The sequence below is a fragment of the Rhinolophus hipposideros genome (genome assembly GCF_964194185.1).
Source record: "Rhinolophus hipposideros genome assembly, chromosome: 16".
NCBI lineage: Eukaryota > Metazoa > Chordata > Mammalia > Chiroptera > Rhinolophidae > Rhinolophus > Rhinolophus hipposideros.
The window spans coordinates 38,497,578-38,598,971 of record NC_138062.1 but is presented as its reverse complement, the minus strand read 5'-3'; the positions used below and the strand labels follow the sequence as shown (position 1 = coordinate 38,598,971).

Genomic DNA, 101,394 nt, shown 5'->3' with positions numbered 1-101,394 from the left:
AATTAATGCAGACTGTATGTTACGGAGGCCCCAAAGCCAAGCAGTATATTTTAATGTTTTGCTATGTAAAATTTTTTAGTATATTTTGGATTTCCAATAGGGTCAAATTGTGGACCTCTGTTTCAGTATTTTATCTATTATTTCCTTCCTCCTGACCTACTCTGTTTTGTTTCTTCACTGGACAACTTGGGGGGCGGGGGTGCCTCTCTATCCTGGTATTTGTTAACTTGTTTCCGCTGAGAGGATCAAAACAGTACCCTCCGGGTTAGGAGCCTCTCCCAGGACAAATGGTTTGTTCTGTAGGGTTTAAGGACCCTGGGCTTAAGAAAGGTTTGAACTAATCCCTTGGCTGTGCCCCAGTGGGGCTATGGGTGTTGTCCCCTTAACTCTGAAGGTCAGGATCTGGGCTGCAGTAGAGGCAGGGGCAGCAGCAGCAGAGGTACTTAGGGGTCCTGGGGAGCCCTCTGAGATTAGAGACTCACCCCATCGCCTACTGGCTGCCTTCTCTAACACAGAGAAATCCCGGCAAAGAAATATGACCCAGGATCACTTTAGGGAAGGTGCCAGTCCCATACGCCTGCTCCCAAATGCCTAGAAATTCTCGAAACTGCCCAGTCTGGTCTACTTCACATAGAACTGGGGTTTGGTGGGGTCAACACTGCTCCACGGGGCAGCACAGCTCACAGCACCAGCTCCCCAGCACCCAGCAGCCTACAGTGCGGCCGCCATCAGGCAGCAGAGCAGGTGAGCAAGTCAGAGCAAGAGAAGACAGACCCAGGTAGGTGGTCATGTGGGATGTGCTGCTTAAAGTGACAACTGTTGTACACCTGAAACTAACATAATATTTTATGTCAACTGTAATTGAAAAATAAGTTTTAAAAAAATTGCTATGGTCACCTGCAGAGGGCTGGCTCCCAAGCTGCTGGCGTGGATCCCCCCACACATACCAAGAGGGTAGGGAAAGGCCTGGGACTCACATACTGGAGGTCTCAGGAGAGGGCAGGATGGCCTCTCAAGCAGCCCTGAAATGGCTTCAGGAAGCAGGGAAAGGAGCCTGGCCAGCGTGTCCACTGCCATTGGGGACGGGACCAGGGCAAGAGTCCTGCTCACTGACATGGACTAGTGTGCGTAGGATCTCCTGCCTGGTCTAGAGGAGAGACCACCCAGGCTTTCCCATTAGCTTGTCCAGGTGGGGGCACAAGGGGCAGAGGGAGTGAGCCGTTCAACACCCAAAAATGTGGAGTCTACTGCTCATTAGAAGAACAAAGGTGGGTGAAAAAATAATGCATTTGTAATTGTTTGATTTATATACAGAAACACTAACAGGAGGCTCAAGAAATGATCAAAACTGTGTATTTGGTGGTGGCTGAAATAACAGCTATGGAAGGGGCCAGGATGTGTTGACATAAGATTTAAACATAAGGTTTCTTATGTTAGACTTCCTATCTTACAGATTTTTAAGAAAAAAACCCCAGAAACTTATGTATATTTTATTATTCAACAGTCTTTAATTTTATCTTTTGTACATGGGAAACCATTCTAATTCCTTTGAGCATTAACGGTTACAAATATATAAACCATACAAAATGAACATGTTCAAATCTCTTGCTAACTAAAAGGATATGCAGAGTCCTCGTTAGTCCTTCCCCTATATCTCACACTTGGGGGTATTTTCAGGAATAGGTAGAATATTAGAATGCCACAAGGGCTTGAGTTTAGCTCCTTAAATATAAGAGGATTGTCAAAGATTTACATAAGCTTTCAGTAGTTTTCTTCACATCAATTACAAGAGGAATTTAATTGTTTTAGCCTTTTTAATTTTCAATGTGCTCCAGGAATATGATATGTACACACACAAAAAGATCTAAAAATAAAAAATGTACATCAGAACATCAATGCATTCATGTCACATCTTCAGGTTCTTTTTCTAAACAGAACAAAAACTCTATTTGGTTCCACAGTTTTCTTGCTTTCCTCACCTCTTATCTTTCAGTCATCTTCTAGTTTCAGAGCCCAAGCGCTTAGGGAAACCAGAGCCAAAGGGCTGCTCTATTCAGGCGATAAAGGACCCAAAGGAAAGAAACACAAGTATTGGAATCAGCTCACGTAAGCAGCCTGCTTCCCACAGGGCAGAAGGAAAGCCACGTTCAGAAGGTTCCATATTCTGGACACTCAAGGTTGAGGCAGAACCCCTAGAGTGGGTCAGTCCCTGGGGAAGGAGGGAGGGACACCTAAGCAGCCCCAGGAATGAACTCAGGGACCTCCACACACACTCTGCCCTACCATAAGCGTGGAGGCGCTCCCTCCCCCTGGCTTCCATTCTCATAACTGAGGAAACTCTCACCTGATTCAGTTTATATTCTGAATGAACTTCCAAATTCACAAACCCTTTGTCCACAAGACAGAACACCTGATCTTCACAGACTTTCTCACTGTGCAAATTACGCTCTGAGCGCACTTGCACTGTGGATGCAAAACTCAAAGTGTCTCACTACGCTGAGGCCTAAGAAACCATAACCTCAGAAAGGGCGTCATCCCCATCCCACATTGTGCACGGTGAACCCCCAGCTTTCCAGGGCTGCAACTTCTCTCAATGTAAAGTCCCTTCAATGGTGGGTGTGAGCAGGTAGGACACCTGCAGGGGAGGCTCCCCAGGAAGAACCACTGGGCCTTCAAGTACTTCCCTTTGCCGCTCAAGGGGCCTTAGCTTAGATCCCTGCCCTCGGGTCTCTATCCCCCACTGGAGTAGCTTTGGACCACCATTGATATTTTAAAAGATACAAACCCAGTGTTTGGACAATCCATAAATAAAGTGAATATATCTTTTCAAGGTGACAAACCCAGGAAGGGAAGTGCTGACAAGACAGATCAGCCAGGAAAGTTTCAAGGTGGAATCTCCAACTGAAGGTTTTCCCCTAAGATGTGTGTGCCCAAGAAGGATCTTAGGAGGTCAGGCACAATGATTTCATGCAGCCTAAGTTCCAAGTGGTTATTCGTCACTTTCCTTTCACGTAAAATATCCACAAACGAAAAATAAACCGTATTAAAAGGGCGATCCATTGACTCTGGAAAAATGATAAACAATTAAAATATGCACGCCGGGTGCATTTGAAATGCACCTCGAAGGGCAAATAGGTGATGACTGAGTCGGAGAAGGGAAGTTGGCGTTTGTAATACGGGGAAGGATTTGGAAATTTAGGGAATTTACTGCCACCCTAGGAAGAAGACCGGCGGGGGCAGTCACGGTCGTGGATTTCAGGCCCTGCTTCCCAAACATTTGGAAAACTCAAGAGAAAATGGATGTCCCCGGGGGAGAAAGGAGAAACTGGGGACCCCCACAGCTCTTCTCACGCACGAACCCCCGGAGAGCAAGTCACCATTGTCCCCTGATGACCCTCCCTGTGGTCACCTTACCATCTGGGGAGACGCGAGGCTCCGGGCGCAGAGCTGCCCAGACAGGCTCCGGGGCCGAAATCGCCCCCTCGCAGTGACCAGAGAGAACGCCAGGCGTCCGGGCAGCCGGCCTAGCCCCCAGGCTGCGTGTCGGAGGGGACTGAGGTCTGAGAAGCAGCTCCCCGGACTCCGGACTTGACCTTGGGGAGGCCGGGTCCTGCTACAGCCAGTTCCAACCATCCCCTCGTACCAGCCTCCGAACCCCGGCCCCGCATACTCACCATTTCTAGGTTTCCTCGGTCCCCCGGCGTCCTCCCTACGATTCCCGGTAACGGTACAGGTTAAAATGCGACCGAGCCTGCGGCAAAGCAACCTGGGACTTTTAAGGGCGGACAACCCTCGCGGATGGCCGGAGCAAGCAGGACGTCCGGGCTGGTTGAGGACCGTCGCCCCACCCACCTGCTCCGAGGCCGGCCCTGATTGGACAGTTCGAAAGGCCTTGCTCTTTCGCGCCTGAGTGACAGCGGACCAGAGCTTTTGTGACTGGGCAGAAGGCCAGCTGGAACTCGTCCTCTGGGGACTTGTGCATTGATATATAACGCTGCGAGGCCACGCGTGGGTCTGTGACCCCTTTTTACAGGTACAGACACTTAAAAGTCACCTCACCATGTGTAATAATTAGTCTGGTTCTATTTTGATCTTTTACTGTTGACCGCGTTGAGTCTTCCACCCATCGCTTCTCCACCCATCGCTTCTCCACCCCGACTCATTTCGTACTTTAAAAAATCCTGTGGCCCCCGAAGCCCTTGGCTCTGGTAGGAAGTTGGAACCCGGCAGCCCCAGCCTGGGCTCAAAGATTCTTCTCAGGGTGTGAGATGTGTTCATTACATTCTCAGTTGTTTTACACTGGAAGGAAATTTGAGATCGTTTTTTGAATGTATCCTTAGAGAATTTTGAAATGTAAAATGCTGTAATATCCCTAAGGTAATTCAATTCCTATTTAGACTGCTAGAGCAAAAACACTTTTAATTTTACTGTTTGTTTTGGGTGTCATATGGAATAATACTTTGCCAAATCAGAGGTCATATTTTCCCCTATATTTTTTCTAAGAATATTATAGTTCACTTCAGATTCAGGTTTTTGATCGGTTTTTGTAAATTATTGTATGTGGTGTAATATAAGGATCCAACTTAATTCTTTTGCATGTTGCTATTCAGTTGTCCCAGCACCAATTTTTGAAAAGAATATTCTTTCCTCATTCCTGGCATCTTTTTTGAAAATCATAACACCACGGTGACTAGCTTTATATCTGAAATCTCAGTCTAATCCATTGATCTGTATGTCTGTCCTGTGTCATTACCACATTACTTTGATAACCACCGCTGAGTAGTAAAATTTGAAATCGGGAAATGTTAGTCCTGCTAGTTTGTTTTACTTTTTCAAGATTGGTTTCGCTATCCCGGTTGCCCTGTAATTCCATATGAATTTATGAAACAGCTTGATGATTTCTGTAAAGAAATCAGCAGAGATTATGTTTGGGATTGTGTTGAATATCTACATCATTTTGGGAAATATTGCCATCACAACAGTGTTAAGTCTTCTGATCCATGAATATGGACTATTTATTATTTAGATCTTTATGTAATATTTTTAGGGTTCTCTCTTTTTCCCCCCAGGTGCCTCTATTGGCTAGAAAGAAATAGAGAGCAAGGAAAAAGGATGGCATCATTCCAAGATTTGCATTTTTATTAAAAATTTTTTTATTACTCATTTTTATTAAAGATTTGCAATGTCCAAATATCTAAATCCCCACCCAAACACACCCCAATCCTTTGAATTTCCAAAAATGCAAATCAAATTTTTTGGGAATAAAAAACATGTAATGGTTATTATTACTAGAAATTAATTTCAGGGAAAATGTGACTAGAAGAGATTTTTTTTTTCTAAATACCCTCAAAATTCTTGTTTCTCTAAAACTGATATCCCTTTGCATGTATGTGTATTCATTAATGACCATCCAATAGAAATGGTGCATAGCTTGCAAATTTAAATATATAAAAGCATGTAATCATTTTTGTCAGTATGTGGTTATTATAATTATGTATTTTTTTGTATAGCTCCCTTGCTTTTTTTTTTTTTTTTTTTTTTTTAACCATTTTACCCCCTTCACCCATTTCTCCTGCCCGCTCATCTCCCAACTCTGGCAACCACCAGTCTATTCTCTGTATCCATGAGCTTTGTTTTTGTTTGTGTTTTTCAAGTTTCCACATATAAGGGAAATTATATGGTATTTGTCTTCCTCTGTCTAACATATTTCACTTATGCCCTCTAGGTCCATCCATGTTGTCACAAATGGCAAAATTTCATTCTTTTATATGGCTGAATAATATTCCATTATATACATATATATATGTGTGTGTATATGTATATAATGGAATATATATATATATAATATATATATAAGATATATACTATATACATATACCACTATTTCTTTATTAATCCATTGATAGACACTTAAGTTGTTTCCATATCTTAGCCATTGTAAATAAGGCTGCAGTGAATATGGGGGTGCATATATCTTTTTGAGTTACTGTTTTCATTATCTTCAAATATATCCAGAAGTGGAATTTCTGGGTCATAGGTTAGTCCTGTTAATTTTTTAAGGAAGCTCCATACTATTTTCCATAGTGGCTACACCAGTTTACATCCCCACCGACAGCGCACAAGGGTTCCTTTTTCTCCTTATTCTGGCCAACACTTGTTATTTCACACTTGTAGATCTTTATTAAATTTCTTAATGATGATTTCAAGTTTTCTGAGTGTTTATTTTGTGCTTCTTAAAAATTCATTCATATTTCATTCCTTTCGAATCTATTGCAAATAGATTTCTTTTGTTAATTTCATTATCAGATTGTTCATCGCAGTGTATAGAAATACAATTTATTTTTATATACTGATCTTGTATCATACAAATTTGCTATACTGAATTACCAGTTCTAATAGATATTTGTAATAAATTCCTTACAGTTTTCTATATACCAGGTAAGTCATACGCAAGTGAAGATGGTTTTACCTCTTCCTGTTCAATCTGGATACATCTTATTTCCTTTTTTGGCAAAATTGTTCTGGCTAAAATCTCCAGTACATTGTCAAATAGAAGTGGAGAAAACATCCAGTCTTTCACCATTAAATATAATATTAGCTGTGGGAGTTCCATGTTTGCTCATTATCAGGTTCAGGAAATTTTCTTTGAATCCTGAGTTGGTGAGTATTCTATCATGAAAGGGTGTTGGATTTTGTCAAGTACTCCCACTAAGTCTCTTGAGGTGGTCATGATATTTTTGTTTTTATTCTATTAATACGCTGTATTACATTAGTTGATTTTGAGATGTTAACCCAATCCTGCATACTTGGAATAAATCCCACTTGGTCATATTGTATTATTCCTTTAAGATGTTGCTAGATTAGGTACTAGTATTAGTTGAACTTTTAAAAAAATCACAGAGGAAATAGGTCAGCAGTTTGTTTCTGTGATGATGAGTCTGAGCGTCCCCACTGACTGCCTATATAAAGTTAGAAAAGTCATTTAGCTCCAAGTCTCAGTTTCCTATCTTACCAAATGTGATCATATTAGTGCTGCCATGTTTAGAAGTCTGAGAAGATGAAAAATCATGAGCCAGTCCACCCATGGTGCTGAGTGCCTCCCTAAAGGCTGTTGTTAGCATTAGCATTCCTGTTCCTATTCTCATTGTCATCATCTTATAAAGACAAAAGCAGAACTTTTCTCAGTGTAATCTACAACATTCTACACTGCAGATGAATCAGTTCTTCCCTGAAAAGTAAGGTTGAAACTGGCCTGTGAAACTACTGAGAACTAATGCTTTTAATAAAGTTCTGTGATGACAATTTTGATTTCTTCTACAAGTGCTTATTTTCCCATACTTTCAAATCTTCAAAATAATGGCTGTGATTATTAGTTTATGCTATTTCATGCCTTCCCCCACAAGTTAGAAGAATTTGGTTGATTCTCTCTCCCACTACTACCTCAAACAGCATGTCAAGTTTTCTGTCAGACTATAAAGGAAAAATATATTTTAAGTACAAACATGTATCTTGTTATTCTGCCATTTAAAGGTACTTCATTCATGCTTTCAACCACAAAAAGGATCATCTGCTCCCTTATTTTTATTCAGAACTAAGACCAATTTCTCGAACCCTGGGTAACATTCCATTAGGGCCATTTTTCAAGGTCATGGGGAAAGTATCTCTCTCCACATATAAAAGGACTCCCTGAGTCTTGAGTTCTCCTGCGCTTCCCTCAGTACGTGTGATACACCAACACTCTGAGTATACTCTGGCTGGTGTATCACAGGAACCACCTCCTCTTCCCAAACACACCTTAAGGTATCATGTCTACAGTGCCAACAACAGTGATGGAAGGACCCGGAAATCACCCTGATGTGACCTCAGTAGAGGGGCAGATTGTGAGAAGCAGAACAATTCACGGCCACCAGTGCACTGCAGGAAGCACATCAATATTTCCTACCAGAAGGGGCCACTGCTGGAACTGTACCATTTCCACAGGTGCAAATGATAATAGGGTGGGGAAAGACAGGGATGAAATGTGATTTCCTCAGCACTAAGTTTGTTCAACAGTGTGAGAAAAGGAACCAGACTTATGCATCTTGCCCAGTGAATGCACATTATTAGTATGGTGGTGGAGGGGGTGGGTGGGGGATGTCCCTTATCTGAGGTGGAGGTGAAGAGTTAGGAGATAAAACTAAAAACTAAAGGTATTCCAGACTTTAGGAAATCAGAGTGATTACAGGAAACCTGCTTCGAGACTATTGTTTTCCAGATAGTTCTTAAAGGGAAGGTGAAAAAAAGATTATGAAACAGAAATGTCTTCTCCATCTCTCAATTCTTCATGCTGAATATCCACAGAACTTTTCTTCCTACACTGTATGGTGACTGAGGATACTACTGCTGCCAGGCAGTGTTCTGCCTAGTATGCTGAGCACTGGTTGAAACCTGGGCCTTCCTATTCTCTTTCCATTGAGATTCCTACGGTTTTTGGCTCTGCCCCTCAGTCTTCACGTGTCAGATGTCCTCCAGGGGTGCTTCTCTGTCCCTGGGCAGGATGGAGTTATTGCAGGTGTCCTACCTGCTCACACCCACCATTGAAGGAACCTTTACACTGAGAGAAGGCACAGCCCTAGAAAGCTGGGGGTGCATGTGCATGTGGGAGATGGGAGTTGATGCCCCTTCTGAGGTTGGAGTTGTGGTTCCTTGGGTCTGTTTCTAGACATAGGTAGGAATTTTGCATCCATAGTGTACGAGGTATGATTTAAAAAAATACAGTGAATGTTTCAATTTTAAAAACATTACAATAAAAGATACATTGCCATTAATCCCCCTCAAAATACTCCCTCTCTCTTCGGACACACTTATTCCACCATTCTTGCCACTTTCTGAAGCAGTTCTGGAAGTCCTCTTTTGTGAGTGTCTTTAGTTGCGCTCTTGTGGCTGCCTTGGTGTCCTGAATCATTTTGACTTTGGGGAAGAGCCAGAAGTCACATGGTGCCAGATCTGGTGAGTAAGGTGGATGAGGACACACCGTAATGTTTTATTCGACAGAAATTGATGTACCAGAAGTGATGTGTGACACAGAGCATTGTCATGATGGAGGATGATTTATGGCACACTTTAAAACACACCGTCTCTCAACCGTAGCTCACACCCGACTGACTGCACCGAACAAGTTGAAACTTGTCACACATTGTTACTTAGGTTAAATGCATCACTTCCCCTATTGAAGATCCCTGCCTTTCCATTGGGTGGTGCTCGGCAGCAGCATTCACCTTATTTTGTGATCACAATGGAAAGGCTCCATGTCATAATACATCGCTTCTGGTACGGCAATTTCTGTCAAATAAAAACATTATGTGGTGTCCTCATCCACCTTATTCACTGGATCTGGCACCATGCAACTTCTGGCTCTTCCCCAAAGTCAAAATGACCATGAAGAGTAAACGTTTTGAATCGATTCAGGACATCGAGGCAGCCACGACAACACAACTAAAGACACTCATGAAAGAGGACTTCCAGAACTGCTTCAGAAAGTGGCAAGAATGATGAGATGAGTGTGTTCGAAGCGAGGGGGAGTATTTTGAGGGGGATTAATGGCAATGTCTTTTACTGTAATAAATTTATTTTTAAATTTAAACATTTCCCATATTGTTTGATCACACCTGATAGGTGTATACAGTGTAATTTGTGCACATTGAGAAAGTCTGTGAAAGGAATTCTGTGTCCTGGGTTAGGGTTCATGAATTGGGAATTCATTTGGGTCAGAACCTTATACTGAATCCAGCTGAGATTTTCCTCACTGTGAGATGAAGCCTAAAAGAGGGAGCATTTCCATTATTCCCTGGGGAGTGGAGGGTGTGGAAGCTCCCAGGGTTCATTCCTGGGGCTCCTCTGGTGTCCCTCCATCTCCCCCAGGGACTGACCCATTCCAGGGGTTCTGTCTCAACAGGAGAGTCCGGAATGTGGAACCTTCTGAAAGAGCCTTTCCTTCTGTCCTGTGGGAAGCAGGCTGTCCATCTGAGCTGATTACAATACTTGTGTTTCTTTCTTTTGGATCCTCTATCTGCTGAATAGAGCAGTCCTTTGGCTCTAGTTTCCCTGAGCACTGTGTACTTACTTCTATGTTTAGTTTCTTGGGTTTAAAAATGTAAGTTGATTGAGAGATATGATGTCAGTAAATAGTGGAACTAAATAGAATTTTTGTTCCTTTCAGGCAAGAGAACCTCAAGATGTGAAATGAATGCATTTAAGTTTTCAGGCATATTTTTCATTTCTACATCAGTGTTTGTATATGTGCCTCTCTACAGAACATTCACATTTAAAAGGCTAAAGTAGTTGAATTCCTATTGTAATCGATATGAGGACAACTATTAAAAGCATATTTAAGTCTTAAAAGTCTACTACATTTAAGGGATTAAAGTCAAACCCCTAATGCATTATAATATACTACTTATTCCTGAAAATTGCTCTAGTGTGAGGTATAGGGGAAGGACTAACTATGATTCTGCATGTCATTTCAGTTAGAAAGAGATTTGAATAAGCAATGTGGTAAAGCTTCTTGTTCTCTAAGTTTCCAAATACATGACAAATCATGCTGGAAGGAAACCCTATGAATGTAAAACACGTAGGAAAGCGTTTATATGTCCCATTGATCTTTGAATACATGAAAGAACTCATATTGGAGAGAAGCCCTATGAATGTAGACACTGTGGTAATGCCTTCATTTTCACACAACCATTCGAAGACATGAGAATGTACACTGTAGAGCCATCATATGAGTGTTCATGATGTGGGGAAGTCTTTTGTTCTGAACACATGAAAGGAATCACTGGATAAAACCTCTTGAATGTAAACATGGGTAAGAATTAGTTGGGTCACGTTCTTACAAGTAAAAACCTCTGCCAAAATCAAATATAAATGTAAGTAACGTGAGAAAGCTTGATGGCAATTAAACCGTGTATAATGTTCCAGAAAACTTTCAATATGAAAGAGTTGTTATTCAAGTTGTAAATACATTGCATTTATCAAGCCTCTTTCTGAAAGTACATCATTGGAATATGTATTTCTACTAATTACTTTCAGAAATGAATACTGCGGTGAGATTCTGAGTCCTCTTTTAACAATAATACATAAGATTAATGGGTAGTGCTTTTCCTTAAAACTTAGTATTTCCATTTTGAAGCCTGTTGGATCCATGGGTGAATTGAAGTATATTTGTACTGTGCAATTTGTTTTAACTCTTTGATAATGTGTTCAGTGTTAGTGAAAAATGAAAGTTTGGTGTTTGGGATTTTCCTACTGGCCTTGAGACCGTTCCTGAACATCTCCAATTGTATATATTCTATCTTTCTCTCTAACAAAGCTCCTTTGGGAAGGTGACAGGTATAAGAGCCTTTTCCAATTTTTCATACTAAAAAACATTTGGAATAAATTTTTAAGTATGGCAAGTTTATAAAAGAATATAGTTTGATGGGAATTATTATTTTGTATTGGGGCCTTTCCTTTTTGTCTTTCCTTTCTGAAGAACTCTACTCTTGAGGCTCATGTGTCAGCATCCCCCATTGTACCATGCTGTTTAGAGTTGACATAACAAATAAGACACTAGGATTTTGACATGAGACATGAAACAAGTTCTTGCAGTCCTGGTGATTATATTTTTGTAGGAAAAGGGATGGTTAACAGGGTAAAGCTTTGGTTTATAAGATGGAAATAAGGGCTTTCAAGGAAAGTAAAAACTGATGACATAATAGGGAGGCTGGGTGTGTATATCTCTTTTCTATGAGGGTAGGAGCCTCAGTGAGTGAGGATGTTATCATTGATCACTTGTATTTCCACCATGTAATAAAAATTAAACGCTGTTTCAGGAACTGTTTGGGTCCGGAAGTGGGTGGTAATATGGAACATCCTGCTCCTTGATTAACAGTAACGACTCACCATAGTGATAAAGCTATAGACATAGTCCATCTTCATTTTTGCCATCATTACAAATTTCATATGTAGAATATGTGGTCATGACTTTGGACATTGTTATCTGGGACGAGACTGTCTCTGGGTTTGGACCACAGATATTTGTAGTGTACTTTTGCATTTAACATCGTTCAAGAGCATTTTTCATTTATCTTTAATTTTTTTAAATGTCATAGTATTTGGCATTTCTATTTTGCTGCTCTACACACAGTGACACACCATGGAGTCCTCCCAATTGGAGAGTTACATTCACCACCAGCCTGAATTTATTCTAGTAGCAGAGTGATATCCATGCAAGTACAATGTTTCTCCCCAGTAGAAACATCACAAAGAGGTATGGATGTGTAAGGCAATCATCCAAGGAATAATTGGGGTGAGCTGCAGAGAGAGGGTATCATTTTGAGTAACAATCCTCACTTAGTATAAAAGGAAATGTGGGAAATTTTTCAACATTTTTTTCTTACACAAGTGCTGGAAACCTCTTGTTTCAGTGAACCACACAGCCCCACCACCCATTTTGCTGTTCGCAGGATTCGTTTCACATCCTCAAATTTCCAGCATAAATTCTGAAAGACTGGAAAATAAAAGTAACTGCTTCAAGTTTTATTAAAGAGCAAAAAAAAATTAAGTGTTTCCCATGTTTATTTTTAGAGTTAAATAATATTTTGGAGGGGTTTCATTCAAATGAGGACAACAGGAGTGTTCTGAATGTTTTCCATCGTTTGATGGTAGTATTACTATACATTTGTGAAAACTCAAAAGTACGCTTAAAATACTAGATGTAAATATATATAAGTACTATACAGAACTGTAGAAAATGAGTAACACAAAAGCTTTCATATGATGAGAGAATGTTCAACTCTTCTGAACCTTGATTTTTATGTGGTCAATACTTCTTTCCACAACTGTGGGATCTTTCTTAGAACTGAGAGTCCATCATAGGGAATATAATCAATGCATTTGTTAGTTATTTGTTATTGGTTTGTTTAGGCTTTCTTTCTTAAACTCTTGCAAAAACTAGAAGTAGAAAGAATGCTTCCATTCATTTTGTAAGGTCAGCATCTCCCTGACCCCAAAGCCAGACAAAGACATCACAAGAAAAGAAAATTACAAGCCAATATGTCTGTTCCAACTTGGTTGACAATAGTGCCCAGATATTTAGTCAAACATTCTACTGGATATTTCTGTAAAGGGTTTTGTTTTTTTAGTGGAATTACCATTTCAATGGGTAGTTTGAGTAAATCGGATTATCTTCCATAAAATGAGTACGCCTCATCCAAGCAATCGTAGTTTTTAATAGAAGAAAGTTTGGCCTTCCCTGAACAAGAAGGAATTCTGCCACTAGACTGTCCTTGGACTTAAACTACAATTCTTCCCTTTGCTTTTTATACTGCCTATCTAGAGTGCAGACTTTTGAGTTACCCAAGTCTCCATAATCACATGAGCCACTTCCTTAAAGAGAAAAAATTTAATATGTATTTATAAACATGCATGCTTACATACACAATGATGATTGTTTTTCTGGAGAACCCTAATACCTACTTCTAATACTTTATAAATCAAATAAATGATTCATTTTAAATGAGAAGCCAATTCTGGTTGTGTAATCTTCTAAACAGTAGTTTTTATGAAATGTTCAATACCTTTTGGGAAAATATAAAAAATATATTTTCTCAATTTTGTTCAATAGAAAATAAGTGATATTAGAACTTCTACTTCCATCCTCTTCCAAACTGGTATTTGTTGAAATGGGCTTCATATTAAATGTATTAGGGTGTCGTAACAGTGTGAGGAGCTCTGCTGATCCACTCTCCAATAAAACTGGTGAAAATTATTTTAGTAACAAATACTTAATGCCATTGGAAATGGTCCTAATGGCAAACAACAAATGAAAAATATATATTCAAGAACATCTATGAAGATTTTTAAGAAATATGGGTCTGTGGTATTTGAATCAAAGCACTCTCTTCTTTTCTACTACTCCTAGCTCACATTGAAGACACCACTCCAGACGAGGGTGCACAGATACAATAGAACAAAGACCTGTAGGAGTGAATATTCTGACAGAAATGTCTAGTATACAAAGGCTCTACTTACAAGGTGTCAGTAAACTTGATGATCAGAACAAAGTAATGACTCCAAGGACTGGGGGTTGAATCTAACTATTGCATCAAACAGCAAGAAGATCTAGCCATAAGAAATCAAAGTTGAAGTAAGCCATTAACCTTTTGAGGTTTGTAGACTGGGGTTGTAAGAGAGATACAAGGTCCACTGAATGCGTTTTTCAAGAGCCCAGTGCTGTGTATTCCTGTAACTGAGCTGATAATATCAATGCTTTGTAGCACATGAGTCCTTGCATTTTGGCTTCAGCAGGGTCATGTAACATAGGATGAGTAATTTGTCTGTATAAGTATCTATCATGATCAGAGTATAGCAAGTAGCCAGCAGAGGGGTGAAGGGCCCCATAAAGTCTGTTTACCATCAGGAACCTCTTCCTTGGACAAATAGTCCATTGACTATATTACCAGCGATGTGTTTTTTTTCACATTAAGTGCATTGCTCAGTCACTATACCCTGGGGTGCCAAAAAAATGTATACAAGTGGACACTATGGTCAACGTTGCTCAAGCAGTAGTTCGCCGTAATCAGAAGTGTCTGGACGCTGATGGTAACCACTTTGAGCACCTCTTGTAATTGCAGAAGTCAAATGTGACATGTATTCATCTTTCGTTAATGGTATATATTAAGTATTACATTTTAATAGTTTTTCCCTTAACATGTGCCCACATATTTTTGGCACTGTATGTGTGTGTATGTGTGCTGTGTTGTGTGAAGTATTAGATGTACTTATAGTTTTCAAATGTATAGAACTGGCATCAAAAAATGGAAAACATTCCATCAGTGAAAAGAACACTTGTGGTGCCCATTTTAATGAATTCCCTCCGTTAAGTAACACTTTAAAAAATATTTAAAAATTTCCTTTGCTCATTCCTAAACCTGTAGCTTTCACTGCTGTTTGCGCCTTTTCCACATGTGCTAAACATCTAAGCAAATGGAAATGAAACCTAGGAACCACAAACTGAGCTGTGTGAATCATTGCAACTAGGATTTCCAGCCATTTCTGTGATAAAAAGACATTCAAAATTTCCCATCTCTCCTGTTACACCCAATCAGAATACACCCAGTTACAATACTACTCGAAATGACACCCTCTCTGAAAAAGGTGAAGGCATTAAGAAATACAAATTGGCAGTTAATACAGTATGGGGAATATAACCAACAATGTGGTAAAGGTCATTTAAGGCGCCAGATGGGCACTGGACTTACCAGGGGGATCATGTCACAGACTGTGTAGATGCCTGACCAATGCACTACATACCTGAAGCTCAAGTAGAATAATATTGAATGTCAACTATAACTAAATATTTAGGTATATATAGTCATGGGATGTGGAGTACAACAAAGGGAAGGTAGTCAATGGTATTGTAACAGCTATATAAGATGTCAGAGTAGTAGCTTGGGGGGGGTTATCACTTTATAAGGGGTTTAAATGTCTATTACGTTGCTTTGTACACCTGAAACTAACTAACTAACTAAATACACCCTCTCTACAGCTCGCTTCAATTATTCCTTGGATGACTGCTCTACACATCCATAGTTTTTTGTGGTGTTTCCACTGGGAAATCACAGTAGACTTGCAGAGATGTCACCCTATTCAGAGAATAAACTCAGGATGGGCTAGAACAGTGCACGTGAACGTAACTGTTTCCCTAAATGAAATTCCATGCCTTAACGGGGTATAATTTGCACACTGGGTCTGTATAACAACAAAATGAAAATGCCAAATACTGTAACATTTTAAGTACTTAAGATAAATAAAAATCCTCTCAAATGACATTAAACCCAAAAAGACATGACAAATATCTGTGGCCTAAGTCAGAAAAAAGTCACAAGTCCCGGATAATAATGACATCCTCACAAACTGGGGCTCCTACCCTCACAGAAGGGAAATATATGCACTCCAGCCTCCCTATTATGTCATTTTGCACTTTCCTTGAAAGCTCTCTTTTGCTATGAACCAAAGCTTTACCACTGTTAACCATTTCTGTTTTCCAACAAAAGTATAAGCACCAGGACTGCAAGAAATGTTTGTCTCATGTCACTATATCCAAAGCCAACAGTGCCTTTTCTGTGCTAAACATTAGGGTACTTTGACTCTAATGTGCATGGAAGTGGGGGATGTTGAAACATCAGCATCAAAAATATAACCTGTAACAAACAAAGCCTTGATTTACACAGTGGTTCTGTCTTCTTTACTAGGTTTATGTTCTCACAATTTACCTAAACTCAGGCTTCAGTTCAGTCATAAAGGAGATAAAAAATTATGTAGTATACTAAGAAATGAATTTATGTATTTTTTGACTGAGGTACTTTTATGGTAAACAGTATCTGATACACATTAGGAAATACATCAGTGTTTAGATAATCAGTAGGAACGGCAAAAGCTGTGGCAGAGCACTGGGAGCTGGCCTCGCTCTCATCGTAAGGCAAGTTTTAGCCTGCAGAAGAGATCAATGTCACACACCTCCTTCATCAAAGGTACACACTGACTATGATGAACCAAGACAAAGGTGTTTTGTCACCATATCAGAAAAACGGTAAAGGATAAAATTCAAATCATAAAAAGGACTAATATTCCCTTCTTCTTACTAAAATAACTGACTGTAAGTTCTTATAAATTAAGGTTAGCTCCACTATATTGTTTTTGCCTTCTAGAAAACAACAATTATGATTACCAACGATGTAAGGAAGTTTACCTCCTCACAGCATTCAATAGAGAAAATGACTTGATTTCTTAAATAGCAATCAAATCATCTAATACAAGCCCAAATCCTTTAAGAACTTTTGAGCACCTGTTAGTGTTATACTCAGCCCTTTATGGTTTGTGGCTCACTTTTATTAGAATTCATTACACTCCTCTCTTTGACCGGAGCTCTGATCCTTTGGGTCAATGTCAAGAGAGCACTGAAAAAAACCACTATTTAAATTTTTGGTATTAAGAATATCTGAGAAATTAGTTTCATGATAAAAATTGTAACTATAAAATAAAAAATAAAATTTGCCTGAGGAAAAAATACCAGAACTTGCATGCACATGTTAAAACTGACTCATAATATATAAAACGAGTATTTAAATGAAGAAAGCAGCAAAGTATATCTGAAAATTCATAATTACAATGGATTTTAATATAATCTCTGAGGAAATGAAAACAATATTAGCATATGATAGCTTAGAAAACAGTTGAAAATATATCAATAAAACAACTACAGAGGCATTAATTTCACAGAGAAACATAGATAATTTTAGAGACATACAATCAAACATATTTGAAAGCATACTGAGGATTTTCAAGTTTAAGTAACAGGAAACACCCCCCGGCTTCATGACAGGAGCAAGGGGCCTATTGTCACATGGGAGGACCGGGTCACGGCAGCCACTGCACATGCAGCAGAGAAACAAATGCCCATGTCCTTTTTGGCAGCACCATGTAGAAGTCATGGTGAATCAGGAAAGTGTACTCACTAGCACTGCTAACTTAAGGTGTTTCCCATATAAATCAGACCTTATACAGATATAATCTAGAGACAAGGGGCATCAGACACAAGCATGGAAGTCTGAATAAGTTTCCTGGTGAACACACAGGTCTGACAGTGGAGTCCAAACTCTGATGGACCTTTGATGTGAAATTGTGAAGACATCAGTGGAAACCTACACCTCTCAGAAAATGGAAATCAACCAGTTGGTGGTGGTTTTCAGGATACTCTTGATTGATTGAAAGTGCAAAGACTCAGGATAAAGGGCTGGAAGATGGTGTTCTCAAAGCTCATATGTATCTGTCTTTCTCCTTGTAGTGTGTCTTCAAATCTGACTAATGCCTTCTTCCCTAATGCCTTCCAAATCACATGCAATTGAGGCTACTGGTGAATTCTAACACGGTGCCATAAAGGGGGTGGATTCTGGAAGATCTAATGCCTAACGTTACCTTCACCTGCATATTGCAATACAGTGGTGATATCTCCAGCTCTACATTTTGTTGCCCTATCACAGGTCTCTATTCTTAATCCAAAGTCTATTTACCATATACCAGTCAGAAGGAAGTACAAAGAGCAAAGTCTCCAATATGAAAATAATAATTCACACGAAAGTATACTAATAAAATCGCCATTTATGAAAAATTGTTCTAAATGTTTTAATAGTATGGAAAAAACAAAACAAAACTCCTACACCACCACCCAAAAAAGGAGCTTCCTCTAAGAAAAGTACAATATATACACTAAATTAGGGATATTCAGGAACTGCTATACAAGGCCAGTAGAAAATTCCAACAAATACAAACTCAATTTTTCAATGGTCCCTTAACAGAATAAGACATTATCTTAAAAATTAAACTTAATTGCATTTTAGAAATATACTTCAATTTACCCATGGATCCAAGAAGCTTCAAAATAGAAAGAGAAAATATTATTAACTGATTTAAAGAAAAAGCACTACCTAGTAATTGTATGCACTGTTTTTCTTCTTCAGCTAAGACAGCAGATGATTTATTGTACACATTACATTCAGCCACAACTGAGAACAGAACTTGTCCATAATGTCACAGGTTCAGAGCAAAGGACTGTTTTTGTACGAGCAATGTGGGTCTCTCCAAAGATGGTTGGCAGGGAAGAGATGGCAATTTATGTTCTAGATCCACTAAGAAATTCTAGACAGCAGGCACACAGTCCAACAATTTGTTCCAATTTGGTCTCTGGCTTTCCTCATTTCTGCTCCTGGGTTTCCAGGGGTGCATTAGCTAGTGGTTTACTTGGACCTCTGCCTCAACTTTCTTCTTTTGCACTTGAGCCTGCACATGGGCTTCTTCCTCCACTTGGCTCTCACAGCACGGAGGTTTCTAAGATGATGCTAAGGCCGACAGCATATGCACTACTGTTGAAAGATGAGTCACAGAATTTTCTCACCTCAATATTCACTTCTAAAAGTAATTAGAAATCCACAGCTCACCATTTCATTTAAGAGGCTTAGTAAACACACCATTCATGCATCACATGACATTTTGGTCAATGACAGACCGCATATATGAAGTGGTCTCGTAACATTACAGTGGAGCTGAAAAATTGATATTGCTTGGTGACAACACAGCTGTTGTAATGTCATAGCACAATGTATTATAATGGCCTACAATAGCAGTACAGTAACACTGTACAGGTTTGTAGTCTAGGAGCAGTAGGCTACAGCATATTGCCTAGGTGTATAGTGGGCTGTACCATCTAGATTTGTATAAGCACACTCTATAATGTTTGATTAATGATAAAATTGCCCACTGACACATTTCTCAGAACATATCCATATTCCTAAGTGATGTATCACTCTATATTTACAACTTTTATAACAACTCTTTCATGTTGAAAAATCTCTAGAATATTACACATAGATTATTTTCCACGAAGCTTTCTTTTGTCACATTTATATTTCTTTTTGGTGGGAATTTCACATATAAGGATATGGACCAACTGAAGTCTTTCCACATTCAAGAGGATATTTTCAAGTCAGGCCATTATGCCTTCAGAAGGAATTGGCGTGACAGAAGTCCTTCCCACATTCTTCACATTTATGTAGTTTGTCTCTAACATGTATCCTTGCATGTCCTTGAACATTTGAGTGAGAAATTAAGGCTTAACCATATTCCTAGGGTTTCTCTCTAGTGAGTTCTCTCTAGTCTTCGAAGAAAACTGGAATCAATGAATACTTTCCTACATTCCTTACATTCACAGGACTTCTCTCCAGTGAGTCCTTTCATGTGCTTAGAAACCTACCTGAGAACTGAAAGCTTTAGCACATTCCTTAGATTCATAGGGTTTCACTCCCGTGTGAGTCCTTTCGTGTCTTTGTAAGGATCTCTGTGCTGTGTACGCTCTACCACATTGTTTACACACATAGGGCTTCTCTCCAATGTGAGTCCTTTTATGTATTCGGAAACCTAGATGTGAAATGAAAGCTTTCCCACATTCCTTACATTCATAGGACTTCTCTCCAGTGTGAGTCTTTTCATGTGCTTGGAAACCTACCTGAGAACGGAAAGCTTTACCACATTCCTCACATTTATAAGTTTTCACTCCTGTGTGAGTCCTTTCATGTCTTTGTAAAGAACTGTGTGCTATGTAGGCTCTACCACATTGTTTGCACACATAGGGCTTCTCTCCAGTGTGAGTCCTTTTATGTATTTGGAAATTTCGATGAGAACTTAAACATTTACCACATTCCTTACATTCATAGGGTTTCTCTCCTGTGTGAGTGATTTCATGTCTTTGTAAGGAACTGTGTGCTGGGTAGGCTTTACCACATTGTTTACACTCAAAGGGCTTCTCTCCAGTATGGGTCCTGTTGTGTACTGTAAGGGAACTGGGAGAACTGAATGCTTTACCACATTGCTTACATTGATAAGGTCTAGTTCCAGTATGTACTACCATGTGTTTCTGAACATTTGATGGATAACTGAAGGCTTTCCCACATTCTTTACATTCATAGGGTTTCTCTCCAGTGTGAGTCCTTTCATGTCTTCGAAATGAACTGCGAGAAATGAATGCTTTTTCACACTTCCAACATTTGTAAGGCCCATCTCCAGTGTGAGTAGTGATCATGTGTACTCGAAGGCTTGAGGTAAAAATAAAGGATTTCCCACATTCCTTACATTTATAGGGTTTCTCTCCAGTGTGAGATCTTTCATGCATTTGAAAAGAATAGAGATACTTGAAGGCTTTACCACATTGTTTACATGTGTAGGGTTTTTCTCCAGTTTGAGTACTTTCATGTCTTTGGAAACCTGGAAGAAAAATGACAGCCTTACCACACTGCTTATATTCATAGTGTTTCTCTTGTGTGTGAGTCTTTTCATGTGTTTGATAGCGATAGGCTTTTCCGGATTGTTTACATTGATACCATTTCTCTCCAGTGTGGTCTCTTTCATGTGTTCGAAGTGAACTGAAATCACTGAAGGCTTTCCCACATTCCTCACAGTTAAAGGTTTTCTCTCCATTGTGATTTCTCTCATGTTTGTCAAAACACTGGAGATAACGGAAGCCTCTCCCACATACCTTACATTTATATGGCTTCTCTCCACATTTTTGATATTTATAACGCTTGCGTCCACTGTGATATCTTATGTGCCTATCAAAGGATGACTGACTCAAGAACACGATTCCATGTGCACTGTATTCATGCGCTTTTACTCCAGTGGTTTTACTGTTCAGATTTATATTTGGAATAAGGCTGAAGTGTTCTCCACAGTCACTACCCTCTTTACTTTCACAGAGGCTCTCTACCCTATGACTTCTGTAAAAAATGAAAAGCACATTGTTAATGATTTCTTTATTAATAATTTTATATGTATTATATTTATGATTTATAGGAAGCTTTTATACCTTGTCTAAATTATTTGAAATCAAACATCTTGCATTCTCTGCAAAAGGACTTTACCCTTACTTCTGTTTAAACAGTGATATTCATATATAGATTTTACTAATACTGTTTCCAAGTGATGTTTTGCAAACACTGAACAATTATGACATATTTAAAAACTTTGTGTGTGTGTGTGAAATAACTAAATTTAAGCAGGATTTGTTTTATTTGCTTTTTTATAATTTAATAACATACGAAGATTCTCATATGAGAAACTGCTTGGTATTGTGAGTGTGACTCACCTCAGTTTTCTCCACTGGTTTTTGTACTGATCGTCAATGTCATAATTTTCCCATTTTTCCCCTAAAATGCAGACCCAGAAAAATGATTGCAAAGCATTAGAATTATAGAAAAATTATTAGCTTCTAGATTAATAATGAGCTGTGACTATGCCTAGTTTATTTACCAGCACCCTCCCTTTCCACATTCCACATCTTAGAACAACACTGATGGGCAAAAACACTTGTTCTCTTGCCAGATGGGAGAAGGGTTGGGGGATTGGATGAAAAAGGTGAAGAGATTAAGAAGCACAAATTGTCAGTTACAAAATAGTCATGGGGATGTAAAGTATAGCATAGGGAATATAGTAAAAAATATTGTAATAACTATGTATGATGTCAGGTGGGTACTGGACTTACCAGGGGTTTCACTTCATAAATTATAGAAATGTCTAATTACTATGTTGTACACCTTAAACTAATATAATACTGAATGTCAACTTTAATTGAAAAAAAATTTTTTAAAGAAAAATTTGTTCTCTAATTGATAAAGTGAAAGTGACTTGTCATCCTTACCGACTGAGGCCAGGTTCCTAAAGGTTTCCTGCATCACATGTCTGTAGAGTTTCTTCTGTGAAGGATCCAGTAAGGCCCACTCCTCCAGGGTGAAGGTCACAGCCACGTCCTCAAAGGTCACTGAGTCCTAAAACATCCAATATGTGTGTATAGTACCGTGTTTCCCTGAAAATAAGACTTAGCCGGACAATCAGCTCTAATGTGTCTGTTGGAGCAAAAATTAATATAAGACCCGATTATATTATATTATATTATATTATATTATATTATATTATATTATGTTATGTTATGTTATGTTATGTTATATTATATTATATTGTTATATTATATTTATCATGTTACATTGTATAAGACCCAGTCTGGTCTTATATTATAGTAAAATAAAACTGGGTCTTATATTAATTTTTGCTCCAAAAGACGCAGTAGAGCTGATTGTCCAGCTATGTCTTATTTTCGGGGAAACAAAGTAGAATGCGTGAGACTGACAGCACTGGACAGCTATCTATACTCCATTTATAGGAAGGTTACGTATGACTCTGTCATCTCCAAACATTTATTCTATGACTTGATCATTAGAAATTTACTTCTGTCTACACTTACTTCTTCATAAATTTAACAGCATGATGAACTCATGGAAATTATTTACACACTTTTACTGTGATCACAATACATCGTATTTCTCTCTAATGACAGAGTCCTGAGTATGTTGAGAAATGTCAGAGATGCTATAGAAATGCAACAAATATTATCATTAAAAGACTGTCAATTCTTTCTGAAAAAAATTCATCTCCTTCCTTATTACCCACCATTCATAGTACTACTCCATGAGCCAGAGGGTCAAATTTGCATGACATTTCAATAAATAAAAAACAGAGTGGAGAATGGGAAGCTTATTCTTCTAGTCCTATCACCAAACATGAGTTCAGGAGGCTTGAGTTCAGAAACCAAATTTTTAACAAAGCAGAGCCAGCCACATTACCTTTAAGTATTCCAGGCCATTAGAAGTAATCAGATACAACTAGCTGAATGTAAATATTCTTATGGAGAAGCACTGATTTTAACTTGTGTAATATTTATCACAGAATCAGCTTTTCCTTTCTCTCTTTGTCCAATTTGATGGGGCTAGACAGTTATTTGGAACTTGGACTTCACACACAAGGAAGAAAACATGACAACTTAAAAATCTCTGTACTCATGCTCAGGGCTGCTTCGCCAAATCTTAGATCATATAGTAATCTTAACAGGCTACCCTGGGCCTCACTGCCCTTGAGGAATAGTTTAAGAGCTGCAGCTTGCAAGGGAGTCCACAGGGGTTGATGGTGAATTTGCCCCTGAGTATAAAATATATACAGGATTCAATAGTACTTCCTTCCAAAAAAACATAAAATTTCCATTCACCAATTTCAGGAGGAAATGTTTCCTGACTAGCCAATCTTGAGGCTGCCCTTCTAACTTATGGTGTGGCATTATAAGGAACTTAGAAGCTATCATTCTTGATTTCATAAGAGGAAAACAAAGAAACAAACCCTTGAAATGAACAACTCTTCTTAGATCCATGAGAGCCTTGAGGTCATAGGGCAAACTGGTACCTCCAAAATTGGTAAAGAGGAAAAACAGCATTTTGAAATATGCTTCAAATATTTGTTAACAAGGCATGTACTCAGAAACAAAAGAAAAATCACAATATTCATGAACCCTAGGACAACCTTCTTTAACAGAAGGTTTAAAATACACATAATGGGAATAGCTAAAGAAAAGAAAGACAGAAAGGAACAGAAGTAATTGAAGTAAAAAAATCACTGAAATTTCCTAAAACCAATGAGATGGCACACTGTAGATCCAGGAAGCTCAGAGAGCACTAAATGTGAAAACACCACAAATGAACACCCAAGTACCTCATATTCAAAATGGAAAAAAATTCAAAGATAAAGAGAATATATTGAAAGAAGCCAGAGGGGAAAACATACTTTAGTTATAGACAAACAAAGATTAGAATTAAATTGGACTTATTTTCAGAAACCATGCAAGCAAGAAAGGAGTGGGGTGAAATATTTAAAATTCTAGGGGGGGGGGAAATACTCTTCTACAATTCTGTGTCAAGGAAAATTATCAGTCAAAAATAAAGTGGAAATAAGAACTTCCAGAGACAAATCACTGAGGGAATTTGTCATTAGTATGCCTACATTGAATGAAATGTTCAAAAATTCATCAGAGAGAATATAAATGATAAAGTTGGAGGTTTACAAAAGGTATAAATGAAGGTAAACTACCTTCTATATATCATAATTAAAAACTGGTGATACTTTAAAATAATATTAGTAACATTGTATTTGGTAACAATAAGCTTATAGATAAGTGAAATAAATGACAGCAGTGTGACAAGGGACGGGGAGGGGGGAATTGGGAATGGTGTGGTATGAGATAGTTGTCTAACTTTTGAAGTGGTACAGTGTTACCTGACAGTGAATCTGGCTTAGTTGTAAATGTACACTTAAAACTCAATAGCAAAGAACTTAAATCCGATAACATGTTTAATTAAAGCCAGACAAGGCAGAAAAAAATAAAAGACAAAAACAAAGAACATGGGCAACAAATGAAAAACAGTAAAAGATGGTAAATGTTAATCCAACTGTATCAATAACCACTTTAATCATCAATGGACTCAATACAATTGAAAGATATAGTAAGATTTCAAAAACCACAATTGTATGTCATCTATAAGAAACCCACTTTAAATATGAAGACACAGATAGATGAAAGGTAAAGGGATGGAGGAAAACATACTATGCCAACACTTACCAAATATTATCCTAAGTAGCACTAATATGAATTTCAGATAATGCAGATTTCAAACCAAGGAAAACTCAGAGATAAAAAGGGGTATCACAGAATGAGGAAGGGGTCCATTCTCCAAGAAGGCCTAGCAATCCTTCAGGTGTATGTGCATTGCAACACAGGGGCAAAATAAATAAAGCAAGAGAAACAGATGAATCTACTGCTGTGGCTGGAGAGTTCAACACCCCTTATCATGAATTATACACGTAGCAGAAAATCAGGAAGGACAGAGTAAAACTGAGCCATAACTATACAACAACTGGACTTAATTGTAATCTGTGGAATACTTCATGCAACAACAGCATACACATCTTCTCAAGCTCACATGGAATATTCACCAAGGCAGAACTCATCTGGGACATAAAACACACCATAAAAATTTGAAACAACAGAAACCATATAAAACATGCTCATATCACACAGGCATTAATCTAGAAATCAGTAACAGGAAGATAATTGGAAAACTCCCAAATAAATGGAGATTCAACAACACACTTCTAAATAATAAATGGGCTCAAAAAAGAAATAAAGGGAAATTAAAAATTATTTTAAATTAAATGAAATGTAAATACAACATGTCAAACGTTGAATACAGCAAAAGTAGTGCCTACAGGGAAATCCATGCCATTGAACAAATACACTGAAAAAATCAAAGATCTATAATCAATAATGTAAACGTCTAACTTAGAAAACAATAAAAATATCAAATTAATCCCAAAGTACACAGAATAAAAGAAACAATAAATATTAGAAAAGAAAGTAATGTAATTGTGGGCAATAATGAAGAAAAAATTTTAAAGCTGGTTATTGACAAGATTAAAAAATTGACATCCAGATAAACATCAAAATTCAACATAACTAAGAAAAGAGAAAAGACAGAAATTACTGATATCACAAATGAAAAGAGGGGGTAATGAAATAAAAGAAGGTTTGATAACATCTACTTATGATAATAAACTAGTAATAGAAACTTCCAACATCTTGACATAGAACATCTTCACGAAACTTGTAACTAAGTTCATCACATTTATTCCTCATGCCATGAGTGTCTACGTGAAATATCAGAAAGAACCCACAAGAAATATCAGAAAGAACCCACAATCCTGCAATTAATGAGAGTAAAGCAAGTTTGAAGGCTACAGAGTGAAATGCTTTCCCAAAGACCCACACAAATATACGCAACTTTGACAAAAGAGGAAGGGCAATTCAATGGAAAAAGAAATTCTTTTAAACAAATAGTGCTGCTAATAACAAATACACACACACACACACACACACACACACACACACACACACCAGATGTAGACATAGGCCATACAAATTAAGTTTCACAAAAATTAATTCAAAATACATATAGATCTAAATGTAAAATGCAAAAATACTAAACCCCCTAGAAAATAACATAGGAGAAAGTCTAGGTGATCTTGGGTTTGGTGATAAATTTTAGATACATCATTAAAAGCAAAGTCCAATAAAGGGGAAAAATATATTTCATTAACATGAAAAACTCCTCCCCTAAGAAAACCAGTGTTAAGAGAATGAAAAGACAAGTCACAGAGTAGGAAACAGTCTGCAAAACAGTTAGCTGATAAAGAACTCTTAATATTCAACAGTAGGAAAAAACCCAATTAAAAATGGTCCAAAGATCTAAAAAGACAGCTCAACAAATAAAAATACAGATGGGAAATAGGCAATATGAAAACATGCTCAACATCACTGGGAGACTACAAATAAAAGAACAATGCAGTATCACTATGCACAGAATAAACGGCTAAAATTCAAAACTCTCAGAACACTGACTACTGGTGCAGATGTGAAGCTGCAGGTAATCCTCATTCATTGCTGTGGGAATGGAATCGGGCATGCCCACACTGGAGACCAGGACTTTATTTCAATACAAAATACACTCTTACTACATTAGTAGGATCCAGCAACCACACTCCTTGGTATAGACCTAAATGAAGTGAAACCTTATGTTCACACAAAAACTTGTACATGAATGTCTGTAGGCACTTCATTCATAATTATCAAAAGTTAAGAATTAAGCAAGATGTCCTTCAAGAGGCAGAAAGACAACCAGTAGTACATTCGAAGGATGAAATATTTTTCAGTAATAAAAGGAAATGAGGTAAGTGAAAGATGCCAGTCTGACAAGGCAATGCAGTGTATGATTACAAGTATATGCCATTCTGGAAACGACAAAACTATCAACCAGTAAAAAGACCTTTGGGTTTGAAGGATTTAGGGTTTAGAGAGAGAAATGAATGAACAGGTGGAGCACAGAAGACCTCTGAGAAGTAAAACTACAGTACGGCTTATAAAAATGATGGATACATGTTAACATACATTTGCCCAAACCCACAGATCCTATGACACAAAGCCAACACTAAGGTAGACTGCACTTTAACGCAGCAATATTGGCTCAGCAATTGTAATAAATGCACCAGTCATACAAGATGTAAAAAATAGTGCAAACTGTGTGGATTCACAGGGGTTATGTGGGAACTAACTCTGTAAACTATGAAACCCAGTTTTTTTTGTAAACCTAAAACAGCTTTTAAAAACTGAAGTCTAGGGGACGGCCCGGTGGCTCAAGTGGTTAGAGCTCCATGCTCCTAACTCCTAAGGCTGCTGGTTCGATTCCCACATATAGGCCAGTGGGCTCTCAACCACAAGGTTGCCAGTTTGATTCCTGGAGTCCCGCAAAGGATGGTGGGCAGCGCCCCCTGCAACTAAGATTGAACACGGCACCTTGAGCTGAGCTGCCTCCCAGATGGCTCAGTTTGTTCCAGCGGGTCCTCTCAACCACAAAGTTGCCAGTTCGACTCCCGCAAGGGATGGTGGGCTGCGCCCCCTGCAACTAGCAACGGCAACTGGACCTGGAGCTGAGCTGCACGCACCTCCACAACTAAGACTGAAAGGACAACTTGAAGCTGAACGGCACCGCCCACAACTAAGATTGAAAGGAGAACAACTTGATTTGGAAGAAAGTCCTGGAAGTACACACTGTTCCCCAATCAAGTTCTGTTCCCTTTCCCCAATAAAATCTTTAAAAACAAACAAACAAAAAAACACACTGAAGTCTACCAAACACCGAAACAAGATGAAGACAGACTAGACTGGGGAGAGAGGGTAAAAAAAATCCCAATTCAGGGATGAAGAGCAGCAACTCTCCACGGAGCTCCATCAAGTACGAATGTGCGCTGTCCTGAAAGCCTGTGCTGCCCACGCTGTGCATTCAGTGAATCCCAGGGAACAGCCTAGGGAACCAAGGAGTCTGGCAGACGGATGACCTCCTCCAGCACCGTGGCTTCTTTCAAGGGGTGGGAGTTAGGAGGTCATCCCCTTCTGCAGGGCATAGCCTGAGGGAAAAGGATGGCTCCATTGTATCACAAGCAGGTGTCAGCAGCCAAGCTGAGCAGGTGGGAGCTGTTTCCAGGGCCAAAGGCATAACCGGCACCTCGGTAGAGGGTCCCATGCTCAGTGCTTATGGAGCCTCTATCTTCAAGAGGGCCCAGTACGTGGTGGTAACTGCAGCCCTGATGGCACACAGTGCGGGGCCTAGGACAGGCCCTTAATCAGAAGCCTATGGACAACTCAAGGTCATCCTCCAGGAGGCTCCCATCGCGGCCAACAGGGTTAGAAGCCTCCTCCACGACAACCGGTTGCTGTACAGAGTCGAAGTACCCTGGGCTTAAGTAGGGTTTGAACTGATCCCTTTGCTGCGCCAAACTGAAACTATGGTGCTGGCCGCTGTAACCCAGGGGGTCGGGGTCTTTGTTGCAACAGGTGCAGGGGCAGCAGCTGCAGCGTTACTTAGGGGTCCTGTTGGGGCCTCTGGAATTTCCCTCCCTACCATCTGTACCCGTCTCTTCTCTGTCTGTCTGAAATAACTGCTCCTGAAGGAGTGACCATGAGATAGGCTCACCTCATTCACAGGGTATAATAATCCTCATAGCCCCCTGAGATCCCTCACTTAAGTCTGGTGAACCCAACCTCCGTCACACCTTCACTCTAAACACACAGTAGGGTTCCACCTAAGACATCAACCCAAAACCACTGTAAGGAGAACCCCACTCCCACACTACTGCTCCCAAAGGACAGCATGTTATCAACTCAGAGTCCTCTGTATACAGACCCCAGGCTGGGTGGGTCCACGATACAGCGCAGGGCAGCACAGCTCACAGGAGGGCTCCCCAGCTCCCAGCAGCTCCCAGTGCAGCAGCCTCCAGGCTTCTCATCAGCCTGACAGGTAAGAAGCAGGAGGGGGAAAGGAAAGGGTGGGGCTTAAGGTGTCAGTAAACAAACATTAAAAGTGTGGACCCCCCCACGACCACTGATGACAAGAACAAACACGGGTAAGAAAAATAGACATAAGCACAGGCTTGTTTTTATATAAAGACACAGTAACAGGATGATTAAGAAATAATCAAATGTGGTTATTTGAGGGTGAATGGAGAAAGAGCACAGGAGGGAGCAGGATATGTGGGCAGGCAGTCTCCTGAACTTAGCTTCTTACCTTAGAAATGTTTAAAAATTACCAATGCATTATTTATTAACAATAAGGAGAAAATTTTATATACACTACATTTTCCCATCTCAATAATTATTTTTAATTAACTTTTGATTTATTTATCTAACTTTAACTTTTCTACATAGAAAACTATTTGAAGATTGATGCTTTAAAACTAACAAATATAAAATTGCAAAGCACAATAAACGAAAAGTAACAAATCCTTTGTACACCTGAAACTAATTAAAAAATGTTGAAAAAACAAAGAAAAAAAGAAAACTAACAAATCCCTTTCTAAAAAAAAGGGGAAAGGGCATTATAGTTTGTCCCTATAGTAAGCATCGGAGATATTTTCAGAAATGAGTAGTATATTATAGTATATTAATTAGGGGTTTGCAAGTAAGCCTTTAAATGTACCAGGAATTTGAAAGATTTACATAAGGCTTGAAGTGTTTCCCTCAAATCAATTAAGAGAAATTCAAATACTTTTTTCCTCACATCCATTAAAATAGGAATTTGTTTGCATTAGGAATGGTATAGTCCTTTAAATGTCAAAGTTTTCTAGACACATGGACATAAAAACATTGACCTAAAAATGGGAGAAAAAACACATGGAGAAATTAAATACACCCATCTTACATGTTGAGGTTCTTCTGCCTAAATGGAACAAAAATTGTATGTGGTTCCATAATTTTCTTTCCTTACATATCAACTTACATTTTAAAACTGCAAGTGCTAATGGAAACTAGAATCAAAGCATTTCAGTTTCATTGAGAAAGGAATGCAAGGAAAGAAAGACACCAATATTGTAATCAAAATAGATAATGCAGCTTCTTCCCTACAGTTCAGAAGGAAAACCCCCATTCAGCAAGTTGAACACATTTCCACATTAGGAGTCTAGACAACCCCAGTTAAGACAGAACCCCCGGAGTGGGTCAGTCCCTGGGGAAGGAGGGAGGGACACCTAGGCAGCTCCAGGGGGGGATGCTGAGAGCTCCACATACACCCCTCCCGGTAAGCATGGAAGCGCTCCCTTCCCCAGGCTTCCATTCTCACAGTGAGGAAACTGTCAGCCTGATTCAGTTTAAAGTTCTGACTCACGTGAGCTCCCCAATTCACAAACCCTTTGTCCTGAGAAAGAACACATGATCTTCAGACTTTCTCACTATGCACTGATTACACTGAGTGCACTTATATTATGAATGTAACACTCAAATACATTTTAAATGTCTAGGCCTAAAGAAACCACAATTACAACCTTCAAAAGGGGGTCACTCTCACCCACCATATGCACCCCCAGCCCTCCAGGGCTGCAGTTTCTCTCAGGGTAAAGGCCCCTCCATGGTGGGTGTGAGCAGGTAGGATACCTGCAGGGGAGGCTCCCCAGGAAGAACCACTGGGCCTTCAAGTACTTCCCTTTGCAGCTCAAGGGGCCTTAGGTTGGGTCACTGACATCAGGCCTCTCCCCCTGTCACTGGAGTTGCTCTGGACCACCACTGATATTTTAAAAACACAAACCCAGTGTTTGAACAATCGGGCAAAATCACTCAAACCCAGTGTTTGTGTAAAGAAGAGAGGAAAATTGTAAGTCATTTTATTAGTTCAACCAGAAAACGCCTAATTTTCTATAAGTGAGTTATGTATTATTTCCAGGGTAAGTTTCTTTCGTAAATAATTAATCACGAGGTAGGTAGGTGGGCCGGGTCACGCCGCCTGGGGTCCTCGGCTCGCCTCCCTCTCCCACTGCAACGCAGGCCCACAACGCCGAGCACCGTAACTGGGAGCCGCAGAAAAACTACCTCGCCGACCCTATGAAGAAGGCACGTGTGGCTCAAATATAGTCATACTGATGGAAGTTTGTGTATTAAAGCAACAGGTGATTTAGTTTGTTTGGTGTATAGAACAGACCAAGCTCAAAATGTAAAGAATGAGAAATTCCAGTCAACTAAGGCGACTTGTGGTAGCGTTGCCATGGAAACATACCGACTGGTATGAAATGAAGCCTGTTTGCCATGTTCTCAGGAAGTATTATAAACATCTTTTGAATTTGAGCAAATGTTGGGACAGAAAATACTTTATGTAACTAAGTGGGCTATTCAGAAACCCTGAGGTCAGTTTTTGGACTTTGTTTTTTAATGTTTACTTTAGAGAGCAAGGGATGTAAATGGTTTTATTTAAAAAGCCTGTATTTATTTTTGGAAATTGAACAAGAAATGCATCTACCTTGGAAACTGCAGATTATTTGATGCAGGGCATTGGTAAATTTCTATCAGTAATTGAAAATGAGATGTCAAGAAAAGCCTATTTTTCCTTAAAATTAGTTAGCCTTTTTTAAAAGAAAATTAAATGTAACCATTTTTGCTGGATTGATAGATTTCTTTTAGAACATAATTTGTGCTGTTGATGACCAACAAATATATAGTAGCTAGAATTAACTGCACAGCAGTATACTGATTATGTACAGTAGTGTAGTCTAGATTGACTCCCAAAGTAATTAGGAAAACAAGTATGCTTTACCTTAAACTTTCCAAATTTAAACTATACTTTTGAATATAAAGGATTCATAGTATTATTAGCTTGTTGAGCAGACTTACTTTGCATCTAGCTTTCAATGCTCAAAACAACTGTTGTTGCTTTAAATGCATGAACAGAATGATCACTGATGGACTGAAACCAACATATTACAGAAATATTTGCCATATATTTCCCAGCTGTAGTTTCTCAGAAGGGCTATGGATTATGCAAACTGTTAAACCTTTGCATTCCTCTTTAACCTCCCTGCCCATTTCTCTCTTTGCTTAACCAAGGTGTTAAGCATGCTGGGCACAACTTATGTTTTCCATGAAACCAAAACTATGATGTTATTTGACATTTATCTTACATTTGTGACCTGAACATTACCACCTAAATGTAATGTTCACATGTTGATTCCTACATTAAAATATTTGTTAGGAAAAAATAATAATAATCATACTTGAACACTTCAAGTTCAAAATTTCATTTGAAATCACCCCAAATAAAAGAAGAGTCCTCAGAAACTTACTACTACACAGGCACAGGGTAAAAAGAAAAAAAGTGAAAAAAGAATTCTTAACAAAAGCAATGTAATACTGGAATGCATATTTTAAAATTCACCTCTTTCTTGCCTCTTTGTAAATATTTTTTTTTAATTAATTTTATTGGGGTGACAATTGTTAGTAAATTTACATAGATTTCAGGTGTACAATTCTGTATTACATCGTCTATAAATCCCATTGTGTGTTCACCACCCAGAGTCAGTTCTCCTTCCATCACCATATATTTGTCTTTGTAAATATTTTATACTGTCTTTTAAGCTCTATTAATTACATGCATTTTACACTACTGAAAAACGAAGACAAGTCAATGCAGACATACATCAGATATATTGCGGGTTAGGTTTCAGACCACTGAAATAAAGCAAATATTAAAAAAAGGTGATGTCTAATCTTTTTAGTGGTGGAGAGTCTTGCCTTCAATTTGTAAAAATCTCAATATCTGTGAAGTGCAATAAAGCTAAGGGCAATAAAACGAGGTACACACCTGTACATCTCATCAGGGCAACAAACCCAGGAAAGAGGAGTGCTGACTGGAGAGATCACCCAGGAGAGTTTCCAAAGAGGAACCTCCACACACAGGACTTCCCATAGGACGTCTGTGCCTAGGGAAGGTCCCGGGGGAGAGGAACGGGGATTTCATACAACGTATTCCAGGTGGTTATTCTCGGCTTTGCTCTCACGTAAAACATTCACAGACGGAAAGAAAAAAAAATCCTTAAAAAAGCCATACAGGGGGCTTGGTGGAAAAAGGATTGACTCTGTTTTATATGCACCCTGGAGAACAAATAATTGATGATGATGCTGTGGCTCAGAGAGGGGCAGCTGGCTTTGGGAATGCGGGAAAATATTAGAAATTTAGGAATTTGTTGCCAGTCCTAGAAAGAGCTAGGCTATGAGCGCAGGGTCCTGGGTCTGAGACCTTGCTTTGAAACATCTGGAAAACTATGGGAAAAAACGGGTCCCTAAGGAGAAAGGAGGAACTGGGAATCCCACATACAACAGCTTTTCCCACACAAGAACCCTGGAGTCCCAGTCACACTTGTTCCTGATGCCCCTCCCAGTGATCACCGCACCGTCTTGGGCAGACGCGGGGCTGCAGTCGCACAGCTGCCCAGAAAGGCTCCGGGCCGGTACTGAAGTCGCCGCGCGCAGTGACAGGACGTCCGGGGTCCCGACTGTCGGCCCAGTCCCCACGCTGCGCGCTGGATGGAGGGGACTGAGGCCCCAGCGCAGCCCCCAGTGAACTCCGGTCCACAGACTCCGGAGTTGAGCCGGTGGAGGCCGGTCCCACCACTGCCGGTTCCAACCCCTCGTTCCCGTCCACACCCGCCCCACACACTCACCATTTCTAGGTTTCCTGGGTTTCCCTGAGACCTGCCTACGACTCCGAGGAGCAGCGCAGATGACAGGGCGACCGCGGCGGAGGTACACACCTTCAACGCAAGCGATGCCGATCCCCCCCACTGCTGAACAGAGAACGGACGTGTACGCCTGTGCGCTGGGTTGCTCCAACTGCCCTAGCGGCACCTCTGATTGGATAGTTACCAAGGCTCCACCCACTCATGCCTGAATGACAGCCTGAGAGTAGGCTCGAGGCGCGCCCCGCCCCCACCCCCCCACACCACTCCCCACTCCCGTTACCTTTACATTTAAACAGAATTTTTTTCCGGACTTGTAGCTGATGCCTTGGATTTACCGCAGTTTCTTTGTGAACTGGAGGGCACCGGTGTGCATTTGGAAGTCCTGATTTGTTTCAAGATGGAGCAAGTACAGCAAGTACAGGCTAGCCTACACTGGAAATGGTCTGTGGGTGGCAATGGAAGGAAATGATGCTGATGCCCGTGACTGAGGACATCCCCAGGCAGATCCCACATGGGACACACCTTTATGTTTCAGAACCGTAGTACGTCCAGAGGTCTGTCCGAGGAGCCTGATTTAAACTCTAGGAGAGATAGATACTGGGAGCCCGCTCACCTCACTACTACATGAGATGAGGGCAGTGCAACGCTCGCTAGAGGGTATTTTCTCAGTTAAGACAGGGCTGCAAGAAAGGCCTGATATATCCTGTTTCCTTCGTTTCCTGTCCTTGAATTCTTCCTAAGAAAGACCTCACAGTGGCGGCAAGAAGAATTGAACACATAAAATTCAAGGTTCAGGCGAGTTTACCATTGTTCCAGCATATGAAAACAATTGTGTTGTTTCCATATATATGATGTAATGGATTTGCGGCAGTTTCTGGGTGTGGGCCGGGATCGTGTCTCGTGAAGGCGAAGCATGGACACACAGACCAGGGAGAGGCAAAGAGTTGTAAAGGAAGATAGTATATTAAAGGCAGGAGAAGAGGTTGCAGCTCCTGAGTGGGAGGGGGTACCCAAAAATGGGAAGCCCGGTGACTGAGACCTTGCTTGCTTGGGGAAGGGGGCTGGAGCTTTCTAATGGAATTCATCTATCAGGTTTGTCCTGTTTGCCCATCCTGAAGGATTAACGAAATAACCCATTCCTATCTATCATCTCTGCTCCTTTGTCTGGCCAAAAGGGATTTGAGATAATTTATTAACCTCAAGGCACATTCTCATATCTTTGTTCTGGAGTGAAGGAGACATTCCAGAACCTGGAGTTTCAGGATATGGCTGCTTTTTGTTTATCCCACCAGGGACACCCCTGTCTACCTAGCAACATGATAACTAACCTGTCTCATATACAGAGGGTACCAAGGGTACCAAAAATATGTATACACATTTTAAGAAAGGAAAACTGTATTAAAATTGTAATAATATATACAGATAACTAAAGATGAATACAAGTCAAATTTGACTTCTGCAATTACAAGAGGTGCTTAAAGTACCATGTTTCCCTGAAAATAAGACCTAGCCAGACAATCAGCTTGAAGGCGTCTTTTGGAGCAAAAATGAATATAAGACCCAGTCTTATTTTACCGCAAATAAAATACATTATACGAGACCCGGTCTTATAGTAAAACAATGCCCAACTCATGACCACATATCTTATAGTAAAATAAGTCTCACATATCCGGCCTGACATTAATTTTTGCTCAAAAGATGCATTAGAGCTAATTGTCTGGCTAGGTCTTATTTTCGGCGAAACACGGTAGTTACCATCAGCGTCCAGACACTTTTGATTACCACGAACTACTGCTTGAGCATAGATAACATCTCTTAAAATGTGTATACATTTTTTGCACCATATATATGTATATGTACATATATACATATATATGTATATTTTCAATATATATCAGGTGTAATTATGTTTTCACAAATGTATAATAATACTGCCATCAAAAGATGGAAAACATACCAGCACCCCAAAAGAACACTTTCATGGTGCCCATTTGAAAAAACCCTCCAATATGTAAAAGACACCACAAATATCTGGGACCTAAATCAATAGGAAGTCCTAAGTCCCAGATAACAATGTCCAAACTCATGACCACATATTTTATATACACAATGTTTAACAACTGCTACAATGAAGATGAACCATAGGTACCTTTTTATCATTATGGGGAGTCTTTCCCGCTGATCACAGGAATGCAGGACATTCTATATTGCTATACGCTATGCACTTCCACACCCAAGCAGTTCCTAATAATATTTAAAGTGTGTTACATGGTGGAAATTCAAGTGATCGATAATGACATCATCACTCACTGAGGCTTCTACCCTCATAGAAAAGATGTGTACGCATCCCAGTATATTATCTCACATTTAATTGTTTATTTTCCTTCAAACCTCTTTTTTCCATCTTATAAACCAAAGCTTTACTATTTGTTCAATATCTTTTTTCCCCACAAAAATATAAGCACCAGTACTTCAAGAACTTGTTTTATGACTCTATATTCAAATCCAACAGTGCCTCGATTATTTGTGTTAAACCGGGTATGTTGACTCTAAAGTGTATGGGAATGAGGGATACTGAAACATTAACATCAAAGGTATATAGTCTCAAGTGCCCAGCAATAGACGATTGGATAAAGATATGGTACATATACGAGTATATAATGGAATATGACTCGACTATAGAAAAGAATGACATCTTACCATTTGCGACAACATGAATGGACCCACAGTATTATGCTAAGTGAAATAAATCAGATAAAAACAAATACCATATGATCTCTCATATGTAGAATCTAAAAAAATAAATAAATGAACAAAAAAAATTTATAGATAAAGAGAACAAACTGATGGTTGCCAGATGGGAGGGGAGTTGGTGAGCTGGGTGAAAAGGTGAAGGGATTAAGAAGTACAAATTGGAAGTTACAAAATAGTCATGGGAATGTAAAATACAGCACTGGGAATATAGTCAATAATATGGTAATAACTATGTATATTACCAGTGAGTACTAGACTTATTAGAGGGAATCACTTCGTAAATTATATAAATGTCTAACCTGAAACTAATATAAAATATTGAATGTCAACTGTATTTTTTTTAAAAAAAGTATATAGCCTCTGAGCAAGAAAGATAGGATTGGACCAGTGGTCCTATTTTTCTCCCTGGCTAGGTTGTGCTCTCTCAGAATTTACCTAAACTTATAGGCCTCAATTGAATCATAGAAGATATCTAAAAAAAATAAAAATAGTATGCCAAAAAGAAAATTTGTATATTTTAACTGAGGTTATTTTATGAAAAACAGTGACTAATACACCATAGGAAATACATCAGTATTTAGATAATAAAGAGGAAAGTCAAAAGCTGTTCCAGAGGACTGGGAGCTGACCTTGCTCTCATTGCAAGGTCAACTCATTTCCCATTGAAGAGAAAAATGTCACACACCTCCTTCATCAAAGGTAACTGGTGACCATGAGGGACTAAGACATATGTAAGGGTATGTTGTAACCATATCTCTAAAATTGGTAAAAGATAAAGTTTCAAATCACAAAAATGATTAATATTCCCTTCTTCTTACTAAATGACTGACTATAAGTTCTTATAAATTAAGGTTAGCTCCACTACATTGTTTTTGCTTTCTAGAAAACAATGATTACTATGACCAATGATAGAATAAAGTTTACCTACTCACAGCATCCAATACAGAAAACCATCTTGCTTTATTCAACAACAACCAAATCCTCGAACACAAGCCAAAATCCTGTAAGAAGTACTTTTCAGCACCTTGTTACTGTTAATTCACAGTGCATATTAGTTTGTGGTCACTCTTATTAGAATTCATTACACACCTCCTCTTGACTACAGATGGAATCCTGTGGGTCACAGGCAAGAGGACACAGATAAAAACCATGATTTGAGTTTTTGGTATTAAGAATGAATGAAGAGTTTCATGACAAAAATTGTAACTACAGAATAATAAAAAATAAAATGTGCCTCAAAAAATCGTCTGTACATAATACTGACTCATAATGTGTAAGATTAAATGAAGAAAATCGCAACATTGATCTGAAAATTCGTAATTATAATGGGACATTTTTGTATATCCTCTCAGTATGTGAAGAACACAGTATATAAGTTAGCATACAACAGCTTAGAAAGTTAGTAAAATATTTCTATGAAACAACTAGAGAAGTGGATGCACACGTCCCTTTGAAGTAGTGTTTTAGTTTCTTCGGATAAATACCATAAGTGGGATTACTGGGTCTTCCTGTCTCTCATTACACCCTTTGTTTTAGTTCATTTTTGTCTGGCATAAGTATTGCTACCCTAGCCTTTTCCTCCTTCTTTCCTCCCTCCCTTCCTTTCTTTTTGTTTCCATTGCGTGAAATATCTTTTTCTATTCCTTTACTTTCAGTCTGTGCATGTCTTTCAATTTGAAATGAATCTCTTGTAGGCACCATAGGTAAGGGTCTTGTTTTCTTATCCATTCAACCAACCAATATTTGGATTGGAGCATTTAATCCATTTACATTTAAAGTAATTGTTGATAAATGTGTAGTTGTCATTTGATTCATATTTTAAATATTTCTCTTCTCCTTCTTCTTAAAGAAGGCTCTCTAACATTTCTTGTAATATTGGTTTGGTGTTGATGAACTCCTTTTTAGCTTTTCCTTGTCTGTGAAGCTCTTTATCTGGCCTTCGATTCTAAATGACAGCTTTACTGGGTAATCTTGGTTGTAGGTCCTTGCTTTTCACCACTTTGAATATTCTGTGCCAATCCCTTCTGGCCTGCAAAGTAAAATGAAGTTAACTCTCTCTTGACAAATTAGCTGACTGTCTTATGGGAGCTCTCTTGTAGGTAACTAACTGCTTTTCTCTTGCTGTTTTTAAGATTCTGTCTTTAACCTTTGCCATTTTAATTATAATATGATGTGTCTCTATGTGGGCCTCTTTGGTTTCATCTTGTTTGGGACTCTGCACTTCCTGGACTTCTATGTTTATCTCCTTTGCCAGGTTAAGAAAGTTTTCAGTCAGTATTTCTTCAAATAGATTTTCAATTCCATGTTCTCTCCCTCTTCTCGTTTTGGTACTCCTATGATGCAAATGGTACACTTGATATTGTCCCAGAGGTCCTTTAAAAGGCACTCATTTTTTTGGAATCTTTTTTTCCTTTTTGCTGTTACGACTGGGTGTTTTCTGCTACCTTATCTTCCAAATTGCTGATCCGATCCTCTGCTTCATGTAATCTACTGTTGATTCCCTATTAATGTATTATTTCAATTATTGTAGTCTTCATTGCTGACTGGTTCTTTTTTATGTTTTCTATCTCCATTTTTATATTTCCTTTCTCTTTGTTGAAGTTCTCCGAGATCTCTGAGCATCCTTATAACCAGTGTTCGACTCTGCATCTGGTCTCCATTTTCTTTAGTTCTTTTTCTGGTCTTTTTTGTTCTGTTCTTTCATTTGGGACGTGTTTCTTTGTCTCCCCATTTTGGCTGTCTCCCTGTGTTTGTTTCCATGTATTAAATGAGGCTGCTATGTCTCCTGGTCTCACTAGAGTGGCCTTATGTAGTAGGTGTGCTGTGGGGCTGAGTAGCACAGTCTCCTTCATCACCTGAGCCGGGTATTCCAGGTGTATCCCTTGTGTGGGTTGTGTGTACCCTTCTGTTGTACTTGAGCCTTGGTTGCTATTTGCACATCAACAGGCGGGATTAACCCTCGGGGTGAATGGTTGTGAGGACTGGCTGTGACTAAAGTGGAAGAGCTGTTGTTCAGGGGCTGACTTTATGCAGCAAGAATTCACTTTAGTAGGGCTCTTGTGCCTGCCCAGTCTGCCCTTTGGGTGTCTTAACACCAGAGGCAGCTGGGTGACGCTCTGGCTGGGTCCGAAGCTGGCCACTGAGTGTGCCAGCTTCTGGACCTCTTGGAAGGGTCCCCACTACAGGCCAAGTTCAGCTGCAGCCCTTGCCCTGCCTGGCACCTCCCAGCATGAACTACAAAGCAATCTGCAGATGGCCGTCACCCATGTTGGGCTTGGAGGTGCCTTGAAAGGCCAACTTATGAACCAAGGCCAGCTGTTGCTAGTACCAGGCTTAGGGCTGCTCATCCAGAGGTACAGAATCACCAAAGCCAGATGATGCTTGTTTGGATTTTGTGAACCTTTGAGAGATTTTAGGAAAATCTGCAGTATGAACCACAAGCTATTTATACAGAAAAGCCACTGGAAGCGGCTTAGGTGGGCCTGAAGCTTGGGTGGAGTGGGGTCTTGGAACCACCAGGGTGGGGCAGATAAATGGTGTTAGCCAGGTTGATGGAGACTCAGATATGGCACTCACCTGTGTCTGTACTCTGGGAGAAGGCTCAACAAAGAAACAATGGCTCTGCCAGCTCCTTCTTCCAGGAGAAAGCTTCCAGACAATTCAGTTCCTGTCCATATGTCCGTAGCACCTTTTTAGCTGCTGCCCCAGTGCTGGAGCTCAGAGTAAGTGTCAGCAAGTAAGTCTGTGCACTGTACCTTTAAGAGGAACACCTGGGACCGCAGCTGCTGCTGTCTCACTCAGTCACAACCTCCGCTGGTTTTCATAGCCAGAAGTTATGGGGATTTCTCTCCCTGGCACTAAAACCCTGGCTTGGAAGCCCTGTGTTGGGGGGAGGACCCCTCGCTCCTCTGGGGTCCTTCCACAGCTGAGATATCCCTCCCAATTTTTACCTGCTACGTGTGGGTGTGGGACCAGCCCGTTCCTTGTCTCCACCCTTTCTACCAGTCTCCAGGTGGTTTCTTCTGTATTATCTTTAGTTATAGACTTCTATTCAGCTAGACTTCTAACGATTCTCAATGAGGGTTGTTCTGTTTTTTAGTTGTAATTTTGTTGTGGTCATGAAAAGAGGCAAGCAGAGTTTACCTACTCCTCATGTTGACAGGAACTCCACAAAAATGTCTTGATGACTTCCAGAGCCATCAAATCATCTAATACAAGTCAAAATGCTACAAGTGATAAGCAACCTTTTATGTTACATCCCAGTCATGTGTATTTCCTGGTCACTGTTACTAGAATTCATTACCACTTTGACTACAAGTACAATTCTGCAAGTCACTGGTACAAAGGCACTGAAAAACAATGATTGGCATTTTGGGTATTAAGAATGAGTGATGAATGACTCATGACAAAAACTGTAACTATAAAAGAATAAAAAGTAAAATATGCCTGAAGAACAAGTAACTGAACTTGAATGCACATGATAAAATTGACTCATATGTATAATGATTAAATGAAGAGAATCAAAGTTTATTTGAAAATCCATAATTACAATGAGACATTTTTACATATCCTCAGGAAATGACAAATACAATATTTGTTAGCACATAGCTTAGAAAACAATTAAGCACTATTAACAACATAAGTTGTTTCCTATACAAATTAGACCTTATACAGATATAATCTAGAGAAGAGGGGAATCAGACAATACTTCCAAGCCTAAAAGTCTGAATTAGTTTCCTGGTGGACAAACGAGGGCTGATATAAAAACCCGAACTCTGATGGAACTTGGGAAAACAGCAAACAGTTGGCAGTGGTTTTGAGGATAGTCTTGATTGGAAGGCAAAGAATCTCGATGATTGGAAAAATATTTTGTCCTCAAAGGACCTATACATCTGTCTCTTTTCCTGTATGGTAGTTTCAAAATTTGACTAATGTATTCTTTGCTTCATCCTTGCAAATCTCAGGCAAGTGAAGCTACCGGTGGATTCTAAGATGAAACATTAAAAGGGATGGATGCTTAAAAATCTAGTTCCTAACATTACCCACCGGGGTGATATCTCCAACTCTAGATTTTTTTTGTCCTTTCACAGGTCTCTCTTCTTCAATCAAAGTCTATTCACCAAATACCAGTCAGAATGAAGGGAAGTAAGTGAAGGCCCAAATATGAAAATATTAATTCACACGAAAATATATTTTCATAAAGTGGCAGGACATAAAATTTATTCTAAGTGTTTATTAGTACGAAAAAGAAAAAAAGGCTTTTTTATGAGGTGTGAGCAAACAATACGGTGAATGTTTAAATAAAATACATTGCCATTAATCCCCCTCAAAATACTCCCCCTTGCTTCGAACAACTTATCTCATCGTTCTCGTCCCTTTCTGAAGCAGTTCTGGAAATCCTTTTGTGAGTATCTTTACTTGTGTTGTCATGGCTGCCTCAATGTCCTGAATCGATTCAAAACATTTACCTTTCGTGGTCATTTTGACTTCGGAGAAGAGCCAGAAATCACACGATGCCAGATCCACTGAATAAGGTGGTGGATGAGGACACACCGTAATGTTTTTATTTGACAGAAATTGCTAGACCAGAAGCAATGTGTTACATGGAACCTTTCTGTTGTGATCACAAAATTCGGTGAATGCTACTGCCAAGTGACATCCAATGGGAAGGCAGGGATCTTCAATACAGGAAGCAACGTGCTGAACCTTAGTAACAGTGTGTGACAAGTTTCAACTTGTTCAGTGCAGTCAGTTGTGTGTAAGCTATGGTTGAGTGAAGGTATGTTTTAAAGTGTGCCATAAATCATCCTCCATTATGACAATGTTCCGTGTCACACATCGCTTCTGGTATACGGCAATTTCTGTCAAATAAAAACACTATGGTATGTCCTCACCCACCTTATTCACTGGATCTGGCACAAGACTTCTGGTTCTTCCCCAAAACCAAAATGATTCAGGACATGGAGGCAGCTATGACAGCATAACTAAAGACACTCATAAAAGAGGACTTCCAGAACTGCTTCAGAAAGTGGTGAGAACAATGGGATAAGTGTGTTCTAAACGAGGGGAAGTATTTTGAGGGGGATTAATGGCAATGTGTCTTTTACTGTAACAAATTTTTAAATTTAAACATTCACCATATTTTTGATCACAACTCGTATGCCTGTCACCCCCAAAAAGGAGCTCTGTCAGTAAAAAAAAAGTAGAATATACACAATTAATGGACTAAGAATATCCAGAAACTCTCACCAAGCCAGTAATAAAATCCCTACAATTACCAAACTTGGCCCCTTAACACAGAAAACAAACACCAAAACATTATAAAAAACTTAACCTAACTGCACATTAGAAATACACTTCAGCTCACCCAGTGATCTAACAGTTTTAAAATGGAAAGACAAAATATTAACTCATTTAAGGAAGAAGCACTACAATCTCTTGTGCTACTGTTGAAAGATTATTCCCAGAAGTATCTCACCTCACCTCAATATTATGTAATATTGAAATCTATAATATTTCAATATTATATGTAATATTGAACGTAATAAGAAATCTATATTGAAGTGATACACTTAATAAGCTTGAGAAACACAGTGTATTTACAACTTTAATAACAACTCTTTTTCCCCCCTTCTTCTGTCTCCCCTCCACTCCGGTTCAAGCTGTTGTTTCTCAGTCTAGCTGTGTAGGACACAGCTCCCTGGCCCATGCTGGTGTTATGAGCCTTGCGCTCCCCCCGGCTGAGGCAGTTGGTAGCCAGTCTGTCAGTCAGACACTCACAGCAGCTCACGACAGCTCTCGCCAGCTGCCAGCGACTGGCCACCCATAGCAGCACAGTAGCCCATGGCAGCACACAGCAGCTCACGCCAACCTCCAGCTGCTCACAGCAGCCCAACTCCAGAAGAGCTGTTGTTCACAATCTTAGCTGCAGAGGGCACAGCTCACTGGCCCATGTGGGACTCAAATTGGAGGCCTTCCATGATAGAAGCACGATAGGAGCACAGCACTGCAACCGCCTGAGGCACTGGGCCGGCCCAACAACTCTTTTTCTAGTGTTATACATGGATTAATTTCCATTAAGCTTTCTCATGTTACATACAGTTTTAGCTGTTTTACCTGAGATTTTTCACATGTGAAGATTTGTGCAAACTGAAATCCTTCCAATACTGTTTATATTAAAGAGGTTTTATCTTGTGATTCTTTTCATGCCTTTGGAAGGAACTGGGATGACTGAAGGCTTTCCCACATTCTTCACATTCATATGGTGTATCTCCAATGTGCATGTTCACTTGTGTTAGTTTGTGGGCAAGTGAAATCTTTCCTACATTTCTTAATTTCTCTCCAGTGTGATTTCTTTCATGTATTTGGAAACCTAGATGAGAAAGGAAAGCTGTATCTCATTGGGTTTCACTCCGGTGTGACCTCTCTTATGTTTTTAAGGGACTGTAATCTCTGTAACCTTTACCACATCACTTACATTCATAGGGTTTCACTCCTGTGTGTATCCTTTCATGTTTTTGAGGATAACTGAGACAGCCAAATGCTTTTCTACGTGTTGTACATTCATAGGGTTTCACTCCAGTGTTGAGTTTTTTCGTGGGTTTTTAAGGAACTGTAATCTCTATAAGCTTTACCACATTGCTTACATTCATAGGGTTTCACTCCTGTGTGTGTCCTTTCATGTCTTCGAAGATAACCGAGACAACCGAATGCTTTTCTACATGTTTCACATTCATAGGGTTTCACTCCGGTGTGACCTCTCTCATGTGCTTTTAAGGAACTGTAATCTCTGTAACCTTTACCACATTGTTTACATTCATAGGGTTTCACTCCTGTGTGTGTCCTTTTATGTCTTCGAAGATAACCGAGACAACTGAATGCTTTTCTACATGTTTCACATTCATAGGGTTTCACTCCGGTGTGACCTCTCTCATGTGCTTTTAAGGAACTGTAATCTCTGTAACCTTTACCACATTGCTTACATTCATAGGGTTTCAGTCTTGCATGAGTCCATTCGTGTTCTTTTAAGGAACTGTAATAACTGTAAGCTTTATTACATCGCTTATATTTACAGGGTCCCTCTCCCATGTGGGTCCTTTTGTGTGCTTTTAAGGAACCACAGGATATGTATGCTTTACCACATTGTTTACATTCATAGAGTTTCACTCCTGTGTGTGTCCTTTTATGTCTTCGAAGATAACTGAGACAACTGAATGCTTTTCTACATGTTTCACATTCATAGGGTTTCACTCCAGTGTGACCTCTCTCATGTGATTTTAAGGAACTGTAATGTCTGTAACCTTTACCACATTGTTTGCATTCATAGGGTTTCACTCCTGTGTGTGTCCTTTCATGTCTTCGAAGATAACCGAGATGACTGAATGCTTTTCTACATGTTTCACATTCATAGGGTTTCACTCCAGTGTGACCTCTCTCATGTGCTTTTAAGGAACTGTAATGTCTGTAACCTTTACCACATTGTTTGCATTCATAGGGTTTCACTCCTGTGTGTGTCCTTTCATGTATTCGAAGATAACTGAGACGACTGAATGCTTTTCTACATGTTTCACATTCATAGGGTTTCACTCCAGTGTGATCTCTCTCGTGTGCTTTTAAGGAACTATAATGTCTGTAACCTTTACCACATTGTTTACATTCATAGGGTTTCACTCCTGTGTGTGTCCTTTCATGTACTCGAAGATAACTGAGATGACTGAATCCTTTTCTACATGTTTCACATTCATAGGGTTTCACTCCAGTGTGACCTCTCTCATGTGCTTTTAAGAAACTGTAATCTCTATAACCTTTACCACATTGCTTACATTCATAGAGTTTCACTCCTGTGTGTGTCCTTTCATGTCTTCGAAGATAACTGAGACAACTGAATGCTTTTCTACATGTTTCACATTCATAGGGTTTCGCTCCAGTGTGAGTTCTTTCATGTATCTGAAATGAACTGGGAGAAATGAATGCTTTCTCACATGCCTTACATTTATAAGGTCCTTCCCCAGTGTGAGTGACCATGTGTATTTGAAGGCTTGAGAGATCACCAAAGGTTTTTTCACATTCCTTACACTCATAAAGTTGTTCCCTAATATTTTCTTCATGTACTTGAATATAACTGGAATTGAAGGCTTTACCACATATTTTATGTTCATAAGGTTTCTCTCCATTGTACTTTTTTCCATGTTTTTCAAAACACTGACGGTTACTGAAGTCCTTCTCATATATGTAATATTCATATGGCTTGTCTCCATATTTCTGATACTCAGAGGGCTTGTGTCCAGTGTGACATCTGATGTCCCCATTCTGAGATGAATATTGCCTTAAGACATTTCCACACACATTGTATTCCCATAGTTTTACTCTACAAGTTTTCTTGTTCACATTTAGATTTGGAATAAGAATCAAGATTTCTCCATATTGACTACCCTCTTTCCCATCACAGATTCTTTCTACCATAAAAATTCTGCAAAAGAACATGAATCACATTATTAATGATTTTATATTTATCAGAATATTTGAACTATATTTTTATGTTTTATAGCAAAGAAGTAGGTTTTCTGCCTTGTCTGAACGGTTTGAAATTGAATATACTGAATGCTCGGCAAGAGGACTTCAGCATTGCTATTATCAAAACAGTGATATTCATATACAAGGTTTATTAATGATGCTTTTCATTTGAACTACTTTTCAAACACTGAACGTCTATGTCATATTTCAGAAAGTTATTTGGTGAAAACTCTGAGAAATCATAAATTTGAGAAAGGGTTGTTTCTGTTGTTTCTTTTTAAAATTTCACAGCATAACAAGTTTCTTACGTGAGATGGTGCTTTCTACTGTGTGACTCACCTTCGTTTTTCCCCCTGATTGTTGTACTGATCTTTAATATCATGATCTTCCCATTTCTTTCCTAAAATGCAGACGCAGAAAATTGATTTCAAAGTCATAAAAATTATACAAAAATTATTAGATTTTAGCTTATTTACCGATGTCCTCCTTTCCCACATTATGCATCTTAGAACAACTTTTATGAGCAAGAATCCCCTGTCGTCTAATTAACAAGGTGAAGGTAAATTGTCATCCTTACCTACTGAGGCCAGGTTCCTGAAGGTTTCCTGCATCACATCTCTGTAGAGTTTCTTCTGTGAAGGATCCAGTAAGGCCCACTCCTCCAGGGTGAAGGTCACAGCGACATCCTCAAAGGCCACTGAGCTCTATAACATCCCAATAACGTGTATAGTAAAATTTGTAAAACTGACAGTACTGGGCACCTATGCTCCATTTGTAGAAAAGTTATACATTTTGTCATCACCAAACATTTATCCTATGATCTGATCATCAGAAACTTACTATGGGTCCACACTTACTTCCTCATTAATTTAACAGCACCATGAACACACGGAAATTATTTATACATTTTTATAGTGATCACATTACGTCTTATTTTTCTCTAATGGCAGGTTCAGAGCATGTTGGGAAATGACAGAAATGCTATCTATACAAAGGAAACAAATATCACTAAGACTTTGATCTCCTCAGTGAGGCAGAGGGTCAAATCTACCAATCCAGCGATTAAAAAAACACGCATTAGGGATAATCACCTCTTCAACTAAATAAGTTTAGGATAATGGTTTTCAATCTTTCATGACCCTATTTAATTTAAATTCAGCTATATTATTTAATTAAACTGGGAGGGTAAGGTCTGTAGGGTCCCTTTTTGTGAAGCCAATTTAGAAGTGGGAAAGACTTAATTTTAGTTTATGAATCATTGGTTCAGAGCTTCCCTGTTCACTATGGGATACTTCAGAACAATGGGTGCTAAGACCAAGTATAATTCAGGCAAGAGAAGAGTTGTCTGATGGTTAAGGTGAGACATACACATTTGTCCCTATTTTATATTTAGTAAGCCCCCTAGTATTACCAGGGGTACCCTGTTTACATTTAGTGTGATCCCAGAATAACTGTAAGTGGAGACTTAGTACTGAATACTTGCATAAAGTTTTATGCATTCCAGCCTATGGCAAAATTAATTCAGAACCCATCTGACAGAAGTTCCCAAACAAAACAGTGCCTCTTGATCTTTTGTGTTGTGTAATTCTTTGAGTATACTGTGGATTTTCAATTGGATCAAATTGAGGTCCTTTGTTTCAGTATTTTTGCTTTTGTCCTCTCCCTCTTGTCCTTCTCTATTTTGCGTTTTTTATCACTGAATATACATCAATGAACAGGGTGTCCTGTCTATCTTGGTATTTATATATATTTTTTCCTCCAGAAGGCCTCTAATCGTGTCATTAGGGTTAGGAGCCAGCCCCACGACAACAGGTAGCTTTATAGAGTTTAAGGACCTCATACTTAAGTTGGCTTTAACCAATCCCTTGGCTCTGCCACACAGGTACCGTGGGGGTTGTCCCCTTACCCCCAAGGGTCAGGGTCTGGGCTATAGCAGAGGCAGGAGCAGCAGTAGATATGTAAAGGACCTGTGGAGCCCTTTGGTATTAGCCCTCTATACTGAGAAAAGCTATAGCCCTGGAGACCTGGGGGTGTACATGCAGGAGAGGGAGGGTTGTGACACCCTTTCTCAGGTTTAGTTGTGATTCCCCAGGACTGCTTCTAGACATAGGTAGGAATTTTGCATCCAGCGCAGGTGCGCTCAGAGTGTAATTTGTGCACATTGAGAAAGTCAGGATTCTATCTCCTCTCTTAGGGTGCCATGAATTGGGGACTTCATTTTGGTCAGAACTTTAAACTGAATCCAGCTGAGCTTCCTCACTGTGAGAACTGAAGCCGGAGAGGCCTTTTAAAATTTGCTGATTAAATACATTTTACATTTCTTGAAAAAAGGACTTAAGAAAAGTGACTGAATCTTTGCAAGGTGACAAATACAGGGAAGTTGTGGACCAGACTGTACCAAAACATGAATGCTGTTGGAAACACAAGTTAAATTTGGCCACAAAAGAGACTGCTTCTTTAAATCCCCCTCAGACACTGTCTGATAGACCCCTCCTCTATGCCCATCAGGGAACTGGTTCCCGGAAGAGATCATTGCCCTGCCCCAGCACAAGTATTTAAGGTGGTTTCCCCTAATCTGGGGCGGGTCAAGCACTAGCACACCAATCCTTTGTTCTATATAATTATTTAAAGCCTGCCACGTAGAGCATGACAGGATATCCACATGATCTTGCCTACGCCCAAGAAGTGACCCAAAGTAGGTTCCCTTAAAAAACTCTTGATGTAATGCTAGAGTTCTCAGCCCCTTTCTTCCCTCTCTTGGCCCAGGGGAATTTTACAGAGGAGTAGTGTGACACTACATAACACCCAAGAAAGTTTCAAAGAACCACACCACCCACAGGACATCCCATAGGATGTCTGTGCCCAGGGAATGTCCTGGGGCAGAGGAACGGGGGATTTCGGGGATTTCATACAACGTATTCCAGGTGGCTATTCTTGGCTTTCTTCTCATGTAAAAGAACCAGTGGCAAAAAATTAAGTCTTTAAAATGAGGCATCTATTGAAGGTGGGAAAATGATAACAATTAAATACTGCATTTGTTCCACGGGTACAAATACTTGCTTCTGCTGTAAATTGGGAGACGGGAAGGTAGCATTTCAGATACTGGCAGAAATCTGAAAATTTACGGATTACAAACTCTAGGAAGAGCTGGATGGAGAGGAGAGCAAGGTTGTAAAATTGAGGCCAACCTTAAGCATTTAGAAAACTCAGGAGAAAATAGGTTCCCACTGAGGAGAAAGGAGAACTGGGGATCCCACAGCACCTCACACGCACAAACCCCAGAAACCAAGTCACGATTGTCTCTTGACGGCCCTCCCGATGGTAACCGCAATCTGGGGAGAGGAGCTCTGAGTGCAGCGCTGCCCAGAGTTGCCCAAGTCGCAGCATTCAGTGACCAGACAGGATAGCTGCTGGCCCAGGCCCCATTCTGTGTGCCGCAGGGGACAGAGGTTCAAGGTGGGGGAGGGGAGTGGACTCAGGTCCGCAGACCTGGGACTTGAACGTGGGGAAGCTTGGTCCGACCTCTGCTGGTTCCACTCTGCCAGTGGTTCCCTTCTCCCCACCCTGGCCCTGCACACTCACCATTTTCCGGTTTGCAAGGTCCCCCGGCATTGGCATCGTTCCTGAGGAACCTGTGGCTGGTGCTGGTCACAGAGGGACTGACACTGCAGCAGAGACACCTGGGCTATAAAGTGCAGGTGAGACGCGAACTCCGGCGTGGCCAGGATCTTCCTCGAGGTCTGCTGGGTGTTATCACATCCACTTGCAACCGATTGGACAGTTCGCAAGGACCCGCCTCTGTTATTCCTGAGTGACAACAGAGTAGGAGGGCAGATGGCTTAACAGAACCAGCTTTCACCGGTGGGCAGGACCTATCCCCTACAGTATGTTGTCTTTTAAACAAAACTTGTCTGTGGACCTAGAGAGACACTTCCTGTTCCTCTCTGAACGCAGTGACACAGGTGTGCGAAGGGGATTCCAGGGTTAGTTTCCAGATGGAAGTAGGCCCTTGTGCAGAGCAAGAGGGACAGCCAGTCCAGACCAGACTGGGACCAGAGGGTCAGCGGTCCTGCTAGGGCAGGGCTTGTCACAGGCTGTGAGGCCACTCATGGAACTGTGACGCTTGTTTACAAACCCATTTAAAACTGACCTCACCATGTGTAATACAAGAGTTTGGCTCCATGTTAATCCTCGTTGACAGCGTTGAGCCTTCCACCCATCTCTTCTCCACCTCCACACATGTGGTACTTTAGCTAAAAAGTCCCATGACCTAAGTTCCAGGTTCTGCAGAGAAATTTGAACCCCACAACGCCACCTGGGCGCAGGGACTCTCTGACCATCAGTAAGCTGTGAGATGTATTTAGTATAACTCACGGGTGGCCATTTTACACTAGAAGGAAATTTATTTTAGTTTTGACCGTGCCCTTAGAGATTTTGAAATGTAAACGGTTATGATACCCCTAAAGCAACTGAATTCCTATTTTCACCAAAATAAGGGGAAAAAACCCCAGTAAGATTTTGAAAATGTTGAATGTAACCGAAAACTCTATAATAAACTACCACATTGGTTCAAAACTCCCAGTGCATTTTAAAAATTTGAATAGCTTTATTAAGATACAATACACACACCATACAATGAATCCCTTTAATGGGTACAATTCATTGGTTTTCAGTATATTCACACGAATGTGCAGTAATCACCACAGTTTCTGAACATTTTCATTGTCTCAGAAGAAACCCCTGTACCCTTCAGCTATCATTATGGAAAATGGAAAATCTTTCCATTTTCCATCTCCAAAGTACTAGGCAAACTCTAATCTTGCTGTGTCTATCTATAGATTTCCCTGTTTTGGATTTATACATGAATGAAATCATATTAATAGGTTATCTTTGTAGTTGACTTCAGGCACTTAGCACAATTTTTTCAAGGAACATCCATGTAGTAACATGTATGGATACTACATTTGTTTTTATAGCCAAATAATATTGCATTGTATGGATTGCATTTTATAGCCAAATAATATTGCATTGTATGGATAAATAATTGTGATTATTCATCTGTTGTAAACATTTGGTTTGTTTTCACTTTTTAGCTATTCTGAGTGTCATGCAGGGCGGCCTGCGGGGCTTCAGCTCCCGCTCCCCACATAAGAACGCAGGACATGGTGAGGCCAAAAAGGAACACCCACGGAGCCATAGGTAGGGGGGTCATACCACTATAGTCTCACTGGAGGCTGGATTCACACGACCTGCGACCTGCTGTCCGCTTTTCTGTCAAACGACAACTCCTTGCTAGCTCAATCCACTGTGCTGACTGCAATCCGCGCTTGCCAGCCACCATCTTCTTGCTAGCCTCCATTTTTCTGCTAGCATAGCCACAGCAGTTATATTAGTGGCCAATGGCTCACTGGTTACAGCTGACTGCCAACTAGTCACAGCTGATGGCCATCCAATCAGTTGATGGCCATTTACTACCTGAGTGAGAACCTTTCCACGTGAGGCCTAGAGCCTGGAAACTGCACTCCTGGCTCTGTTCCCACACTGAGTAACGTTGCAATAAACCTTCATGTACAAAATTTTGTTTGGACATGTATTTTCATCTCTTTGGGTATATACCTAAGAGTGAAATGCTGGGTCCTATGATAATTCTAGGTTTAAGTTTTGAGGAACTGCCAGAAAGTTTTCCTAAGTGACTGAAGCACCATTTTATATTCCCAGCAGCTGTGGATCATTTCTCCATGTCCTCCACAAAACTAGTTCTTAACTCACTTTTTAATTCCACCTATCCTGGTCATTGTGACATGGTATTGCACTGGAGTTTTGATGTGGATTTCCTTGATAACTAGTGACTGCTAGCATTTTTTCATGTATTCTTGCCTGGGAAATAAATATCTATTCACATCCTTTGACATTTTAAAATTGAGTTATTTGACTTCCTTATTATTGAGTTGTAAGAGTTCTTAATATGTTGTTGATACAAATCCCTTATCAGATATGATTTGCAAAATTTTCTTTCATTCTTTGGGTTGTTTTCACTCTCTTACTTTAACGTTTTTACTCTTAATTGAGGTAACATACACATATTATAACATTTACACCTTAAGTTTACAGTTCAGTAGTGAGAAGCACATTAACATTGAGAAACCAATGTCAGAACAGTTTTCATCTTTGAAAGCTGCATATCTACACACGTTAAATATCCTCTTCCCATTCCCCTTTGCTCCCAGACCCTGGCAATCACCATCCTACTTTCTCTCTCTATGAATTTCACTATTCTAGGTACCTCATGCAAGGGGATTCATATAGTAGTTCTCCTTTTATGAATGGCTTACTTCACTTAGCATAATGACCTTATTGTTCACCCATGTTGCAGCACATGTCACAGTTTCCTTTCAAAATCTGAATAATATTCCATTGTATGTTTATACTAAATTTTGTTGATCCATTCATTCACTGAAACACACATGGATTGCTTCCACATTTTGGCTCTCATGAATAATGCTGCTACGAACACAAATGTAGAAACATCCCTTTCAGTCACTGGATTCAAGTCGTTGGGGTGTATACCCAGAAGTAGTATTGCTGGAGCACGTGGTAACTCTGAATATAGTTTTTTTCTTCTGTTGTGAAGAATGATATTATGCTGCCTTTAAGTATAGTTATACAGACTGGTTAGTCCCATTGGTGGAACAACTCCAAAATCCAGGCATTGATGGACAAGAATGGACTCAACACACATTGTCATTTAATTGTTGCCACTAAAGACCTTAAGCCAATTTCTGATTAAATCATCTAAGTGGTATCTCATGGCTGAGGCCCTAGACAATGCATCTTCTAGTAATTATATGTATCTCCAGACTTTAGTTTTCTCATTTTTAGCCATCTTATTTAAATATGCACATAAGAGAGTTGGTTGCTAACTAGCCAAGTCTCCTTTGAATTGAAGAATTCCATAATCCATGAATTACACTTTGTACTACAGATTCTAAAGCACATTACATTAAAATTGTGATCATCTGGACTCAGAAACCAAATAAATATTTAGTTAACACTTTTTTAAAAATCTTAAAACTATGGCATTTTTCTTACTTTGGTAAAAGTGTGTATGATATATTTAGTATACTTATAGCGAATGGTACTCAGATATTTGTAATGTGGGCTTATATATAACTGTACACCTCACAGAATTATTTTTTAAAAAAACCCAAAGTCTGTAGAAGGAAGAAAATAGCAAAGAGCAGAGCAGAAATAAATGAAATAGAGACTAAACAGTCAATAGGAAAAAAAAAAAATCAATAATACTTAGAGCTGCTTCTTTGAAAGATAGGTAAAATTCACAAATCTTTGGACAGACTCACCAACAAAAGAGGACTGAAATTAATAAAATCAGAAGTGAGAGGGGAGAAGTAAAAACATACCACAGAAATGCAAAGGATCATAAGAGACTACCATGAACGATTATATGTAACCAACTTGGACAACTGACTACAAATGAATAAATTCCTAGAAACATACAATATACCAAGACTGAATCATGAATAATTAGAAGATCTGAACAGACAAAGTACTAGAAAGGAGATTGAATCAGAATTAAAAACCTCCCCAAAAACAAAAGTCAAGGTCCAGATGGCTTCACTGGTGAATTTTACCTAACATTCTTCAAAAAATAATTAATACCATAAACAAAGCTGCAATGAACACTGGGGCACACTTGTCTTTATGGATAAATGTTTTCAGATTTTTTTGGGTAGATACCCAGGAGAGGGATTGCTGGGTCATATGGTAATTCTAATTAATGAATGCCAACTATAATTTTATTTGGTAACTTTTTGAGGAACTTCCACACTGCCTTCCATAGCGGCTGCACCAGTCTGCATTCCCACCAACAGTGTATGAGGGTTCCTTTTTCTCCACAGCCTCTCCAACACTTGTTACTATTTGTCTTGTTGATGATAGCCATTCTAACTGGGGTGAGGTGATATCTCATTGTGGTTTTTATTTGCATTTCTCTGATGATTAGTGATGTTGAGCATTTTTTTCATATGTCTATTTGCCATTTGTGGATCTTGAGATTATAATGCTGAGCAAAATAAGACAGACAGAAAAAGTAGAGAACCACATGATTTCACTGACATGTGGTATATAAACCAAAAACAACAAAAGAATAAGACAAACAAATGAGAAATAAAAACTCATGGACACAGACAATAGTTTAGTGGTTACCAGAGGGTAAGGGGTGGGTGGGGGTGGGGGTGGGGTGGAAGATGAAGGTAAGGGGGATAAAATATATGGTGATGGAAGGAGAACTGACTCTGGGTGGTGAACACACAATGTGATTTACAGATGATGTAATACAGAAATGTATACCTGAAATGTATGTAACTTTACTAACAATTGTCACCCCAACAAATTTTAATTAAAAAGAAAAGAATCAATACGAAACTTCTCAAACTCTTCCAAAAAACAGATGAGAAGGGACCTCTTCCAAACTCATGTTACAAAGCCAGCACTATCCAATACCAAAACAAGACAAGGACGTGAAATGAAAACCAAAAAAGTACCCCTGACGAACATAGATGCAAAAACTCCACAAAATGTTAAACCAAATTCAACAATCCATTTACAGAATTATACATCATTATCAATGGGATTTATTTCAAGGATGCAAGGATGGTCCAATATTCACCAATCAGCCATGATACACCACATTAACAAAATGAAGAATAAAAATCATCTCAAGAAAAGCAGGAAAAAAAATATGACAAAATTCAACATCCATTTTTGTAAAAAACTCTTAAAAAAGAAGGTATGGCGGAACGTACATCAAAGTAATAAAGACCATATATGATAAGCCCACAGTAATATCCTAATCAACAATGAAAAGAATAAGGCCACAGATAACATACTCAATGATAAAAACTGAAAGTTTTTCTAAGATCAGGAACAAGATGCCCACTTTGGCGACTTTTATTAACCGTAGTATTTTAAGTCCTAGTCAGAGTAAAAGTTTTAACCATTTTGTGTATATAATAACATGTCATCTGCAAATAGTGACAGCTTCCTTTCCATTTTGGATGTTTTTTTTTGGAAAGGAAGCTGTCACTATTTGCAGATGACATGTTATTATATATACAAAATAGTTAAAACTCCAGCAAAAATCTGATAGAAATAATAAACTAATTAAGGAAAGTTTCAGAGTACAAAACACACAACTATCTGTTGCATTTCTATGTATTAATAATGGACTATGAGAAAGAGAAATTATGAAAACAATCCTATTCACAATTTCACCAAAAAAATAAAACACTGAGGAATAAATCTAACCAAAGAGGTTAAAAGACCTGTATACTGAACATATGCTGAAAACTACAATACATTAATTAAACAAATGTAGAGAGACAACTAACTGGAAAAATAGTCCGCATTCATGGATTGGAAGAATTAATAGTGTTAAAACATACATAAAACCAAAGCTATTTACAGATTCAACAGAAATAGAACAACCAATCCTAAAATTTCAATGGAACCACAAAAGACCCCAAATAGAGGGGAAAACAAAAACAAACAAAAAAACCTTAAGAAAATAAAAAAACAAAGAGGGTAGCACCATACGCTATTTCAAACTGTATTACAAAGCTATAATAATTTAGAAAATATGGTATTGGCAGAAAAACACATAAAAGACACATGCTTGTAGATCAATGTAATTAAATAGTGAGTCCACAAATAATCCCTCACATATATGGTCAATTAATTCACAACAAAGGAGCCAAGAATATACAATGCCAAAAAATAATCTCTTCAAATAAATGTTAGGAAATCTGGACAGACACATGCAAAAGAATGAAACTGAACCACTAGCTTACCCCATACACAAAAATTAACTCAAATGCATTAAAGACTTGAACATGATCTCCAAAACCATAAAAGGTTTAGAAGTCATGGGCCATAAGCTCCTTGATATGGGTCTTGGTGATGATTTTCTGTATCTGATACTAAAAGCAAAGGCAACAAAAGCAAAAATAAACAAGTGGACTACATCAAACTAAATAGCTTCTGCACAAGGAAAACCTTTTATTAATAAAATCAAAAAGCAACCTAGTGAAAGAAAATACTTGCAAATCATATATATGAATAAAAGTTAATATCCAAAAATCTACAAAAAAACTCATAGTTTAATAGCCAAAAACAAACAATCTGATTAAAAAATAAACAGAACATCTGAATAAACATTTTCCCGAAGAAGACACAGAGATGGCAACAGGTACACGAAAAGATGTTCAACATCTTTAATCATCAGACAAATGCAAACCAAAACCACAATGAGCTACTACCTCACACCTGTGATAATGGCTATTATCAAAAAAGAAATGTGTTGGAGAGAAAAGGGAACCCTTAACTGTTGGTAGGAATGTAAATTGGTGCAGCCACTAGAAAAACCCTATGGAGGTTCCTCAAAAAATTAAAAATTTAGAAATTATGTGTCACTACACATAGTTCTTGAAGGAAAAAAATGCATCCTTTTAAATTAATTTGGGAGGACCTGACATATTGTTTTCTATACAGGCTATACCATTTTACATTACCACTAACAGGATATCTATTTGTCCTCTATAGGATATTGAGTAACTCCTTTAAGATTATTGGGGTACCAGTGGGGTTGGGGGCAGGGTGAGAAAGGTGAAGGCATTAAGAAATACAAATTGATATTTAATACAGTATGGGGAATATAATCAACAATGATGTGAAGATTATGTAAGGTGCCAGATGGGCACTGGACTTATCAGGGAGATCACTTCATAGACTTCCCAATGCGTTATACACCTGAAGCTGAAGTAGAATAATATTGAATGTCAACTATAACTAAATATATAGGTATATATAGTCACGGGATGTGGAGTACAACAGAGGGAAGGTAGTCAATGGTATTGTAACAGCTATATAAGATGTCAGAGGGGTAGTAGCTTGGGGTGTGGGTTATCACTTTACGAGGGGTTTAAATGTCTAACTTACGTTGCTTTATACACCTGAAATTAATAAAAAAATAAATTTTACAAAAGCCAAAAGAAATTATTGGGGTACCATGACTACATTTAGGATCCCAGGTATAACTGCAATGTGAGCCCCAGTATTGAGTACTTGTATGAAGGTTTCTGAATTAGTTCATTACAGAAGATAGCAAAATCAATTCAGAATCTTTGTTGAAGAGGCCTCAAAGCCAAGTGGTGACCTTTCATCTTTTTTCTTGTGTAAACTCTTTTAATACACTGTGGATTTCTAATTGATGAAATTGACTTTTTCAGTAATTTTTTCTTGGGTTTCCTCCCTCCTGTCCTGCCTTGTTTATTATTATTATTATTATTTTGGTCATGGGATATATTTGGGGGAAGGGGGTCCCTTTCTCTCTCTCGCTCTCTCTCTCTCTCTCTCTCTCTCTATATATATATATATATTGCTCCCTTTTATAGAGTTTAAGGACCATGGCTAAAGTCAGGTTTGAATTAATCCCTTGGTTGTGCTATACCCTTGATCCTAAGGGTCAGGATCTGGGCTGTAGTAGAGGCCCAGGCAGCAGCTACAGAGGTACTTAGGGGTCCTGGAGAGCCCTCTGGTATTAGGAGTGAGACTAGCCCACCAACTATTGGCTGCCACCCCCACCACTAGATGGGGCCACGTCTTGCAGAGTGAAGTGTCTCTTTCCCACCCCCAGCCCAGAGTATATCCAAGCCATCTCAGCCTCTGTCACAGCTTCATTCTAACACACAGAGAAATCCCCATCAAGACAATGACCCAGAACCTCTTTAAGGAGGGCCACATCCCATATGCCTGCTCCCAAATGCCTGGAAATTCTTCAAACCGCCTACTCTAGTCAACTGCTCATAGAACTGGGGTTTGGTGGGGTCAACACTGCCCCATGGGGCAGTACAGCTCACAGCACCAGCTCCCCAGCACCCAGCAGCCCACAGTGCGGCCGCCATCAGGAAGCAGAGCAGGTGAGCAAGTCAGAGCAAGAAAAGACAGACCCAGGTAGGTGGTCACTTTGAGACATGCTGCTCACAGTGCCAAGTGTTCCAGTCACTTGCAGAGGGGTGGTTCCCATATACAGACTGAAGCCAGTAGCCTGCTGTGGGGACAGAATCCCAGAGAGCAGTTTCCAGGCTCTCGGCCTCACGTGAAAAGGTGCTAGCTTGGGTAGTAAATGGCCATCAGCTGCTACTGGTTAGCTATTAACCACCGATAAAACTGCGGTGGCTAAGCTAGCAAGCACAGATTGTAATTAGCAAGTGGGGGTCTGTTGGCAGAGAAGCAGAGAGCAGATTGCGGATGAGGTGGATCCTGCTTCTTGTGTCTCACCCGGCCACTTGCGAGACTGGGGTGCAGGAAGACCCCTTGTTGGGGAACTGGCGGATGTTTGCTCCCTATATCTTCAACCCAGCTGCCAGCGAGAATATAGTGGTGTATACCCCCTATCCATTCCTCCGTTTGTGTTCCTTTTTGGCCTCACCATATCCTGCGTTCTTGTGTGGGGAGTGGGAGCTGAGATCCTACATTAAAACGACCTAACAGGATTCTTACTGCAAACAGGCCTGGACATCAGACATTGCCAGATGGTGCAGGAGGAGAACCCTGATCAGATATGGAGGGTGATGAAATAGGAAGATGGAGATTCTGGTTCTCCTGACTTCAGGGTTCCTACTAAAACTGGGTTTTACAAGCACGTGCACAGGTAGGCCTGGGAGGAGGCTCACTAAAGTTGTTCCACCAAAGGATCCTTGTCAGGGGCAGGGCCGGGATGAGTCCTGCTCACAGGCAGGGGTTTGTGTGGTGGAATGTGACAGTGCCAGAGGAGGGAGCCCTGGACTTCCCTCAGCCTGTCCAGGTGGAGACACAAGAGAAAAGAGAGGAGGAGGCTTAAGCCACAGCAAATATCAAAGAATGTGGAGTCTGAGTGCTCATTAAAAAAACATACATGGGTAAGAAAAACAGGCATTGTTTTAATATAAAGCAACACTAACAGGACGTTTGGTAAATAATAAAAAATGTATTTGGGGGTAGCTAGAGTAACAGCGGAGGGACCAGATATGTTGGTAGTGACTTTTTTTTCCCCACCCCCTGGCAGTGACTTCTTAAGTTAGAATTTCCTATCTTACAGATTTATTAGGTTGGTGCAAAAGTAATTGTGGTTTTTGCAATTATTTTTAACCTTTTAAACTGCAATTACTTTCGCACCAACCTAATATTTAAAATAAACAAATTTATACACACCACGATTTACTATCTACTAGTCTTCATTTAACTTTTGTACATAGGAAACCATCCTAAGATTTAATTCCTTTAAACGAAAACAATAAAAGTGTAAACCATACAAAATGAAAACTTGCAAATCTCCTGCTAACTAAAAAATAACTTGTACCCTAGTTTGTCCTTCCCATCTATCTCACATGGGGGTATTTTAGGAATAAGTAGCGTATTATAATGCAACAGGCATTTGGGTTTAGCTCCCTACACATAGTAGGATTTTCAAAGATTTACATAAGCTTTGATTTCAGTTAAAACAGAAATTCATTTTCTTTAGCCTTTTAAATTTCAATGTTGTATAGGGACACTCACATACAAACACTAATGTAAAAATGAAAAATTGACCTCAGAGTTTAAACACATTAACCTCACATCTTGAGGTTCTCTTGCCTGAAAGGAACAAAAATTCTATTTAGTTCCGCTATTTACTTGCCTTACCGACATCTCTCACAATCAACTTACATTTTTAAGTCCAAGAAACTAAAAATGTTATTTCTCACTCGGAATAAAATTACAGTGCTCAGGGAAACCAGAGACAAAGGCTGCATTATTAAGTCAATAAAGCATCCAAAGGGAGAAACACAAGTATTGGAATCAGCTTGGATGAGCAGCCTGCTTCCCACAGGACAGAAGGAAAGCTGCTTTCAAAAGCTTCTATATTCCGGACTTTCCCGGATGAGACAGAACCCCTGGAGTGGGTCAGTCCCTAGGGAAGGAGGGAGGGACACCTGTGCAGCCCGAGGAATGAACTCTTGAGAACCCCACGCTCCCTCCCCCAGGCTTCCATTCTCACCCGAATTCAGTTAACCGTTCTGACCCAAACTCCCAAATTCATGAACCTTGACCCAGGACACACACTCCTGATATTCACACTTTCTTAATGTGCACAAATTACACTCGGAGTGCACCTACTCTTGGGGATGCAAAACTCCTACCTGTTTCTAGAAACAGGACAGGAGAACCAAAACTAAAACCTCAGAAAGGGCATCACTCCCCAGGCCCCAAAGTGCATCCCCAGCTCTCCAGGGCTGCAGCTTCTCTCAGTGTAAAGGCCCCCCCACGGTGGGTGTGAGCTGGAAGGAAACCTGCAGTGAAGGATCCCCAGGAAGAACCACTGAGCCTTCAAGTACTTCCGTTTGCAGCTCGAGCGGGGAGCGGAAGGGGGGTTGCTTGAGTCACAGGATTACACGCTTCGGCTCCCAGTTCCATAGCTTTGGAACACGTGGATATTTTAAATGACAAAAACCCGGTGTTTGAGGAATCCAGCTAATAATTCATGCAAGCCTAATGTGTCTATGTGTGAAAGAAGAAAACTGGAAGGCAATTTTCTAGTTCAAGAAAAACCACAAGTACTCATTACTTTCAGAAAGTAATACTATTTCCATGGCAAGAAAAAAAATTTAAACAATTATGTGAATCGGAGAGCCAATCGTGGCACTTGGGAATGTGGGCAGAAATCTGAAAATTTATGGATTTATTGCCAGTCCTAGGAAGAGCTAGGCTGAGGGAACTGGATCATGGATATGAGACCCTGCTTTCCAAACATTTCGAAAACTCAGGAGTAAACGGATCCCCTGGGGAGAAAGGAGGAACTTGGGGCTCCGCAAACCACAGCTCCTCTCACGCACGAACCCCCGGAGAGCGAGTCCCCAATGTCCCCGGAAGACCCTGCCCGTGGTCACAGCACAGTCTGCGGAGACGCGGAGCTGGGGCCACAGAGCTGCCCAGAGAGGTTCTGGGGCCGAAGTCGCCGCGCGCAGTGACGGGCCAGGACGCCCGGAGTCCAGGCTGCGGTTCCAGTCCCCACGCTGCGAGCCGGAGGGGACCGACGTCCCAGCTGCGCCCCGGAAAGACTCGGTTCGCACATACAGGACTTGATAGCGGGGAGGCCGGTCCACCACAGCCTCTTCCAACCAGTTCCAACCAGCCCCTCGTCCCGATCCTGGGACATCCAGCACCGCACACTCACCATTTCCCGGCTTCTAGGGTCCCCTGGGGTGGTCCCTGTGCCTCCCTTTGCCCGTGCTGGTCACAGAGGGATTAATGCCGCCACAGACACCTGGGCTGTTAAGTGCTCGTGAAACACCACTGTGGCCGGCCAGGAGGGTCACGTGGTTTGCTGAACGTCACACCACCCATCCACCCTGCTGCGCCCCTGATTGGACAGTTCCTAAGGATCCACTATTGTTATTCCTGAGTGACAACAGGGTGGGAGGTCAGAGGGCTTAATGGAACCAGCTTCCGCCGGTGGGCGGGACCTGTCTCCTCCGAGGACGTTTGGTTTTTAAAACTTGTTCGTGGTCCTAGAGGGACAGTGTCGTCTTGCTGCTCCACTTTCTGAACGCGGTGACACAGGTGTGCGCAGAAAATTCCAGGGTCAGTTTCCAGATGGAACGACGCCCACGTGCAGAGCAAGAGGGGCACCCAAGCCAGGCCAGACTGGGACCAGAGGGTCAGTGGTCCTGCCCGGGGCAAGGATTGGCATAGGCTGCGAGGCCACTCATGGAACTCTGACGCAAACCCATTTAAAACTAACTTCAGGGGCCAGCCCGGTGGCTCAGGCGGTTGGAGCTCCATGCTCCTAACTCCAAAGCCTGCCCGTTGGGTTCCCACGTGGGCCAGTGGGCTCTTCACCATAGGGCTGCCGTTTGGATTCCTCAAATCCCGCAAGGGATGGTGGGCTGCGCCCCCTGAGGCTAGCCACTGGCAACTGGACCTGGAGCTGAGCAGCGCCCTCCACAACTAAGACTGAAAGGCCAACAACTTAAAGCTGAATGGCACCCTCCACAACTAAGATTGAAAGGATAACAACTTGACTTGGAAAAAAAGTCCTGGAAGTACACACTGTTCCCCCAGTGGAGTCCTATTCCCCTTCCCCAATAAAATCTTTAAAAAAAAAGAAACTTCCCTATGTGTGAGAGTTTAGCTCCATTTTGATATTTGACGGTTGACAACATTGAGCCTTCCACCCATCCCTTCTCCACCTCCACACATGTGGTACTTGAACTAAAGAGTCCCATGTCTCCCAAGAACCTGGTTCTGGTGGCCAACTAGGAACTCCTCTGAGCAATCATAGTTGTTAGATGCATTCATTAAAACATTCAGGTGTACATTTTACTGGAAAAGGAAATTTATTTTAGATAGTTTATGAAGGTGTCCTTAGAAATTTTGAAATGTTAACAGCTATGATATCCCTAAAGTAAGTGAACTATTTTCACCAATATGACAAAAAAACAAAAGATTTGGAAATGTGGGATGTATCTGAGAACTCTATATACTTAATATTGGTTCAAAACGTCTAATTATTTATTTTAATAGCTTTATTGAGATACAATACACGTAACACACAATGCATTTAATATGTACAATTTAGTGGTTTTCAATGTATTCACAATATGCAATTATCATAACTTTTGAACATTTTTGTCATTTCAAAAAGAAACCCTTGCACCCTTTAACTATCACCACCCCATCTTTCCATCTTCCACTTCCAAGCCACAGTCCTAGACAACCTCTAATCTTGCTGTGTGTGTAGATTTCCCTGTTCTGGATTTATATATGAATGGAATCATATAATAGGTTGTCTTTGTAGTTGACCTCAGGCATTTAACATGTTTTCAAGGCACATCCACGTAGTAGCATGTATGTATACTTCATTTGTTTTTACAGCCAAATAATATTGCATCATATGGATAAAGTACATTCTGTTTATTCATCTGTTGTAGACATTTGGTTTGTTTCCACTTTTTGGCTATTCTGAGTTACGCTGCAATAAACCTTCGTGTACAAGATTTTGTTTGGACATATATTTTCATTTCTTTGGGTATATACATAAGAGTGAATTCCTGGGTCTATGGTAATTCTACATTTAATGTTTAAGGAACTGCCGAAATGTTTTCCTATGACTGAAGCACATTTTATATTACCACCAGCTGTGGATGATTTCTCCATATCCTTCACAAAACTAAATATTATCTCACTTTAAAAAAAATTTTATTGGGGAATATTGGGGAACAGTGCGTTTCTCCAGGGCCCGTCAGCTCCAAGTCCTTGTCCTTCAATCTAGTTGTGGAGGGCGCAGCTCAGCTCTAAGTCCAGTCACTGTTTTCAATCTTAGTTGCAGGGGGCGCAGCCCACTATCCCATGTGGGAATTAAACCCTCAACCTTGTTGTTAAGAGCTCACACTCTAACCAACTGAGCCACATGGCTACCCTTATGTCACTTTTTGATTCCACCCACACTAGTGGTTGTGACATGGTATCCTCGGGTTGAGATTTGGATTTATTTGATGACTAGTGATTTCTAGCATCTTTACATGTGCTCTTGCCCATTCATACAGCTTCATTGGAAATAAATGTCTATTCACATCCTTTGACATTTTAAAATTGGGTTATTTGACTTTTTTATTATTGAGTTGTAAGAGTTCGTTATGTTTTTGATACAAATCCCTTATCAGATATGATTTGCAAAATCTTTCATTCTTTGATTGTGTTTCACTCTCTTGCTTTAACATTTTCACTCTTAATTGAGGTAACATACACATACTATAACACTTACATCTTAAGTTTACAGTTCAGTAGTGAGAAGTACATTGACATTGAGAAACCAACGTCAGAACAGTTTTCATCTTTGAAAGCTGCATTTCTATACACGCTAAATAATCTCTTCCCATTCCCCTTTGCTCCCAGGCCCTGGCAATCACCATCCTACTTTCTCTCTCTATGAATTTCACTATTTTGCTTCCACATTTTGGCTCTCAAAAATAATGCTATGAACACAAATGTAGAAACATCCCTTTCAGTCCCTGGATTCAAGTCTTTGGGGTGTATACCCAGAAGTAGTATTGCCGGACCACATGGTAACTCTGAATATAATTTTTTTTCTTCTGTTGTGAAGAATAATATTATGCTGCCTTTAAAGCATTAAGTATAGTTACACAGACTGGTTAGTCCCATTAGTGGAACAACTCCAAAATCCAGGGATAGATGGACAAGGACTCAACACACATCGTCATTTAATTGTTGCCTCTAGAGCCAATTTCTGATTAAATCATCTAAGTGATATCTCATGGCTGAGGCCCTAGACAATGCATCTTCTAGTATTTATATGTATCTCCAGACTTTAGTTTTCTCATTTTTAGCCATCTTGTTTAAATATACACATAAGAGAGTTGGCTACTAACTAGCTAAGTCTCCTTTGAATTGAAGAATTCCATAATCCATGAATTACACTTTGTACTACAGATTCTAAAGCACATTACATTAAAATTGTGATCATCTGGACTCAGAGAAACCAAATAAATGTTTAGTTACCACTTTAAAAAAAATCTTAAAGCTATGATGTTTTTCTTACTTTGGCGAAAGTAAGTATGAAATATTTAGTATACTTATAGCGAATGGTACTCAGATATTTGTAATGTGGGCTTATATATATAACTGTGCACCTCACAGAATTATTTTTTTTAAAAAACCCAAAGTCTGTAGAAGGAAGAAAATAGCAAAGAGCAGAGCAGAAATAAATGAAATAGAGACGAAACAGTCAATAGAAAAAAAATCAATAAAACTAAGAGCTGTTTCTTTGAAAAGATAAAGAAATTGACAAAAAAAGAGGACTGAAATTAATAAAATCAGAACTGAGAGAGGAGAGGAAAAACTGATACCACAGAAATACAAAGGATCATAAGACTACCATGAACAATTGTATGAAAACAACTTGGACAACCGACTACAAATGAATAAATTCCTAGAAACATACACTATACCAAGACTGAATCATGAATAATTTGAAGATCTGAACAAAGTACTAGAAAGGAGACTGAATCAGAATTAAAAACCTCCCCAAAAACAAAAGCCAAGGTCCAGATGGCTTCACTGGTGAATTTTACCAATCAAAAAAGAACTAATAGGAATCTTTCTTAAACTCTTCCAAAAAACAGATGAGAAGGGATCTCTTCCAAACTCATGTTACGAGGCCAGCACTACCCAATACCAAAACAAGGACGTGAAATGAAAAAACAAAAAGACTCAACAAACATAGATGCAAAAACTCCACAAAATGTTAGCAAACCAAATTCAACAATACATTTACAAAATATAAATGTAAAATGTAAATGTAGCTGTGCCCTCCACAACCAGATTGAAAACAACGACTTGACTTGGATCTAATGGGTCCTGGACAAACACACTCTTCCCCAATTAAAAATAAAATAAAATAAAATAATAATAAAAAGGACACATAGGAGTTTTGCCATAAGAGAGAGATTCGGGATCCAATTCTGGCAACAGCCGACTAGCCCAAGAAAACCTTGCAATTGGTTCTTAGTCTTGGGCCTTGGGAAACTTATGATGCCATGGAGGCTGTCTGGATCCAGGTGTAAGCCTTGTTCTGATATTGGATGTCCTAAATATTGAACCTGAGTTTGAGTAGATTGTAATTTTTCTTTAGAGACTTAATGTCCCTTTAAAGCCAAAAGTGTCAACAGATGGACACTATCATCCTGTGAGGAAACCTTAGAAGAAAAACAAAGAAGTAAATCATCCACATGTTGTAACAAGGTAGAACCTTTAGGGAAAACTACATCATCCAAATCAGCCTTCAGAATCTGGGAGAAGTAAGAAGGGCTGTCAGTGAAATCCTGAGGTATCACCATATGGGTAAATTGCTTTCCTTCCCAAGTGAAAGCAAAAAGGTATTGGCTAGCTTCATCAACTGGGATGCTAAAGAATGCAAGGCATAAATCAATTACTGTAAAGAATTTACTTCCAGTTGGAATGGATGCCAGCAGTGTATGAGGAGCAGGAACGATGGTGTTGAGGGATAACAATGTGGTTTATTGCTTGGAGGTCCTGGACAAACCTCCACCCTTGTCCCTTTAGCTTTCTCACAGGTAGAATAGGAATGTTACAAGGATTAGTGCAAGGAATTATAGGACCCTGAGTTATGTAATTTTCTATTATGGGTTTCAAGGCTTCCTTACTGACAGGCTATTGATTAATTCTGGGCAGAGGCTTTGAAGGATCAACTTGAACTTTGATAGGAGGTGCACCATGAATTCTGCCAGTGTCAGTTGGAGATTTTGCCCATTAGAAGATGGTAGTGAGTCCAATAGGGACCATTGATCAGTACTCTCAGATTCAGTCACTGTACCATCAGAGACAGCACAAATGAAAGATGCTGAAAAGTCATGTAATTCACCTGATTGGTGACTCTGACAGTTACTATCAAACTCTAACATTATTTCTTCTTTTCTAGAAAAGGATATTCCAGCATGATACTTCTCTAAGAGGTCTCTGCCTAATAAGTGGGTAGGGGCAGAAGAACTAAGTAGAAAACAATGTTTGTCTCTTAAAGAACCTAGACTAAAGGGAATTGGTTCAGACACATAATCCTGTTGAGGTTTATTTGAAATCCCCACTATGTAAAATATCTTTATTACTCCGAGGCAGGGGCTAGCTTATAACAGTGGGGTTGAGCACCAAGACTGTAGCAGGTGTCAGTTAGAACAGAAATTGTTTCCTCCCCAATTTAAAGAAAAATTTCTCCAAGATGATTAAGTGGAAAGATTGGAAAAAACCCCTGTAGTTCCTCAGAGCCCCGTCATTGGGAATTAGGAAACCATGAAAAAGACTGGTTAGAAGGCAGAGAGCGTCTTGTAAGAGAGCTTGTTAAGAAAACTTAAACTTACGGCAAACCTTTTTCTGGTGTTCTTGCTCCTTGCAGAAGTGGCAAAAAGTTGGAGTTCCTTGGTTTTGCTTGGGCCTCTCTTCTGCCATGGCTGAAAGTCAAAAGTCTTGACAATCTTACTTTTAGGTGGCTCATCTAGAGTACTGGCAAACTAATTGGCCAAGTACACCAAGTCTAGGGTAGCCATAGTTCCCCATCCCATCCTGGATTTCCTAATCATGAGGGAAAGATTTTTATTTAGCACCTCGACAAATAAAGAATTAAAGGTTACACGTGTGATGTCAACATCTGGAGGAAGACCAGAATTTTTCTTAAAAACTACCTTAAACCTATCATAATAGTCATGAACAGAATTGTTAGGCCTTTGTGAGTCAAGTGTGAATTTTGCTCCAATCAACAGACTTTGGGAAGGCCTTAGGAATTGCTCAATATAGATTTTTTTCCCCTCTCCCTTTCTTCTACCTCCCCACCCTTCCACTTCAAATGGTTGTTTCTCAGTCTAGTTGTGTAGGACAGCTCCCTGGCCCATGTTGGCATTATGAGCCCCGCGCTCCTTCTGGCTGAGGCAGTTGGTCGCCAGTTATTGGTGGGCGGTTCACAGCAGCTCTTGCTGGCCACGGGCCACTCATGGTGGCACATGGTAGCTCACGGCAGCTCTCAGCAGCTCACTGCAGCCCAGCTCCAGAGAGAGCTGTTGTTCACAATCTTAGCTATAGAGGGCACAGCTCACTGGCCCATGTGGGAATTGAACCAGCGACCTTGGCATTAGGAGCACAGTGCTCCAATCACCTGAGCCGCACGCCCCTCAATGTAGTTTTTGAGCAAATTCCCTGGTTTCCTCCCAATAATTGGAAATTTGCATTTCTAAGTCTTTTTCAGGATGCCCCCATCTGGCAATTCTCATCCAACGTCTAGCTTGGCCTTCACCAACTAACTTATTAATTAGCTGATATAAATCAGAAAACCCAGGCTGATAGGCCTGAATAGTAATATCAAATTCCTCAGCAAACTTATTCGAGTCCTCAGTTACCTTAGGAAATTCCTTTATAATGGTACATAACTCAGCTTTAGTCCAGGGGACATAGCCGACATGGGGTTTATTAGGATCTTCAGAGGGTTTAATTTTAAATGGGAAAGTACTGATAAGTTCTGAGGAAAGAGGAAAATGAGAAGATTCAAGAGAATGTGCCACTGGAGGCCGAGCTGAAGGTGGAAGAGGGAGAAGTAAGAGACAAGATAGCATCAGGGGTGGAGCTTGAGATAAAGGGGGAAGGGCAAGGCAGTGCTGTGGGGGAAGAGCACAAGGTTTCACGCGCCATTTTGTCTCTTTTTGAATTTTTAGCAGCCCCATTAACTTTGAGACTTTATCTTCTAAATGGGCAACTTTAGATTTATGGTCTCATTTGGAAGCCGCAATATACAGTAGCACCTTGGTTTTCGAATGTGTCTGTTGATGAACATTTCAGTTTACAAAACCCGTAAACCCGGAAGCAAATGCTTTGGTTTTCGACCACGCCTCGGAAATCGAACATGTCACGCAGCTTCCACTGAATGCAAGATCCTGAGGCCTAGCTGTTGGCTGTTTTCGAACGTTTCAGAACTCCAACGGTCTTCTGGAACAGATTACATTCGAAAACTGAGATACCTCTGTACTACTCAAAATAGGTATTCCATTCCTCTTTCTTACAACGCTGTTATTATCCAACTGAGTTTTAAGAAAGTCAAGTTTCATAATCTCAAAAGTTCCCCAAAGTAGCCACTGATTTTCTAAGTTACTCTTAGCCAGATCTGCCCATTTAGTTAAATACGTGCATGAAAATTCCCTGTGGTTTTAAACATATACTCGGCCGGTGTCCCTGTTGGAGGGACAGTTTTAGAAGGCTTAGACAACAGAGATCCCATTTTTAATACTAGACCTGAAACAGCTCACAATTCGAGCACCCAGGCATCTTCAGCTCACCTCACTCTGGAATAATCTGATCACTGAGAAACAGGCCGAAGGCTAAAAGCCAGTTCCAGGTAAATAGCCAATTCTCAGGGATTTAAGCTATAGTCTGAGCTGGGTGGCACTCTTCTCACTTTCTCAATGAGACAGCACAGTCTAGTACTGGCCAACACTGACCAATTTCAGAGGGTCAGAAATAACCTCTACCCCAAAGGAACTTTAGGTGAAGGCCAGTCTTTGTCTCAGACGACAGCTTGTTTTCCAAAGAATTCAAGCTGATGTGCCGCAATGAGTACTCAGACAACAGAGAAAGACAAATAGGCCTCTAACACATTCTCACACACACACACACACACACACACACACTAAAAAAAAAATTCCTGAATAAAGCCTGGGGAGCATCAGATACAAAACATTGGCTCAGATCCAGGAGAACTCACCCGAGGCTTCTAAGCCAGGGAACAAAGCACGGAGCCCAAACGGCTCAGTGAGGCTTCAAAGCTGGTTTGCTCATGTTTCAGAAGCGGCCAGAGTTCGTTCTTGTCTGGATCCTAGATGAGCCCCCAAAATGTTAACTGGACAAAAAAAATCTTTTATAGAGTTTATCAAAAAGAGGGTTTATTCAGGGAAAACAAAACCACCACAGCAATGTGGGAACATGCACCTTCCAGATGGCTGTTCCACGTGCAAAAAGGAGGTATCTCTCAAGATGGCTCCCTTATATACCCCTAGCCCTTTGCAGGAAGTTAGAACCATCAAGTGTAACAGGAAGTTGGGACTAGACAGTAACAGGAAGCCCAGGTCCATCCATAGACTCCCAACTCCCTGGTCAGTTTCCTTAAAGTGCCAGTTCACTTTTATCAATATGAAATAATTTAGTATACTTATACATAATGATGCTCAAATATTTGAAATATAGGCTTTATACAAATCTACACCTCAAGGAATTAGAAAAAGAAGAACAAAACCCGAAGTTAGTACAAAAAGAGTAAATAGCAAAGATCAGAGTAGACATAAATGAAATAGAGACTAAAAAGACAATAGAAAAGATCAGTGAATCTAAGAACTGATTCTTTGAATAGATAAGCAAAATAGACAAACCTTTAGCTAGACTCACAAAAAAAGAGGGGACTCAAATAAAATCAGAAATGGAAGAAGAGATGTTATAAGTGATACCACACAAATATAAAGGGTTATAAAAGACTACTATGCACAATTATATCTACAAGTGGACAACCTAGTGGAAATGGATACATTCCTAGAATCATACAATCTACCAAGACTGAATCATGAAAAAATAGAAAATCTGAAGTCTAATTACTAGTAAAGACACTAAATCAGTAATCAAAAACCTCTCCCAAAACAAACGTCCAGGTCCACACAGCTTCATAGGTGAATTCTACCAAAAACTGAAAGAAGAATTAAAACGTATCCTTCTCAAACTCTGCCAAAAAATAAAAGAGGAGATAACTCTTCCAAACTCAAATTATGACATCATTGTTTCCCTGGTAACAAAACCTGAGGTGGATGCCACAAGAAAGCTGGTTTGTGATGAAAATGGTTCCAAAGGTTATGGATTTGTACATTTTGAGACACAGGAAGTAGCTGACAGAGCTACTGAAAAAATGAATGGGACGCTTCTAAATGATAACAAAGTATTTGTTGGATGATTTAAGTCTTGTAAAGAATGAGAAGCAGAACTTGTAGCTAGGGCAAAAGAGTTCACCAATGTTTCCATCAAGAATTTGGGAGAAGACATGGATGATTATGAGTGCCTTAAGAATCTCTTTGGCAAATTTGGAGCTGCCTTAAGTGTGAAAGTAGTGCCTGATGAAAGGGATAATCCACAGGTTTTTTATTTGTAAGCTGCAAAAGGCATGAAGACACACAGAAAGCTGTGCATGAGCTCAATGGGAAACAAATTTATGTTGATGAAGCTCAGAAAAAATGTGGAACGGTAGAAAGAACTTGAGTGCAAATTTCAAGAGATAAAGCAAGACAGGATCACCAGATACTAGGGTGTTAACTTTTATGAGAAAAATCTTGGTGATGGTATTGATGAATGTCTTCAGGAAGAGTTTTTTCCATTTGGTACAATCATTACTCAAGGGTTATGATGGAGTGTGGTAACAGCAAAGGGTTTGGTGTTGTATTTCTCCTTTCCAGAAGTCAGTAAAGCAGTTACAGAAATGAATGGTAGAATTGTGGCCACCAAACCACTGTTCAGCACAAAGAGAACCAGGCTCACTTCACTAATCGGGATATGCAGAGAATGGCAAGTGTGAGAGCTGTGGCCTACCCCATAATCAACCCCTACCTCCAGCACCTCCCTCAGGTTACTTCATGGCATAGACTCAGAATCGTGCTGCATGCTATCCTCTTAGCCTAATCGCCCAATTAAGACCAAGACCTTGCAGGACTTATTAGAGGACCAGGACTCATCCATTCCAAAATATGACCAGTGCTATTGGCCTAGCCTCTCCTAGACCACCATTTAGTACTATGAGATCAGCTTCTTCACAGGTTCCATGAGTAATGTTGACACAGCATATTGCTAAAACATCAAAACAGACAATGGGTACTTGTCCTGCACCTGCTGCTGCTGTAGCAACTCCTGCTGTCTTCACTGTTCCATAGTATAAATATACTGCAAGGGTTCACAGTCCTCAACTGCAAACCAGTTACCATGCCTGCTGTTCATGTGCAAAGTCAGGAGCCTTTGACTGCTTCCATGTTGGCCTCTGCCCCTCCTCAAGAGAAGCAAATCTTTGTTGAATGGCTGTTTGCTGTAATTCAAGCACCCTCCGCTTGTTGGAAAAATCATTGGCATGTTGTTGGATCTTGATAATTCAGAACTTTTGCATATGCACAAGTCTCTAGAGTCACTCCATTCTAAAGTTGATGAAGCTGTAGCTATACTACAAGCCCACCAGGCTAAAGAGGCTGCCCAGAAAGCAGTTAACAGTGCCGCTGTTCCAACTGTTTATAAATGATCAGGGACCACAAAAAGAAATTTGTGTTTCACCAAAGAAAAATATCTAAACATAGAAAAACTTAAATATTATGGGGAAAAGAACACTGCAAAATATAAAACAAATTTAAAAAGGAAAGGAAACTTTGAACCTTATGTACTGAACCAATGCCTGGTCCAGCAAACAATGCTAGTCCTAGACTACTTATTGATTTAAAAACAACAAAAACACCACAAAAATAGTAAAATATAAAAGGTTTTATATCCCAGGTTTTATAGACCCTGGGAAAAAGAATTTTCAGCAAAGTACAGGAATGTACAGCATTCCTTCCTTTAATTTTGTAATTCTTTCCTGTTGAATAGTTCAGAATTTCACTTCTGTTTTAAATAACAGAATTGTTAACTGAGCAAGAAAATATAATTTGGATTATAAACTTCTTGCTTTAATAAAAATTCATTAAAAGTGAAGAAAAAGAAAATTCCAGGCTAATAATCTTGATGAACATAGATGCAAAAATCCTTAATGAAACATTAGAAAACCAAATTTAACAGGACATTAAAAGGATCATGGGGCCAGCCCAGTGGCTCAGGCGGTTAGAGCTCCATGCTCCTAACTCCGGAGTCTGCCGGTTCGATTCCCACATGGGCCAGTGGTCTCTCTCAACCACAAGGTTGCCGGTTCAACTCTTTGAGTCCTGCAAGGGATGGTAGGCTTTGTTCCCTGCAACTAAGAACATTGAACACGGCACCTTGAGCTGAGCTGCCTCCCGGATGGCTCAGTTGGTTGGAGTGCGTCCTCTCAACCACAAGGTTGCCAGTTCAATTCCTCGACTCCCGCAAGGGATGGTGGGCTGCGCCCCCTGCAACTAGTATCGGCAACTGGACCTGGAGCTGAGCTGTGCCCTCCACAACTAAGACTGAAAGGACAACAATTTGACTTGGAAAAAAGTCCTGGAAGTACACACTGTTCCCCAATAAAGTCCTGTACCCCTTCCCCAATAAAATCTTAAAAAAATAAAATAAAACTATTAAAAAAAAGAATAAACAAAAGGGGGTGGAGATGAGGATAAGAAAATAAAAATTAAAAAAAGAAGGATCATGAACATGTTCAACTAGGACATTTTAGGGATGCAAGGATGGTTCAACATTTGCAAATTAGTCAATGCACTACAGGATGCTAAGAAAATGAAGGATAAAAACCATGATTAACTCAATAGATGCAAAAAAGAAAAAAGCATTTGACAAAATTCAACACCATTTATGATAAAAATTCTCAACAAAGTGGGTATAGAGGGAACATACCTCAATGTAATAAGGGCCACATATGACAAACCCACAGTTAACATTCTCAATGGCGAAAAGCTGAAAACTCTCCGTTTAAAATCAGAAACAAAACATGGATGCACATTCTCATCACTTTTATTCAACATATTATTGGAAGTCCTATCTACAGCAATCAGACAAGAAAAGGAAATAAGAGCCATCCAAATAGGAGAGGAAGAAATAAAACTGTCACTATTTGCCAATGACATGATCTCACATATAGAAAACCCTAAAATCTCCAGAACAAAACTGTTAAAGCTAGTAAGCAAATTCATTACAGTTGCAGGATACAAAATCAATATGCAAAATCTGTTATGTTTCTATACACTAATAACAAACAATCAGAAAGAAAAATTAAGAAAACAATTAAATTTGCAATTGCATCAAAAAGAATAAATATTTAGGAATTTAACCAAAGAAAGAAAAGAACTGTATTCTGAAAACTACAATACACTAATGAAAAAAATTGGAAAAGATGCAAAGAAATGGGAAGATATTCTGTGCTCATGGAGTGGAAGAACTGATATCATTAAAATGTCCAAACTGCCCAAAGCAATCTACAGATTCAATTCAATCCCTATCAAAATTCCAATGGCCTTCCTCACAGAAATGGGACAAATATCCTAAAATTTGTATGGAACCACAGGAAAAAACAAATAGCCAAAGCAAGCTAGACAAAAGAAGAACGAAGGGGAATGCATCACAAACACTGATTTCAAACTATATTCAAAGCTATAGTAATTAAAGCAGTATGGTGTTGGCATAAGAACAGACACATAGATCAAGGGAACAAAATAGCTGAGAAATACACCCATTCATATATAGTTAATTAATTTAGGACAAAAGAGCCAAGATTATGCAATGGACAAAGGACAATCTCTTCAAATAAATGGTGTTGGGTAAACTGAACAGCCACATGCAAAAGAATGAAACTAAACCACAGTCTTACACCATACACAAAAATAAACTCAAAATGGATTAAAGACTTGAATGTAAGACCTGAAATCATAAACTCCGACAAGAAAACATAGGCCATAAGATCCTTGCCATAGGTCATGGTGATGACTTTCTGAACCTGATACCAAAAGCAAAAATAAACAAGTGAGACTACATCAAACTAGAAAGCTTCTGCATAGCAATGGAGACCAACAACAAAATTAAAATGCAGCCTACTGAATGGAAGAAAATATTTGCAAATCATATAGTGAATAGTCATTAATATCTAAAATATATAAAGAACTCATACAGCTTAATAGCAAACAAACAAAAAGTCTCTAAAAAATGGGCACATACTGATGACCATCAGATACATGAAAAAATGTTCAATATCACTAATTATCATAGAAATGTAAATCAAAGCCATAATGAGATATTACCTCACACCTGTCAGAATGGCTCTTATCAAAAAGACAAGAAATAACAAAGGTTGGCGAGGTTGTGGAGAAAAAAGAAACTTTTGCACTGTTGGTGGGATGGTAAACTAGTGTAGCCACTATGGGAAATAGTATGGAGGTTCTTCATAAAGTTAAAAATAGAGAACTCCCGTGTGATGCAGAAATTCAACTCCTGGGTATTTATCCGAAAAAAAGGGAAACACTAACTCGAAAAGACATATGCACACCCATCTTCACTGCAGTATTATTTACAATAGCCAACATATGGAAACTACCTAAGTGTCCACAGATGGATGAGTGGGTAAAAAAATTGTGACACACAGATGAATATTATTCAGCCATAAAAAAGTAAAATCTTGCCATACTTGTATGTTACAACATGGATAGACCTCGAGGGACTTATACTAAGTGAAATATGTCAGAAAAAGACAAATACTATATGATCTCTTATACGTGAAATCTAAGAACAAACAAAAAATGTTTTAAAAATCATGCTCATAGATACAGAGAACAGATTGGTGGTTGCAAGAGGTAAAGAATAGGGGGTGGGAGAAATGGGGGAAGGAGACATTAAAAAGATTTTAAGACTGAATGATTTAGGAAAAGAGCTATTCGGTTGTAGCGTAACAATTCTTAGGTTAAATTCTGAACCATTGTGTCTGAGGAATGCCCTATTCCCAGCACCTGAGATCATAGTAGGTGCTCACTGAACACTGAATGAAGTTTTAAATCTTATTCTCACTAAAGAAGGGAGGTCTGCCAGTAGAAGTGGTTATGAAGTTACTCATTGATTTTTCCAGAAGCCCTGGCAGAAAAGACACTGTAACATGTAACCCATCCTTCACTCCTGCAGACTCCAAAGGCATGTTCACCTTCACGACTAGGTGAGAAATATGACATTCTTCAGTTGTTAAGAAATGGTAAGGGGTACAGCTCATCATTTAAAAGATTATGTGCCACAGCGATAAATTCTTGAAGGAAAGAAAATATATAATTCTGTATTTAAATTTTGAGGAACTGCCATATTCTTTTCTATACAGGCCACACCATTTTAAATTCTCACCATCAGGCCACTTGGATCCTCATGAGTGTTTTTACTTTCTGGATGGTATCCTCTGAAGTATAAAAGCTAATAATTTTTTTTTGTCCTGTAAAATCATTTTATTTTCTGTTACATAGACATCTTTCTCAGGTAATGTTACTAGAACCTATTTATGGCGTTTTATAGTCAGGGTAAATATATTTTTCAAAAACTTATTTCTATAATACAGAGTTGTGATACAAAAAATGATTCATAGGCTACAGTTTTCAGAAGGCAGTTAGCTAGACTAATACTGCTGAAGAAACTTTCCTATTTAAGTCTATGATATGGAATGAAAAGATATGATTAAAAAATCTTCTGATCAAAAAAGCTTGAGATCATCAAAGGAATGTTTACTGTCCTCCACAGAGAGCCACCAGGATTTTCTCATAATCTCCTTTGGTTTCATCCAGGATAGTTTAGCAGAGAGAAATACCATACAACTTCTGATAGCATGCTTTGATATTATTCATGTCGATTTCAGAACGAGAAACCATAATTCTGATCAATGTTTTATGACGTGTTCCAGCATCCTTCATGGCCTGATGAAGCTTCTCAGCAAAGAACATTGGCTTGTTTGTGGCACACTTCACAATTGTTGTGAAGCATTTCTTGATGTCACCTTTCATCTCCAGGTCCAGAACTTTGTTCATGTCATGCTTACTGTATTTGGCATATTTCTGAAACACTCTGTGAAGATGGGAATAGCGTCTGGTGGTAAGAATGGTATGAACACATTCACATCTGTCCCTTTTCTCCTTTCTCCTGCTTCATATAATGCCCTGGCGTCTGCGTCATCCAAGTCTTCACTCAGGCTAAAATCCTCAGATCGGTCACCCTTAGTCTCCAGATGTGTCTGAGGTGATGTCTTTAGCCAGGTCTCTCTTCAATTCTTCTCTATAGACTCTGTTAATTTCTCTGATTTCTCTGTTAGTTCTTGATGCCAAAATTTCATTCAGAGTGTCTTCATCAGTTCCAAGGCCCTTCATGGTAGCACGGAGTTCATCAGCATCAAATTGCACTGGAGTTTTTAATAGAGCCAAAGCAACTTCCTCAAGGTGACCTGTAAAGGCTTTCCTCAGAATTTCATCCAGGGGCTTTCGTTTTTCCTGGAGATATGCTGCTTTGATCTGTTGACGCTGTGCATTGTTTCTCTTGGTAAGAATGTTAATGATGGTTGCTTCATCCACACCTTTAACCATTATTGCTTTATGCAAGGCCGCAACATCTGAGGATGGATTGAAGCTAGGATAGGGGCTCACTGCTGACCCGGGACCACCTTTGGATCCTTTCACAGTGTTAATGTATTCCTGCTCTTCATTGTCAATAAACCAGGCCTGCTTGAGGAATTCTGATACCATTGCCATTTTTAAAGAAGTTTCTTTTTATCCACCTTCTTCCAAGGAACTAAAGAGAGACTCTTCTCTGATCCTTTCACACTCAAAAGCTAATAATTTTGATAAAATCCAAATTATCTTTCTTTTGCTGTGTTTTTCTTTTTTGGTGTCATACCTAAGAATCCTTTACCAAATCTAAGGTCATGAATATTTTACCTTATTTATTTATTTTTGAGTATTAAAGTTTTACCTGTTAAGTTTAGCATTATTGATCCATTTTGGTAAATTATTGTACATGGTGTAATGTAAATGTCCAACTCCTTTTTTCTGCATGTGGCTATCCAGCCGTCCCATCACCAGTTGAAGAGAACATTTTTTCACTATTGTTGGCACCATTTTAGAAAATCAGTTGACCACAGCACTATGGGTTTATTTATGGAATAGCAATTCTATTACTATGATCTATATGTCTATCCTTGTGTTAGTACCACACTATCTTCATTACCATTGTTCAGTAGAAAGTTCTACAATAAGGAAATGTGAATCTTCCAATTTGAGGTTTTTTTCCCCAAAATTGTTTTAGCTATTCTGGATGCCTAACAATTCTATATGAATTCTTGACAGTTTGTCAGTTTTTATAAAGAAGTCAGCTGTGATTCTGATAGGGAATGCACTGAATATGTAGATCACGTGGGGGAACGTTACCATCTCAAAAGTGTTAAGTGTACAGATCCATGTATATGGGAGTTTATGCCTTGTATTTAAATCTTCGTTAATTTTTGCTCAACAAAGTTTTGTTTGGTTTCTCTTTTATTAAATTTATTCATAACTGTTTTGTTCTTTTTAGCAGTATTGATTTGTTTTCTTAATTTCATTTTCAGATTGTTTGTCACCAGTGTATAGTAATACAATTGGATTTTATGTTGATCTTGTATCCTAAGCCTTGCCCACCTTGCATATTAGTTCTAATAGTGTTAAGTAGATTCCTTAGTTTTCTATATATAGGCATGTCATCTGCAAGTACAGATAGTTTTATATTTTCCTATCTAATGTAGATTCATTTTCTTCCTTTTATTGCATAATTGTTATAGCGAAAAGCTACAATTTTGTCAAATAAAAATGGTAAGAGGAGACATTCTCATTTTTTTTCTGATATTCAGAGGAAAGTATCCAGTCTTTTCACCATTTAAAATCAGTGGTGATTTTTTTTTTATAGATGCCCATTTTCATGTTAAGGAAATTTCCATTATTACCTGATTTGCTGAGGGTTTTTATCATGAGAGGGTGTTGAATTTTGTCAAATACTTTCTATGAGTTTGTTAAGATGATCATGCCATTGTTGCTTATTACTTTAATAATACATTGTATTGCACTAATTGACTATGAGATGATAACCCAACCTAGCAACCCTGGAATAAATCCACCTTAGTCATGGTGTTTATTTAAGATGTTGGTAAATTAAGTTTTAAGTCTGCATCCATTTTCACAAGAAAAATTGGTCTCTTGATGGTTTTGGTGATACTTTTGTCTGGTTTTGGAATCAGAGTAATACTGGTCACATAGAATGAGTTTAAAGTGTTGATTTTTTTTTAAGTACCTAACAAATTTATTGTAATCTTAAGAAGCGAGAATAAATTTAAATCCACATTATCAGCAATTTTGTAAACTTTTTAGTCCTAAGCATAATAGTCAATTTTGGAATCATGATTTGGGGCTAGATGTCTACTTCTTAAGGTATTTAAAAAACTGAAAAGGCAATATTAGACTTTTCAATTTAATATTCAGAATAAATTGTGATTAAATAAATCTGCAGTTAACAATATTTAGGAACGTCTAATGTACTAAATAAGTTTTACTTTATTAGTCGTGCAGTTGTGCAAACAATGTAAATAATTTAAGAGTGTTGGTTGATGGTGAGAAAACATCAGCTGACCCATAAATGTAAAAGGTGAATGAACAGAAGTGCACTTAGTTATGGATACTTGTCCCCCCACACAAAATCTCCCTGGACATTAATGAATTCACCTACTAATTGGCAGATGGGCTACATTTCCTGACAGTCTGGCTGACAACCCTAAAAGGGTTAGGTTTCTGCAACACCAGCAAAGACCCTCAAGATACACAGTGCGTGCTCCTGGCTGGGAAACCACTCTGGGGAACAAGGAAAACAGACAACTGACACGGCAGGGCTACTCCTGCCAGGGGAGTGCGCAGGAAGCACTGCAGCACTAGTAGAAGGTGGGTCATTGGCTGGCCTGGGGAGCAGTTCTGAAGCTGCATGCAAGAGGGATGAGGATGTTCCCATTTGGGACCTGAATCTGCAGTAGAGTCAACATTTTCTCTCTGTCAATCTGACTAAAGATTTGTTGGTTTTATTGATCTTTTCATGAAACTCACTTTTGGTTTCATTGATTTGTTGTGTGATGTTTCTATTCTCTATTCCATTAATTTCTCCTGTAATCTTTATTTCCTTGATCTCATTGCTTGGGGTTTGGTTACGCATCTTGTCAAGAGTGTTAAGGTGGAAACAGATTATTGATTTATTTAATATCTTTCTTCTTTGTTAGTATAGTATATAAGGAAGTTACAACTAAATTTTTCTCTAAGTAGTATTTCAGATACAGGCCATAAACGTTAGCATATTGTCTTCATTTCCATTCAACATATGAACTATTTTCCTCATTTCTGTACTGGTGTTCTCTCTGACACATTGGTTATTTAGGACTGTGTTGTTTAATTTTCTTTGATTGTGAATTTCTCCAATGTTTTCTAAGTTACTGATTTCTAATTTTATCCCGTTGTTGTCACAGACAGTAGATTGTATGTATTCTCAGTGTTTTAAATTTTATGAATTTTCTTTTATTAATATGTCCTAGAATTTGTACTATTATGGAAAAAGTTTCATGTGCACTTGTGAAAAATATATATTCTGTTGTTGGATAGAATGTTCTGTAGATGTTACATGTACTTGGTTTTAAGTGTTTCACAAGTGTTTTCTTTGTTGATATTTTGCCTGGTTGTGGTATATAATATTCAAAGTGGGATGTGAATAGTTATTAGAGTCTCTAATAACTCATTTGTTTCTCCCTTCATTTCAGTCACCTTTGCTTCATTTATTTTGGTAGTTATTAGGTATGTACATGTTTATAATGTTATAGCTTCCAGATGAATTGATCTTTTTCATGATACAACCCTCTGTATCTCTAGTATTATTTTTTGTTTTAATGTCTTGTTTTTTTCTCACATTAGGATGGTCTCTACAGCTTTTGCATGGGTGATGTTTACATATGTGTCTGTCCCCCATCCTTTTGCTGTCATAATTTTTGCATCTTTTAATCTAAAAAGAGTCTTCTGTAGACAGCATATAGTTGGATTATTTTTGTTGTTAAATATAGGGTGGTAATCTCTGACTCTTAATTGGATTACATAATCCATTTACATTTGGCATTATACATATATTATAGAACAGGAAGTGAAAATGACAACAGAGGAAGAAATATATTATACAAGGTGAATAAAAAGTAAAATAACCATTATAATAGTGGGAGAAATATTCCGCTCAAACTAAACCAGCTTAAATTAATCTAATAATTTTAATCATGCATTAGAAAACTTAAGACAAGTAACAGAACACTTGACAGATGAAACAAAGTAAAACAATTTTGAAGGAATTAAAAAGAAAACAAAAACATGCATTTCCTAAAACAATGACAACTTGAATTCTGATGCTATGACAATAAAATGTGCTTCATAGTTCATACAAACTTGCACCCCTGCACCTTAATGAAAATGGCTTTTACATGGAAACACAATTGTCAAGAAAGTGTAACTGAGTGACTTAAGAAGCTTAACCTTCGGCCACCTGCTGATTAAATGTGGCCAATTTTTTTTGAGGTAACAAATCTTCTGGCAAAAATACTTGTAGCAAAGTTGCTTGCAGCAAAACTGACAACTAGATAAAACACATTCTGTTTACCTATTCATCTGTTAATGGACATTTGCTTAGTTTCCACCTTCCCATGATGAATAATATACTACAAAATTCATGTACAAAGTTTTGTTCAAACGTTTTTTTTTTTTCCCATGGGCATAAATACCTAAAAGAGGAATTGATGGGCTACATGATAATCATAGGTTTTTCTGAGGACCTGCCAGATTTCTTTCCAAAGTGTTTGCACCGTTTGTATTTGCGCTGCCAATGTATGAGGGTCTAAATTTCTCCATATGTCCTCAACAACATTTGTTTTTATCTCACTACCATCCTAGTAGTAGTGAAGCAGTTTCTCATTGGGGTCTTGATGTGCATTTATTTTTTTTGATGATTAATGATATCCAGCATCCTTCCATGTGCTCTTGGCCATTTGCATATTTTCTTTGGAAAAACGTGTATTCAGTTCCTTTGTCATTTTTAAATTGAGTTATTTGACTTTTTATAATTCAGTTATAAAATGTCTTCAGACACTTTCTATTTAAGTCCCTTACCAGATATATAATTTACAAAATTCTCTTCCATCTGTCAGTTATGTTTTCAATCCTTTTGGAAATTTCACTTTTAATTGTGGTAAGTACACATGTAAGAAATATCACACTTTAACCATGTTTAAAATGTATAGTGTGAAGTGCATTAACATTGTAAACCAAATCTCCAGAACTATTTTCATCTTGCAAAACAAACTGAACCCATCAAACACATTCCTCGTTCTCCCCTCACCCCGACTCCTGGCTGCATAGAGCATGCGGCAGTATTTTCCAGTCTTCACTCCCTGTCATGCAGGGGACACTTCTCGCTGAGTCATTTGTCGTGCAGGGCGGCCTGCAGGGTCTCTGGTCCTGCTCCCCGCATAAGAACGCAGGACATAGTAAGGCCAAAAAGGAATACCCACGGAGCCACAGATAGGGGAGTCATACCACAATAGTCTAGCTGGCGGCATCCACCTTTCTGCAATCTGTGCTTGCTAGCTCAGCCACCATCTTTTTGCTAGCCCCCATTTTTTCTGTTACCATAGCCACAGCAGTTGTATTAATGGCCAATGTCTCACTGGTTACAGCTGACAGCAAACTTGCCACAGGTGATGGCCATCCAATCACAGTTGATGGCCATTTACTACCTGAGCCAGTACCTTTCCATGTGAGGCCGAAACCCTGGAAACTGCACTCCTGGCTCTGTCCCCACTCTCCCTAACACTTTAACTCTCAAGCTAGTACACACTATGTTTCTTAACAAATTTATCTCTAATAATTTATGCGTTCCCAGATGTTGCTGCTTCCAGTCGTTTCTCATCTGATTAAGTGGCAAATCTCTATATTCATCTGTCTCTTGCTCAGGCAAGCACTGGTTTGCCACATCATCTCAAAGATCTCAGGAATCAAAAAAGCTTTTCATTTCAGATTGTTCAGGGTCTTTTTTGTGAAGATGAAAATGATCACCCAAAGTTCTTTACGTATAATAGATACAATCCATTCACTTCTGTTCCTCTGTATTTTTCTCGTGACACTATACTATTTTACTTATCGATTCTCCTGCTATTACCCATGAATGTGTTTTCAGTTCTTCTTTTCTGACAATTGTATCTAAAAACATTATTGTTTAGGGATCTCTGTATTTGGATATCTTCCGGTCATCTAAAAATTCTCCTCCCAGAATATGTGTGTCACCAGAGGTACTGGTTACCTTCTGTTTTATCATTGCTCTTTTTGGGGCAGGATTAACATCCTATGAAAAATGGGATTGGATGAAAAGACAGATGTCACCACATGTATCAAGTGAATAGAAAAATAATAATTACTCAGTGGTACTTTCTAAGGAGAACAGGGCAAGGGTAAGCTGGGTAACAGTACAGGGCAAGGGTAACAGTACACATGAATGTAGGTGTTTCCCTAAATGGAAGGAACTCCATGGTGTTATGGTGGATATATTGTGTCAGTGTGTAGAGCAATAAAACATTTAGATATTATAACATTTTAAACATATGAAGGTAAATAAAAATCTCATCAATGACATTAACAACAAAAAGACACCACAAAATTGTTGCCCAAATCAACACGAAATTTCAAGTCCCAGATAATAGTGTCCAACAAAATGACTAGTCTATACACAAATTGTTTACCAAATGCAGAAATGAAGGTAAACGAAGTCTGTATCTTTCTTGTTATGGGGAATCTTTACTGTTAATCATAGGACTGCAGGACTTTCTACATTCCTAACATTACCGAGTTCCTAACATTACCGACAGGGGGAGTATCTCCAACTCTAGATATTTTGTGCTATCACAGGTCTCTCTTCTTAAATCAGCTACTACTCACCAACTCTCAAAGAAAATAAAAGCAAAACACCAAATATAATTATACTCTTTCATAAACTTGACATGAAAATTAACTCCAACTGTTTATTAGCATTGAAAATGGAACAAGGTTCTTATTATACCTGTCACCCTAAAGGAGGAATTTTGTCAGTAATTAAGGTAGGGTATATAGAAAGGACTACAGGTATCAAGGAAGTGTCACAAGGCCAGGAATAAAATTCCACAAAATACCAAACCATCACTTTTCAATGGCCTCCGAACATACAACAAATAAAGCCTCATTAAAAATTAAGTAATAGAAATACACTTAAATTCATCCATGGATATAACAGGCTTCAAAACGTAAAGAGATAATACGATTAACTGATTTAATGAAAAATCACTACTTATTAATGTTATGTACTTGTTGAAAGACAACAAAGAATTATCTCAACTCAATAATCATTATGAAAATAATTAACGTTGACTCTTGAAGAAAAACCCACGTATATCAAGACCCATGCAATTCAAACTCATGTTGTTCAAGGGTCAACTGTATTTAGGACAGAGGGTTAGAAATCCAATTATATGGAGGCTGGCTTAAATCATACGCAGATTTTCAACTGCATGGGTGGTGAGGACTTTAAAGCACAGCTGTTCAAGGGTTAACTATAGTAGAACTCCACATTCCAATTATGCACTTGAAGAAAGATGGTAAACACGCTTTATTTAAAATTTTAATAACAAAATTTTGAGAGTTTTCTGGAACAGTAACCAAATAATTTCCATCAAGCCTTCCCACATTAGATTTTATTTCTTTTTGGTGGGAGATTTCACATGTAAGATTGTGGGCTAACTGAAATCTTCTCCATATTACTTATATTCAACAGGTTTTATCCAGTGAGTCCTTTCATGCTTATGAAAGGCAGACGAATGACTGAAAGCTTTCCCACATTCTTCACATTTATATGATTTCTCTCTAGTGTGCACTATCACGTGTACTTGAAGGATTTTTTTACGATTGAAAGATTTTCCACATTCCTTACATTCATAGGGTTTTTCTCCCGTATGAGTTCTTTTGTGAATTTGTAAGGAACACTTTTGTCTGTAGGCTTTACCACATTGTTTACATTCATAGGGTTTCTCTCCAGTGTGAGTCCTCTCATGTCTTTGATACAAACTAAGGCAGGTGAATGCTTTCCCACATTCCTTACAATGATAAGGTGTGTTTCCAGTATGCATTTTCATGTGTCTTCGAAGGGTGGTGCGCCAAGTGAAGGCTTTACCACAGTGTTTACATTCATGGGGTTTCTCTCCTGTGTGCACCCTTTCATGAATTTGTAAGGAACTGTAATGTCTGAAGGCTTTTTTACATTCCTCACATGCATAGGGTTTCTCTTCAGTGTGATTTCTTTCATGTGTTCGAAGATCACTGGGATACTTAAATGTTTTCCTACAATTTTTACATTCATAGGGTTTCTCTTCAGTGTGACTTCTTTCATGTTTTCGAAGATAAGGGAGACAACTGAATGCTTTATTACATTTTTTACAATCATAAGGTTTCTCTGCAGTGTGATTTCTTTCATGTATTTGAAAACTTTTGTAACATCTAAAAGCTTTCCCACATTCCTTACATTCATAGGGCTTCTCTCCAATGAATTTTCTCTCATGTATTCGAAAAGTGTGATGACTTTTGAAGGCTCTTCCACATTCCTTACATTCATAGGGTTTCTCTTCAGTGTGATTTCGTCCATGTATTCGATAACTTTTATAGCATCTGAATGCTTTTCCACATTCCTTACACTCATAGGACTTATCTCCAATGAATTTTCTTTCATGTTTTCGGAAACTCTGATGATATCTAAAGGCCCTTCCACATTCCTTACATTCATAGGGTTTCTCTGCACTGTGAGTTCTTTCATGACTTCGAAGATAAGGGAGACAGCTGAATGCTTTACTACATTTTTTACATATATAGGGTTTCTCTCCAGTGTGATTTCTTTCATGTATTTGAAGACTTTGATAACACCTTAAGGCTTTTCCACATTGTTTACACTGATAGGGCTTCTCTCCTGTGTGGGTTCTTTTACATATTTGAAGTGAAGCTGAAGAAGTAAAGGTTTTTCCACACCCCTTACATTTATAAGGAGCATCTACAGAATGCGTGCTCATGTGCTGTTGAAGGGATTTTAGTGACATGAAGACTTTCCCACATTCCTTACACTTACCAGGTTCCTCTACATTGTCATTTTCCTCATGTTTTTCAAAAAATTGAAGATAACTGAACACTCTGCCTAAGACCTTATAATTATGTGCTTTCTTTCCGTATTTCTCATACTCAGAGGACTTTTGTCCAGTGAGACATGTGGTGCGCCTATTATGAAATGAATGATGCATGAAGACTTTTCCACACATTCTGTATTCCCATGGTTCTACTCTAGAAAGAGTTTTCCGCTTCAAATTGAGATTTGGAACACGGCTGAAGTTTTTCTCACATTGACTACCTTCTTTACTTTCACAGAGTCTCTCTATCTTATGACTTCTGAAAAAAAACCAAGAAGCACATTATTAATGACTGCTATAAAACAACAAAGTAGTTCAAATAGTCTAATAAAACTAAAATCACTAATAAAGCAAAGGGTAGGTTTTTTGTCTCGTCTGAATTGTTTGACGTTGAATATACTGAATACTCTGCAAGACAACATCAGCCTTGCTGTTATCGAAACAGCGAGATTCGTTATAGGGTTTAATAATGCCATCTCCACATGAACTATTTTGTAAACACTGAACATCTATGTCATATATAAGAAACTAATTTGGTGAACATTTGCTCACAAGTAATAAATTTGAAGCAGGTGTTATATTGCATGCTTCTTTTTAATATTTTGTAGCACACCAGGTTTCTCATGTGAGATAATGCTTTCTATTGTGAATATGACCCACCTTAGTTTTTTCTCCTTGTTTCTGTACTCATCTTCAATGTCATCATCTTCCCATTCTTTACCTAAAATGCAGACCCAGAACACTGATCCCAAGGTTTTAGAAATTATACAAAAATCATTAGGTTTTAGTTCTATGATGAGCTGTAACTATGCTCAGTTTATTTATCAATGTCTTCCACTTCCACATTCCACATCTTAGAAAAATGCTCATGGGCAAGAAACACTTGGCCTCTAACAAGGTGAAGATTAAGTTGTCAGGCATACCTATTGAGGCCAGGTTCCTGAAGGTGTCCTGCATCACATCTCTGTAGAGTTTCTTCTGTGAAGAATCCAGCAGAGCCCACTCCTCCAAGGTGAAGGTCACAGCCACATCCTCAAAGGCCACTGAGTCCTAAAAACCCCAAATATGTGATTCACGAAACTGACAGCACTGGACACCTAGATTCCATTTACACAAAAGTTAGACATGATTCTTCCATTTCATTTATTGTATGATTTCATCATCGGAAGTGTACTCTCTATACACACCTACTTGCGCATAAAGGTAACATCATGATAAACATATGTAAATTATGCATTTTTACTGTGATCATATTCCACCTTACTTCTCTTAACAGCAGGGTTCAGACCATGTGGGAAAAGGATAGATGTGTTACACAAATGAAACAAATATTATCATTTTAAAACCAATGATTCTCTTTCAGAAAAATTCTTTCATCTCCTTCCTTATTACCCATCAGCACTCCATTAAATAGGGGGTCACATCTGCGTGAGGTTTTAATGACTAAAGATATAGCGGAAAACTAGAAGCTTTTTTTCCCCATTCCCATCACCAAAAACAAAGAGTGCAGGAGGCCTGTGGAAATTCATCTTTTAATAAAGCTCAGAAGGCCGTATCATCCTAAAGTCCTCCAGACCATTAGAAGTGCAGACACAACTTATTTTATTGTGCTTTACTTTATTGCGCTTGGCAGATATCACATTTTCATCAATATCGAGACAAGAGCCTCCACCGGCAATAAGATTATGACTCACTGAAGGTGCAGATGATATATGTACACTGATGCTTTAGATACAATAGTATTGCACACTTTAACAGGCTGCAGTACAGTGTAGACAGAACTTCCTTATACACTGTGAAACCAAAAAATTGTTGTGACTTGCTTTATACTGAGACATTCACTTTGATAGTCTAGATACTAACCCGCAATGTCTCCTAAGTTATGTGTATAATCACATGCAGCTGGCTGAATGAAAATATTCTTACAGGGAAGCACTGTTTTTACCTCATGTAACATTTATCATAGACTGAGTTCACCCTTTCTCTGTCTGATTATGGTCTAGAACATCATATGGAACTTACAGCTCAGAGACAAGGATAAAGGCACGACACGTTAGACTACAATAACGCTAAACTCACATCTCATGGCTACCTCCAGCCAACTTGTGGTGCACACAGAAATACACATTGAGATAATAATATTCTAGAACTGATACTTCTAGCAAAACTATTAACGGTCTAACCTAAACCCTACCAACACTGATGAACAGGTTACAAGCAGCAGATTATAAGAGAGTGCAATGACATCCACAATGGTTGATGGTGAGTTTGTGTATGGTTACAAAATAGCTAAGGTATCAGTAGTGCATTCCTCCAACCGAACATAACATCTCCATTCCCCCCGTCAGGGGGATGTTTTCGGACCAGTCACCCTAGAGGCTGCCCTCCCTTCTTCTGCCATGTCCCAGCTCCCCCGTGGAGTAATGGGAATCCCTTAGCTGATGACACCACACTTGGCCACTAGGGTATAAAAGGGAGTATTGCTTCTGTAACTGAGGTCTCTGTGGAGACGAAGGCAGACCTCTTAAGCAGGCATGAAATAGGTTAAGAAGAGCAAGGAAAGGTGTGGGGACTTATTTTTTTGAGGTCGGGAGGTGGGCTAGGGTGAGAGTTTAGACATAAAGCTGGCATGCACTCAACTGCTTGCTATGCCAGAAAAGAAAAATAAAAGCTTTCTACATACCTTGTACACATGAGGCATAAGAGGAATAGGGAGTGATGAGGCATAAAAACTGTCAGCAGTCAATTATCAGAAAGTGGAGTCAGACAACTCGGGTTTCTGCCTGGCATTTAAGTAACTTACAAGATATCATCCGCAACCTCACTAGAAAAAAGCCAAACAATTTGAAATGACCTTCTCTTCTTAGATCTATCAGAGCATTTAGTCATAGGATAACCCAGTATTTTGAAAACTAGGAAAGAGAAAATAAAGACAGTGTTTTGAAAAATGCCCCAAATATTTAGTTCTCATGACCTTTACTTAAAGGAAAAAAAAAATCTATTTCAGTTGAGCCTAATGCGAAAATGAAAAATAACACAATATCTATGAACCCTAGGACAACCTTTTTTAACTAGAAAATTTACATACACATCACAGAACTCCCTGAAGGAAAAGACAGAAAAAAAAGCAACTATCACTTATATGTGGAATCTAAAGAATAGAATAAATGAACAAACAAATCAGAAACAGTCTCAGAGATATAGAGGAAAAACTGAGGGTTGCTAGATGGGAGGGGAGTAGGGATGAGGGAAAAGGTGAGGGGAACAGAAAGCACAATTGGTAACCACAAGATTGCCATGGGGACACAAAAAACAGTTTGGGAAATATAATCAATAATATTGTAAAGATTTTGTAGGATATACAATGGGCACTTGTCTTATTAGGGAGACCACTTCAGGGATGGTGTAGATGCCAGATCACTACAGTGTACACCTGGGGCTGAAGCTGAACAATAATGAATGTCAACTATAATTTAATATATATATATATCTTTTATATATACATACATATATATATATATATATATATATATATATATATATATATATAGTCACAAGATGTGGCGTACAGCATAAGGAGTAGTCAGTGGAACTGTAACAACTATATATAATGTCAGAGGGGTAGTAGATTGGGGGAGAAGGTTATCACTTTATGAGGGGTATAAATGTCTATCACATTGTTTTGTAAACCTGAACCTAAAAAAAAAAAAAAAGGAAAGAAATAATGGCTGAAAACATCTTTATAATGGTAAAAGAAAACATGTCTCAGTCAGGAAGCACAGAGTCCTAAAGAAGAAAAACGCAAACTGAACACAAACTGAAGCACACCAAGACACGTCATAATTAAAATGCAAAAAGTTAAAGATAAAAAGAGAATCTACAAAACAGCAAGAGAAAAAGCAGCTACTTACATACACAGGAACATCCCTACGACTATTAGCTGATTTTTCAGCAGAAACTTTGCAGGCCAGAAGGGAATCTCATGATATATTCAAGGCCATGAAAAGAAAAACATACAATCTAAAATACTCTAACCTGTGGTAAGGTTATCACTCACATAAAATACAGAGAGAGTTTTCCAGATACGAGAAAACTAAAGGAGTTCATTAACACTGAAATGGCATCACAAGAAATGCGAAAGGGACTTCTTCAATCAGAAAAGGCCAAAACTGAAAAAAAGACAATGTGGGAAAGAAAAAGAAAACTTCACAGGTAAAAGCCAACATTTAGTAAAAGGAGTACATCAACTAAGTATAAAGCTAGTATGATGGTTAAAAGGCCAAAGGAGTAAAATCCTGTGTATCTAAAATAACTAAGGGCACAAACACATATGTAATATATGAGATCTAAACATAAAACGTGTGTGTGGGCGTTGTGTGACAAATGTAGTGCTTTTAGAATGTGTTTGAACTTAAGGGACCATCAACTTAAAATAGACTACTATAAACATATGCTATTGTAAATGAAGCTCATGGTAACCACAACCATAAACTTATGATACACAAAAAAAGAAAGGAATCCAAACATAACACTAGAAAGTCATCAATGCACAAGGAAAAAAGAGTAAAAGGAACAGAGAAGAACTATAAAACAACCAAAACCAATGAATAAAATCGCAATAAGTACATACCTATCAACAATTAACTATAAATGGACTAAATGCTGCAATAAAAAGACAAGGTTGGCTGAATGGATTAAAAAAACCCAATACCTATATATATCATTTCAGATCTAAAGACACACACAGATTGAAATTGAAAGGATTGAAAAAGATACTTCATGCAAATGAAAATGAAAAAAAAAAGGCATGGTGGCAGTATATCACAATAAATAGTTTAAACAAAGTCTGTAAATAGAGCCCAAGAACATTACGTAATGAAAGGATCATTCCTACAAGATATAACACTTGTAAATATCTATGCAACAAACATAGGGGCACTAAATAAATTAAACTAATATAAACAGACATAAGGGTGAGACTGACAGTAACACAGTAATAGTAAATAACACAGACCACTTTACATCAATGGACTGACTACCCAGAGAGAAAATCAACAAAGGCTCACTGGCTTCAAATTGTCCAACAAGGACACATTCGACCAGGTGAACTTAATAGATATACACAGAATATTCTATGCAAAGACAGTAGAATAAGCATTCTTTTCTGGTCCACATGGAAAATTCTCCAGGATAGATATCATGTTAAGCCACAAAACAAGTCTCAATAAATTTAAAAAGACTGAAGTACTGTGAGCATCTCTTCTGACCATAATGGCACCGTGATTCCTCAAAAATAAGACCAAGCTGGAGAATCAGCTCTAATGCGCCTTTTGGAGCAAAATTAATGTAAGACCTGGTCTTATAATATGTTAGATAAGACCCGGTCTTATAGTAAAATAAGATTGGGTCTTATGTTAATTTTTGCTCCAAAAGATGTATTAGAGCTTATTGTCCAGCTAGGTCTTATTTTTCAGGGAAACAGTTGTATGAAACTAAAAATCAATTACCAGAAAGAAACTGAAAAAACTATAAACATGTGGAGGTTAAAATACCTGCTACCAAACAATCAATGGGTTACCAAAAAAATCAAAGACAATATGAAAAAGTATCTTGAGACAAATAAAAATGGAAACACAATGTTCCAAACTCTATGGGACAAAACAAAATAAGTTTCTAAGAGGGAAGTCTATAGCAATACAGGTCCCCCTCAAGAAACAAGAAAAAAATCTCAAACAAGCTCACCTTATACTATCTAAATAAATAAGAAAAAGAAAAAAAGCACAAAGTTAGTAGAAGGAAGGAAACAATACAGATTATAGGCAAAATTTAAAAATTGAAAAGGTCAATGAAACTAACAGTTGGTTCTTTGAAAAGACAAAAATGTTGATAAACATTTAACCACAATGAACAAGAGAGACAGGGCCCAAACAAATAAAATCAGAGAATGAAAGAAGAGAAATTACAACAGACATCACAGAAATGCAAAAGATCGTTAAGAGAATTTTATGAATAGCTATATACCGATAAATTGGACAATCTAGAAGTAATAGATAAATTCCTAGAAACATGCAATGTTTCAAGGCTGAATCAAGAAGAAACAGAGAATCTGATCAGACCCATTATTGTAACATGACTAACGCAAGAATCAAAAAACTTACAATAAATAGAAGTCCAGGACCAGACAGATTCCCTGGAGAATACTGCCAAACACCTAAACAAGAACTAATGTCCACATTTCTCAAACTAGTCCAAAAACTGAAGAGAAAGGAATGCTTCAGAACTCATTCTACAAGGCCAGCATTACCGTGATACCAATAGGAAAAAGAATATTAAAGACCGACATCCCTGATGAACCTAGATGCAACAATCCTCAATAAAATATTAGCACATCAAGTTCAACAATATGTTAAAAGTGTCATAAACCATGATCAAGGGGAATTCACTACAGGACTGCAAGAAAAGTTCAATATCCACAAATCCATCCATACGATATACCACAAAAGAATAAATATATAATCATCTCAATAATGCAGAAAAAGCATCTAATAAAATACAACATAAATTAATGATAAAAACTGTTAACACAGTGGGAAGACAAGGAACATATCTCAACATGAAAAAGGCCATATATAGCAAAGCCACAGCTAATAATGCTCAACTGTGAAAAGCTAACTGCTTTTCGCTCGTGATCAGGAAAATGGGATGCCCACTCTCAACACTTGTATTCAACATCCTATTGGAAGAACTATCACCCACAGCTATCAGATAAGAAAAAAAAAAGATATCCAAATTGGAAAGGAAGAAGTAAAACTCTCGATAGTTGCAGGTAACATGATACTATATGTAAAGAACCCTAAAAAAAAACAACCAAAAAAACAACCCCCACAATTAGAACACATACATGAATTCGGTAAAGTTGCACGATATGAAGATACTATGCAGGTATCAGTGGTGTTCCTATACAATAATAATAAATTCTCAGTAAAATTAAGAAAACAATCCCATTTACAATTGTATCACACCCCAAAAAAGCATCTAGAAAAGTTAATCAAAGAGGCAAAAGACCTGCACTGTGAAAACTGTAAGACAACTGAAGGTGATTAAAGAAACTGAAGGTGATACAAATAAATGAAAAGACATACCACACACATGAATTTAAAAAATGTTTAAAATTCCATAGTACCCAAAGCAATCTACAAATTCAACACATCCCTATCAAAATAACAATGGAAATTTTCACAGAACTAGAGCAAATAATGCTAAAATTTATATGAAAGTACAAAAGGCCGCATGTAGCCAAAGCAACATTGAGGGGAAAACAGAGCTGGAAGTATCAGGCTCATTGACTTGAATCTATGTTACAAAGGTATAATAAAACAATGGTACTAGGACCAAAACAGACATACACCTTGCTAGAACAGAAGTGAAAGACCAGAAATAGACCTATACTTATATGGTCAATTAGAATGCGACAAAGGAGGTAGAAATATACAATGCAGAAAAGACAGTCTCTTCAATAAACAGCATTGGGAAACTCGAACAGACAAATGCAAGAAAATGAAGCTGGACCACTTTCTTACACCATATAGAAAATAAACTCAGAATAAATTAAGGAGTTTAATTTACAGAATAAAGGCCTGAAACCACAAAACTTCTACAAGAGCACATAGGGAGTAAAGTTGACATCGGTGTTAGCAATATTTTTTGGATATGTCTCCTCAGGCAAGGGCAACAAAAAGCAAAATTAATCAAATGGCACTACATCCAACTAAAATCCTTTTTGCCCAGTGAAGAAAACCATCAACAAAATAAATAGATAACCTACTGAATGGAAGAAAAACTTGCAAATGATATATCTGATAAGGGGTTAATATCCATAATGTATAAATTAACTCCCGAAACTCAACATCAAAAAACAATCCAATTATAAAATGAACAGAGGACCTGAATATATTTCTCCAAAGACATACAGATGGCCAACAGACACAAGAAAAAATGCTCAACATCACTAATCACAAGAAAAATGCAAATTAAAACCACAATGAGATACCACCTCACACCTGTCAGAATGGCTATTATGTCAATACATCAACAAATCATAAGTGTTGGTGAGGATGGGGAGCAAACAGTAAGCTCATTCGCTGTTGGTGCGACTGTAAATTGGTGCAGCCACTATGGGAAATAGTATGGAATTTTCTCAAAAAATTAAAACTAAAACTACCACACAACCCAGCAATTCTACTTCTGTTTACCTGAAGGAAAGAGAAACACATTTGAGAAGGTATATACCCCTAAGTTCACTGCAGCATTATTTACAATAGGCAAGACATGAAATCAACCAAATGTCCATCTGCAGATGAATATATAAGGTGTGATACAGATACACACACACACACACACACACACACACACATACTCAGCCATAAAAAAAATGAAATCTTGCCATTTGAGACAAAATGGGTGGATCTAGAGGTATTAAGCTAAGTGAAGTAAGTCAGACAGACAAATACTGTATGATTTCACATACATGTGAAATCTAAGAAACAAAATAAATGAATAAAGAAAACAGAAACAAACTTATAGCTACAGAGAACAAACATGGTTGACAGAGAAAAGGTGGACAGGGAGATAAGTGAAAAAGGTGAGGAAAATAAGACATGCAGACTTCCAGTTATATAATAAATAAGTTATGGGGATATAATGTAGAGAACAGACAAAATAATAATATTGTAATAACATTTGGTGACAAATGTTACTAGACTTACACTGATGATCACATTATGAAATATATAAATGTCAAATTACTGTGTTACACACCTGAAAGTAATATAGTATCGTATGTCAACTGTATTTTAATAAAAATAAACTTAAAATGTATTTTCAAAAATGAGAAAAAAATGCCTGCTCTTTAAGGAATGTCACCTGATGAGCTCAGCTCATTCACACGGTATAATCATCCTACTACTCGGCCTAGTATCAAGGAGAACTCAGCCTCAGTCACACCTTCACTGTAAACACACCACAACCGCCCAAAACCACTGTAAGGAGAACCCCACTCCCACACTACTGCTCCTAAAAGACAACATATTATCAACTCAGAGTCCTCTGTATACAGACCCCAGGCTGGGTGGGTCCACGATACAGCGCAGGGCAGCACAGCTCACAGGAGGGCTCCCCAGGGAGCAGCAGCTCCCAGTGCAGGAGCCTCCAGGCTTCTCATCAGCCTGGCAGGTAAGAAGCAGGAAGGGGGAAAGGGAGGGGTGGGGCTTAAGGTGCCAGGAGTCAAACATCAAATATCGGAGTACTCATTACAAGAAAAAACATGGGTAAGAAAAATAGGCATTTATACTGTCTTGTTTTTTGGGGTTTGTTTTGGTTACAGAGAACAAACAGATCATTGACAGATGGGAGGACGGTTGGGGGCTGGGTGAAAAAAGTGAAAGGATTAAGAAATACAAATTAGTAGTTACAAAAGAGTCTGGGGATGTAAAGTACAGCATAAGGAATAAAGTCAATAATATTGTAATCACTATGCTGGTGGGCATGAACCAACTAGGGGAATCAGTTCACAAACCATGTAAATGTCCAAACACTACTCTGTACATCTGAAACCAACATAAAACAATATTGAATGTCAACTCTAATTGAAAAATAAAATAAATGCAAAAAAAATGGGTGGACAGTTTTGGATGATTTTAAGGAACCGGCAGGGGGCTTGTGGAAAGTGCAACTTTGTTTTGCTCTTCAGATTGACTGCTAAAGGCAATTTCATTACCTTTGCTGGGGGCAGAGCCAGTTGGTTTTGGTGAATGAGGCCAAGCAAGCTGTTAGGAGCAATGCCTGAATATTGTCGCTGAGAAAATACAATTTTTACTAAAAATTCGAAGAGGTCAAGAGATTTCTGGGTAATGTACAAATCACAATAGAAAAATCTACTCTTTTCAGGCCAAATGTTGCCACTGGTGATATAATAAGGTCAGTTAGCCATGAGACCATTGTTCTTTTCAAGCTGCTCTAAACTGGTCATTGAAAGACCAATGCCCTATCAGAAACACTCTCTTAGAATCATTCCCTGGAAACCCTCAAGGAATAAGCTGGAGAAGAGACACTCAGGTCTTTGTATCAAAGCTATTCAAGAGCTGCTGCTTCCTTTGTGACCTAGGTAATTTGTCTCTCCAGGAGGGGTCGCTGCTCTTCAACCGGAACTTGAAGCCACTTTTTTCCCAGCACCTGGCATTATTACCAGGAGCTCTAAATACACCAGAAAATACATTTCCGTTAGCTTCATGTCTGTTCCTGACACCATCTTTATCCTCTTCAATAACGTGGCTGTCACTGAGGGACTGACCTGCTCTGAGCTCCAGCACTGCGGCAGCAGCTCCAAAGATGCCAGGGACATGTGGGGAGGAACTCAGTGCCAGGGCTGGAGGGGCAACTTTCTCTCAGACAGAAGTACTGGTAGAATCCATTGTTTCTTGGATGAGACCTCCTCCCTCCCTGCTTGCTGAGGCAGGCAGCTGCCATGTCTGAGTCTCCATCAAACTCCGTGAAGAAACAAGTAAAGAATTAACAGGAACGAGCCTGGGACACAACAAAACTAGCTTAGCTATTAACGAGCTTGGGGGCCAAGACAAGCTTAGTGATTAATGGGCTTGGGAACCATGAGATAAGCTTAGTGATTAACTACATTCCGGGTCAGCAGGAAAGGCGGTGGAGGTTTCCCAGGGACTGCTAACCATGATGGAAGAATCCTGAGCAGGGCCAGCTTAAAAACCCAGGCAGTCAGGAGCCAGGAGTTCCGGGCAGCTGTATGAACTTCTGTCCTTAAATAAACTTTCTTCTATTTCTTTGTGCCTCGAGCATTCTTTCACAAGCAGAGAGGGACCAGGACACTCGCACTGTCTTGTTTTTATGTAAGAAACACTAACGGGTTAATGTAAAAGTAATTAAAACTGGTCATTTCAGGGTGACTACAGTAACAGCTCTGGGTATGTAGGGAGCAAGTCCTCTAAAGTCACTTTCCTATCTCAGGAATTTAATGAACCTTCCAATGCACTATTCATTTAAAACAAAAAGAAAAATTTTTATATACCACATTTTCCTAAGCTTTCTTGTTATTGTTAACATTTGCTGTTTAGAATTAATTTTAACTTTCTACATAGAAAATCACTCCAAGATTTCATCCTTTAAACATCAAAAGATACAAAACTGCAGGCCATCCACCTTCCAAATCCCTTTCTGACAAAAAGGACAAGGGGCATGATAGGAGTTTGTCCCTCCACAGGGAATATTTCCAGCATAACACACACACACACACACACACTCACACACATTATAATGCATTAGGGGATCGCAATTAAGCCCTGAAATGAACTAGAAAATAACAAAGATCTCTGAAAGACTTGATGTGTTCTCATATCAATGAATATGGAGATTCAATTGCTTCTTTCTCACACCCATTAAAATAGGAAGTCATTTCTTAGAAATACTATAGCCTTTTCAATGTCAAATGGACTAAAGACATTGAAATAAAAACGCTGAAGGAAAAACTGAGAACTCTGAATACACACATCTCACTTCTTCAGGTTTCTTACCTATGTAACCAAAATTACTTTCCACAATTTTCTTGCCTTGCTCTAAGTTCACTCAATGAATTTACATATTAAAAGCCCGGGTGCTAATGGAAACTAGATTCAAAGAGCTGCAATATTCACTGGAGAAACAAATCTAAAGAAAGGAAACAAATAATGAAATCAAGAGATAATCAGCCTGCTTCCCTACACTTAACCAAACAAAAACCAAAAACCCATATTTAAAAAGTTGAATACAACCACAAACTTGGTTCTAGACACCTCCGGTTGAGACATAACCCCTGGAGGGGGTCCTTCCCTCGGGAAGGAGGGAGGGACACCTGAGCAGCCTAGGAATGGACGCGGGCAGCTCCACACACACCCTCCCACCTCCTGAAAGCATGGAAGTGCTCCCTCCCCCAGGCTTCCATTCTCGGTGAGGATACTCACAGCCCGATTCAATTTAAGGTTCTGATCCAAATGAACTCTCAAATTCACGAACCCTAACCCAGGACACAGACCACCTGGCTTTCACAGACTTTCTTTTAATGAGCACGAATTATACTCTAAATGCAAAATGTTTAGGCCTAAGGAATAACAATCACAATCTCAGAAAGAGCATTGTTGTCTTTCAACCTCTATTGATTAAATACATTTTATACCTATTGAAAAAATGATACTTAAATAAGTAAGTAAACACTTTGAAGCAACACACCCACAGAGGGGCAGTGCTGACAGGAGAGAACACCCAGGAAACTTTCCAAAGAACCTCCACACAAAGGACTTCCCATAGGACGTCTGTGCCCAGGCCAGGTCCTGGGGGAGAGGAATGGGGATTTCATACAACTGTCTCCCAGGTGGTTAAACGTCTGCTTTCCTCTCATGTAAAATATCCACAGACAACTATACATCTTTAATTTATATTTAGCCTTAGCATAGCTCTGGGGGGAAAATAAGCAATTAAAATACCGGGTCTGTTTGAAATGCACGACAGAGGACAGTTTATAACGATGCTGTGAATCAAAAAAGGGAAGCTGGCTTCGGGAATAAGATGAGGGATCTGGAAATTTAGGGACTTGTTGACAGTCCCAGGAAGAGCCGGCTGGGGGGACCGGATCGTGGACCCGAGACCCCGCTCCCTAAACATCTGGAAAATTCTGGGGAAAACGGGGACCCACTGGGAAGACAGGAGCTGGGGTCCCCACAAACCACAGCTGCTCCCACGCAGCAAACCCGAAACCCGAGTCACCACTGTCTCCGATGACCCTCCATGTGGTCACCGCACCACCTGGGGAGACGCGGGGTTGCAAGTACACAGCTGCCCAGAGAGCCTCCCTGTCGGGGCCGAATCCCTGGTGCCGTGAGGAGACAGGACGCCCGGGGTCCCAGCTGCACGCCCAGGCCCCACGCTGCCTGCTGGAAGGGAGCAGATCCGCGCAGCGCAGCATCACGAGGGGACTCGGGTCCTCAGACTTCAGATTTGAGCAAAGACTCCAGACTCGATCGCAGGGAGGCCACGATCCCATCCAGCTGGTTCCATTCAGCCCCTCGTCCCCATCTCCACATCCCCGGACAGCACACTCACCATTTCTACGTTTCCTGGGGGTGGGGGGGGGGTCCCTGACTCTTTCCTACGACTCTCACAACCAGTGATATCACGACCCAGACCGGAGTAGGGACAGGAACGCCGGCGTCGAGTCCCAGTGCATCGCCCCACCCACCTGTCCCACCGGCACCCCTGATTGGACAGAAATCCATGTACACCCCTTTTCTCCCTGATTGACACCGGGAGGGAGAACGAGGGGCTCAGTTAAACCAGCTTCCGCCGCTGGAGGCTCCAGTCTCTCCCAGGCACATTTGAATTTAAACAAAACCTTTCCTGGACTGGGGATTACTCCACTGTATTCACTCGGCTCTTTGTGAACACGTGGGCACAGATGTGCACAGCGAAGTCTGATTGAGTTTCCAAGGGGAGCAAGTAAGTACAGACAGCAGAGTAGCTCAGGCCTGACCACACTAGAACAAGAGGGTTTATATCCTCTGCAGGTCAAGGGCTTGGGGCAAAGCTGTCAGACCACACATGAAACTGTGACCCTTGTGCAGAAACAAGGACATTTAATGTGACCTCAGCATCTGTTATAACGAATCCAAACCTAACGGACACAATAGAATGTATTTTTTGATAAGCAGAAATATTAAAAACCAAAGAGCTCTCAAAGGATACTAAAATAAACTCTGGAAATCTGAGCAGATGCTTTAAAATTTTTATTGTTTCTCCTGCCTGAAACCTAACAAGATATTTCAAAAACTGTAATAACTCTATGATCAGACCTTTTTAAAAAAATTAAATCCGACAGGATTTGTAAACCTCTTTAGTAATTTCCAGAACCTTCCTAATCAGAAATGTAGACACAGCCCATAACTGCCTGAGACTAAACAAACCAAGAGGGGGGAAAAAAAGGGATGAGAGAGCTTTTTAAAAGCACAGTGTATGAAAGATTCTCTTGCCTAGGCACCCAGCCCTTGCTCCGGACAGACTCTTAAAAAGTGTTTATAAAGGACAAATACAAATATTGAATGTCTTCTCTAAAAAGTAAAAGCCTTGGCCATCTGAACGAAGAAACTTAAATTATTCCAACTGTTGTGAATTAATGGGTTTTTGCCTTACTATACCTGTCTCCTGATGAAAAAAAAGAAACAAACAAAAAACTACCGGGTCTCTGGATATGTCTGTCTCTATATATGTATGTATGTCTACCTCCAGAGGATGAATAAAACTGGCTGTTAGAGTGCTCTGTTAATTGGCTTATAGGAATCAAACACTTATGTAAATTAAGAAATATAACAGACACTAACCCAAATGCTGTTTAATATGTGATGTGAGAAAATATTTAATATTAAAAGTGATTTAAGTTTGGTTTAATTAAAATAGCCTCTGGAATTATCAACATGTAATATAATTTTATTTTATCTGTGTTTACAAGAAAAAAATATTAATGTTATCTTCATTGCAGGGTTTGTCAACAGGAAAAGAGCTTGAGATAATAATTGACTTTGTCTAATGTTTCATAAAATTTTCACAAGTAATCTGAATATAATTACTGAAAATCAATAAATGAAACAGATATACGTAGAATAAAAGGTTTTTCAGTGAGTTTTCAATAATAATTGTTTTATGGTAGATGTACCTAAAAGTAGTTTCCCAAAATCTTTAGGTAACTTGAAACCTTAGAGTTTTACTAAGTTAAAAGATGGAACTATTGAATAGCTACATAATTTCCAAATAAGATGAAATACTAAAATGTTACTAAATAAATTTAAGTTGACCTACTTTTAGAACTACACTTCACCAACATGCATTATAATCAAATTATCATAAATCAAAGACAGAATTTTGAAAGTAGCAAGAGGAAAGTGACACTTCACATGCAAGGGGTCCCCATTTCTACACTCAACTGAAACCTGTTAGAGTGCCACGATATACACAAAGTGTTGAAAGAAAGAAACTGCCAATCAAGAATATTTTACACAACAAAGCTGTCCCGGCAATCAATAACAAAGACATTCTGCAAACAAACCAAAGCTAGGAGTTCATCACCACTACACCTGCGTTGCAACAAATTCTATGGTGATTTTATCAAGCTGAAATGAAAGGATGCTAATAAGTAACATGAAAATTTATGAAAGTACAAAACTGTTCAAAGAAACAAAGCATTAGTTGTTTGAAAATACAAACCCAATCAACAAAGCTTTAGCTAGAAAAAAGAGAAACGATTCCAATTCATAAAATCAGAAGAAAAGGGTGCTGAGGATAGGGCCTTATTTGGTGCAATCAGACAGCCTCTGGGTTGAGGTAATCCAGTGAGGTGTCATTCTTTCTTTCGAGGTTTAAGAACAGGCCAAATTTACCTG

General features: G+C 39.0%; 4 protein-coding genes and 2 pseudogenes across 6 annotated transcripts in view; 1 reads left to right on the top strand and 5 right to left on the bottom strand.

The window, feature by feature from the left end:
- Positions 1-3,815, bottom strand: part of LOC308509620 (uncharacterized protein) — an 18,505-nt gene extending 14,690 nt beyond the window's left edge. Inside the window, exon 1 of the mRNA XM_081077863.1 lies at positions 3,675-3,815. Coding sequence (XP_080933989.1) covers positions 3,675-3,677 — 3 coding nt within the window. The 5' untranslated portion in view covers positions 3,678-3,815. The remainder of the gene's footprint in view (positions 1-3,674) is intronic.
- A 13,359-nt stretch (positions 3,816-17,174) lies between these two features.
- LOC308509622 (uncharacterized protein) lies at positions 17,175-34,122 on the bottom strand. Its single transcript, XM_081077866.1, has 4 exons — positions 34,030-34,122; positions 22,262-22,388; positions 21,710-21,770; positions 17,175-21,341 (listed from the first exon to the last, which is right to left on the bottom strand). Exons 1-4 carry the CDS (start codon positions 34,030-34,032, stop codon positions 19,814-19,816), a joined length of 1,719 nt encoding a protein of 572 aa, XP_080933992.1. The 5' UTR covers positions 34,033-34,122; the 3' UTR covers positions 17,175-19,813.
- Positions 34,123-41,301: 7,179 nt separating this feature from the next.
- On the bottom strand, positions 41,302-61,711 carry LOC308509616 (uncharacterized protein). The gene is made up of 5 exons (XM_081077858.1): positions 61,583-61,711; positions 49,897-50,121; positions 46,892-47,018; positions 46,654-46,714; positions 41,302-46,270 (listed from the first exon to the last, which is right to left on the bottom strand). The coding sequence occupies exons 2-5, from the start codon at positions 49,930-49,932 to the stop codon at positions 44,365-44,367; spliced, it is 2,130 nt and encodes a 709-aa protein (XP_080933984.1). The 5' UTR covers positions 49,933-50,121; positions 61,583-61,711; the 3' UTR covers positions 41,302-44,364.
- LOC308509390 (polyadenylate-binding protein 1-like) lies at positions 58,229-71,713 on the top strand (annotated as a pseudogene). The gene is made up of 4 exons: positions 58,229-58,341; positions 61,173-61,470; positions 61,921-62,065; positions 70,704-71,713. The product of its transcript is annotated as a polyadenylate-binding protein 1-like (transcript).
- A 4,534-nt stretch (positions 71,714-76,247) lies between these two features.
- Positions 76,248-77,516, bottom strand: LOC308509624 (annexin A1-like; annotated as a pseudogene). The gene has a single exon. The product of its transcript is annotated as an annexin A1-like (transcript).
- Positions 77,517-83,714: 6,198 nt separating this feature from the next.
- LOC308509618 (uncharacterized protein) lies at positions 83,715-99,186 on the bottom strand. Its single transcript, XM_081077860.1, has 4 exons — positions 99,068-99,186; positions 86,836-86,962; positions 86,573-86,633; positions 83,715-86,171 (listed from the first exon to the last, which is right to left on the bottom strand). The coding sequence occupies exons 1-4, from the start codon at positions 99,068-99,070 to the stop codon at positions 84,503-84,505; spliced, it is 1,860 nt and encodes a 619-aa protein (XP_080933986.1). The 5' UTR covers positions 99,071-99,186; the 3' UTR covers positions 83,715-84,502.
- Positions 99,187-101,394: the final 2,208 nt, after the last annotated feature.

Bases quoted from the DNA above. Each gene is read 5' to 3' on its own strand.
- LOC308509622 (XM_081077866.1), bottom strand. The intron at 21,771-22,261 runs GTAAGGATGACA...TCTGCATTTTAG, and splicing joins TAGGAACCTGGCCTCAGTCG to GGGAAAAATGGGAAAATTAT. The intron at 21,342-21,709 runs GTGAGTCACACT...CATTTTTTACAG, and splicing joins AACCAGTGGAGAAAACTGAG to AAGTCATAGGGTAGAGAGCC.
- LOC308509616 (XM_081077858.1), bottom strand. From the start codon at position 49,932: ATGCCAATGCCGGGGGACCTTGCAAACCGGAAAATG. The intron at 47,019-49,896 runs GTGAGTGTGCAG...GGGATGTTATAG, and splicing joins ACCTTGCAAACCGGAAAATG to AGCTCAGTGGCCTTTGAGGA. The intron at 46,271-46,653 runs GTGAGTCACACA...GTTCTTTTGCAG, and splicing joins AATCAGGGGGAAAAACGAAG to AATTTTTATGGTAGAAAGAA.
- LOC308509618 (XM_081077860.1), bottom strand. The intron at 86,634-86,835 runs GTATGCCTGACA...TCTGCATTTTAG, and splicing joins CAGGAACCTGGCCTCAATAG to GTAAAGAATGGGAAGATGAT. The intron at 86,172-86,572 runs GTGGGTCATATT...GTTTTTTTTCAG, and splicing joins AACAAGGAGAAAAAACTAAG to AAGTCATAAGATAGAGAGAC.